We start from the raw sequence: 144179 nt of genomic DNA on the forward strand, positions 1-144179 counted from the left end.
TATTTGCTTATGTATGTAACTAGTTCACTTGGCTGTCGTGCTTTGAAACTCCTTCCTCTCAACATATTCCCCTTCTCAAGTGGACCCAGCAGGTCTCGTACACAGACATCTGGGACCAACCACCTATCCATTTGCATTTCTTTATTTTGTTCAATCTTTCGTCTTCTTCCTATACAGAGGCTGGCGGGCCCTGCCGTGCACGCCTCGTTTACCCATCATAGCCTATGGAGTTGGCCAGGCCATCCCTCTACTCCCACACATTGTCCGGCGGTGGCAGCTCCAACGGCCCACCCTATACCCGAACAACTCAACCCTTGTACTTCCCTCCGCCTGCATCTTCTCCCGCTTTGGTTCATTCGGTCCGAGGTCTTGACGTCGTCCTCCGCCTTGGTGCTCTCTCCGCGGCGCGGCCGTCTGTTGTTCCCAACATGGTCAGCAAAACAAGAGGATTCGGGAGACGACTGTTCATCGAGAGGCTGACAGTCCCCACTAGGTCAATGGCCTAGGTTTTGTTATTTAACATGCATAGCCCATGTCGGTGTACTAGAGTAGGGGTACCCTAGTCCCGAACTCGTGCACGGGCAGTTGCAGCACCCCGCGGCAAGGCTTGCCGGGCGACCGCCAAGGTCCTGCGTGGTTCCCTTGGAGCCACTCAAGAACAAAGTATTCAAGCCAAGGAGACAAGGCCCCGGCAAGAGGAGCTTCCCGGGAAGGCCAACCAAGGCATTTCGAGGAACTTGCCGCGACGCGCCACGCGTCCCGGCAAGACCCGGTGAGTGACAAGCTTCCGGACGCGACAAGACAACGGCCGCGGCAAGGCGCCTGCCGCGGTAGGTTACCACTCTGCACCCACGCTCCAGCGCATCCACCAACGTGTCGCCCTGGGGCCTTCCCAGGCGCGCGTGGCAGGAGGCTGAGCAGCCAGCTGTGCGAGGTGGCAAGCGACGCTGACAAGATTACCATCATGGCGAATGGTGGCGTCCCTGACGGTCCTTTTCTGCACTGTTTGGGCGACACAGACGGGCATTTAATGCCTTTGTCCCCTGCCGTCAGGGTTAGGTAGGATGCACTGTGCAGGTAGCTGTACCAACCGCAACTCCTTTTCCATTTTTACCCTCGTCTACGTTGCCACCTGTCGGTGACCCCTTGAGCGTATAAAAGGAGGCCCATGCGCAACGTAGAGGGGGTTCGAACCCAGAAAATCACACACGCTCGGTCTCGTTAGCAGCTAGAGTGTACTGTAGCACTCAGCACTCTTGAGCAAGAACACAATACAATCAGACAAGCAGCAGTAGGAGTATTGTCTCTCCGGAGAGCTCCGAAGCTGGGTAAACTGCTCGTGTGCTTCGCCTCGATCCGCTCTTCGTGCGATCTCCGCCCCCCGTCGAACCGAAAGGGGCTCGGTCCGCCGGCCCCATAGGTGTTCGTGGATCAGCTTCCCCGACATCTTGGACCGTCTTCAGGCTGCTGTACGAGCTGCTCGACACCAGCAAGCTTTGCGCCGCTGCCATAGCCGCAAAGTTAATGCCAGAAGTTTCGAGGAAGGCGACCTTGTTCTTCGGCGCGTTCAGTCCGCCAAGAATTCCAACAAGTTGACGCCGAAGTGGGAAGGCCCTTATCGGGTGAAACGAGTCACTAGGCCTGGCGCTGTCCGCCTTGAGACCGAAGATGGCATTCCGCTGAGCAACTCCTGGAACATTGAGCATCTTCATAAGTTTTACCCGTAGGGCGCGGTTGCCGGAACCCGTTCCGGCAACCACCTTTTGTACAAGTCTTGCCGATGTTGCATGTAATCCTTTGTACAAAGCCGGGCCTAGATCCCGTGCATAAGTAAAACTCATGTGCTCCGCACATCTTGTCAATATCATGCTATCTACTTTATTTTTGCATGCGTTATCTGACACTTTGTGCAGCACCTACCCCCGGTAAGCAATAACGAGCCCTAAGGCTCCATATCTTTATTTTCTCTTCTTTCTCTTTCTCAAAGGAAAGGAAGGTTCCCTCGCCCACAAGTTTGCCGGGGGGGGGGGGAAGGAGAAGATAATGGTGTGGACCAGGCATCGTTCAAGGAAGTTTCGCCTTACCGGAAAGCAAGCGACAGAAAAGCTAAGTTGCCAAAGTTTGAGCAATCAGTTTTTAGTTTTAAGTTATTTTCCTCGAACGACCGTGCTTTGTATGGAAAACTTGTGCGCGAAGGAACCAACTCGTAGCTAGTTGCGCCCTCCATTGTTTTGAGTCCGCTCAACAATTTAAGTGAGCTGCGACTAGTTGCGACAAGGTTTCTTGTCGGTAGCGGCACCGCCAGCAGGCTGCTGACGTCCCGCACTCAGTGCTCGCGGCTAAGGTGCCTGCGCCGGCAAGTTCCCTAAAAGCGTAGGGCAGAAACATACAAAGGAAGGAATCAAGTAAAGGAAATAACATAGCAAATCTCTACCCAAAATAGAGTTATATTACAAGATAGCTTGTCGCAGCTCTAACAGATTGTTCTCATGACATGACTAGGAGCGACAAGGAGAAAGAGAAAACGGGCGGCCTAATCTACGCGATCACCCTCAACCCTCTTGATTCCGCTCACCCTGTCCACAATGGGTGCGACAAGGGCCTTGAGCGCTTCCAGATCAGCATCCGGCGGCAAGGACTTGAGGACGTTGGTGAAGTTGAGGCCTGGGTTGCGGAAGGCCACCTTCATCAGCACCTTCTGGAGAGCTCCTGCGCAGATCTTGCGCGACTCGTTGGCCAGCTGCTTTGGGATCTTCTCCCGGAGTCGCTGGAGGGCCATCGCCACGCCTTTGAAGAACAAGCTGAGCTTGGCGCTGGGTTGGAGGTGCTCGTCGGAGGAGTACCCGAGATCCTCCATCCCCAACTGCGCCAGCTCCCCGTTGATGGCGGCGGCAAGATCCACAAGACCCTTAGTCCAGTGCTCCACAGTCTCCCTGAAGGCGTCGTGGGCGGCAGCAGCATTCGCTAGCAGCGCCTCGTCGGCCTTGATCTTCTCCGACAAGGCCACCTCCCACTCCCTGGCGCCGTCTAGCGTTTGAGTCAAAGTGGCCAGCTTCAACTCGAGATCTGCATTAGAATCCTTGGCGGCGCTGAGCTCCTTGCTTCTCTCAGCGAGAAGACCCTGCAGCTCGCCATGAGCGGCGGCGTCCTTCTCGCGCTCACGCTTGAGAACGGCAAGCTCCTCGCCGCTCGCCCGGAGATCAGCCTCCAGCTGCGCTACCTTCGTTTCCAGCTCCTTCTTGGCGGCCTCGGCAGCTTCGGCAGCATCCCTTGCTTCCTTGAGAGCCCTGCCAATTGCTTGCTCACGCGCGGCAAGCTCCTCCTCGTGGCTGTCAAGGTTGACCTTGCGCTGCGCCAACTCTCCTTCCTGCGCAAATAGATTTTCAGCGACAAGCCGCTGTTGCTCTTCAACCTCAGCCTTCGCGAGGAGAAAAGCTTTCCGCTCCTCGACGACTTGTTCCCGCTCCTCCGCCAGGGATCGGAGAGTTTCCTGCCTGAGACCCTGGAGCTCCTCAGCGCGCTTCTCAATATCCTCTCCCGCCCTCGCGACAAGTGCTTCTCGGGACGCCAGCTTGGCTTGTCGGGCGCGGTAGAGCGACAGCAGCTTCCGCAGGAGCCGCTCCTCCTCAGACTCGTCGCTGCTGCTGCTTGGCGCGTCGACCAGCGTCAGCCCAGCAGAGGCGAGCACTTCTCCGTCCAAAATTTCTCCTTCGACCGGCGCCCTGGAGCTTGACGCCCAGGGGAGCTTGATGAAGATACCGTCGCCGGCCTTCAAGTAGGCGCCGGGCTAGGGCTCTTCGGAGCCTGGCGCTGCAGCATCGGCGGAGGGATCGGCGGTCGACGCAGCGCCTGGCGCTCCTGCGGCCTTGGGGCCGTCAGTGCGATCGCCGGATCCCTCGCCAGCTTCTGCGGCGGCAGCCTTGGCGGCCTTTTCACCGGCGGGATCATCAGTGCCGGCCTCTTCTTCGGTGGCGGCAGCGTTGTTGTTGCTGCTGCGCGCGTTCTCCTCGCCGGCGGCCTCGGTTTCCATAGGCTCCGTGGCAGGTGGATCTAGCGACCGAAGAGGGGAGAAAGGTCAAGCAAATATTCAAAAAGAAAATCAGAAGAAGAAGAATCCAAGGGGAGTTTTCAAGCAAGAGGATTACCTGGATCTGCGGTCTAGGTCTCAACCACCGGAGGATCGCCAGTGCTGTCCCTTGCCGGAGAACTGCCCCTTGCCGGAGAATTCTCCCTTGCCGGAGAACGCTCCCTTGCCGGGGAATCCTCCCTTGGCGGTGTAGTCGAGGCAGATGGCACCTCGGGAGCGGCTTCCGGGCTCTCCTGGTGATGCTGCTCTGCTCCTGCACGAACCAACACTCAGATATCAGCAAACGAAGAGCACCCACGCGCGCCTGAAAGTAGGAAGTAAACTATGTACTTACATGGAGGGCTGTGCTGGGGGCTGCTTTGAGGAATGGTTGTCGGGTCCGACAAGGTGGTCTCGGACATGTCCTCTGCCGTCGTGGTGGGGTCGTCCTCGATGACAATCACCGGGGCCTTGGCTCTCTTTGCCGCTCTCTGGGCCAGAGTCCTGAAAAGGAATGGGTTCAGGGTAAAGCAAGTCAGATACGAGACAAGACAGCAAGAATTGAAGAACTACAAGCACAGCAAGAAATCTTACTCTTCTTCTTCCTCGTCGGAGCTGAGCGCAGAGAGATCGAAGTCCGGCTCGCCTCCGGTGCGACGAGGCGGAGGAGTAGGCTCCCTTGTCCGCTTGGCAGGAGCAGTAGCGGTGGACCGGGAAGACCCAGCTCCAGTTGCCGCAACAGCGTGAGGCGCTCCCGCGGCAACAGTGCTTGCCGCGGTAGAGCGTGTCACGCGGCTGTTGACCCGTCTGCCGCCCCGCTACGTCCGAGGCCTTGCGGAGACGCCTTCTTGGCGGGGCTGGGGGCTCCGCCTGCGGCAAGCTGTCCGAAGCTTCGGGTCCGATAGGCTCTCCCTCGCCGGGCTCGCTCGGCTCAGCTTCAGGCCCGGCAAGCTCTTCCTCGCCGACGAACTCCTCTCGCTCGGCAAGGCTTGCCGCCTCTGCTGCCTCTGCCTCCTCCACGGTGAATCCAAACACGCCCGCGGCAGCGGCTGCTGCCGCCTCTTCCAGCCTGGTGGCGATGCGCTGCATCTCATCATCGGTGGTGCCGCAGGTGAGGCTCTTCTGCTCATCAGCGCGGACCGGCACTTCTACCAGGCCGTCAAAGAAATCCCGCACGACGTCGTCTGCAGGCTCTTGCCAAGTCGGGATGATTCCGTGCGAGTCGCGCAGCGGCATCATTGCGCGGATGCGGTCGAGCGAAGAATTGTTGCACGGCGGAACGACATCCCGCGGCAACATGAATGGATGTTGAGGATCGCGCTTGAATAGCTCCAGGAGCATCGCATCCAGCTCCAGGACGGTGAAGTTGAAGTTGAGGCCCGGGCGCAGCCTCATGATATCCGCTGAGTTCTGGAACTCCCAGGCTGGTCTCCTCCTCTCCTGCAGGGGGGCGATGCGGCGGCGAAGAAAATCCGCGCCAATTGCGCCTACAGTGAAGCCGGCAAGCCTGAGGCGAAGGATGCGGGTGACGGCAATCTTCAGCCTATCGTCTTCCGGGGCCACGTTGCTCCAATCGTTGCTGCGCACTACTGGGGCTTGGCGCAGGGCGGTAAATGGCTGCGGGTTCTCCTCTACAATCCAGCACCACTCTGCTCTCCATTCTTCCCATTTGCTGTGGAGCTCTCCCTCCAGATAAGCATCCTTCTTGTCAGTTCTCGAGATCCAAGCGATTCCGCCGGCAAGGGGCTCTCCTCTCTCGACTCGGGGCATAAAGAAGTGGCGGAAGAGGGCTACGTTTGGATGGACTCCGACAAAGTTTTCGCACAGATGTGCGAAAACTGCCATGGTCAGGACAGCATTGGGGGTGAAGTCAAGGAGGCGGAACCCGTAGGTGTTCATGATGTCATAGAAAAATTCAGAGTAGGGCGGGCAGAGCCCGCAGTAGAAGAACAGCGCAAAGAAGGGATACCCGTTCCGAGCCAGTCTCGAAGCGGTAGCCGGGAGTACCTTCGTGCGCGGATGCGCTCGCGTCTCCGTCGACCAGAAAAGGTAGTAGTACTCCCTCAGCTCCTTTGCGTCAAGCTGAGGGGGGAAGATGGCCCGCTCCTTTCGCAGCGCCGCGAGCCGCTGCGCCTCGGCCGACTTCACGCTCTTCCCCTTGTCGGTTTTCGGAGCCATGGCGGAGGTGGCGGGGGAGATCGACGGCGTTGGCGGTGCCGGTGGCGATGGGGGGCGGAGCGCTGCTCTCTTTCGGCTTTGAGAAGAAGGGGGGAGCGGCGGAGATTTTCGAGAATGGAGTAACAATCGGCGAAGTGGGCAAACTGCCCCTGTTTCCCCTGCTTATAAAGAGGGAGGGGGCGGACGTTTAGCCCTTCCGAATAAAGAAACCACCCACGATCTCTCCCACGATGCCGCATTCAACGCGTGCCGTTCGGGGAGGGCGCGGTGGATACGGAGTAAGATACGGCGTGACCCAGGCTGCACGTGCCCGTGCCCTGCTTTGGGCCTGGCCCAACAGCGCTCGGCACCGTGTGTGGCCCAGGCCCGGGGGCTCCTGTCGGTGTACTAGAGTAGGGGTACCCTAGTATCCCAAACTCGTGCACAGGCAGTTGCAGCACCCCGCAGCAAGGCTTGCCGGGCGACCGCCAAGGTCCTCCGTGGTTCCCTTGGAGCCACTCAAGAACAAAGTATTCAAGCCAAGGAGACAAGGCCCCGGCAAGAGGAGCTTCCCGGGAAGGCCAACCAAGGCATTTCGAGGAACTTGTCGTGACGCGCCACGCGTCCCGGCAAGACCCGGTGAGCGACAAGCTTCCGGACGCGACAAGACAACGGCCGCGGCAAGGCGCTTGCAGCGGCAGGTTACCACTCTGCACCCACGCTCCAGCACATCCACCAACGTGTCGCCCTGGGGCCTTCCCAGGCGCGCGTGGTAGGAGGCTGAGCAGGCAGCGGTGCGAGGTGGCAAGCCACGCTGACAAGATTACCATCATGGCGAACAGTGGCGTCCCTGACAGTCCTTTTCTGCACTGTTTGGGCGACACAGACGGGCATTTAATGCCTTTGTCCCCTGCCGTCAGGGTTAGGTAGGATGCACTGTGTAGGTAGTTGTACCAACCGCAACTCCTTTTCCATTTTTACCCTCGTCTACGTTGCCACCTGTCGGTGACCCCTTGAGCGTATAAAAGGAGGCCCATGCGCAACGTAGAGGGGGTTCGAACCCAGAAAATCACACACGCTCGGTCTCGTTAGCAGCTAGAGTGTACTGTAGCACTCAGCGCTCTTGAGCAAGAACACAATACAATCAGACAAGCAGCAGTAGGAGTATTGTCTCTCCGGAGAGCTCCGAAGCTGGGTAAACTGCTCGTGTGCTTCGCCTCGATCCGCTCTTCGTGCGATCTCCGCCCCCCGCCGAACCGAAAGGGGCTCGGTCCGCCGGCCCCATAGGTGTTCGTGGATCAGCTTCCCCGATAGCCCACGACATGTTTCAACTTTTTTTGGATCCAGCAGGTATCAAGAGGGCCTCCCAGCCTAGCTTGTCTATAACATCAGCAGCCCAAGTTATGTTTCTTTTTTTAAGATGACGCACAGCTTAGTTCTATTTTTCTATAAGAATGCAAAACTGAACTATGTTTTCCCTTCTATAATAGTATATATATATATATATATATATATATATATATATATTTATATTTATATCTTATTTTATTAAATAGATATAATTGAAACAATATAAGGTTTGGTTAAACCTGTCATTCATCCAATCATTTTATAGACCTTTCCACTTCCTTTATTTTTTGTTTTCATTAATCCTATATCTGAATTTTCTTCCACTTTCTTTTTCGATGTAATCTGATTTTTCTCCCAGTACTTTTCCCTAGAACAAACTCAACTGCCCCACGTCTAGCCTAAAAAATAATAATACCCCACGTCCTATTGACTCATCAAATTAAAATGATATTTTATTTCGTAAATCAAAAGTTCTTACAAAATAATAATAATAATTGTTTATATATAACTTGGCAAGTTAACTCCTGGTGATTGCGTACATAAGCTTGTAAAGATTTTACAGACCAATGCGGTAATAGACATGCAATCATGTGTTTATGTTTTTATAACATTTCTCCGTCCAGCCCAACATCATATTTTCACCCAGCCCAGCAAGTCCGCGGATTTTGAGAAAAATGCAAATAGGCTTTAAATTCTACCATAATATATAAACAGGCTGCATAGACGCTACATCATTGTTTCACCTAGATCACCAAATGAACTAAAAACAAATGGACTAGCTGACATGTGGGCCAGTAGGTCAAAGCCTAAGAACCTTCGCAAAAATCGAAATACAAAGGTCGAAGCCTAAGCAAGGCATTGGAGTTACAACCAACGGCCGGCATTCTTCTTCAATCTCTCGTCTTCTTCCTCTAGTGCTGCCAAGACTGCCTGCTCCAACCTCCGGCGTCCAGCGGTGCTGTTTTGCGCTTCTCGCAGCGAAACACTACCCCGCCAACGGCCAGGCCATCCCATCACTCCTCCACACCTCATGTTATTGTCTGCCGAGTGTAGGCCCACCCTGCACACGAACCAGTCAAGTTTCCCGCTCCTCTCTGTCTGCGACTCCACTGCCGCGTCTTCCCCATCTCCGGGGCGTTCTAGTCTGGGGCCTCGCCTTCGTCCACCGGCTTGGTGCGCTCTGCACGGTGTGGTCAACAAGGTCAACAAACTAAGAGTCACCGGAAGATGACTATACACTGAGAGGCTGACAGTGGGGACGCACCACTCCCATGGACGAATGCTTGCAACTGCATCCTTTTTACCCTAAAATAATGTTTTCTCCCCCTTACAACTCAGACCCACCAGCTGCATCTTCGCACGCTGTCACATCCCTAGCTTCTGGTGTTGTCTGGTGTGTGCATCATGTTTAAATTCAAATGAAATTTGAATTGAGGAATTTTCAAAAGCCTCGGGAAACCTCTAAAAATAACCAACATTTAAATCTTCTCAAATGTGTCTAAGAAAATGTTCCTGTTATTCCATGGAAATATTGGTAAGAGGTAAAATTTAAACCAATATTTTTGGAGTCACAGAGATAATTATTTTGGCCATTTGAATTAATCCAATAACTATTTGCTTTGGATTTATATTTAATATATATTAAATATGACTCCAATAATTCTGGAAGTTTGTGAGTGGCTTTGTATATATTTTAGCAAGCCACATAAAAATCTACATAATTTATTTAAATGATTTAGTTGCTAAACTAAATCAAAACAAACTACAGATAATAGAAAAAAAGTAAAAGAGAGAGAGCAGAAGGACCGTCGGCCATCTTCGTCAAATTCGTCGGCTCCGGTGCCTCCCCGAGCTCCCCGAGGCCACCGTCGCAACCCCTGTGAGCTCCACTCTGTTTCCCCTCCTTCATTTTGCTCGTTCCCGTGCCGTAGCACCCCCGGCCACATTCCCGAGCACCGCCGTCCGCCATGGCCGCGTAGCTCTCCTGACCTGAGCCCCTCTGCTCGAACCCGTGGCACCAGCGCGCTTCTGGTGGCCCGCGGATGCCGTCTGGACCATCAGTTTCTCTCCTAGCGCGCCGCAGCCCAACCCCGCACATGGCCGAACTCCGGCCGCCGCCTCGGGCTCCACTCCGGCGAACCCTGGCCACCCCCGCACCTCCCGTTGGTCCCCCTAGATGCGCACGGGCGCGGGCTACCTCCTGGTGCCCTTGGCGCGTCGATCCGATGCCCCTAGCGCAAGTCCGGCGTCCCCCGCCGTGCTCTGTGGTTGTCGCCGGCTACACTCCGGCGAGAGCTGATGTGGCCGGTCATTAGGGCCTAACCACCCCCCCCCCCCGCTAACCCAGGCCTTGGCCACTGACTGTGGGCCCCACGCCCTTAACTAACCACGGTTAACCCCCTGTTTAGTTTAAGTTAACCACAGTGGCCCCACGCGTCGGAATTGACCTAGCTGACGTGGCCGTTGACCGGTCCCACCTGTCAGTGAGTTAAAACCACCCTGTGTCACTGACGTGTGGCCCCCACACGTCAGGTTTGACCAGCAGCAGCGTCTGTTGACCTGCTGACGTCACGGTGACGCACTGATGACGTAGTAAATGTTTCTGGAATTTAAATAATTCATAAATGAGTTATTATTTTCAGAAAATGTCCTAAACTTCAATAAATCATAGAAAATCAACCGTAACTCCAAATTAAATAATTTATATATGAAAAATTATCAGAAAAATTCAAGGAATCCATCTGTACCATTTTCATGCATGTTAGAGCAACTTATCACTGCTGTTTAGGACAAATGAAGTGAAGGGCATTTAAATAATCACATATGTTGTTTGAATTTGAATCTTGTATTCAAACCAACTTCATTTAATCTGTTGCTAGTTGCATTGGCTCAAAACACATTCATTTTGCCATGTCATGATCATGCATCATATTGTGCATTGCATTGATTGTGTTCCCTTCTGTGTTGCCGGTATTTGTCCCCTCTCGATAGACGTGATACTGATGATGTGATCGTTGACACTGATGAAGACTCAATATTATCTTCAGAAGTGCCAGGCAAGCAAAACCCCCCTTGTTCATTCCGATATAATCCTACTCTCTCGCTCCTGCTCTCTTTTACTGCATTAGGACAACAACGATTCATCTGTTACTTGCTGCGGTAGGTTAACCCCTTTATCCTTTGCATGACCTGTCATTGCCACAGTAAATAGATGAAACCCACTAGCATGAGTAGGAGTTGTTTGAGCCCTGTTGTGCCTACTCATTCATGTTTGTTTGTCATGCCTGCTACTGCTTAGAGTTGAGTCAGGTCTGATTCATCAGGGATGAATCAGAGGTGTGTGAACATGTCCTACTGTGTGTGAGCTAAGTGGTGAACACGATTTGGTAAAGGTAGCGGTGAGAGGCCATGTAGGAGTACATGGTGGGTTGTCTCATTGCAGCCGTCCTTAGGAACTGAGTTCTGTGTTTGTGATCCATGATTCAGCTTGTACCACGCATTGGGCCCGAAACCAATGGACCCTCTCGGCTTCTTGATCACCCTTGTCCTCTGTCCAGGAGTTGCAAGTAGTTTCTGGTGCTTGTAGTATGCTGGAGGCCGTGGACAGCGCTGACCGTAGGGGTGGGCTATGATGCGGTAGGCACGTGGTCGAGTAAACCGGGCGCCCGTTTGGTGTCACGGAACCCTGTTCACATCGTTTGGGGCTGTGAGCGAAACTCCGGCCGGATCTCCTCATGGATGGAACCCGAATAGGCGATAAACCTGGACTAGAGACTTGAGTGTTTAGGTAGGCCGTGGCCGACACCCACGTTGGGCTTCCGCTTGAAGGTTGCCGAGTACATGTCGTGTAAACGGCGGTAAGTGGTGAGAGCGTGTGTGAAGAAGTACACCCCTGCAGGGTTAACACATCATCTATTCGAATAGCCGTATCCGCGGTAAAGGACTTCTGGGTTGCTTATATCAGTTCATAGACAAGTGAAAGTGGATACTTTAAAATGCGCAAGATAAGCGTGAGTGCTATGGATGGCGTTCTCGTAGGGAGACGGGAGCGGATCCATAGTGGTGTATTGATATGGTGAATATGTGGACTCGTGTGCGCCACCTCAAAAGAGTCGCTTGCAGTCGTAGTTTAGGATAGCCACCGAGTCAAAGCTGGCTTGCTGCAGTTAAACCCCACCATCCCCTTGTTGAAAGTGATGCATATGTAGTTAGTTCTGATGTAAGTCTTGCTGGGTACATTTGTACTCACGTTTGCCTATTTTATGTTTTTGCAGAGAGACTTCAGTCTCACTAGTAGTTCCACGTGGACTTCGACGTTTAGCTTGTTACCTCAGCTACGATCTTGTGCCCTCGGCAGGATCTGATAGATAGTCAGGCTTCTCAGCCTTTTTCATTTATAGATGTCTGTACCCAGACATGATAGCTTCCGCTTGTGCTTTGATTTGTATGCTCTGATTGTTGGGTCATGAGACCCATGTTTGTAATATCTCGCTCCTCGGAGCCTATTGAATAAATTACTTGAGTCGTAGAGTCATGTTGTGATGCCATGTTGTATTTGCACATATCGAGCATATTGTGTGTATGTTATTGAAATGCTTGGTATGTGTGGGATCTGACCATCTAGTTGTTTATCTTTAGTAGCCTCTCTTACCGGGAAATGTCTCCTAGTGTTTCCACTGAGCCATGGTAGCTTGCTACTGCTCCGGAACACTTGGGCTGGCCGGCATGTGTCCTTCTTCGTTCCTGTGTTTGTCCCTTCGGGGAAATGTCACGCGATGAATACCGGAGTCCTGTTAGCCCGCTACAGCCCGGTTCACCGGAGTCCTGCTAGCCCAGTGCTACAGCCTGGATTCACTCGCTGATGACCGACACGTTCGATGCTGGGTCATGGATGCCTGTCCCTGTAAGTCTGTGCCACTTTGGGTTTACGACTAGCCATGTCAGCCCGGGCTCCTTATCATATGGATGCTAGCGACACTGTCATATACGTGTGCCAAAAGGCGCAAACGGTCCCGGGCAAAGGTAAGGTGACACCCGTGGGAATACCGTGCGTGAGGCCGCAAAGTGATATGAGGTGTTACATGCTAGATCGATGTGGCATTGAGTCGGGGTCCTGACAGCGTTGGTATCAGAGCTTGACTGCCTGTAGGATTACCAAGCCAAACTGGTCGAAGTTGAGTCTAGAAATTCTTTAGTTATATAAGGGAATTGATTGTGGGATGGAACGTAAGGCTCTTTTTACTCCTTATACCTTATGCCTTCTGATCTGAGTCATCTTCTCTTCTACGGGGATTAAGAACTAGGCTATCTCTTCTTTCTATCAGGATCACGTGTTACTAATCCGTAGACTTATAAGATTGTTGGATTTAAGCCTCAGTTCAGTTTCTACCTTCCGTATGTTAATTGTTGATCTCGAAACCTTGATATTGTGCTTCTGAGTGGTTATGCCACCATTTTTGTGGTATGTCTCAAATCTTTTCTGAGCATTTACAGCCGTTATGCTGTCCGAGTCATTCCAGGTTTCTAAATAGTCCGATGCATTTGCAAAATCCTTTCCCTCTGGTTTCGATGTTCCTTTATGCCAGCTCAATCACACTAATTGTTGAGTTGAGGTATTCTATTGCCTTGACATTATGTTGGAGTTACTATTATGACCCTAGGTGTCTCAGGGGATCATCTAGTAGTCTAGCCATGATTTATGTTCCAGTGTGATGACTCTGGCCGTCATTATCGAAAGCATCCCGTGATGCCATTTAGTAGTAGGTATTCTATCCCTGGGTTTTGAACCCGAGATTCACCCTACTTGCTTCATGTTGATAGTTTTGCTCGTTCCTTTAGGTTATTAGTAACCTTTGCATTAGTCCTCGATGTTCGTGGTATTCCTTTCTTCCAAATACTATGAACCGCTTATGGCAGATGTTCCTCGCTGATCGAAAGATCACAATCAGAGTGCTCTCGATGGGTTCTCGATTCTACATTGTGACTCTGCCAGTTCTACCTTTCTGCATGGGTTATCCGGAAGAAATATGTGGAATTCGTTCGACATGCTAAACCATGCATCCACAACTCAGAAAATTGCATGTTCTTTTGAGTTGCTCTCTTTAGTTGCATTCTGACCCTCGTCTATCAATTGATATCAAGGGTATGCATGCATTCGTTTATCGATGCCTATTACCCTTGTGGTACGTCAAGCCATTCTGTCCTGAATGACTTGGAGAAACAAACTCCAGTACCTCATCCATATCTAGGATTGGGTCAAAGTAGTTGTGTTCCGCAGATCAAGTTACAATCCAGCTTCTGGTCTGCTCTACCCTGAAGTATTACCTTCTTTATGACAGGAATTTCATGAGAATTGCACCACCTTTTGTGAATTCTTGACATAGTGATACTTCTCGCCATCCTTTTTCATTCCTCGGTTCCGTGTTGTTGCAGCCGGAGTGCCGACAAGTGAATCATGATGTGTGAACTCAATACTCCTAGCAACCCCATTGCTTGGTAGTTAATGGACAATAATCTTATTCTTAGTATGTTGGTTATTGAATCACCATTCTAAGATTGATCATGCTACCTAGTCCTTATTTCCTGGTGCACTCTTTGATTGATGAGTTAGGATTTTGTCAAGTCCTCGCTCATTTGATCATATCATCTTGCCCTGAAAAGCAAGATTGTTCTCGAGCTTAGTAACATATCGGTGGATCGTGATTTCCGAAGGTCTTCTCGGAAGTATTACCAGGTTGTCACCTGACCGCTATGTTGAGCTCGTGATCAAGTTGGTTTCTTGTGAACCACCTTCTCTCCAAGAATCGGTGTTAGATATCCCTGAGCTAGTTGGTTAAGCTAAACGACAACTTGGAGGGTTGGAAGATAAAAGCTTGCCTGACTTAGTTCGTTCCAAAGGGATATTCTTGTGTAGTGTGTGTTGAAGAAAGATGATATCTTCATCGATTGGTCCTTGTGATCAGTTGATGGACCTATTGTCTTATCAATCCTTTGATTTGAGTGTGGGCTATCGTCAAATCAAATCAGTACCAACGATGCTCGTAATGTTGTCTTATTCGTGGTTGATCCCTCGAGCATACACCATTACATCTTTGGTCTGACCAATGCTATCACCGTGTTCACTTAACTATGGAATTCCTTTTAAAAGGAAACCTAGATGAATTGTTGTTGAGCCCATTGACAACATCCTTATCTCCTCCATGATTTTGTTGAACATTAAGTTAGTGTTGGAAACTTTTGAAAGCATTTTCTTCATGCTAGCTCATGAAGTATTTGTTTGATGAAAGAAGTGACTTCCTCTAGTTCATGTGCATTTGATGCAAGTTGCCGCCGTGGACTCGAGAAAGTCAATGTTGCTTCCTCTGGAATCATCGCAAGTCAGTCATGCACATGTGCGAAGAATTCTGTGGTTTGAAGACTTGCAACCTTCAATCTATATGTATCCCTAGCACACCAAGCCACTGATTGATTTGTTCAAGGAGAAGAAGTTCCTTCTTAAGAGTATACCTTATGCAAGGATTTTGATATCCTCGTTGATGGTTCCCCACCTGAACTCGGTAGTGTTTTATTATAAGACTACCACGTGGTCATGCTTGTCTGGGACAGCGTGTTCACATGTTTGTAGCAGAACCAGCTCATGTTTTGGAGCTTGCTATCGTAGTTCATCTCCTGAGAATCCCGCAACGTCATCTCGTCGATTTGTGTTGCAAACTTTCATTTTTCTTCCTAGACTCGATGAGTCTGGAATATCCTGACACCAACCAGATCTGAATCTCGGGTAGATATGATGGTTTGGAACATTTCCCAAGAACTATAATATCGGTCTCTCGATAACCGGTAAAGTGGATGTCGTGGCCAACACACCCAGCCGGAAGACCTATTATTGTAGTATCTTGTTTGAGGAAGTTGGCCACCTCCCCATAAGGATTTCGTAGGAATTACCTCCGTAACTGTTCCTTATGGATTCTATTGCTCCCGAAGTCCGACCTTTTACTTGATGTCTAGTTACCAAACCATTTCAATGATTGGATTACACTAGCACATCAAGGAGAACATTAGAAGCGGAGTGCTAAATGTCTCTCGGTCGATCATCCAGATTTTATTTCCTTGGCCTCGCTAAGATGAAATCTGAGAAAGTGTTATCTTCCTTTGCATCTGCATCCTCCATCATCATTCATCATGGTAGCAAGTTGTGTTGCCAGGATCCTTGACACGGATATTGGTAAAACCTTGATGAATGTGGAAATGCTCAAGTTCTTGAGAGCACGCACAAGCGCTAGGTGTTATCATCGGCACTAACTGGGTTTGCTCTCAGTTTCCTCGGCAATGCTATGATCTTTTCAAACAGTGAATTCACTCTCTATTGTTGGGTTCTTCCCCAGTTACCAGAATCATTCCCAGCATTTGCATTTTGTTCCCAGCTTGCACCGCCAATGTGCCATTCCACCATGGGTCTCTTCCATTTCCGGTGATAAGCAAAATCATCCATTACGTTGTCTTCAACAAGGTAATCCACATCATCCATGTTTGAGTATGCCATTCTACCGAACCCCTCTAAATGATCGATTATGATTTGCCTTAAGCTGGTATAAAGAGTCTCAGTGATCTCTATATCAAAGGTAATTCTTTTTGCCACTTAAGATATTTCTACGAGTCACCATTCCTAAGATGTCTCGATGTGGTTTCATGGCAACTCAACTCCTCGCTACGTTGACAATCGTTTACCACCTTTTTAAGTGTGGAATTGTTGTCCACCTAGTGAACCTTCGTCATCCGTTTCTTTCCACCCCTCTTGATGTGTATCTCGTGTCTCAACCCGAGAGATGGTTCTATGTCTCATTCCGTGAGTTAATCCTGAGTTGTTCGATCTTCGAGGAGATCGACCCTTTTAGAGTCTCCTTCTTCCCTCCATGTCATGTTGACAGGATTTCTCAGAGCAGGACTTCAAGACAAAATGGTGTTCAAATCAACGTTCATTTGAAGTGCACCCTGGATCATGAAGATTATACTAGTTTGCGTTTCCCCTTCACCCTACCCTACACTTGAATCTCGGGACGAGATTTTTGTTTAGTGGGGGTGAGTTGTCACATCCCTAGCTTCTGGTGCTGTCTGGTGTGTGCATCATGTTTAAATTCAAATGAAATTTGAATTGAGGAATTTTCAAAAGCCTCAGGAAACCTCTAAAAATAACCAACATTTAAATCTTCTCAAATGTGTCCAATAAAATGTTCCTGTTATTCCATGGAAATATTGGTAAGAGGTAAAATTTAAACCAATATTTTTGGAGTCACAGAGATAATTATTTTGGCCATTTGAATTAATCCAATAACTATTTTTCTTTGGATTTATATTTAATATATATTAAATATGACTCCAATAATTCTGGAAGTTTGTGAGTGGCTTTGTATATATTTTAGCAAGCCACATAAAAATCTACAGAATTTATTTAAATGATTTAGTTGCTAAACTAAATCAAAACAAACTACAGATAATAGAAAAAAAGTAAAAGAGAGAGAGCAGAAGGACTTACCTGGCGCCACTTACCTGGCCCAACACTGTGCAGCCAGCAGCGGCCCAGCCCACCTCCTCCCCCTTGTCATCTTCCTCCCCTCGCACCGAAGCAGCTCGGTGGCGAGCGCCGATGCCGCCTCGGCCACCTCCTGCTTCCACCGAGGCGTTCCCGAGCCTCCCCCTCACGCCACCACGATGCCCCGACCCCCTGGAACCCCTCGACCTCTCCCATCGTCTCCCCCCTTTCTTTGGCTCCCTCTCTCCTCCACCGAGCGGAGCCCCGTCGCCACCGACGCCGTTCGCCGCGGCCACCACCACCCTCTCGCCTCCCCGACGCCTCCCAGAGATCCGCAGTGCCTCCCTCTACCTCCTCAACGAGCCACGAGGCCCCAGACGTGCCGCAACACCGCCCTCGATGTCTTCTTCAACCTCAGGACCGTCGGCCATCTTCGTCAAATTCGTCGGCTCCGGTGCCTCCCCGAGCTCCCCGAGGCCACCGTCGCAACCCCTGTGAGCTCCACTCCGTTTCCCCTCCTTCATTTTGCTCGTTCCCGTGCCGTAGCACCCCCGGCCACATTCCCGAGCACCGCCGTCCGCCATGGCCGCGTAGCTCTCCTGACCCGAGCCCCTCTGCTCGAACCCGTGGCACCAGCGCGCTTCTGGTGGCCCGCGGATGCCGTCTGGACCATCAGTTTCTCTCCTAGCGCGCCGCAGCCCAACCCCGCACATGGCCGAACTCCGGCCGCCGCCTCGGGCTCCACTCCGGCGAACCCCGTCCACCCCCGCACCTCCCGTTGGTCCCCCTAGATGCGCACGGGCGCGGGCTACCTCCTGGTGCCCTTGGCGCGTCAATCCGATGCCCCTAGCGCAAGTCCAGCGTCCCCCGCCGTGCTCTGTGGTCGTCGCCGGCTACACTCCGGCGAGAGCTGATGTGGCCGGTCATTAGGGCCTAACCAACCCCCCCCCCCCCCCCGCTAACTAACCACGGTTAACCCCCTGTTTAGTTTAAGTTAACCACAGTGGCCCCACGCGTCGGAATTGACCTAGCTGACGTGGCCGTTGACCGGTCCCACCTGTCAGTGAGTTAAAACCACCCTGTGTCACTGACGTGTGGCCCCCACACGTCAGGTTTGACCAGCAGCAGCGTCTGTTGACTTGCTGACGTCACGGTGACGCACTGATGACGTAGTAAATGTTTCTGGAATTTAAATAATTCTTAAATGAGTTATTATTTTCAGAAAATGTCCTAAACTTCAATAAATCATAGAAAATCAACCGTAACTCCAAATTAAATAATTTATATATGAAAAATTATCAGAAAAATTCAAGGAATCCATCTGTACCATTTTCATGCATGTTAGAACAACTTATCACTACTGTTTAGGACAAATGAAGTGAAGGGCATTTAAATAATCACATATGGAGTTTGAATTTGAATCTTGTATTCAAACCAACTTCATTTAATCTGTTGCTAGTTGCATTGGCTCAAAACACATTCATTTTGCCATGTCATGATCATGCATCATATTGTGCATTGCATTGATTGTGTTCCCTTCTGTGTTGCCGGTATTTGTCCCCTCTCGATAGACGTGATACCGATGATGTGATCGTTGACACTGATGAAGACTCAATGTTATCTTCAGAAGTGCCAGGCAAGCAAAACCCCCTTGTTCATTCCGATACAATCCTACTCTCTCGCTCCTGCTCTCTTTTACTGCATTAGGACAACAACGATTCATCTGTTACTTGCTGCGGTAGCTGAACCCCTTTATCCTTTGCATGACCTGTCATTGCCACAGTAAATAGATGAAACCCACTAGCATGAGTAGGAGTTGTTTGAGCCCTGTTGTGCCTACTCATTCATGCTTGTTTGTCATGCCTGCTACTGCTTAGAGTTGAGTCAGGTCTGATTCATCGGGGATGAATCAGAGGTGTGTGAACATGTCCTACTGTGTGTGAGCTAAGTGTGTGAACACGATTTGGTAAAGGTAGCGGTGAGAGGCCATGTAGGAGTACATGGTGGGTTGTCTCATTGCAGCCGTCCTCAGGAACTGAGTTCTGTGTTTGTGATCCATGATTCAGCTTCTACCACGCATTGGGCCCGAAACCAATGGACCCTCTCGGCTTCTTGATCACCCTTGTCCTCTGTCCAGGAGTTGCAAGTAGTTTCTGGTGCTTGTAGTATGCTGGAGGCCGTGGACAGCGCTGACCGTAGGGGTGGGCTATGATGCGGTAGGCACGTGGTCGAGTAAACCGGGCACCCGTTTGGTGTCACGGAACCCTGTTCACATCGTTTGGGGCTGTGAGCGAAACTCCGGCCGGATCTCCTCATGGATGGAACCCGAATAGGCGATAAACCTGGACTAGAGACTTGAGTGTTTAGGTAGGCCGTGGCCGACACCCACGTTGGGCTTCCGCTTGAAGGTTGCCGAGTACATGTCGTGTAAACGGCGGTAAGTGGTGAGAGCGTGTGTGAAGAAGTACACCCCTGCAGGGTTAACACATCATCTATTCGAATAGCCGTGTCCGCGGTAAAGGACTTCTGGGTTGCTTATATCAGTTCATAGACAAGTGAAAGTGGATACTCTAAAATACGCAAGATAAGCGTGAGTGCTATGGATGGCGTTCTCGTAGGGAGACGGGAGCGGATCCATAGTGGTGTATTGATATGGTGAATATGTGGACTCGTGTGCGCCACCTCAAAAGAGTCGCTTGCAGTCGTAGTTTAGGATAGCCACCGAGTCAAAGCTGGCTTGCTGCAGTTAAACCCCACCATCCCCTTGTTGATAATGATGCATATGTAGTTAGTTCTGATGTAAGTCTTGCTGGGTACATTTGTACTCACGTTTGCCTATTTTATGTTTTTGCAGAGAGACTTCAGTCTCACTAGTAGTTCCACGTGGACTTCGACGTTTAGCTTGTTACCTCAGCTACGATCTTGTGCCCTCGGCAGGATCTGATAGATAGTCAGGCTTCTCAGCCTTTTTCATTTATAGATGTCTGTACCCAGACATGATAGCTTCCGCTTGTGCTTTGATTTGTATGCTCTGATTGTTGGGTCATGAGACCCATGTTTGTAATATCTCGCTCCTCGGAGCCTATTGAATAAATTACTTGAGTCGTAGAGTCATGTTGTGATGCCATGTTGTATTTGCACATATCGAGCATATTGTGTGTATGTTATTGAAATGCTTGGTATGTGTGGGATCTGACCATCTAGTTGTTTATCTTTAGTAGCCTCTCTTACCGGGAAATGTCTCCTAGTGTTTCCACTGAGCCATGGTAGCTTGCTACTGCTCCGGAACACTTAGGCTGGCCGGCATGTGTCCTTCTTTGTTCCTGTGTCTGTCCCTTCAGGGAAATGTCACGCGATGAATACCGGAGTCATGTTAGCCCGCTACAGCCCGGTTCACCGGAGTCCTGCTAGCCCAGTGCTACAGCCTGGATTCACTCGCTGATGACCGACACGTTCGATGCTGGGTCATGGATGCCTGTCCCTGTAGGTCTGTGCCACTTTGGGTTTACGACTAGCCATGTCAGCCCGGGTCCTTTGTCATATGGATGCTAGCGACACTATCATATACGTGAGCCAAAAGGCGCAAACGGTCCCGGGCAAAGGTAAGGTGACACCCGTGGGAATACCGTGCGTGAGGCTGCAAAGTGATATGATGTGTTACATGCTAGATCGGTGTGACTTAGGATCGGGGTCCTGACACACGCAAGGAAGTGCTTCCTTATTATGGGCAAAAAAATGATTCCTCCCCCTGACAGCTAGGACCCATGAGCTATATCTTCGCACACAAGAAAGTGTGTCCTTATCCTCCCTGATAACTGGGACCCAACCGGTCAAGGTGTATGTAGCATTGTCTGTGTACATACCTCGAAACCGTGTACACGTACGTACAGCCAGATGCCAAAAATACGACCACGTACGTACATATGGGCGGGGTCACTCACGCATACTCACGCATACGTACTACCAGGGCTCGTGTACATCGAGAGGCCATTGACAGCAGCAACAGCGTCATGTTCATCAAAAACCAACCGGGTGGGTCGGAATAGAGAAACTATGTTGTGTTCATGGGGAGGCAACGGAATGCGTCATGTTCATCGGGAGGCAACGAAATACATTGTGTTCATCATGAGCCAACCAGCTTTTATGGAACAGCCGAAACAAGGTCTGGTGTACCGTAGAACAGAGGAGGTGGGCCTTCTGTTCGACCGCGTACGGTTGAAACGGGGTCCTGTTCATCGGGAAGGGTCTGGCGTACCGCAAAACGAAGGAAACAGACTTGTGTTTGACCACGTACGGTCAAACGGGGTCCTGTTGATCGGGAGGGGTGTGGCGTACCTCAAAATGGAGGAAACGGACTTGTGTTGGAGCGCCTACGGTTGAAACAGGGTCTTGTTCATCGGGAGGGGTGTGGCGTACCACAAAACGGGACTCCACTGGCTACTGTTCATCTACCGTCGACTTCCTCCTGCCTCCACCTGCTACTGTTCATCCACCATCGACTTCCTCTAGCCTCCACCAGCTAATATTCATCCATGGGGTCCTGTTCATCCAGCCTCCACTGACTACTATACATCTAGCCCTCCACGGGGTCCTGTTCATCCAGCCTCCAGTGGTTACTGTTCAATCAGCCCTCCACGGGGTCCCTCCAGGGCTACTGTTCATCCACACCCACCTCCTCGATCAAGGTCCTATTCATCCAGCGACAACGACCTCTACTACCATGGAATCCTGTTCATCCAACCCCCACCGGGAACTAATCATCCAATGCCCACCGGGAACTGTTCATCAGTAGGTAGCTTCAACCGGCTTCAGTTAGCAGCAGTAGTGAAGGAACCACTCGGGTTCAGTTAACAGCAAGGGATCGATCAGGATTCAGAAATGTAGCCCAACGCCTCGCCTGGGTTCAGTTAGCGGGCAACACGCGCCTGGGTTCAGTTAGAGGGCAACACGCGCCTCGCACACACGCGCGTACGTGTATATGAGAGATACGTGCAAACCTCTCCGTGCATCGCTCGGCCACGACCACCCACCGTAACCGGGAACTCCCCAAAATTTTCCTCGCCCTTGCTTCTACCACAATTTCTTCTGCCATGGACGGCCCAAAGAATTTAATGCAGGTGCGTCTCCAGCCTGCCAAGGACGAAAAGCCCATTTTCTGTCAAGATTTTTTGTCATAGAAGTAGGAGCCCACCACATCTATGATGATAATGGGTTTTGTCATAATTATCGTCATACAAATGCCATAAGCATGACAGGAAAAAAAATCGTTCGGCCCAAATGTCACAGATGTGTCTTTTTTTGTAGTGAATGTTTCGCACGATGTGCGGGAAAACTGGAAACTGACCCAAGCTCAAGTTAAACAAGAAGCAAAAGAAGATCTCAAACGGCGGAGCCACTATTGCACTCCTGCATGTGCACTAGATAGGGCCTACCCCGACGACGCCTAGTGGCGCATTCGTGCCAAGCCCGGGGGCTCCTGTCGATGCAACAAACCCTGGGTCTATTGCCCAAATTGTGCACAGGCCCCAAGGACAAGACTATAGTACCAAGATCAAACCTAGCAAGAGGGATCAATCCTTTGAAGGATCCAAGTGCAGGTCAAGAAGATGAAGATGAGCCAGCGAAGCAAGATATCGCTAAGGAAGGAACCTCCCTTGCCGGGCAAGCGATCCTGGCAAGGTTGGGTTTGCCCCGGAAGCAAACTTCCGTATCGTCCCGGCAAGCCTGCCGGGGCTCGCGGAGGCAAGCCACTCCACCGCTCCACCTCACAAGCGATGCAAGTCATTGATAAGTGCGGTGTCAAGCCCCAAGATGACTAAGTGGCTTCTTATTGCCACATGGCAGCCACTTCCTACAGCAAACACCTTCATATGGCACCCATCCTGAGACGTGTCAAGCAAGCAGGCGCGAAGCTGGCAAAACAGCCCAGCAAGGGCTGCCGGGCACACTGTGATGTGACACTCGACGGCGCATTTAATGCGCTCTGTTAGCTTGTAGATTTAGGTATGATAGCAATGTTTGTTATTTAATTAGTACATAAAGACTGATTTTCCACTGTGGTTACCCCTTAATGTATAAAAGAAGGCTCAGGGTAACCGCAGAAAGGGTTCGCGAGGTTAGCAAGTTCGGCCTCTCACATATCCATAGGCGTGTAGCCACTTTCGCCCCGAGGCAAACGTGCAGGGCAAGTGCGCTGCGCTCACGACCAGCTTTTCCACCATCAATCCACCAAAGCAGGAGTAGGGTTTTACGCCTCACGGCAGCCCGAACCTGGGTAAAACTGTTGCCTTCCCGCCCTTCGTTGTTGCTCCTGCCTGGGCCGCCCTGTCCTCCTCAAGCTGCTTTTTAATATATGCCACCTCCACATTGGATGTGCATTTGTACATCATAGTTTCCACCTTAGTGACCCTTTCCACTAAGGCAGAAGACCATGCCAGCTCTTCATCAAAAGAGGGTAATTGCCAATCACCCAAAACTCCATCATCGTTGTGGTGCGGCATCCATTGCAAGATATAATTCCTGGCAGAGGTTATGTTTAGTGGGATGATGTTTCCTGGCAGCTTGAACAGCCCAATGCCGGCGAATAGCTGATCACACAACCATGTGTGGCCATAAACTGTTAGGTTGTTGGCCAGGAGGGAGCAATCTCAACCTATCTCCAACATCTCCATACTCCCAGGCAAATTTGTCCCTTTTCTGCAGAGGAGTGATGCGGCGAAGGAGGAAATCCGCCCCCACGTGCTCGACGGTCAGCCCAGCAGCCTCCAGACGGGCAATCCTATTTATTGTCGGGCGGAGCCTGTCCTCGGTGAGGCCAAATGCCCTCCAGACATTGTCGTGCTCAAGGCATTCTATCCGTGCCTAGCAGAATTTAGGGGCCTCTTTATCCTGAATCCAACACATATCTCCTCTCTACTCCTCCCACCTATTGTGTTGCTGGCCAAAGATATAATCCCAGTTCTCTCTTGGCACAATCGGTGGCATCCAGCTAATGTTCCCGGAATGGTGGTTCTTGTTCTCTACCCGCGGGACGAAATAGTACCTGAACAGATCAACATTGGGAGCCACCCCAACGAAGTTCTCGCACAAATGGGCAATGATCGCCATACACGCCATTGCATTGGGCGTGACATCCAAAAGGTGGAATCCATAGACCGTCGTCATCGCCTCAAAAAAATCCGAGAAGGGAGGGTAGAGGCCGTAGATGAAATACGCGCAGAAATTTTTTTATGAATCTGGTGGGTCCTCTTTCCCCTTCGCTAGAACCTTGGGAGCGCCATGCCCCTCCGGGACTTCTCTCCCCCACAAGTATCCATACCTATCCTATAGCAATCCCCCGTCTCCCCCTCTCTTTGGGTCCAACTCCGTCACCCTCTTGCTCCCCTTAGTGATCGCCAATTTGGCGGCGGCCGTCGGCTTTCCTCTGGTCGTGGTTTTCTTCCCCATCTTCCCGGATTGCAGTGGAAGCACGGGATGGAGATTGAAGAAGGAGGCGGCGGCGAGCGTGGGTGGAGAAGAAAGATGTTTGGCTTGCGGAAAATATGATGGGGAAGCAAGGCGAGCGATGAATGGGCAGTACCCTTCTATGCTTTCCCCATATTAAGGGAAACAACATGGGGGAGTGCGCGGCTCTAAAGAAAAGTTACCATTTCGCATTAACTGTCGCGATCCCACTACCCCACGACCCGCGGTAAATACGGAAAGTAGACGTTGGATTGACCGGTTATCAAGACAAATCACTGCACACGCAGTGATACGTCCATTTTGCATCGTGCTTCTATATCAATATTTATTGCATTATGGGCTGTTAGTACACATTATGTCACAATACTTATGCCTTTTCTCGCTTATTTTATAAGGTTTACACGAACAGGGAGAATGAGGGCAGCTAGAATTCTAGGCTGGAGAAAATATTAGAGACCTATTCTGCACAACTCCAAAAGTCCTGAAACTCCAGAAAGTCAATTTTGGAATATATTAAAAATATTGGGTGAAGAAAGCACCATAGGGGGACACCCACCAGCTACGAGGGTGGAGAGCGCGCCCTACCCCCTGGGCGCGCCCCTGCCTAGTGGGCCACCTGGCAGGCCCCCAATGCCCATCTTCTGCTATATCGTGTCTTTTGCCCTAGAAAAAATCATAAGGAAGCTTTCGAGACGAAGCACCGCCGTCTCGAGGAAGAACCTGGGCAGGACCAATCTAGGGCTCCGGCGGAGTTGTAATGCCGGGGAAACATCCCTCCAGGAGGGGAAATTGTCGCCATCGTCATCACCATCAATCCTCTCATCGAGAGGGCGTCATTATCCATCAACATCTTCACTAGCAGTATCTCCTCTCAAACCCTAGTTCATCTCTTGTATCTGATCTTTGTCTTAGAACCTCAGACTGGTACCTATGGGTTGCTAGTAGTGTTGATTACTCCTTGTAGTTGATGCTAGTTCGTTTATTCGGTGGAAGATCATATGTTCAGATTCTTAATGCATATTAATACCCCTCTGATTATGAACATGAATATGATTTGTGAGTAGTGACGTTTGTTCCTTAGGGCATGGGAGAAGTCTTGTTATAAGCAATCATGTGAATTTGGTATTCATTTGAAATTTTGATGAGATGTATGTTGTCTCTCCTCTAGTGGTGTTATGTGAATGTTGACTACATGAAACTTCACCATGATTTGGGCCTAGGGTAAGATATTGGGAAGTAATAAGTAGATGATGGGTTGCTAGAGTGACGGAAGCTTAAACCCTAGTTTATGTGTTGCTTTGTCAGGGCTGATTTGGATCCACATGTTTCATGCCATGGTTAGGTTTACCTTAATTCTTATTTTGTAGTTGCGGATGCTTGCGAGAGGAGTTAATCATAAGTGGGATGCTCGTCCAACGAAGGGCAGTACCCAAGCACTGGTCCACCCACATATCAAATTATCAAAGTAACAAACGTGAATCATATGAGCATGATGAAAACTAGCTTGACAGTAATTCCCATGTGTCCTCGGGAGCACTTGGCTTTATATAAGAGTTTGTCCAGGCTTGTCCTTTGCTATAAAAAGGATTGGGCCACCTTGCTGCACCTTGTTTACTTTTGTTACTCGTTACCCGTTACAAATTACCTTATCACAAAACTATCTGTTACCGATAAATTCAGTGCTTGCAGAGAATACCTTACTGAAAACCGCTTGTCATTTCTTTCTGCTCCTCATTGGGTTCGACACTCTTACTCATCAAAAGGACTATGATAGATCCCCTATACTTGTGGTTCATCAAGACTCTTTTCTGGCGCCATTGCCGGGGAGTGAAGCTCCTTTGGTAGGTGGAATTTGGTAAGGAAACATTTATATAGTGTGCTGAAATTTACTGTCACTTGTTACTATGGAAAATAATCCTTTGAGGGGCTTGTTCAGGGTATCTTTACCCCAACAAGAAGTGGAAAGAGTTGCTCCTCAACCTACTGAACGTACTAAAAATATTTACTTTGAAATTCCTTCGGGTATGATAGGGAAACTGCTAGCTAATCCCTATACAGGAGATGGAACATTACATCCCGATATGCACCTAGTCTATGTGGATGAAGTTTGTGGATTATTTAAGCTTGCAGGTATGCCTGAGGATGTTCTAAAGAAGAAGGTCTTCCCTTTCTCTTTGAAGGTAAAGGCATTGACATGGTTTAGGCTATGTGATGATATTGGATCATGGAACTACAACCGATTGAAATTGGAATTTCATCAGAAGTTTTATCCTATGCATCTTGTTCATCATGATCGTAATTATATATATAATTTTTGGCCTCGTGAAGGAGAAAGTATCGCTGAAGATTGGGGGAGTATTAAGTCAATGTTATATTCATGCCCGAATCATGAGCTCATTTGGGTAAAGTTGCCAATGCAACTTTTTCAAACCCTAGAAATTAGCAGAAATGAACTTGTGTAGATGTAGTTGAGCAAATCACTTCCCCTTGATGCACCACTCAGTGTAGTGGCCTCATTTGGTCATGTGAACATGCTCACAAAAGTTGGGGTCAAGGAGAGAAAGTTGGTAGTACAAAGTTGTTCAAATTTGATTATGGTCAGAGAGGGTTTTGGGGCATTTTGGTGAACCAAAGTGACCTTAATTGAGATGAGGATTTGCAAGGTGATCACAATATGAATTTGTGACTTGCTTGATTTTCCTTGGATTTTTATGAAAATATTTCCTGTAGAAATATTTCAAATCCTTTAAATGGGCAGAAATAGATTTGGGAGGTTTTGTCCAATATTTTTAACATGACCATGTGTTGAAACTCTTATATATGGACAATATATGTCCTATGAGTTTCCCTAATTTTTGTCAAATATTTTTGACGCATTAAAATAATTTTAACCTATTAAAGACCATTTCTGGCCTAAAGAAAAAGCCTTTAAATAAAATATCAAAATAACTTTTAAAATTATATTTTTGTGGTTTTTGGAAGTTCTATATCTATTAGGTTTCAAATATACTCTTTGAAATATTTTTCTCACCCCAAATCAAGTACTTGCAGTGCAAACCTCAATTCAGGGGTTTTTGGGAAACTAATTTTTAGAAAATACTTTTTGGCTAAATTATTTTTGTAAGTAAATACTATATTGCTCTATACACATGGCATGATCATTGGGCAGAGGCTTGGGGCAAGGAGATGAAGTATAGAAGGTGGAGTTGTGTTGACTTAAAGAGCACTTGAAAAACACAGAGAAAAAATCAACTCTAAATAAAAGCCAAATAATGTAAAAGTTTTTGTCAAACCACACTTTATAATGATTTATTATCTTAAGTGTTGTGGCATGAAAATTAGGGTGTGACAAAGAAACCCAGTATTCTTCCACACGCCATCGAAGGAAATTTATTATGCAAGGCTCCTTAAATTTTCTTCAACATGATATGTGAACAATTTCCGGCCCATGATACCCGGTCTGTCACAGCAAGACACCTCGGTAAAGGCTTCTGACAGACGAAAATGAATTTTTCTCAACAAGCAAACCCGAGGAGAAGCTTCTCATGTACGGGACTCAGGCTTCTCCAACACAATAATCAGAGCAAGCTTCGTGTGTAAGCTATAGAGCCTTCTTCTACAAGATACCCAAACAAAATATTTGAGCAGAAGTTAACAAGTCTTCCTCAGCAAGCTACTCGGATGGCTTGTCTCGTAAGCATTTCAGTCCCCGTCAGTACTACAATATTGCACTATCCTCATAGATTATAGGAAGAGTTGCCAATGTATGGCAGTACCGTTCAAGGACCAGACTTGCAATAATTTTGTCAGAGGTAAAATTCAGTCAAAACATATGTCTACCGCAAGGATCTAGTGTTCGGTGGCATATCCTTCTTATATATGGTGAGCATGCATCCCCAGTCATATCAGTAACTCATACGAGATGGGGCAAATATCCAGCAGATATACCTAAGAAAAGTAAGGATCGCACGACCTCCCCAGTCAGGCAAAGGAAAATAAGCAAAAATACATCTCATGTGATGCAAGGAGCAATAATATTCACAAAATCCACAGTCTTGACAATGGTCATCAAGATCCTTCTTCCCGCAATTGACAAGGAGATATTATAAAACCTTGTCACCTTCTTGTATGATTGGCCTCATCAATGAGCTCTGTACAGCTACAAACCCTTGGTATATGTCATATGTTTGCAGACTCAGGTCAGAAAACAAGAAATAATGTCAAAAATATTGCACTACTCACATCCATGGTCATACAAAGAATCAAGGACAGGTGTGGCCAAGTTATTTCATTAAGGTATCCTAATAAAGAAAATCATGACCGTAAAAAGGATGAGACTGACAGCAAAGCATGATGATTTTTGCACGACCATCAGGGTCCGGATACCCAAGTCAGTTGAAAGCCATAATTCCATATGGATCCACAATGACATACTCTCAGCAGCCTACTCTATTTACAAGGATTTTTCATATCCCGTTGACCCACTTGACATGGTTAGTGTGGAATATCCAAGTCTATTCCGTCAGATTTAATATTCCTTGGCAACCTCAACAGTCTGACCTCAGCGGCAGTGTTAAAACATATCACCACCTATTACCACACGTGGGTATATCAATCACATGAGAAAAATCAAAAGACGAGCAGTCAGCTCAGACTCGCTACACTCACCGACGGAATCAAGTACCTCGTCAGTGTATCAGGAAAAGCATTGGTCCGTCAGCCCCTGTCGGGCCAGTCTCATAATGTAAATATTTGAGGTATGACACAGCCATAACTCCATAGACTGTTATATTGCTCACGACAACAGGCAGTCAAATCTTTGGTACATATATCATGCCTGATCCAAAGAAATAAATCAAGATAAATCAGTGCTACCTGTGAGCACTCAGATTCCATCAGGAGATGGTCATGATAATTCTCAGCATTTTTGGAAACCAGAAGGCCTGCATTTATTTGAAGCAACCCCATGACAGAAGTAAAAAGGTTTTCATGACCAAAGGAAAAAATTATACTCAAATCCATTGGATACCACCACAGATATGAGAAAATTCACATCAACAAAAGATTTGGTATATGAGCAAAGACCTGTCAAAATTTGGGAAAGCTGAAACAAACCACCCCAGAGCAAGGTAAATTGATCATCTGAAATTCTGGTGGGAACAATAAATAAAGGAAAAAGGATACCCAAGATGGAGGCGGTGCCCTCAAGTCATACTTGTTCCCTAAACAACAAAATCTCGAGGACGAGATTTCTTTAAGGGGGGGAAGGTTTGTAACAGCCTGGATTTTGGTCCTTTTCTTTTTCTTTGGATTTATTTGGTTTTTACTCTATTTTTCTTTTTGGAGTGGTTCAGTGGCCTTGCCATGTGGGAAATCATCCTCATTCCTCCTCCCAAGTTGCTCATCATTCTCAAAACCTTGCCAAGATCATGTCACTTCATTCCTTGACCAAACGCTAAACTCGTTTTCTAGGGAAAATTCCTTTTTCATTAAAGGGATAACCCTATCTGCCCTAGGTTGTGAAGCAACCTATATTTCTGTCCATCCAAAAATCCCCAAATAATTCTCATAATTCCTTTGGGTCATATATAGCTCAAATAGGCCCAAACATTGCATTGCCCAGTTCAAAAATAATTCCCCAATATTAATTTTTTATTCTGCCATAAATGGCACTTTGTGAAGGAAGTGTCATTTATATTTTTCCTAGTGGCACCCAACCTTTTTGGGCATGTTTATATGTCCAAATAATTGCCCCATGCACAAGTTCAAATTTATTTGCCTAGCCAATCTTCCTCAGTGAATTTTCAAAGTTTCTGTCAGACAGAAGGCTTTGTGAAGGAAGTACTAGCTAGGAGTACCCAAATAAGTTGAAATTTTGCACACTCCTTAATGTATTCATATTAAACCCCTTCACCCATTGTCATCCCCATACAATCATCTATGTGAGCACAGGAGCAAATCTTTGATTCTGGCCTTATTTTCAGGTTGTGAAGCAAGTGCATTCTATATTGCTTCAAAAATCCTGATAAATTACCAGATTGCTCTTCTACCCATAAAACCTCTCTCCACCCAATTTGGCATCATTTCATTCAGCCATTTGATCACCAATATTATTCCAAGTTTCTGGTCAGCAGAGATGTTTGTGAAGCAAGTGCCATTTTGGCTTGTCCATTTGACATGAGCTTTTTACAGCATCTCCATATGACCAAATGATCCAGCCTTGCCCAATTTGAGCTCAAGTGGACACTCCATGTGAGTGCACCTTCATGATCTTCATTTCTGGACCAAGTATGCAGTTGTGAAGCAACTGCAGTAAATCTTGATCCTTTTACCCTCAAAACCTCCAGGATCATAGTCCCTCCATAGCTAAACACCCCAGACAACTTATTTGGCCTCAATCAGTTTCCTGTTGATCACCAGTGCACGGCTAAGTTTACTACAGTAAAGTTCAGCAGTTGATAACCATTTAACCAGAGCCTGTTTAACTGAGTTGCCACTACAGATCAAACCACCCTTCGATGGACTTACCACTAGGCATAAATTGCCTGCTGTTTGCCTCCGCCACATGCCAGCACTGGTGGTGACCACCAGTTTGGCATGCCATGAGCGCCTCCAGTGGGTGTTTGTGCCTGACCCCCTCCCCCTCTTGTCGTCTTCGTTCGCGTGAGCGTGTCTAGTGGATTCCTCTCCTCGTCGCCGTCCCCACGGACCCCTCTCCCTCTCCCTCTCCGGCAGCTTCCTCACCGACGCTCGCCGCCGAACGCCGACGAGAGCACAATGGAGTTTTGGATCTTCCCGTCGCCGTTGTATTCCTCCCTGCGTCCCCTTGGCCTCCTCGGCCCCGTGAGAGCCCCCACTGCTCCTCCTTCATCGTTTGCCTCCGAGTCCATGCACGCGAGCACGCGTCCATGGCGTCGGACACACGTCTGCGGTGACGCCAGCGTGGCTCCCTCTCCCCGTGGCTATATAAGCCATCCCCGGCCTCGTCTGACCTCACCACCGGCCTCGCCACTATCCCAGGACCCTGCCCATGCACTTCCGCGAGCACCTGAGCCCCTCTTCGCCTCTGTTGGCCGCCATCGCCGCCGCCCCTGCCCTCCTAAATCCGAGTAAGGCCGAGCCTCCCCCTCCTCTTCTCCACCTCCAGTAGGCCTCCCCCACTCCGGCGGTCCGCCCCACCTCTTCTCCCTCTCGCCGTAGTGCCCCGAGTGGCCGCGCCCCCAAGTCAACTGCCGCCGGAGCCGAGTCTGTCCTCTCTTCGTCGTGGCTACCCGGCTCCTCTACGGCGTCTCCTCTACGCGGGGATGGATGCGGTAGGCCAGGCCGTGCCCGCCGGTGGCCTCCGTTTGGTCGGAGGTGGCCTGTGGCACCGGAGCCCGTTGCCGGAGCTCGCCCCGTCCTCTTCTCTGTGCGCGGGCGGGCGGTTGAAGACAACGAGCGCGCCCAGGGACCCCACCTGCCTGCGGGCCCCGCCAATCAGTGGTTGGGCGTTGACCCGGTCAGCGCCAGCGTGGATAAGTGACGGGCCCCACCCGTGGGACCCGCACGCGTCAGCCCTGCCACTGTTCTAACGGATAAGGTGAAGGCGTATTTCCCTGATTACGTTTTCCGTTTTTCTGTTCAGGCCCCAAGTTGAAAAGATTTTCATTACAAATGGGTCCCTGGAAGAAAAACATCCATATCTTTTTAACCGTGACTCCATTTAAGGTGAAACCAACGCTCACTTCTTCGTTTCATCGAGCCTGTTCTGTTGGTAACACTTTCACTATGGTTTGAAACTGTGAAAATGACCATTTTGCCCCTGCCCTTATTCAGCCCCCTCCGAGAGAGAACGATTTCCGGTGATTCTTTCCGCGAGCTTCTCGCATTTTCTCCCGATGACTTCTTCTACCCCAGGCAAGCCACACCCTCCATTGGCATTACTGTAATGCAGTGACATAGTTTGTTTCATTTTGAACTTGTTTAAAATATTGCTTTAGCAACATGACTCTGTGCATGGCATTTTCTCGGAGTATAGTTTTGATCTTGTTATGGCCATGCTATTGTTTTGATTACTAGGAGTTATGTGTGTAGTTGATGAGTATGATGTTGTCATTGGAGTATTAGTTGCTGGTATTATGAATATTTCCATGATGATATCTGTGATTATGCTTGGAATATTACTTTGGATATCATGCTACCTTTGGATCATTAGTGGTTAGTATGATTATTTTCATGATGCTAGTTGATGTTCTGTTGCTTGGAGTATTATTTTCGGAGATGATGGTTACATGTGGATCATAGTTGGATAACTTGTTCTGGCATATTGGAGTAGTAGTATTACTGTTGTCAGATTCATCATGATAGTAGTGTTATGCTATCCTCGGAGTATTTTGAGATGATGATATTATGCTTGGATTATTTGTTCGATATTGCTATAACTTGGATTATAGTTCGATGGGTGACACCGGAGTATCAGTTATCATGGTTATAGTTTTGTGGATAAATTCCATCAGTAAGTTGGTCAGGTGCTGCCGAATTGAACTTTTCCAGTGCAACCATGCCAGTATGGGACGGCCCTAATGCGGTCTATTGTCATGCCTCTCGTCGGTGCCTCTAATGAGGGAAGGTTATGGGCGCGCGCTACCCTAATCAGGTAGGCGTACATAAGCCTTGTGTGCCCGTAGTTGTTATAGCCGGCGGATCCCCGTGTGGGATCGTTTATGTTTTGGCCATGATGGTGGTCATTGTGTCTGGAGGTAGACACGGGGCCACCCATGACAGCCCAGAGGGGAGTGAGTCGGAGTGGCTGGGAGAGTGTCATGGCAGTAGATCGGTTTTGTCGGAACACCGTTGGTCCACCCGAGTGGGAGTGTGAGGCCATGGGTTCCGTGGTGTGGGTACAGTGTGCTACCTCTGCAGAGTGTGTGTTTAATCTATCGATAGCCGCGTCCTCGGTAATGGGCATGGGTTCGTACTAGGGTACACCGTTCGATCAACACTAACTTGACGGAATGGCGTATAGTTGATGGATATGTGGATATTTGGAGCAGTACAGATTGGCCAAGTATTGGTCGGGTTGTGATCGCCATAAGGATCACGGGCCATTTATTGGTCGGGTTGTGATCGCCGTAAGGATCACGGGCCATTTATTGGTCGGGTTGTGATCGCCGTAAGGATCACGGACCATGTATTGGTCGGGTTGTGATCACCGTAAGGATCACTGTTACAGTTTGGTTTTGATCACAAGGTGATCGAGATGGTATATTGCTTGGCCAGTTAGCCAAGAGAGATATGGTTATGGAGATCGGAGATGGTGATTTATCAGTATTGTAGTAGATTAATATTATGCTTAGGAGTTGCTATAGTATCATGGTAGCTGCTAATTTAATTAACCTGCTTAATGCTATGTTGTTGTCTTGCCTTGATGTTTTTGGTTGTTGTGAGCTTGCAAGTACATTCAATGTACTGACCTGGCGTGTCATGCCAAATTGCAGGTGATGCCGTGATTGCTTGATTGCTTGTCATGGTTTCCGTTCGTGCAAGCTAGATCGTGTCCCAGCCAGAGTCCCTGCGGAGTGGAGTTCACCACCTTTGCCGTTGTTCCGCTGCTAGAAGATTTCCGCTGCTACGAGTTGTTCCGCTGCTAGCATAGAGCAAGTGTAGTATCGCAGGCATAGTGTCGCCGTGCTAATGTGAACCTTTGTAACATCAGACCTTTGTATTATTATTCTTGTAATAAGAGCTGATTTGTTCTATGTCAAGTAGTGTCGTATTCCAGAAGACTTCTCCTCGATCTCTGGGCTGGAATACGGGGCGTTCTGGTTTCTCTGAGCCGGGGTGCCACACCGGACTTCAGAGCTGGCTCAGAGCCGAGTGAGTATACCATCCTTCAGTGGGGGCGCGCAAGTACACCCACTGGGTGTAGCCCCTGAGATTCGGGCGGACTGTTGAGCAGTTGGGCCAGATCTTCTCCGGCAGCTTGTTTTTGGTTTTTGTTGAAGTAGATGGTTGACACCGCCTGATTGTTTCTCTTCTTGCAGCTGCCAACGCCCAGCTGGTCCAGCGCGCGGCTGATCTTGAAGGCCAACTCCAGGCCCTGAGGCAGGAGCATGACCAGGCGACTTCTGAGCGCGACTGGCTTGAGAAAGAGCTCGCGGAGTAGGCCCTGCGGCACACGAAGCAGGTCCGGAAGCTGGAGGCGGATGAGGCAGCACTCAAGGCCGAGTTTGAGACTGAGCGCTCAAGCTGGGTAGAGAAGGAGAAGATCCTTGATGACGGCTACTCTGTGATTGAGGACATGTTGGATGGTGAGCCCTCTTTCATTTTGTTCTGCCTTCTTTCCGCCGACTGCCACCGGGGGGCGTCTTCTAATGCTGCTATCTTATTTTGCGCAGATATCCTTTCGGGTTACTCCGTTGTCGTCTGCATGGCCATCGAGGCTGAGCGTGAGGCGAATCGGCATGAGGTCTAGGAGATTCCTTAGAACCGGCCTCGGACCATGGGTGAGCAGCTCACGCCGTCGGGATGCACCTGGAGCTGACGCGCCGCCTGCTCCACCGGCTTCAGCGCGCCGGGGCTCAGGTCATGGAGGCCTTATGGCCGGGTAGTTTGATTCCACGGACTCCCAGTCGGACGGCCGACTAGCTGGAGGTTGCAGTCCAGTTACTTGATGCCTAGAAGACCTCTGTTGCACGTGTTGGTGCCGCCAAGGCGCTGGAGTTCATCAGGGCCTGGTACCCTGGCGTGCGTATGGCACAGTTGACGACTTTCCGCCAGAAGGCGCTGCCGAAGCTGGCGGCGGAGAGCCAGAATGTTGCCATCCATGCGTCTGCCATTGCCGACTATGCTGATGTCAACGCCTTCTTCCCGGGGCGGGCAGACAACGATGCTGTCGTTTCTCCCTCCTCGTTCGGTCTGGATCCGGCAGACATGGAGGACTCGGTGGAGGAGATCGCCTCCAGCAACAAGGTCGTCGAGGATGAGGATGGCAGCTATGTTACTCCAGATGGCAAAGCGACTAGCCGGAATCAGCCCGACCCGGCGCTGACTGGCAACCCGCCGGAGACTTCGTCAGCTGCTGTAGACAGCCGAACTGATCCCCAGCATCCAGAGGCCCCACCAGCCGGAGCTACACCTGCCGCCAACCAGCCCATTCAGCCTGAGGGGCCGTCTTCCTAGACGGCCTATTTATCTTCTTTCAACTTTTTCTTGTCTTTGTGCTTGAGGAACAATGTTAATTATGCGCAGTTCCACCCACTAGGGGTGTATGTTTAAATTTAATGTATGATGGCCTTGGGCATTTTGCAATGTATATAATTTTAAATCCCCACATTATTGCATGTGTTGCAGGGTTCTTTTTCGAGTTTGCTTTTCCCTCTTTGGCTTTTTTTTCCTGCCGCGTTCTCTTGGCCGCCTCCCTGCCAGTCAGACAGCCGCTCTATGGTCTATGGTTGGGTCAGGGACATGGTCTTTTCTCAGAACGAGGAAGTTACTTCAGCCGCGTAGAGCGTAGCTAATCGAGCGAGAAGCCGGCCTACCGGCTCATGAGCAGCCGGACGAGGGAGGCGAGGAGCCGGCTAGGCCTAAGTTAGCGTTCTCCTTAGTAGGATTTCGTGTGGACAGTGTTTTCGGCCTTTAGCTCTTTGCCAGCCAGACAGTCACATTGCAAGCTGTGACTTGGAGCAAAGAGATGACTTTAGCGTCGACGCACTACTAGTCGGCTCCGGCTGGTGCAAACTTAGGCCAAGGCGGCGAGCCCCCGGGCCGACTGATCGGAACCCGTACGGGGCAGGAACAGAAAAAACCCAAATCATGACATAAGCTTAACCTAAGGTCTTTTACTTAATATAAAAGTCGGCATGGTACATACGCTCAAATCAGCTGTAAAACGGGTAGAGCAGATTTGAATTCCATGGCCGCTCCGTCTCTTCGCTGGCTAGGCATCGCTTGCATGCCCTGGGCTTCAGGGCATCGATGAGGTAGTATGAATTCCTGCCCATGGCTTTGCTGATGATGAAGGGGCCTTCCCAAGGTGCCGCGAGCTTGTGATGTCGGGCTAATCGCTAGATCAAGCAGAGCACGAGGATGCCTTCGTGGAAAGAACGCGGCTTGACCTTCTAGTTGTGGTAGAGGTGCAGGCTCTGCTGGTAGATGGCGGACCGGCTGCCCGCTAGCAGTCGGGTTCTTACAGCAGGTCGATGTCGCCTTCTCACGTCTCTTTTGCTTCCGCCTCCGTGTACATGGTGACCCAAGACGAGTCGAACTCGATATCCGTGGGGATGATAGCCTCCACCCCATACACGAGGAAGAAGGTTGTAAAGCTGGTTCATCTATTGGGCGTGGTTCGAAGACTCCAGAGGACGGCCGACAGCTCGTCGGTCCAGCAGCCGGCCGACCACTCTAGCGGCTCGATCAGGCGGGGCTTGATGCCAGACAAGATGAGGCCATTTGCTCGCTCCACCTGGCCGTTTGACTGCGGGTGGTCAACAGACGCTAAGGCCAGTCAGATGCCCTGATTTGCGCAGAAACGGGCCAAGGCGCCTTTGGTGAAGTTGGTGCCTGCTACCTCTTGAGCACTGCGTTGGATTTCCCCGAAGAGGAGAGGATGATGCAGCAAAGTAGTGTAAGTATTTCCCTCAATTTTTGAGAACCAAGGTATCAATCTAGTAGCAGACCACGCACAAGTCCCTCGTACCTACACAAAACGATAGCTACTCGCAACCAACGCGATTAGGGGTTGTCAATCCCTTCATGGTCACTTACGAGAGTGAGGTCTGATAGAGATGATAAATAATATTTTTGGTATTTTTGATAGATAGATGCAAAGTGAAAAGTAGAAGTCAAAGTAAAAACAAAGCAAGTAATAAAGCGATAGAGATTGATATGATGAGAATAGACCCGGGGGCCATAGGTTTCACTAGTGGCTTCTCTCAAGAGCATAGATATTCTACAGTGGGTAAACAAATTACTGTTGAGCAATTGACAGAATTGAGCATAGTTATGAGCATATCTAGGTAATGATCATGTATATAGGCATCACGTCCGAGACAAGTAGATCGAAACGATTCGGCATCTACTACTATTACTCCACTCATCGACTGCTATTCATCATGCATCTAGAGTATTAAGTTAAAAACAGAGTAACGCCTTAAGCAAGATGACATGATGTAGAGGGATAAATTCATGCAATATGATAAAAAAACCCATCTTGTTATCCTCGATGGGAACAATACAATACGTGCTTGCTGCCCCTGCTGTCAGTGGGAAAGGACACCGCAAGATTGAACCCAAAGCTAAGCACTTCTCCCATTGCAAGAACTACCAATCTAGTTAGCCAAACCAAAAAGGATAATTCGAAGAGACTTGCAAAGATAACTCAATCATACATAAAAGAATTCAGAGAAGATTCAAATATTTTCCATAGATAAGTTGGATCATAAACCCACAATTCATCGTTCTCAACAAACACACCACAAAAAGAAGATTACATCGAATAGATCTCAACGAGAGAGGGGGAGAACATTGTATTGAGATCCAAAAAGAGAGAAGAAGCCATCTAGCTACTAGCTATGGACCCGAAGGTCTGAAGTAAACTACTCACACTTCATTGGAGGGGCTATGGTGTTAATGTAGAAGCCCTCCGTGGTGGATGCCCCCTCCGGCGGAGCTCCGGAACAGGCCCCAAGATGGGTTCTCATGGCTACAGAAGGTTGCGGCGGTGGAATTTGGTTTTTGGCTCCTGTTATGATCGTTTGGGGATACGTAGGTATAAATAGGAGGAAGGAGTACGTCGGTGGAGTAGCAGGAGTCCCACAAGGTAGGGGGGCGCCCAGGGGGGCGCCCTCCACCCTCGTGACCGCCTCTTTTGTTCCTTGGAGCAGGGTCCAAGTCTCCTGGATCATGTTCGGTAAGAAAATCATGTTCCCGAAGGTTTTATTCCGTTTGGACTCCGTTTGATATTCCGTTTCTTCGAAACACTAAAAAAGGCAAAAAAAACAACAATTCTGGGCTGGGCCTCTGGTTAATAGGTTAGTCCCAAAAATAATATAAAAGTGGAAAATAAAGCCCAATATAGTCCAAAACAGTAAATAAAGTAGCATGGAGCAATCAAAAATTATAGATACGTTGGAGACGTATCAGGCATCCCCAAGCTTAATTCCTGCTCGTCCTCGAGTAGGTAAATGATAAAAAAGAATTTTTGATGCGGAGTGATACTTTGGCATAATTTCAATGTAAATCTTCTTAATTGTGATATGAATATTCACATCCAAAAGATTCAAGACAAAAGTTCATATTGACATAAAAATAATAATACTTAAAGCATACTAATCAAAGCAATCATGTCTTCTCAAAATAACATGGCAAAAGAAAGTTCATCCCTACAAAATCATATAGTTACGCTATGCTTCATTTTCGTCACACAAAGATGTTCCCAACTTCTATAGCCCCGATGACAAGCCAAGCAATTGTTTCATACTCAAATAATCTCAAACTTTTTCATCCTTCACGCAATACATGAGCACGAGCCATGGATATAGAACTATGGGTGGAATAGAATGTGATGATGGGGATTGTGTGGAGAAGACAAAAAAGGGGAAAGTCTCACATTGACGAGGATAGTCAACGAGCTATGGAGATGCCCATCAATTGATGTCAACATGAGGAGTAGGGATTGCCATGCAACGGATGCACTAGAGTAATGAATGCTCAACAAAAGAAAACTAGTGGGTGTGCATCCAACTCGCTTGCTCATGAAGACCTAGGGCATTTGAGGAAGCCCATCGTAGGAATATACAAGCCAAGTTCTATAATGAAAAATTCCCAGTAGTATGAAAAGACAACTTATGAGACTCACTACATGAAGAACAAGGTGCTACTTTTAAGCACAATATATGAGACTCACTACATGAAGAACAAGGTGCTACTTTGAAGCACAAGTGTGGAAAAAGAGATAGTAGCATTGCCCCCCCCCCCCTTTTTTTCTTTTTTTTCTTTTTTTTGGGACTTTGTTTTTTTTGGCCTTTTTTTGGGCAATGCTCTAACAATGATGATCATCACACTTCTATTGATTACAACATAAGGATTACAACTCGAAACTTAGAACAAGATATGACTCTATATGAATGCCTCCGGTGGTGTACCGGGGTGGTGCAATGAATCAAGAGTGACATGTATGAAAAATAATGCATGGTGGCTTTGCCCCAAATACGATGTCAACTACATGATCATGCAATGGCAATATGAGAAAATTAATGTATGTCATGATGATGACGATGGAAGTTGCATGGCAATATATCTCGTAATGGCTATGGAAATGCCATAATAGGTAGGTATAGTGGCTGTTTTGAGGAAGATATAAGGAGGTTTATGTGTGATAGAGCGTATCGTATCACGGGGTTTGGATGCACCGGCGAAGTTTGCACCAACTCTCAAGGTGATAAAGGGCAATGCACGGCACCGAAGAGGCTAGCAAAGGCGGAAAGGTGAGAGTGCGTATAATCCATGGACTCAACATTAGTCAAAAGAACTCATATACTTATTGCAAAAATTTAGAAGCCATCAAAAATCAAGTACTACGCGCATGCTCCTAGGGGGATAGATTGGTAGGAAAAGACCATCGCTCGTCCCCGACTGCCACTCATAAGGATGCACAAGCCAGGTACACTTCATGTTTCAAATTTGTTACACAACTTTAACCATACGTGCATGCTACGGGACTTGCAAACTTCAACACAAGGATTTCGCAAATTCACAATTACCCAACTAGCACGACTTTGATATTATCACCTCCATATCTCAAAAGAATTATCAAGCATCAAACTTATCTTAGTATTCAATTCACTCAAAAGAAAGTTTCGCCTATCTTGAACACTAAGTATATTAACATTAAGAAAATTACCATGCTATTAATGACTCTCAAAATAATCTAAGTGAAGCATGAGATATCAATAGTTTCTTCAAGACAAATCCACCACCATGCTCTAAAAGATATAAGTGAAGCACTAGAGCAAAAATTATCACACTCAAAAGATATAAGTGAAGTACTATGAGCAAAACTATCAAGCTCAAAAGATATAAGTGAAGCACATAGAGTATTCTAACAAATTCCAATTCATGTATGGCTCTCTCAAAAGCTGTGTACAGCAATGATGATTGTGGTAGACTAACAAGCAAAGACGCAAATAATACAAGACGCTCCAAGCAAAACACATATCATCACCGCGATCTTCACCAACACCTCCATAATCTTCACCAACATCTCCATCACCTTCCCCCAAATATATCCAGCGGTCCACTCTCCCGCAACCCGATGTACCCTCTACTTGAACATGGTGCTTTATGCTTCATATTATTTTCCAATGATGTGTTGCCATCCTATGATGTTTGAGTTGATTTTCGTTGTCCTATCGGTGATTGATGAATTGCTATGATTGGTTTGAGTTGCATGTTTTATTATTGGTGCTGCCCTATTGTGCCCTCCGTGTCGCGCAAGCATAAGGGATTCCTGATGTAGGGTTTGCAATATGTTCATGATTTGCTTATGGTGGGTGGCGTAAGTGACAGAAGCACAGACCCGAGTAAGTAGGTTGTTTACGTATGGGATAAAGGGGACTTGATGCTTTAATGCTATGGTTGGGTTTTACCTTAATGAATCTTTAGTAGTTGCGGATGCTTGCTAGAGTTCCAATCATAAGTGCATATGATCCAAGTAGACAAAGTATGTTAGCTTATGCCTCTCCCTCAAATAGAATTGCAATAGCGATTACCGGTCTAGTAACATAGTCAATTGCTTAGGGACAATTCCACAACTCCTATCACCACTTTTCCACACTCGCTATATCTACTTTATTGCATCTTTATCTAAACAGCCCCTAGTTTATATTTATGTGTTCTTTATTATCTTGCAAACCTCTTGCTTCACTTATATCTTTTTAGAGAGATGACAGGAATTGGTCATTCACATGGTTAGTCATAAAATCCGACATAAACTTGTATATCGCTGAATATGATATGTTTGATTCCTTGCAATAGTTTTGCGATATAAAGGTGGTGATATTAGAGTCATGCTAGTGGGTGGTTGTGGATTGTAGAGACACTTGTGTTGAGGTTTGTGATTCCCGTAGCATGCACGTATGGTGAACCGCTTTGTGATGAAGTTGGAGCACAATTTTATTTATTGATTGTCTTCCTTATGAGTGGCAGTCGGGGACGAGTGATGGTCTTTTCCTACCAATCTATCCGCCTAGGAGCATGCGCGTAGTACTTTGTTTTCAATGGCTTGTAGATTTTTGCAATAAGTATATGAGTTCTTTATGACTAATGTTGAGTCCATGGATTATACGCACTCTCACCCTTCCATCATTGCTAGCCTCTCTTGTGCCGCGCAACTTTCACCGGTACCATACACCCACCTTATATCTTCCTCAAAACAGCCACCATACCTACCTATCATGGCATTTCCATAGCCATTCCGAGATATATTGACATGCAACTTCCATCATCATCATATACATGACTTGAGCTTTTCATTGTCATATTGTTTTGCATGATTGTAAGATAGCTAGCATGATGTTTTCATGGCTTGTCCGTTTTTTTATGTCATTGCTACGCTAGATCATTGCACATCCCGGTACACCGCCGGAGGCATTCATATAGAGTCATATCTTTGTTCTAGATATTGAGTTGTAAGTAAATAAAAGTTTGATGATCATCATTATTAGAGCATTGCCCCAGTGAGGAAAGGATGATGGAGACTATGATTCCCCCACAAGTCGGGATGAGACTCCGGACTTTATAAAAAAAAGACGCCAAAGAAGCCCAAATAAAAAAAAGAGGCCAAAGAAGCCCACCAAAAAAATGAGAGAAAAAGAGAGAAGGGGCAATGTTACTATCCTTTTACCACACTTGTGCTTCAGAGTAGCACCGTGTTCTTCATAGAGAGAGCCTCCTATGCTTTCACGTTCATATACTAGTGGGAATTTTCATTATAGAACTTGGCTTGTATATTCTGATGATGGGCTTCCTCAAATGCCCGAGGTCTTCATGAGCAAGCAAGTTGGATGCACACCCACTTAGTTTCAGTTTGAGCTTTCATACACTTATAGCTCTAGTGCATCCGTTGCATGGCAATCCCTACTCACTCACATTTATATCTATTGATGGGCATCTCCATAGCCCGTTGATACGCCTAGTTGATGTGAGACTTTCTCCCTTTTTGTCTTCTCCACATAACCTCCACCATCATATTCTATTCCACCTATAGTGCTATGTCCATGGCTCACGCTCATGTATTGCGTGAAAGTTGAAAAAGTTTGAGATTATTAAAGTATGAAACAATTGCTTGGCTTGTCATCGGGGTTGTGCATGATTAAATACTTTGTGTGATGAAGATAGAGCAACAGCCAGACTAAATGATTTTGTAGGGATAACTTTCTTTGGCCATGTTGTTTTGAAAAGACATGATTGCTTTATTGGTATGCTCGAAGTATTATTGCTTTTATGTCAAATGATGTACTATTGCTTTGAATCACTCGTGTCTTAATATTCATGCCGTGATTAGACATATGATCAAGATTATGCTAGGTAGCATTCCACATCAAAAATTATTTCTTTTTATCATTTACCTACTCGAGGACGAGCAGGAATTAAGCTTGGGGATGCTGGTTGTATCTATAATTTTTGATTGTTCCATGCCAATATTATTCAACATTTATATACTTTTGGCAACTTTTTATACTCTTTTTTGGGACTAACATATTGATCCAGTGCACAGTGCCAGTTCCTGTCTGTTGCATGTTTTTTGTTTTGCAGAAACCCAATATCAAACGGAGTCCAAACGGGATAAAAATGGACGGAGAATGTTTTTGAATATTTATGATTTTTGGGAAGTAAAATCAACGCGAGACAGCGTCTGAGGTGGTCACGAGGTAGGGGGGCGCGCCCTACCCCCCCAGGCGCGCCCCTGACCCTCGTAGTCCACCCGTAAGATGGTTGATGCTCTTCTTTTGGTGCAAGAAATATAATTTTATGAGAAAGATCTGGGCGAAAGATTCACCCCAATCGGAGTTACAAATCTCAAGATATAAAGGAAACGGTGAAGGGGTAGAATCTGAGAATGCAGAAACAGAGAGATAGATCCAATCTTGGAGGGGCTCTCGCCCCTCCCAAGCCATGGAAGCCAAGGACCAGAGGGGAAACCCTACTCCCATCTAGTGAGGAGGTCAAGGAAGAAGAAGAAGAAGAAGGGGGGCCCTCTCTCCCTTGCTCCGGTGGCGCCGGAGCGCTGCCGGGGGCCATCATCATCATCGCGATCTTCACCAACACCTCCATCATCTTCACCAACGTCTCCATCAGCTTCCCCCATCTATATCCAGCGGTCCACTCTCCTGCAACCCACTGTACCCTCTACTTGAACATGGTGCTTTATGCTTCATATTATTTTCCATTGATGTGTTGCCATCCTATGATGTCTGAGTAGATTTTCGTTGTCCTATCGGTGATTGATGAATTACTATGATTGGTCTGAGTTGCATGTTTAATTATTGGTGCTTTCCTATTATGCCCTCCATGCCACGCAAGCGTGAGGGATTCCCGCTGTAGGGTTTGCAATATGTTTATGATTTGCTTATGGTGGGTGGCGTGAGTGACAGAAGCACATACCCGAGTAAGTAGGTTGTTTACATATGGGATAAAGGGGACTTGATGCTTTAATGCTATGGTTGGATTTTACCTTAATGAATCTTTAGTAGTTGCGGATGTTTGCTAGAGTTCCAATCATAAGTGCATATGATCCAAGTAGAGAAAGTATGTTAGCTTATGCCTCTCCCTAAAATAGAATTGCAATAGTGATTACCAGTCTAGTAACATAGTTAATTGCTTAGGGACAATTCCACAACTCCTATCACCACTTTTCCACAGTCGCTATATCTACTTTATTGCATCTTTATCTAAACAGCCCATAGTTTATATTTACGTGTTCTTTATTATCTTGCAAACCTATCCTATCACACCTACAAAGTTCTTCTAGTTTCATACTTGTTCTAGGTAAAGCGAACATCAAGCATGCGTAGAGGCGTATCAGTGGCCGATAGGACTTGAGGGATTATTTGTTCTACCTTTAGCTTCTCGTTGGGTTCAACACTCTTACTTATCGAAAGAGGCTACAACTATCACGTATACTTGTGGGTCATCAAGACCTTTTTCTCGCCCAGGGGGGGGGGCGCCCCCCACCCTCGTGAGCGGGGTGTGGGCCCCCTGGTCTTCATCTTTGGCGAGGATTTTTTATTGTTTTTTCTAAGGTGTTCCGTGGAGTTTCAGGTCATCCCGAGAACTTTCATTTTCTGCACATAAAACAACACCATGGCAATTTTGCTGAAAACAGCGTCAGTCCGGGTTAGTTCTATTCAAACCATACAAGTTAGAGTCCAAAACAAGGGCAAAAGTGGTTGGAAAAGTAGATACGACGGAGACGTATCAACTCCCCCAAGCTTAAACCCTTGCTTGTCCTCAAGCAATTCAGTTGACAAACTAAAAGAGAAAAAGAAAAACTTTTACAAACTCTGTTTGCTCTTGTTGTGGTAAACATGAAAAGCCAGCATTCAAGTTTCAGAAAATACTATGAACTAACCATACTAACAATAACACATAGGTCTCACAATTACTCATATCAATAGCATAATCAGCTAGCGAGCTATAATAACAAAACTCGGATGACAACACTTTCTCAAAATAATCATAACATGATATAACAAAATGGTATCTCGCTAGCCCTTTTTGAGACCGCTAAGCATAAATGCAGAGCACCTTTAAAGATCAAGGACTGACTAAATGTTGTAATTCATGGTAAAAGAGGTCTAGTCAAGTCATACCCAATATAAACCAATTATAATGAATGCAAACGACAGTGTGCTCTCCAGCGGGTGCTTTTAATAAGAAGGATGATGACTCAACATAAAAGTAAATAGATAGGCCCTTCGCAGAGGGAAGCAGGGATTTGTAGAGGTGCCAGAGCTCGGTTTTGAAATAGAGATAAATTATATTTTGAGCAGCATACTTCATTGTCAACATAACAACTAAAAGACGACGATATCTTCCATGCTAAACAGATTACAGGCGGTTCCCAAACAGAATGGTAGAGTTTATACTCCCCATCCTCTACAAGCATCAATCCATGGCTTGCTCGAAACAACGAGTGCCTCCAACATTCAACAGGTCCCAGGGGGAGTTTTGTTTGCAATTATTTTGATTTTGTTTGCATAAACCATGGGACTGGGCATCCCGGCTACCAGCCATTTTCTCGTGAATGAGGAGCAGAGTCCACTCCTCTTGAGAATAACCCACCTAACACGAAAGATAAGGGCAGCTCTAGTTCACATATGAGCTATTCGAGCATGCAAAACAGAATGTTTATTTGAAGGTTTAGAGTTTGGCACATACAAATTTACTTGGAACGACAGGTAAATACCGCATATAGGTAGGTATAGTGGACTCATATGGAACAACTTTGGGGTTTAAGGAGTTTGGATGCACAAGCAGTATTCCCTCTTAGTACAGGTGAAGGCTAGCAAAAGACTGGGAAGCGACCAACTGAGAGAGCGACAACAGTCGTAAACATGCATTAAAATTAATTTACACCGAATACAAGCATGAGTAGGATATAATCCACCATGAACATAAATATCATGAAGGCTATGTTGATTTGATTCAACTACATGCATGAACATGTGCCAAGTCGAGTCACTTAATACATTCAAAGGAGGATACCATCCCATCATACCACATCATAATCATTCTAATAGCATGTTGGCACGCAAGGTAAACCATTATAACTCATAGCTAATCAAGCATGGCACAAGCAACTATAATCTCTAAATGTCATTACAAATATGTTTACTTCAGAATAGCTGACTCAGGAACGATGAATCATCATATTTACAAAAACGAGAGAGGTCGAGTTCATACCAGCTTTTCTCATCCCAATAAGTCCATCATATATCATCATTATTGCCTTTGACTTGCACGACCGAATGGTGTGTATAATAATAAGAGTGCACATGCATTGGACTAAGCTGGAATCTGCAAGCATTCAACTCAAGAGAGAAGACAAGTAATATGGGCTCTAAGTTAAATAAACAATCATGCATATAAGAGCCACTAAGCATTTTCAATATTGTCTGGCGGATACCTGTAGGTGTAGCTGGGGTCGTACTGTGATGCAGCGGCTATCGCCGCCTGAGCTGTAGCGTGGATCGAGCAGCCTCCGCTCTCCTCTTGTACTCATCTGCCTCCTCTCTGGTAATAATATATCTTCCTTTTGTCTAAGAATCAAAGAAGGCAGGAGCAGGAAGAGCAATATGGACTACATGACGTTTGTTAAAGATTAGTCGATATTGGAGAGGTGGTTCAGTCCTCTCAACAAACTGGTGGGAAACCATAGAATCAAAATCTAAATACGAAGGGGGTAACTCCATATCACCCTCACGAATGTCTATCTCAAGAAAATTAGCTAAGCGGGTTGCATAAATTCCTCCAAAGAAATCTCCGTTATGTCTATTCTGATGCAACCTGCGAGCTACAATGGCTCCCATATGATAAGATTGGTCTCCTAACACAGCACTCCTGAGAATGCTGAGATCAGGGACACACATGTGACATGCTTCATCCTTAGCATTTATGCATCTACCTATGAAGAGAGCAAAATAATGTATAGCAGGAAAGTGAACGCTCCCTATAGTGGCTTGTGTTATATCTCTAGATTCCCCCACAGTTATTCTAGCAAGAAAGTCTCTATATTCAGATTTATGGGGATCCCTGACATTAGCCCAAGATGGAAGTTTGCAAGCAGAAGTGAAATCCTCTAAGTCCATGGTATAAGATTTGTCATAAAGGTCAAACATGACTGAAGGAGAATCGCGAAGATGAAAACTCAAACCTCCTCACAAATGAACTTGTGAGATCATGATACTAGGGGCATTTGTCAGCTTCAAAGTCCTCAAGACCGGCGCTACGCAAATATGCATTAAATTCTTCTTTGATTCCCACTTGATTCATAAAATTTTCCGAAGGCCATTCATAGGGCCTCACAGGAGCGTCTCTTGGTGGTTCCTCGTCAGCATCATGTATTGCAAGCCTGGGACCTTGCTTCCTTGAAGAACCACCTTGGAACATCCTCCTAAACATATTGTTTCCTCTGAGAAATTTCTGAAATTTTTAGTAACTTCAAATAAAAGTGAACCAACTTCAATAAAATTGATAGAAACAACTCCCATAAGTGCCTAGAGCCTATATAAAGCATTGGAACTACTTGGAACCATATAAATTTGACATGCAAGCTCAAGAACATGGTCAACTATGCAGCACAAATTTGCAATGAATAAAGCACTAGAACAAAAACTAATTGGACCAATGGAGGAGTCACATACCAAGGAATAATCTCCCCAAGCAGTTTTGCGAGAGGTGCTTTGAGGAAGGAGATCGAAAATCATAGCAACGGGGACTGAAACTCGTGCTTGAGTTGGTTTTTCGTGTTCGTGTGAGGCAGAGGAAGAAGATGGGTGCAGGCATAAGTGGAGGAGGGCCACCGTGGGCCCACGAGGCACGGGGCGTGCCCAGGGGGGTAAGGCGCGCTCTCCACCCTCGTGACCAGGTGGCAGCTCCCCCCGCGGTAATTTTTGCACAGTAAATCCTCAAATATTCCCAAAAAAATCATATTAAATTGGCATGGCATTCCGAGGACTTTTATTTTCATGATATTTTTATATTGCACGGATAAGTCAGGAGACAGACAGAAAAATACTATTTTACTTTATTTCTACTAAAAAAACAAAAAATATAGAGAGGGTACAGAAGGTTGTGCTTCTAGTTTCATCCATCTCGTGATCATAAAAATGAACCCACTAACAAGGTTGATCAAGTCTTGTTAACAAACTCATTCCGAATAATCACAGTACCAGAGAAATTTCGAATAACACTAAGTTACCTCAACGGGGATATGAAAATCCCCAACAATAAGACTATCATACTTTTTCTTGACAGTAGGGAGAGGAAATTCAAAACCTCCAAATATAATCGATGGAATTTTTCCAATAGAGTTGATGCTATAAACTTGAGGTTGTTTTCTCGGAAAATGCATCGTGTGCTCATTGCCATTAACATGAAAAGTGACATTGCCGTTGTTGCAATCAATAACAGCCCCTGCAGTATTAAGGAAAGGTCTTCCAAGAATAATAGACATACTATCATCCTCGGGAATATCAAGAATAACAAAGTCCGTTAAAATAGTAACGTTCGCAACTACAACAGGCATATCCTCACAAATACCGACAGGTATAGCAGTTGATTTATCAGCCATTTGCAAAGATATTTCAGTCGGTGTCAACTTATTCAAGTCAAGTCTATGATATAAAGAGAGAGGCATAACACTGACACCGGCTCCCAGATCACATGAAGCAGTTTTAACATAATTTCTCTTAATGGAGCATGGTATAGTAGGCACTCCTGGATCTCCAAGTTTCTTTGGTATTCCACCCTTAAAAGTATAATTAGCAAGCATGGTGGAAATTTCGGCTTCAGGTATCTTTCTTTTATTAGTAATGATATCCTTCATATACTGAGCATAAGGATTTGTTTTGAGCACATCAGTTAATCGCATACGCAAAAAGATGGGTCTAATCATTTCAGCGAAGCGCTCAAAATCCTCATCATCCTCTTTCTTGGATGGTTTCGGAGGAAAAGGCATAGGTTTCTGAACCCATGGTTCCCTTTCTTTACCATATTTCCTAGCAACAAAGTCTCTTTTATCATAACGTTGATTCTCTGATTGTGGGTTATCAAGATCAACAGTAGGTTCAACTTCTACATCATTATCATTACTAGGTTGAGCATCATCATGAACATTGTCATTAATATTATTACTAGGTTCATGTTATCACCTGATTGTGTTTCAGCATCAGACATAGAGATATCATTTGGATTCTCAGGTGGTTCAGCAATAGGTTCACTAGAAGTTTGCACAGTCCTATCATTTTTCTTTTTCTTCCTCTTAGAAGAACTACGTACATCAATATTATTTCTCTGAGAATCTTGCTCGATTCTCTTAGGGTGGCCTTCAGGATACAAAGGTTTCTGAGTCATTCTACCAGTTCTAGTAGCCACTCTAACAGCATAATCGTTTTTCTTACTATTCATTTCATCAAGCACTTCTTTCTGAGCTTTAAGTACTTGTTCTAATTGAGTGGTAACCATAGAAGCATGTTTGCTAACAAGTTTAAGTTCACCTCTAATATCAGCCATATAATCACCCAAGAGTTTAATCAGAAAGGTATTCTATTTTAATTGTCTACCAAAATAAGCATTAAAGTCATCTTGCTTAAACATAAAGTCATCAAACTCATCCAAGCACTGACTAGCAATTTTAGTAGGAGGGACTTCAGCTTTATCATATCTATAGAGAGAATTTACCTTTACTACCTGTGTCGGGATATCGGGAGGTTCTTCAGTAAATAAGTAATTAAGATCATATACTTCTTCAACAGGCAGTAAATTAGGACCATGTATTTCTTCAATAGGAGGTAAATTCTTAACATCTTCAGCTTTAATACCTTTTCTTTAATAGATTTCTTTGCCTCTTGCATATCTTTGGGACTGAGAAATAGAACACCTCTCTTCTTCGGAGTTGGTTTAGGAATAGGCTCAGTAATTGGCTCTGGAGCTGGCTCAGGAGGTGGCTCGGGAGGTGCCCAATTATTTTCATTTGTCAACATATTATTCAATAGATTTTCGGCTTCATCCGGTGTTCTTTCCCTGAAAAGAGAACCAACACAACTATCCAGGTAATCTCTGGAAGCATCAGTTAGTCCATTATAAAAGATATCAAGTATTTCAGGTTTCTTAAGAGGATGATCAGGCAAAGCATTAAGTAAATTGAGAAGCCTCCCCCAAGCTTGTGGGAGACTCTCTTCTTCAATTTGCACAAAGTTGTATATTTCCCTCAGAGCAGCTTGTTTCTTATGAGCAGGGAAATATTTAGCAGAGAAGTAATAAATCATATCCTGGGGACTTTGCACACAACCAGGATCAAGAGAATTAAACCATATCTTAGCATCACCCTTTAATGAGAACGGAAATATTTTGAGTAAATAAAGGTAGCGCGATCTCTCATCATTAGTAAATAGGGCAGCTATATCATTTAACTTAGTAAGATGTGCCACAACAATTTCAGATTCATAGCCATAAAAAGGATCAGATTCAACCAAAGTAATTATATCGGGATCAACATAAAAATCATAATAATGCTTACCGGGAACACAACTAGGTGAAGTAGCAAAAGCAGGGTCAGGTCTCATTCTATCTCTAAGAGATTCTTTACTCCATTTAACTAGCAGCCTCTTAAGTTCATATCTATCCTCACAAGCAAAGATAGCTGCAGAAGATTCCGCATCAAAAAGATAACCATCAGGAATAGCAGGCATATTTTCAGCATCACTATCATCATCATATTCAGATTCAATAATTTCTCTTTCTCTAGACCTAGCAATTTGCTCATCAAGAAATTCACCAAGGGGCACAGTAGTATCAAGCATAGAAGTAGTTTCATCATAAGTATCATGCATAGCAGAAGTGGCATCATCAATAACATGTGACATATCAGAATTCATAGCAGTAGCAGGTTTAGGTGTCGCAAGCTTACTCATAACAGAAGGAGAATCTAGTGCAAGACTAGATGGCAGTTCCTTACCTCCCCTCGTAGTTGATGGCAAAATAGTAGTTCGATCATCTTTCAAGTTCTTCATAGTGTCTAGCAGATATAAATCCCAAGTGACTCAAAGAATAGAGCTACGCTCCTCGGCAACGGCGCCAGAAAAAGGTCTTGATAACCCACAAGTATAGGGGATCGCAACAATTTTCGAGGGTAGAGTATTCAGCCCAAATTTGTTGATTCGACGCAAGGGGAGCCAAAGAATATTCTCAAGTATTAGCAGCTCAGTTGTCAATTCAACCACACCTGGAAACTTAGTATCTGCGGCAAAGTGTTTAGTAGCAAAGTAATATGATAGTGGTGGTAACGGTAACAAAAGTAAAGACAACAAAAGTAATGTTTTTGGTATTTTGTAGTGATTGTAATAGTAGCAATGGAAAAGTAAATAAGCGAGAACTAGTATATGGAAAACTCGTAGGCACCGGATTAGTGATGGATAATTATGCCGGATGCGGTTCGTCATGTAACAGTCGTAACATAGGGTGACACAGAACTAGCTCCAATTCATCAATGTAATGTAGGCATGTATTCCGTATATAGACATACGTGCTTATGGAAAAGAACTTGCATGGCATCTTTTGTCCTACCCTCCCGTGGCAGCGGGGTCCTATTGGAAATTAAGGGATATTAAGGCCTCCTTTTAATAGAGAACCGGAACAAAGCATTATCACATATGAATACATGAACTCCTCAAACTATGGTCATCACCGGGAGTGGTCCCGATTATTGTCACTTCAGGGTTGCCGGATCATAACACATAGTAGGTGACTATAGACTTGCAAGATAGGATCAAGAACACACATATATTCATGAAACATAATAGGTTCAGATCTAAAATCATGGCACTCGGGCCCTAGTGACAAGCATTAAGCATAGCAAAGTCATAGCAATATCAATCTCAGAACATAGTGGATACTAGAGATTAAACCCTAACAAAACGAACTTGATTACATGATAAATCTCATCCAACCCATCACTTTCCGGCAATCCTACGATGGAATTACTCATGCACGGCAGTGAGCATCATGAAATTGGTGATGGAGGATGGTTGATGATCACGACGACGACGAATCCCCCTCTCCGGAGCCCCGAACGGACTCCAGATCAGCCCTCCCTAGAGAGATTAGGGCTTGGCGGCGGCTCCCCGAAAGCCAATATATGGAGTTCGAGTTGGCGTCGGAGGGCCACCAAGGGGCCCACGAGGTAGGGGGTGCGCCCAGGGGGGCGCCCCCCACCCCAGTGAGCAGGGTGTGGGCCCCCTGGTGTTCATCTTTGGCGAGGATTTTTTATTGTTTTCTCTAAGGTGTTCCGTGGAGTTTCAGGTCATCCCGAGAACTTTCATTTTCTGCACATAAAACAACACCATGGCAATTCTGCTGAAAACAGCGTCAGTCCGGGTTAGTTCCATTCAAATCATACAAGTTAGAGTCCAAAACAAGGGAATAAGTGTTTGGAAAAGTAGATACGACGGAGACATATCAGTGCCATTGTCGATGATGATGTTGTGGGGGACACCATATCGGACGGTGATGTCGGCAATGAATGTGATAGCAGTCGGACCATTCAACTTCTTGATTGGCTTGGCTTCTATCCACTTGGTGAATTTGTCCATGGTGACCAGTAGATGGGTCATGTCGCCGCGTGCTTTCTTAAAAGGACCCATGATGTACAAACCCCACACGGCAAATGGCCAGGTGATGGGGATGGTTTTGAGGGCGGACGCCAGCAGGTGTTGCTTGGTGCTGAACTTCTGGCACACTTTGCACTTCTTGACCAACTCTTTGGCATCATCCAAAGCAGTCGACCAAAAGAAGTTGTGGCGGAAAGCTTTGGCTACGAGAGACCTGGAGGCGGCATGGTGGCCACATTCACTTTGATGGATATCCATGAGGATTTCCATGCCCTTCTCCGGCTCCACGCAGTGCTGAAAGATGCCGGTCATGCTCCGCCTGGCGGGCTTTTGGTTGACGATGGTGTGAGCGCCACCTCTTCGCTAGATCTGTCGGGCTAGCACTTGGTCAGCTGGTAGTGTAGGCGTTCTAGATACGGGGGTACCCAGACTTGCCTGCCTACGGCCCACTGTGTGGATCGATCGACGGCCTAGTACGGCCCAGCTTCGACATCGACAATGCTAGACCCTCGCGAGGGGCCAAGCCTCGCGAGGCGGACGACGCCAAGACCTCCAAGGGGATCGGCCTCCTTAGGATGGCTCCCGAGGAGCGGAGACTTCTATGCAAGGTGCACATCATGAGGCTCAGCTGACGTGAGCCATGACGACCAAGGTCAAGCGGGCGCCAGCAGGCGCAGAGTACTAGTTTCTTCTTTGGTGCAAGGGAAGCAAGCAGCAGGCGTAGAGTCCAGAGGAATCAGCCAAAGGTTTCCATTTTGGTGCAACAAGACCAAGACCGCCAGGACGGCAGGACGGAGGTCATCACCAAGCCCATCGCAGCGTCACAACTATAGGCTTTTGCAGGCGAAGACCACTTTTGTCAGGATAGGGTGTACTTCTTGTCCCCCTACAAATCTGGTTGTTGTGGGATCCCTTCCCGCCAACATTTGAGAAGAGGACCAAGGCCACTATAAATAGGACTTAGCCACCACCATGGAGGTGGGATGGATCAGATCAATTCTCACTCGACCAACTCACCAACTCTCTCGAGCTAAAGAACACCTCACCTCCTGAGGTTGTTCATCCATTGTACTAGTTCATCCTCAGCCCCTCGAGGCAATCCACCATAAGGCTAGAGTAGGGTATTACACCGCAAGGTGGCCTGAGCCAGGATTAACTAATGTGTCTCTTTGTCCCTTTGAGCTCGACGTGCTAAGCTGTGAGGATCGCGAGTAGGCAGGCTGGGCAAGTTGAGATCTTTGCACGCACCCCAGAGTTCGAACCTATAAAGGGTTTGTGGAACCCGAAATCCAACATTTGGCATGCCAGGTAGGGGTCCGTCGGAGATCCGCTGCTCCGTCAACCACATCCCGCCGCCGGCTTCAATGGCAAATGTTCCTTCATCGACTAGGCCGTTGCGCTCCTTTGAGGGAGCCTATAGCCTCCGTGCTTTCACCCTTGCCTTGCAACGGGTGGAGTGGCTGAGGGAGTCCTGGATTAAGGGGTCCTCGGACAGCCGGACTGTTGGACTATGAAGATACAAGATAGAAAACTTCGTCCCGTGTCCGGGTGGGACTCTCCTTTGCATGGAAGGCAAGCTTGGCGATTCAGATATGTAGATTCCCTTCTCTGTAACCGACCTAATGTAACCCTAGCCCCCTCCGTTGTCTATATAAGCTGGAGGGTTTAGTCCATAGGACATATACAACCATAATCATAGGCTAGCTTCTAGGGTTTAGCCTCTGCAATCTCATGGTCGATCAACTCTTGTAATACTCATATCATGAAGATCAATCAAGCAGGAAGTAGGGTATTACCTCCATAGAGAGGGCCCGAACCTAGGTAAACATCATGCCCCCCGCCTCATGTTACCATTAGCCTTAGACGCACAGTTCGGGAACCCCTACCCGAGATCCGCCGGTTTTGACACCGACATTGGTGCTTTCATTGAGAGTTCCACTGTGACGTCGAAAAAAGGTTTGATGGCTCGCCTTGTTATCAAGGACAACATCGGCTCCGGGAGAGCCCTGGCCTTAGGACAAACCCTCTGACTAGGTGGCTTCGTTATGACCGCCCGTTCAGTCGTCGTGCCGACGATGACTTCTTGGTCATCGAAAAAAGCCTCCACGTCAGCTCGGAATACGCCGAGCGAATGGATCCAATGGAACTTTTGTGCTTGAACAAGCTCCTAGAATGCATCGCTGCTTTGGGAGTCGCTACGGACTATGATCGGATTGGGCTTAAACCTGATCAAAGAGAGATTAACTCTCCGCCGATCACCCATCAAATAGTGGTGGTGGAGGAGCAATGCAGAAACTCTTTCTCTATTTTGAGGACGGACTATATCCGGATTCTCGAGCTCTCTGAGCCGGATACCCACTCGCAGGAGGACATGACCGAAACTCTGAATTTAGAATCGGACAGTGGGCCAGAAAAATTGGGTAACATCCCGGAACCCGAACTACCAAGTTCGGAAGCTCCTCATCCTCTGGGTCCTGGATCAGGTCAGGGTTCGGACTTAAATCCACCCACCCACCCAGATACACGCGATCTTTCCCACATCAGACAACAATCCCAAGAGACAGTACATCACTTTTGGGCCAGATTCGTCCTTGTAATCAGCAAGGATAAGGACTATCGCAAGGAAGACGCAATCTCATTCTTTTGCAAAAATTACACGGACAAGGAAATCCTTAACACAATAAGTCACCGTGACATATCACACTTCACTGACTTGGCGGCCATAGTACAGAAGTACTGTGCGATGGAAAGCGCCTGGAAAACCCAGGCAACATTCTAGGATCCTGTGGCTCTCACTAAACCCCTCGTCTGAACCAAAAGGGTGCACTCCTGCAAGTCACCCAATCCAATCACAAAGAAACCAAAGCTCACTACAGGACATGGAACCGTATTGGAGGGATGGCTCAATAGGTCATGCAAAATCCACACCACACCGGATACCGTACCAACACACAGCCTTAGAGCATGTTGGATACTTCGGCAGGTGGCCAAGAGCGGCGAGGATCTCCTCATTAACTATACCGCAGAGCATCATCCCGCAGAAAACAATAGTACAGTGTTGACAGTCTTCGAGACTTTTGAGGGAGTCCTGGATTAGGGGGTATCCGGACAGCCGGACTATATACTTTGCCCGGACTAATGGACCGTGAAGATACAAGACTCAAGACTTCGTCCCGTGTCCGGATGGGAATCTCCTTTGCGTGGAAGGCAAGCTTGGCGATCCGGATATTAGACCTCCTTCTTTGTAACCGATTCTGTGTAACCCTAACCTCCTCCGGTGTCTATATAAACCGGAGGATTTAGTCCGTAGGACAAGAACAATCATAATCATTATAGGCTAGCTTCTAGGGTTTAGCCTCTACGATCTCATGGTAGATCAACTCTTGTAATAGTCATATCATCAAGATCAATCAAGCAGGAAGTAGGGTTTTACCTCCATCGAGAGGGCACGAACCTGGGTAAAACATCGTGTCCCTTGCCTCCTGTTACCATTAGCCTTACACGCACAGATCAGGACCCCCTACCCGAGATCCGCCGGTTTTGACACCGACATTGGTGCTTTCATTGAGAGTTCCTATGTGTCGTCGCTGCAAGGCTCAATGGCTCCTTCAATCATCAACAACAACACGGTCCAGGGTGAGACTTTTCTCCCCGGACAGATCTTTGTGTTCGGCGGCTTCGCACTGCGGGCCAATTCGCTTGGCCATCTGGAGCCCCTGGCCATCAGGTCAGGTTCGGAAACTTGAACTACACGGTCGACATCCGCGGAGACTTGATCTTCAACGGATTCGAGCCTACACCAGGAGCGTCGAACAGTCACGACGAGCACGGCTTAGACCTGCTATCAGGCAGTACTCGGGATATCGCACCTGCGAGAGCTCCAGACCTAAATCCAGGGCAGATCGCGTCGTCCGAGGACTGGTGGATGGACCCCGCCCCGGAGGCCTCACACTCATTGGCGGTAGAGCCAAACACAGACTCCACCCCCAAGGAAGATTGTGTAACCGGACCCCCGGACTTGTGTTCGGCTATAGGTTCCAGACCGCGCGCCCCCGAGCCTGCCAAATCTGGTTGGGATCCGGTAATGGAGTTTGCCGCTGCGGATATCTTCCAGCACTCGACCTTCGGCGACATGCTGAATTCATTAAGGTCTCTCTATTTGTCAGGAGACTCTTGGCCGAACTATGTCCGGCTCAAGGGGGAAGAAGGCGACGAAGAAATTCGTTGCCCACCCACCACCCACTTCATAGCCACTGTCAATGACGTAACAGACATGCTTGACTTCGACTCCGATGACACCGATGGTATGGACGTCGGCACAGGGGACGATTCAGAACCACCACCCACGGGGCACTGGACTGCCACCTCATCATATGATATATACATGGTGGACACGCCTAAGGAGGACGATGGCGACAAAACAGAGGATAAAACCCCCGGACAAAAGCCAAAACGACGGCGCAGACGCCGCTCTAAGTCCAGCCATAGTAAAAATAGCGATAACAGCGCTAGAAAGATCGACGCCCTAGTTAAAGGCATCGACGACCATATGGACCCAGTGATGGAGCAAGATGAGCCAGGTCACGCCGAACACAGCCCGGAGCAGACGCCCAGTCACAGCGATCCCGACGGACGAACTCATCAACCTGCCCCGGGAGAGGAGCACAGTCCGGACGACGATGCATTCATCATCCCGGAAAAACGTTTGGAACGAGATAACCTCCACAGAAGGCTTATGGCAACTGCGATAAGTCTAAAGAAGCATAAGCAAAGACTTAAGGCCGCGCAGGAAATGCTCAACCGCAGATGGAATAAAGTGCTAAACACTGAAGAAAAATACGGCGACAATCGTCACACAAAGAGGTACCCAAAGCGCAAGCTGCTACCAGAATTCGACGATGAGGCCATTCCGCCTAAGAACAATAGGGCCAGTAGGCCGGACCAAGCACTTCATGACCACAACAGAGCAGCTACTAACGGCGCACACAATTTACGTGAGCTCCTGGACAAAAAGGCCGGCGCGACGAGGTCCATCTATGGATCTAGAGGACACGCTCCGGTGCAGGATTATGGTCACCAAAACGAACAGACTGATTGAATACCAGTTCGGAATCAGCACCAGACACAACAACAGTCGACAGCATGCCACAACATGTCCAGATACAGAGGGGCTGCTCACCCTCTATGCTTCACCGAAGAGGTACTGGACCACGAATTTCCACAGGGTTTTAAACCCGTGAACATAGAGGCATATGACGGAACGACGGACCCCGGGGTCTGGATTGAGGATTTCATCCTTCATATCCACATGGCTCTTGGGGACGACCTCCACACCATCAAATACCTTCCCCTCAAGTTGAAGGGACCAGCTCGGCTCTGTGGAACGCCCCGGATGTAACTTTACATAATTTTAACTCCAACTCTTGCCATTTCCGGCTATGTGATATACTATTTTCCTCCGTGGTTGGGTTTTTGTCTTTTGTTTTGCATTTTGTTCATGTCATGCATCGCATCTCCTAGCATCATGCGCATTGCATCTGCATGTTTTCATAATGCTTGCATCTATTCATTGTTGCTGTGTTCCCCCCTTGCCTTCGTTATCCCTTACGAGACCAGTCGTTCATTTGTTGTCTGACCGTTCGAGCATCTCTGCACAGCCACTGACCACCTCCGCAACCTAGTCCAAAAACTTCTCCCGGACCTAACCAGGGCTGTCATAACCAATGGGTCCTGATCATCTCCAAACATCTATAAAATATCTCCGTTTTCTTATTTCGACTACCTAGCCTATTTTTCCCAACCGTCTGATTTCAATCGGAGGAACGGATTAACCCCTGCCCTAATCCCTACCTATATAAATAATCTAACCCTAAAACCTAGGCCGTTTGTCCCATCCCCATCCTCCCGACGCCACTCCTCTCCCTCGGGATCCAAGCCCGCACCTGATCCAAATCCTCTCCCACTCCACTCACAGCCTCCACCAACTAGTCCACCGATCCATCCAACCACCTCCTCCATGTCCCCTGGACGCGTCCGGCCGCCGCAGCTGCCTTCATCCGTGCCCGCTGCCGGCAAGACCATGGCTAGGCCATGCCTCGTCTATTTGCCAGTTCTCTCCTTCTTCTTCCCTTTCTCTCTCTCAGTCCTCTACATCTCTCTGTACAGGACGAACAGGAGCTCCCGCCGCCGCGCCATGTTGCCATTCCTCTGCTTCGTCGTCGTCCAGGACTTCCTCGCGCCACCTTCATATCAAGCAGGAGCCTCGACCCCGAGCTCCTCATCTGCTTCTTCCTTAGCGCCACACGAAGCTCCGCCGTCCAAGCTGCGCCGTCACCTGCCAAGTCCCCGTGTCGTCGTCCTCGCCCGGATTCCCGTCGACGCGCCAAGTCCCTCACCCCACCTCAGCTTCCCTGCTCCAAATCGAACGCCAAGCCGCCGCCCTGGAGCACCTCCGCCGCCGGCGCCCTTCTCCAGCGCCCCAAGTCCCACCATGAACGCCCTTCGACAGCGTCGCCTCGACCCTACCTCTCCTCCTCGAGCTCATCCGTCGAGCACGACGCAGGTCCAGCGCTCGCGGCCCCGGCCTCGTCCCTGCCTTCAAGTCGCCGCTCCGCCGCCGGAGACCAAGATGCCGCCATGCCTGACCCCTGCCTCGACCTGCTGTTGCGCCCCTTCTTCCTCTACTTCGAGGACGAGCCAGGCGCCCGCATTCACTTCTCGTCGTGAGGCTCCAGCCGACCCCGTCGGCATCGCCAAGGCCCAGAGCCGCATCCAGATCTGCCGGCACGCGAACCCCTATGCTCCAGTTGGCCTTTGAGCCGGTGGTGAGCAGCCCAGTCGATCTATATTTCGGCCCGTTGCGTGATTTTTTCCCTCTGGACTAATATAGCTATTATCCCAGGTTTTGTTGTTTTACAGAAAACCCCCTACTATTCATGCATATAATAACTCCACAACCGTGCATCGGTTTAAAATAATTTATATATGAAAAATGCTTAGTTTTTCATCTAGTTTCATATTTTCCAACTCTCATCCATGTTTAAAATGTTTAAACCTACTGTTTGTTTAATCTTGCATAAATGCCATGCTAAAATGATTTATTTCATAACTAAATAACCGTTGCTCCAAATTTAATAAACTTTATACGTAAATGGGGTGGAAAATGTCTAGTTTAACATGGTGCACTTTATTTTCCTGTTTAACAACATTAACATCTGGTTTAGGGCAGAACCGTACCGAATTTGAAATATGGACATGAGGATTTTCCAGAATTGTTGTTTGTTGTTCTGGCCTCATTTAAACTTTCCTAAATAGTTAGTTTACTTATGCTTCACCTCTTGCCATGTTTAACAACATTTAATATTGTTGTGTACCTAAACGACAGCGAACTAAATAACTCGAATGTGGTGTTTTGTCAGTATGCAACTCGTTGCATATTGAGCTCCACTTAACTTGTAGTATTGTTTGTGCACTTTGGCATGCCATACCTCATTAAACCGGACATGCATCATACTTGATTGTGCATCATGCCATGATTATGCTTGTGTGTTTACCATGTTGTTTTCTTCTTTCCGGTTTGCTTCTCTCATTAGCTAAGGTTTCGTTCCGGAGTTGTGAGGATTCGTCCGACTATGTTCGTTTGTCTTCTTCATGGACTCGTTCTTCTTCCTAGCAGGATTTCAGGCAACATGACCGTCACCTTGGATCTCATTACTATCATTGCTATGCTAGTTGCTTCGTTCTATTGCTATGCTGCGCTACCTATCACTTGTTCATCAAGCCTCCCAAATTGTCATGTCAGTCTCTAACCTTTTTCACCCTTCCTAGCAAACCATTGCTTGCCTAGGTTACCGCTTTGCTCAGCCCCTCTTATAGCGTTGTTAGTTGCAGGTGAAGTTGAAGATTACTTCATGATGGACAGGATTATGTTGGGATATCACGATATCTCCTATTTAATTAATGCATCTACATACTTGGTAAAGGGTGTAAGGCTCGGCCTTATGCCTGATGTTTTGTTCCACTCTTGCCGCCCTAGTTTCCGTCATACCAGTGTTATGTTCCTTAATTTTGCGTTCCTTACGCAGTTGGGTGATTTATGGGAACCCTTGACAGTTCGCTTTGAATAAACTCCTCCAGCAAGGCCCAACCTTGGTTTTACCGTTTGCCTACCTAAGCCTTTTTCCCTTGGGTTTCCGGAGCCCGAGGGTCATCTTTATTTTACACCCCCGAGCCAGTGCTCCTCCGAGTGTTGGTCCAAACTAGAGCACCGTGTGGGACCGTCCCTTGGCAACTTGGGTTATGTTGGTACTCGTACGCTTAGCTTATCCGGTGTGCCCTGAGAACGAGATATGTGCAGCTCCTATCGGGATTTGTCGGCACATCCGGGCGGTCTTGCTGGTCTTGTTTTACCATTGTCGAAATGTCTTATAAACCGGGATTCCGAGATAGATCGGGTCTTCCTGGGAGAAGGAATATCCTTCGTTGACCGTGAGAGCTTGTGATGGGCTAAGCTGGGACACCCCTGCAGGGTTTAAACTTTCGAGAGCCGTGCTTGCGGTTATGTGGCAGATGGGAATTTGTTAACGTCCTGTTGTACAGAACTTGACACCAGATTCAAATTAAAACGCATCAACCACGTGTCTAGCCGTGATGGTCTCTTTTCGGCGAAGTCCGGGAAGTGAACATGATTTTGGGTTATGTTTGACGTAAGTAGTTTCAGGATCACTTCTTGATCATTGATAGCTTCACGACCGTTCCGTTTGCTTCTCTTCTCGCTCTTATTTGCGTATGTTAGCCACCATATCATGCTTAGTCGCTGCTGCAACCTCACCACTTTACCCCTTCCTTACCCATTAAGCTTTGCTAGTCTTGATACCCATGGTAATGGGATTGCTGAGTCCTCGTGGCTCACAGATTACTACAACAACAGTTGTAGGTGCAAGTTATGCGGCGATCATGGCGCGAGAGCGATGTTTGCTTGTTTTGGAGTTCTTCTTGTGCTTCTTCTTCGATCAGGGGATAGGTTCTAAGTCGGTAGCCTGGGCTAGCAGGGTGGATGTCGTTTGAGCTTCTGTTTGTGTTTCATCCGTAGTCGGATGTTGCTTTTATGTATGATGATGTTGTATTCGTGTGGCATTGTATGCCTCTGGTATGTATCCCTAACTATTATGTAATGGTATGATGTAATGATATCCACCTTGCAAAAGCGTCTCCAATATGCATTTCTATCCTTGGTGGGACCTTCGAGTTCCTTTAGGATAGGATTGCATATTGGGCGTGATAAGTTGGTATCAGAGCCTCGACCGACCATAGGAGCCCCCTTGATTGTTGGCCGTTGTTGAGTCTAGAAGAAAACTATTTTGAGTCTTAGGATTATGTATATCGGAGAGTAGGATTCTTTTTACTCCTCAGCCCCCTTCGTCGCTCTGGTGAGGACTCTCGACGTAGATGTTTTGTCTTTCATCTCCTCAATTTGTCACAAAAAAAATTTAGGATCACGTGGGTATCTTGGGATCGTTCCGATATTCTTGTGACGAGAACATTGTTCTTGGTGCCTCCTGACATTTAGGGGTTGTGGCAGTGTCCCGGGGAGTTGAGCTCTGAGGTGTTGTCGTCACAATTTTATCGTTGCAGTTCTAGAATACCTGAGTTTTGCCGACATTGAAAATCTCTTTTTATGCAGTTGTTGGTGAGATAACCTCGAAGCCACCCAGTACTGGGGAGCTCGGGAGTATTGCCATAGCTCGTATAACGGATGCTTTTCGAAGTTTGAGGTACACGATTTCCGGACTTCTCTTGGTTATGTGTTGACGGATGGATACAACTGGATGTAGGGATTGTTAGTTGGGGTGAGATATATTGCTTCTCCTGTATCCCCAACACCAGATTGCATAACCAGAAAGTTTCTGGAGTTTATAGGTGGGAATTCAAGTAGCTCCTAGAATATCTTTCCGACAGATGCCTGATATGGGATTGGGTAAATCTCTATCATATGTATTTGTTATGGCTTATTTCTGCAAGCTAGTCTTTGTTTTGTTTTGAGTTGTGGTATTCGAGTTGCTTCAATGTCAAGTGTTGATTCCATACCTTTTCTAAACAGTGTTCTAGTACTAATCCTTCTTGATCACTGAGGTTGCCATGTCAACTCTTTTCCAATCGGTGTGCTTCTCTTCAAGTGGATCCGATCATTTCAACATTTGTGAGATCAATTCTAAGTTTTTCTCAACGGTATCCATTTCATCCGTCCCCAAGTTGCCTTTTTTTTCCCACCCTCCCACCCTTTTTCTTCAAGGACTTAGATTTCTTAATCATGTATCCTTTTATTTGTGGGAAGTCTCTTCATTCTTTTCCCGTCAATGTTCTTATCCGGTGATTCTCAAGAAGATACTAACGGAGCTTTAGGTTCATCATTCTTTGTTATTTTTCTTCTCCGGTGGATTCAGTTCAAGCTTTCTTGATCATATCCTTTCCTCGTTTCAAATGTTTCCCATACCGGTGCACTTCTCAATCACTCACCTCTTGCTATTCATTTGTTCCGGTGTGTTGAAGACATCTTAGAAGAATCATGCTTCCATTCTTAATCTATTCGAGTTATTTCGAGGTTTTTCTCTCATTCAAGCTATTTAATTCTACCGGTGCAATCTCTATTTCAAGCAATCCTTCAATGATGTTTCTTTTGAGTGGTCCCTAACCCACAGGTCTTTTTTCAAGATCTTACCTGACTCTTCTAATTCTTTCTGGACTTATTCTCAAATTCATTGCAAAGTTTGACATAAGAATGAATTATCATCAGTCAAATGTCTTTCTCCAAGATCTTTCAAATTATTTTTCATTGTTGGCTCAATCTCTGTGTTTTTCATTCTCCCGGAGTGCCTCAACAATTCATGGTGGTTCTCATCATCATTCTTAACATTCGAAGACCGAAGAAGGATTTCTCTTAAATCTTGCTCCATTCTTTTCAAGATTCATGGTTCTAGCTTGATGCCATCCTCTCATAATTGTTTTCGATTGTGAGAATTCTTTTCACCCATCCAGAGCAATTCGGGAGTCTTTTCAGTTTGATTCTCTGGAGCCCATCATCTTAGAATTATTCATTCTCAGCTTTTAGCTCTCCTTCTCCATATTCTACCGGTGCATCATTCAAGTATTCTCTAATAAGCTCATGATCTCTTTGTTCACTTGTATCTAAATCCCCTCAAGTTTCTTCATTTGTTTTCTAATTCTTCCCAGTGTTTCTTTATCTTTTCTTCTTTCATTTTCAATTCTTACGGTGGTTCCTTCAAGATTTCACTTCCTTCGCTACCATATCAATTCATTCATTCTTTTGTTGTTTCAATCCCACTGGTGGTTCCATCAATACCTTCTCAAGTTTGCACTATATATCTCTTAATCCTTTCTACGGGAATAAGTAGTATGCCAAATCCGTTGCTTTTCATCATTTTAAATTGGTGAAAGATATGCATAACGTAATTCTTATTATTGTTTCATCCAAGTGATCTAGTTTCTTCTTTCCAGAGTTATTCATCTTGTCACATTTCTCCATTCGAGATGCTTCATCCTTTCTTTTCCGGAGTTCCAAGTTTTCTGCATGATCGTCGTGAAGCTCCATCTAAATCATTGCAAGGCTTCACCTTGTGTTTTCAACTTCTCTTTCTTTTATCATCCTTTTATTACCGGAGTTCTTCATGGAGGCGCTACAAGGTGGTTCATCAAGGATTCTTTTCATTCTTCAACTTTTCTTCAAGATTTCTCTCGAAGTTATGACCCGCCAGGCTATACTCAAAAATAAACATGGTGCCCAACACATGTTGTTTCTGAGGAGTTCCAGTATTCTTCTTCTTGCATTTTTGAAGTGCAATTCTTTCTACCTTATCTTCTGAGGTGGTGGTATGTCATTCTTGATAATTTCCCTTCAAGTTTTATGATTCACAAGTTGTCAAGAATGAGATATTTTAAAAACCATCATTTTTCTCTTCGATCATGAGATCTTTTCAACCCAGCAATTTCTTTGTTGGAGTATCTTGGGTTATATTTCACCTAAAGCCTTCCCTAAGGAATGTTGCTTATTGTGGGGTCTATCAATGATCCAAGTTTTTTCTCCTATCCTCTCGGCGAAAGGAGTTGTCATCTCCTTGTTGACCTCAATCCAATTTATTTGTTTTTGTAGTGGCGGAATTTCCGCCTCCATTTTGATAAGTTTTCCATAAGCCCACTACAAGTTTATTCGTTTCGTTGTTGGTTTTCCAACAACCCCATTGTAACCTTCTTGGAAGGGTGCTTTCCAAGCTCATTTGTGGCAGAAGTTGGCATTTTCTCCTACATTTTGTTATTCCAATGATCTATCGTCCATTCTTTCTTCCAGAGGCATTGTGGTGTTGCTCTCTTTACTCATCTTCTCGAATTGAGGATCATGTTCTTTTCATGCTTATCCATTTAACCAGAGTGTTGTGTCATCTCTTCAAGTTCTTTTCATCATATCAAGTTTTCCTTATTCTTTCAGTCGGAGTGCTGCCCAAATTATATTCTCTATCTAGTTTTAACCAGAGTGGTTTCAATATCTATCTTATCACTAAACCTCTTGGTTCTCGTCGTATCCCTTGTTCCTCTTTTCTAACGGAGTGTTTTCATATTTGCTCATCTTCTTTGTTTTCTTTCTTTCATTTTGCTCAACATCTCAAGGTTCATGGTTTCACTCGTTTGTCGAAGAAGCAACTTAGTTTACCTCTTATCTTCCTCTTCATTTTCCCTCCAGTGCCATCCTAGATCTCGGGACGAGATGCTCTCGTAGTGGTGGAGTGTTGTAACACCCCGGATGTAACTTTCCATAATTGTAACTCCAACTCTTGCCATTTCCGGCTATGTGATATATTATTTTCCTCCGTGGTTGGGTTTTTGTCTTTTGTTTTGCATTTTGTACATGTCATGCATCGCATCTCCTAGCATCATGCGCATTGCATCAGCATGTTTTCATAAATCTTGCATCCGTTCGTTGTTGCCGCGTTCCCCCTGGCCTTCGTTATCCCTTTCGAGACCAACCGGTTAATTGTTGTCCGACCGTTTGAGCCTCTCTGCACAGCCATCGACCACCTCCGCAACCTAGTCCAAAAACTTCTCCCGGACCTGACCCGAGCTGTCATGACCAATGGGTCCGGATCATCTCCAAACATCTATAAAACATCTCCATTTTCTTATTTGGACTCCCTAGCCTATTTTTCCCGACCTTTTGATTTCAATCGAAGGAACGGATTAACCCCTGCCCTAATCCCTACCTATATAAATAATCTAACCCTAAAACTTAGGCCGTCTGTCCCATCCCCATCCTCCCGCCACCACTCCTCTCCCTCGGGATCCAAGCCTGCACCTGATCCAAATCCTCTCCCCCTCCACTCATAGCTTCCGCCTACCAGTCCACCGATCCATCCAACCACCTCCTCCCTGTCCCCTGGACGCGTCCGGCCGCCGCAACTGCCTTCATCCGCGCCCGCTGCCGGCAAGACCACGGCCAGGCTGTGCCTCGTCTCTTTGCCAGTTCTCTCCTTCTTCTTCCCTTTCTGTCTCTCAGTCCTCTACCTCTCTCTGTACAGGACGAACAGGAGCTCCCTCCGCCGTGCCATGTTGCTGTTCCTCTGCTTCGTCGCTGTCAAGTACTTCCTCGCACCACCTTCAGATCGAGCAGGAGCCTCGACCCCGAGCTCCTCATCTGCTTCTTCCGTAGCGCCGCGCCAAGCTCCGCCGTCCAAGCTGCGCTGTCGCCTGCCAAGTCCCCGCGTCGGCATCCTCGCCCGGATTCCCGTCGACGCTCCAAGTCCCTCGCCCCGCCTCTCCTTCCCTGCTCCAAATCGAACGCCAAGCCGCCGCCCTGAAGCTTCTCCGCCGCCGGCGCCCTTCACCAATGCCCCAAGTCCCGCCCATGAACGCCCGTCAATAGCGTCGCCTCGACCCTGTCTCTCCTCCTCGAGCTCGTCCCTCGAGCATGACGCAGGTCCAGCGCCCGCGGCCCCGGCCTCGTCCCTGCCTTCAAGTCGCCGCTCCGTCGCCGGAGACCAAGCTGCCGCCATGCCTGACCCCTGCCTCGAACTATTGTTGCGCCCCTTCTTCCTCTACTTCGAGGACGAGCCAGGCACCCGCGTTCACTTCTCGTCGTGAGGCTCCAGCCGACCCCGTACGCATCGCCAAGGCCCAGCAGCCGCATCCAGATCTGCCAGCCCGCGAACTCCTCTGCTATAGTGGGCCTTTGAGCCCGTGGTGAGCAGCCCAGTCGATCTATATTTCTGCCCGATGCATGTTTTTTCCTCTGGACGAATTTAGCTATTATCCCAGATTTTGCTGTTTTACAGAAAAACCCCTACAGTTCATGCACATAATAACTCCACAACCGTGCATCGGTTTAAAATAATTTATATATGAAAAATTCTTAGTTTTTCATCTAGTTTCATATTTTCCAACCCTCATCCATGTTTAAACTGTTTAAACCTGCTGTTTGTTTAATCTTGCATAAATGCCATGGTAAAATGATTTATTTCATAACTAAATAACCGTAGCTCCAAATTTAATAAACTTTATATGTAAATGGGGTGGAAAAATGCCTAGTTTAACATGATGCACTTCATTTTCCTGTTTAACAACATTAACATCTGGTTTAGGGCAGAACCGTACCGAATTTGAAATATGGACATGAGGATTTTCTAGAATTGTTTATTTTTACTATATACTGCAAGGCAACAGCCTCGCAGTCTTTTATTAAACCACAGAGCCAAAGTAATACAAAGTTACAAAGTTAAGACTGAAGGGGAGAGAGGAATACTTACAAAAGAAAAGATTAGGGTAAGGCAGCTATCCAAGATATTAGTCTATTCCTATATTTACATTTGATTCTCTGAGCTAAAAGAGAGATGTCATGCAAAAAAATTCTCCTCCATGCCCTGAAAGAAGGTGATTCATTCCTGAAGATCTTCCCATTTCTTTGTCTCCAAATATTCCAAGTGTCAGTGAAGACTATCTCAGAGAAAAAAGGATGGCCAAAATCCCTCCTAGCATCAGAAGCCATCTCATAAGTGGTCTGGTTAGGTTGAGGACTCCATGAAATACCAAGGTAGTTCCAGATGCGCTGGCTAAAATTACAAGCAAAGAAGAGATGCACTCTGTCCTCATGAGATGCCAAGTGACATAGGACACAAGTGTCATCCTGAATAATCCAATGTCGCCGCTTCATCATGTCCCTAGTGTTCAGGCGATCCATCTAAAGTAACCACCCAAAAACCTTAAACTTCAGAGTACAAGAAGAATTCCAGATCCACCTGAATATGGGGTCAACCACTGTGCCCGAAAACCAGGACAAGTAATAAATCCTGGACTGGTAATCACCAGACTTGGAAGGCCATTTCCAGACATCATTATCCCCATCTTGAAGATTAACCAAAGGAAGCAACCCCTGAAGTTGATTAAACTCCTCAAAGGCCTCAGCAGAGAGAGGTAGATGGAGATTGTCAGTGAGGTCAGAAAGCTCCATAAAATCCTTAACAGTGAGAGTGTCATCGATCACAAAAGAGTGTAGCCTCGGGAACTGATGTTGCATGCTAACCATATTGTTGCCCAGTTGCCAACGGTCAAGCAAGAAGATCACCGTATCCCCGGTTCGAACTAGTGGAACTGCTAACTTGCAAAACTTATCATATAACTTGAACACGTCCCTCCACCAGAAAGAACTGCAGGTTTGAGTGACTTGGGGGGGGGCGCAGAGGCGTAATAAGTGTCCCAAATTAGAGACACCCATGGCGCGTCCAACTTATAAAAGAACTTAAAAAGATGCTTGATGAGCCATGCATCATTTTGAAAGCTCAAGTCCAGAACTCCCAGCCCACCCAAGGATTTAGGACGACATACCAAATCCCAAGCCGCCAATGATTGCCGGGGCGTATCCGTGTTCCCTCTCCACAAGCATTGCCGCATAATCCGCTCAATCTGCTTCAAGATACCCTGTGGCAGCGAAAGGGTGCAGAAGAAATATATTGGCATAGAACTAATAACGGATTGCAAGAGCTAGAGCCGGCTTCCTTGATTCAAGAGGCAAGAGGACGCAGATAAACGTCTCTCAATATGATCCACCAAAGGCAACAAATCATAAATTGTTGGCCTGGATGTACCCATTGGCAAACCCAGGTAAGTGAATGGCATGGAACCAACATCACACCCAAGCAATGCGGCAACATGCTTGCCCTCGTCATCACTCATATTGATGGGTATCAAAGAGGACTTACTGAAATTCACCTTTAGACCGGTTGATTTGGCGAAGACTTCAAGCATTTCTTTGAAAGTAATGAGCTGGCTGTCAATAGCTGGAAGGACGATGAGGGTATCGTCAGCATACTGGATGATCGGATAGTCCGTCCAGGTCGTTGGGATTGGCAAGGTGAGAATATTCCTAGAGCACATCTCATTTACAAACGATTGGAGTAAGTCCACCGCGATCACAAAGAGCAAAGGAGATAGCGGATGTCCTTGGCGAACACCCGAACGACAGACAAAATGATTCCCAGGCACTCCATTCAAAAGAATCAAAGAGGAGCCCGTGGACAGAATGTTGTCAATCCAACTTGTCCAACGATCATCAAATCCCTTACATTTCAAAATCCTAAGAGTCAGCTCATGCTCAATGGTGTCGAACGCCTTTGTGAAGTCAAGTTTAAGAAGAATGATAGGCCTCTTGGAAGCTTTGCATTGGTGAATATACTCAAAACACCACGCCAGACAGTCCTAAATGGAACGACACCGAAGAAAACCATATTGGTTACGGTAGATACATTTCAAGATCACACCCTGAAGACGATTTGCCAAGAGCTTGGTTAAGAACTTTAAACATGTATTAGTCAAAGATATGGGACATAAATCACCAACATATTCAGGGCTTAGCTTCTTCGGAATCAGGGTGATAAGAGATGTGTTGAGACACTCCGAATTACATTTCCCCTCATAGAATTCATGAACAAGTTTCATAAAGTCCTCCTTCAAAATAGACCAACATTTCTTTAAGAAAAGGCCAGAAAACCCGTCTGGTCCCCGCGCGCGATCAGAAGGCATATTCTTAATTACCGCATCCACCTTAGAATCCGTGAATGGCAAAGACAACTCCTCTAGACCATCAATCCTGGTAATTAATGTGTCTAGATCAAAACCCATTTGAATGCCTTTAGATTGGCCCATTCGTTGGTTAAAATCAGTCTAGAACATCCCAGCCAACTATTGGTGATCTGTGACCACATCGCCCTGCACAGACTTGATCGAGGAAATAGTATTTTTATGAAATCTTTCCGTAGCCATGGCATGAAAGAATTTTGAATTCTCTTCACCAACTTTGATGTTTCTGATCGTGCAACGCTGCTTCTAGTAGATAAATTGCCAATGTAAGATATCTTCAAGATGCAATTTAACAATTCTACGAAAATTAAACTCCGGCCAACTCAAAGGCCTAGATTCCTCAAGATTGTCCAAGAAAATAATCACTTTATTATAATCAGCAATTAAAGCTTTGACTGTGGACAAATTTAAATGCCATTTCTTGAGAGCATATCGGAGGGATTTAAACTTAGCCGAAATTGTTAGAGCCATCGACGATTTTACCACTGGCCTATCCAAACCTCAGAAACACAATCAGCAAAACATAGCAGATCAACCCAATAATTCTCAAAGCGGAAAACCTTTGCCTTGGGGATACAGGTGGCAATCGAGACCACACATGGTACATGATCGGAGGCAGTGCGTGCGAGTGGAAAAACCATCGTGTTGGGGTGGTCCGATGTCCAAGCAACCGACGTGAAAAACCAATCAATCTGCTCAAGAAGCGGTGAAGATTGCATATTCGACCAAGTATATTGGCGCCCCTTGATCGGCAGCTCAACAAGACCCAAATGACCGATTATCTCATTAAACAAGAAGATATCATTAACATCACCTCCCGGAAGATTGCGGTTCTCAAGCGATCGCATGAAGTTGAAATCACCCAAAAGCAGCCAATTTTCACCAAACGGAATATCAAGATTATATAACCACTGAACAAAATCATCGCGGGAAGGGCCTTGACACGGGCCATAAACTGAGACTAAAGACCATCTTTCTGAAGTATGTTTGGATTTAAACTCCACAATTATCCCATAGGATTTGGCCTCAATTAAAGAACCAATGAAAAAGGAAGAATTCCAAACAACCACCATCCCGACAGACGCCCCAGCCGAAGGTACATAAACAAAATTATCAAAACGCCTCGGGCAGAACTTCCTAATGAAACAATGATCCATTTGCATGCATTTAGTTTCCTGAAGACAGACAACAGAACAACCACTTTCATCGATCTTTTGCCTAACAGCAAGCTGGCGCGCTTCAGAATTTAGGACTCGAACATTCCAACATAGAACTTTCCACTCCTTAAATCTTGTCTGATTCATTACAAACTAAAAATAAAAGCATTGTAAATAGGCCACGCAATGACCTACAATGACCCACAAAGTAGACAAGCATCACATAGTTCCCAACAAAGAAAGAAAGATAAATGGCGATTACGGTACGCCATAGACCATAACCCTGCATGAAGTAACTAATCATCAGAACCCCGGCTGTTGCTGGACTTAGCAGGATCAGCAACAAGCTTATCCATAGAGATCTTCTCAGGTGCAATGCGAAGACGTGCGCCAATGCGTTGAAGGTCTGCAATAGCAGTTGGTGGTGGTACAGAAGGACTATCTTCAGACTGGGAGCTGCTGGTCTTGCGCCTCTTCAAAGGGTGGGACTTCTTGGAAGAAATGCCAGCAGTTACTTTGCGGTAGCCATCACGGAGCACGCTCAGGCGTGCACTACGCCGAACCTCAGTATCAACAATAATTCTTGAGGCTTTAGGCTTCCTTGCATGCTTCAGAGATACTTCAGGCACAGCAGAGAACTCAAAGGCTTCAGAAACTGGGTCATCCAGGTCATCAAAGCAGAGAGCCCGGGCAACTGGTCTTTTAACAGGAGCAGGTGGCACATCCATAGCAGAGCTGATCGAGGAGTCAGGTGTAGGCAGAAGCTTAAGAGTGAAAGCTGGGACACTGCAAAGAGCCTCACATGGCTGCTTGCAGAGCATAGCACCAATGTCAGATTTGAAAACAAACTGAGGAATTTTCAAAGACCATATAAAAGGTAACATCTTCTGGAAAGAGCGCTGCCACTACATCACAGGTGGCAAAACCGGTCAATAGATAGTGAGAACTTGCCCAATCATAAGGGGTCGTTGATGTGGACCCATTGGGGGATGGAAGAGAGCCACCTCAGCAACATTGTCAGCATTGTTAACTGAATCATCTGAAGGTTGCAGAACAATGGACTCCTGGGACTAAATTTCCTGAACTTCCTCATGCTGCACAGCTTCATGAACCGGGTGCACATCATTGTTTTGCTGCTCATTGACAGCATGTGGCACATCATTCCACCCCAGCCATTGTTGTTTGTTGTTCCGGCCTCATTTAAACTTGCCTAAATAGTTAGTTTACTTATGCTTCACCTCTTGCCATGTTTAACAACATTTAATATTGTTGTGTACTTAAATGATAGCGAACTAAATAACTCGAATGTGGTGTTTCATCAATATGCAACTCGTTGCATATTGAGCTCCACTTAACTTGTAGTATTGTTTGTGCACTTTGCCATGCCATGCCTCATTAAATCGGACATGCATCATACTTGATTGTGCATCATGCCATGATTATGCCTGTGTGTTTACCATGTTGTTTGCGTCTTTCCAGTTTGCTTCTCTCATTAGCTTCGATTTCGTTTCGGAGTTGTGAGGATTCGTTCGACTACGTTCGTTTGTCTTGTTCATGGACTCGTTCTTCTTCCTAGCAGGATTTCAGGCAAGATGACCGTCACCTTGGATCTCATTACTATCATTGCTATGCTAGTTGCTTCGTTCTATCGCAATGCTACACTACCTATCACTTGTTCATCAAGCCTCCCCAATTGTCATGTCAGCCTCTAACCTTTTTCACCCTTCCTAGCAAACCATTGCTTGGCTATGTTACCGCTTTGCTCATCCCCTCTTATAGCGTTGTTAGTTTCAGGTGAAGTTGAAGATTTCTTCATGATGGATGGGATTATGCTGGGATATCACGATATCTCTTATTTAATTAATGCATCTACATACTTGGTAAAGGGTGGAAGGCTCGGCCTTATGCCTGGTGTTTTGTTCCACTCTTGCCGCCCTAGTTTCCGTCATACGGGTGTAATGTTCCTTGATTTTGTGTTCCTTGCGCGGTTGGGTTATTTATGGGACCCCCTTGACAGTTCGCTTTGAATAAAACTCCTCCAGCAAGGCCCAACCTTGGTTTTACCATTTTCCTACCTAAGCCTTTTTCCCTTGGGTTTCCGGAGCTTGAGGGTCATCTTTATTTTACCCCCCCCCCCCGGGCCAGTGCTCCTCCGAGTGTTGGTCCAAACTAGAGCACCGTGCGGGACCGTCCCTTGGCAAATTGGGTTATGTTGGTACTCGTACGCTTAGCTCATCCGGTGTGCTCTGAGAACGAGATATGTGTAGCTCCTATCGGGATTTGTCAGCACATCCGGGCAGTCTTGCTGGTCTTGTTTTACCATTGTCGAAATGTCTTGTAAATCGAGATTCCGAGACTGATCGGGTCTTCCTGGGAGAAGGAATATCCTTCGTTGACCGTGAGATCTTGTGATGGGCTAAGTTGGGACACCCCTGCAGGGTTTAAACTTTCGAGAGCCATGCTCGTGGTTATGTGGTAGATGGGAATTTGTTAACGTCCGGTTGTACAGAACTTGACACCAGATTCAAATTAAAACGCATCAACCGTGTGTGTAGCCGTGATGGTCTCTTTTTCGCGGAGTCCGGGAAATGAACACGATTTTGGGTTATGATTGACGTAAGTAGTTTCAGGATCACTTCTTGATCATTCATAGCTTCACGACCGTTCCGTTTGCTTCTCTTCTCGCTCTTATTTGTGTATGTTAGCCACCATATCATGCTTAGTCGCTGCTGCAACCTCACCACTTTACCCCTTCTTTACCCATTAAGCTTTGCTAGTCTTGATACCCATGGTAATGGGATTGCTAAGTCCTCGTGGCTCATAGATTACTACAACAACAGTTGTAGGTGCAGGTTATGCGGTGATCATGGCGCGAGAGTGATGTTTGCTTGTTTTGGAGTTCTTCTTCTGCTTCTTCTTCGATAAGGGGATAGGTTCCAGGTCGGCAGCCTGGGCTAGCAGGGTGGATGTCATTTGAGCTTCTGTTTGTGTTTCATCCGTAGTCAGATGTTGCTTTTATGTATGATGATGTTGTATTCGTGTGGCATTGTATGCCTCTTGTATGTATCCCCAACTATTATGTAATGGTACGATGTGATGATATCCACCTTGCAAAAGCGTCTCCAATATGCGCTTCTATCCTTGGTGGGACCTTCGAGTTCCTTTAGGATAGGGTCGCATATTGGGCGTGACACACTGGTTGAAAAGCCTCCCCAAAAATTCAATCGGAAGTTCGGAGGAACTTGAGGACGCTTTCAGGGCCAATTTTCAAGGAACCTATGTCCGACCTCCAGACGCTGACGATTTAAGTCACATAATTCAACAACCCGGAGAGTCCGCCCGCAAGCTTTGGAATAGATTCCTCACTAAGAAGAATCAAACTGTCGATTGTCTGGATGCCGAAGCCCTAGCGGACTTCAAGCACAGTATCCGGGATGAGTGGCTCGCCAGACACCTCGGCCAAGAAAAGCCGAGGACAATGGCAGCCTTAACAAGCCTTATGACCCGCTTTTGCGCGGGTGAAGACAGTTGGTTGGCCCGTAGAGGCACCAGCGACCCAGGCACATCCGAAATCAGGGATGGCAACGGGAAGCCATGGTGCAATAAGAACAAGCGTCGAAACAAGGAAGAAAGTCCGGACAACATAGCGGTCAACGCTGGATTCAGGGGCTCTCGACCCGGTCAACAAAAGAATTCATTTAAAGGCAGCAAAGAGGGACCGTCCGGCCTGAACAAAGTCCTGGACAGACTGTGCCAAATTTATGGCACCCGTAAAAAACCTGCGAACCACACTCACAGAGAATGTTGGGTCTCTAAGCAGGCCGGCAAGTTAAATGCCGAACACAAGGGAAGGGAAACACCAAGTGAAGACAAGGATGAGTCTCGCCTGCCGAACACTGGGGGACAGAAAAATTCCCACCAGAGGTAAAAACAGTAAACATGATCTACGCGACTCACATACCCAAGAGAAGGCGCAAACGCGTGCTCAGAGACGCATACGCTGTAGAGCCTGTCGCCCCCAAACTTAACCCCTGGTCGGCCTGCCCGATCACCTTTGATCACAGGGACTACCCAACTAGTATGCGGCACGGAGGATCGGCTGCCTTGGTGCTCGACCCAATAATTGACGGATACCATCTCACTCGTGTCCTTATGGACGGCGGCAGTAGTCTCAATCTAATATACCAGGACACTGTCTGCAGGATGGGGATAAACCCATCAAGAATCAGCTAAAGTAACACCACCTTCCTTTGAAGGGGTGATACCAGGCATTGAGGCCCGCTGCAGGGGCTCCCTCGTATTAGAGGTGACATTCGGTTCTCCAGACGACTTCAGAAGCGAAGAATTACTCTTCACCATCGCTCCCCTCCGAAGTGGTTATCATGCATTGCTCGGAAGAACGGCCTTCGCTCGCTTCAACGCAGTACCACACTACGCTTACCTTAAGCTCAAGATGCCCGGTCCACGTGGCGTCATCACTGTTAATGGAAATACAAAGTGTTCCTTACGCGCGGAAGAGTATGCGGCGGCTCTAGCAGTCGGACACTTAGCGGCCTGTAATATCAGAACGCATGATCGGTCGTTAAGACCACGGACACGGTTAGACGAGTTCGGTACACCACCCTGGGTAACAGCCCATATAAACCTGAGTTGGGTGCTATACATGTAATCCCATAGAGGACACCAGGGGCTACAGATATTCAATAAAGCCCACCTTTTGGCTTGACCTTATTAATAGGCCAATGTCTTACACTTCTACTATCCATTGATAATAACCAACTCTTCGCACGCTTACGTCATACTCTTTTACATGAGTTTTCCTTTTTTACAAACAACATTCGTGTGATACCTTCCTAGGACACGGCACAACAGAGACAAAGGCGCAGACGTGCAGCAGGGCCCCGCTCAAAGGTTTCTCTTTAGATTAAGCCCCTGTGTAAACCTTCTTTATCGTCTCTTGTTGCTAAACATCCCATGGGTACTCAACATACCCACAGGGGATACTGGCGTTATTGGCATTTCACCACGGCAGAATATTGCACGTACTTGGAAATACAGGGTTCATAATAATGGGCGTTACTCAGCCCAGTATATGTTATAAAGTCCGAATACCCTCGGGAGTGTTTAGCGTCGCGAGTTTGGCCTTATATGCATCAGCTCCGAATCATGTCTTTGGTCAAATATTGGGTTTGTCGGCTCCTGGGTTTGCTGCCTTACGTTCCGTTTTTATCGGCTAAGGCGGCCAAAGGAGAACTACTGCGATTGTGTCTTGGTTATTCCGGATGAGCACCTCAGTAGAGAAAGCCGAAAACTGATTGTCATGATATAGCGAGAGACTGGTCAACCACTCGAGGAATCATCGGAATCTTTAGGGTTCCTCCGAATTAACGAAGGGTCGTTCACAAGTCATGTACACACGCGCCCGTATTCGGATGCACGCAAAGGTACCAGGGGCTACATAGTAGCCCCACCGTCAAACTCATATGGCTACGTGAAAGTGTTAAAGCTATATAGTCTGGTTGCCTAGTTTGACATGCGATCACCTCCTTAACGGACCAAGACGTTGGATCAAGTGTGATTACGCATCTTTTTGTGAACACCCCCGCATTGTATGCGTGGGGGTTGAAGCCAACGACTGCTAACTTTCAGGTTATATATACATCAAACGGCCGCACAAGAGGCACAATAACACTTTCGAGCGAAAGTATAAAGATAGCCTCTATAATTAAAATACAATTATTTTTACAACGGAAACATTTGTCACTCGAACATGACATTCTTCGAGAATTGAGCCTCTATTAAATGAGCACCTTCTGTTACCTGCTCCAAGTAGTGCTCGGCTGGATCCTGGCTTCCCGCTGGATTCCGGGTTGCAATGATAGTGGCCTCCATGTCTGTCCAATATGTTTTAACACGGGCAAGAGCCATCCGCACACCCTCTACGCACGCCGACCTCTTCATGGCATCGATTCGTGATACGGCACCAAGAAATTGTTGCACTAAACCAAAATAACTGTCCGGCTTCAGCCCCTTTGGCCATAGATGGTCTATTACAGACCTCATCGCAAGATCGGATAAACTATGGATCTCGGCCACAGCGGCCATCCTTTCGCTTAATGGCAACGGGCGCGTTGGAGCACTGAATTGCGACCAGAACAGCCTTTCCACTTCATTATCTTTTTGATCCTCGAAAAACTTGGCCACATCAGCCGTACTCTTTGCCAGATCCGCATACGCATCTGCGGGGCTCCAGCGCCGAACCAGAGGATCTTCTTTGGATCTAAGAACTTCATCCGCAACAAATAGGGGCTTCCAGCCGCGATTTCTCTGGCCTGTCAAAGCTCCTCCCGCGCATCCCTAATTTCAGAACGCGTCTCCTTGGCCGCATCAAGGGCCGTCTTCAGGTCAGTCGAATTCCCCTAATTCTCTTTCTCAAGGAGCTCATACCGGCCGTCGGCGTTTTCCAGCTCCACAGCCATCTCAGCTATTTTATCTTCGCTTCGGCGATGAGCAGCCTGTTCGGCTCTCAACTCTTCGGTCGCCTTCAGAGCAGCCGCATTGCTGGCCCGGGCTTGCTCCTTGGCTAGGGAAAGCTCCGCCCTTAGGGCCTCCATGGCAGCAGCTCCGCCTGCAGTCGAAGCATATCACATTAACATTATGCTCCTCTTAAATATTTCCTATAAAAATAAGGAAAGCAGAGCACATACTTTGTGACTTGTTAAGCCGCTCATTCACAAGTGTGATGTCGGCATCCACAACTTCAATCTGTTGCCTCAGTTTGGCAACTTCAACGGACCGGTCAGCTGCCGGACCCTTAGCCACCTGCGCATGAATACAGTGCTATCATTACTTAACAATGTGATCCTCTGTTTGCCGCCTAGGGCTGGCAACCAGAGTCTTAGGGGCTACTATCTATACGGAGCACACCTAGCGCGTGCGCCACAATCAAAAAATTACGTATTTCATTACATACCTCAAAGCCTTTGAGCAGGCTCATAAAAGCTTCATTCAACCCGCTTGTGGCAGATGAAATCTTCTCAAGCACCATCCTCATTAATGAACGGTGGTCCTCCGAAAGAGCAGCTTGCTCCAGAAGGCTCGTCAACGTGTCCGGCCGGTCGCCGAACTGTGTAGGACCCTTCTTATCGCCCCCCGTGGGAGCCGAACGCTCCGGGCTCAGGGCGGCCGAAGTATTAGCTTCTGGCCTCGACAAATCTGGACTCCTCCGTGACGAAACCTCGGGGTCGCCCGCCCCATGAGGCGGAGAGGCTAGTGGGGTTTCACTCTCCACCATCTCCGGAAGAAGATCCCCCGAAGACGAACTTTGTCGAGAAGAGCTGCGAGCCGGACTACAAAGAATGGATCCTAGTAATTGTTCTCGGAGGATGAAGCGGTAGCTTTGTATTTACGATTAACTTACAGCTTGGCTGAGGGCTAGCCCGTTTGCGGGCATGGCGCGGTGAGGACGCCCTTCGGGGCAGGGCCCCCTGGTGAAGTTTTCTTCCCTTGTATAGGCACCTCCGTATCCAAGTCTTCGGAGGCGGCCCTCTTCTTCCCGCGGGGGGAGGAGACCGTAGATTCCCCTCCCCGACTGTCCTCCTTTGCGGAGGTAGTAATCTCCTCGGTTTGGATGTGCAACTTGTGAAGCTCTGCTTCTCTGTTCTTCCCTTCATCTTTCTCCGAGGGCACTTGACTTAGCACACGACTAAGCATTCTGGTTATGGCAGGACTAGGCGAGCCTTCGGGAAGCGGTGTCGGACACCTGATTCTCTGTGCCTTGCTGAGCCATTCCTGGCTGCGCATGGTTTTCAGAACAATGTTATGATAAATATAAACAAAGTGTTCGGTTTCTGGTTTACTTACTTGGGTATCTGGGCGGTTGCAGCTCAGGCCCGCATCCTTGGTGGTGTCCAGACACTTTACTTGTGTACCGAAGAATAACTTACAGATCCCTTTGAGCGGCATGCCGAAGAAGTGCAGAATAGTCCACGGACCTTCTGGGTTGAACTCCCACATCCGGAGAGGCCAACGTTTGCACGGCAAGATCCGTCATACTAGCATTACCTTAATTACACTGACAAGACTGATGTCCCTCTCAAGAAGCTCCCGAATGCGGCTCTGCGATGTTGGAACATCATTAGCAGGCCCCCAATCCAGTCTCACATTGGCCCATGACGCAAGTTGAGGCGGAGGGCCCGAACGGAAGTCGGGGGCAGCCACCCACTTTGTACCTCTGGGAGCCGTGACGTAAAACCACCTCCGCTGCCATAGACCAGACACCTCTGGGAAGAAGCCCTCTGGCCATGGGACGTCGGCATTCCTGCTTACTGCAGCACCTCCACACTCTGCATGTCGCCCCTCAATCATCTTTGGCTTCACATTGAAGGTCTTAAGCCATAAGCCGAAGTGCGGGGTGATGTGGAGGAAGGCTTCGCACACAACGATGAACGACAAGATGTGAAGGATGGAGTCTGAAGCTAGATCATGAAAATCTAGCCCGTAGTAGAACATGAGCCCTCTCACAAAGGGATCAAGAGTGAAGCCTACGCCGCAGAGGAAGTGAGAAACAAATATGACGCTCTCGTTGGGCTCGGGAGTAGGGATGACCTGCCCTGGAGCAGGAAGCCTGTGCTTGATGTCAACGGTCAGATATCTGACCTCCCTAAGCTTCGCAATGTCCTCCTCTGTGACAGAGGAGGCCATCCACCAGCCTTGAAGGTTGGATCCGAACATGATTGAAGATCCGAAGTGCCTAAGCTTGGGCTTCGGGTGTTGCAACTCGAGATGCGGAAAGGCGCAAGCGTGGTAGGAAAGAGGGATAGGACTCGGCCCCTCTATAAAGGGGGTGAATATCAAGCGTCCTCGGCGTAACCGCTTGGGACTTACCTAAAAACACGGTGTCATACAAACAGGCGTCGTCGGGTGGCACGCGCCCGTATTGATGGAGGATCTCGCGATAAGAGGAACACGATCTCTGCTGTGACAAGGCGTGCCAATAAAACCTCCTCACAACGCATGTCGAGGCAGGCCGAGAAAAAAGCATAGGGGCACATCGTGAAAAGAAAAATTGTCAGCAGATCAGATTTGTAAAGTGTTATGCTCTCTACGGTGGTGTGCAGAAATTATCTCACAGAGCCGGACACAATCCTTAATCTGCTTTGGAGTACTCGGAGAGGGAACCCGCCTTGCAATGCCGAAGACAATCTACGCGGCGGACTCATCGTCATCGAAGCCTGGTTCAGGGGCTACTAAGGGAGTCCTAGATTAGGGGGTATCCGGACAGCCAGACTATATACTTTGGCCGGACTGATGGGCCGTGAATATACAAGCAAGACTTCGTCCTGTGTCTGGATGGGACTCTTCTTTGCGTGGAAGACAAGCTTGGCGATCCGGATATTAGATCTCCTTCTTTGTAACCGACTCTGTATAACCCTAACCTCCTCCGATGTCTATATAAACCGGAGGGTTTAATCCGTAGGACAAGAACAATCATAATCATCATAGGCTAGCTTCTAGGGTTTAGCCTCTACGATCTCGTGGTAGATCACCTCTTGTAATACTCATATCATCAAGATTAATCAAGCAGGAAGTAGGGTTTTACCTCCATCGAGAGGTCTCAAACCTGGGTAAAACATCGTGTCCCTTGCCTCCTGTTACCATTAGCCTTAGACGCACAGATCAGGACCCCCTACCCGAGATCCGCCGGTTTTGACACCGACAACTTTCACCTTGAATAACAGGCGCAAGAGAGCACTCCACGGCCTCGCCAAAGTCTGCCACATTGCAGCAATAAATCCCTGGAATGACACGGCTATAACCTTTAATGCTAGTGACGAATCTCAATTCCGAACAGTCCGAGCACCAGCCGCTTTGGTCCTTAGTCCAATTGTGGATGGCTTCCATCTTACTAAAGTGCTCATGGACGGTGGCAGCGGGTTAAACCTCATCTAGGAGGAAACTCTCAGCAAAATGGAAATAGACAAGAGCCGCATTGAGCAAAGCAGCACGACCTTCCGAGGAATTTTCCCATTTGGGAGGCATGATGCGCGGGAAAAATACACTCGATGTGGTATTCGGCACGTCGGAAAATTACAGGTCCGAAGAGATAACATTCCAAGTGGCCCCGTTCAGTAGTGGATACCACGCCCTTTTAGGGCGGGACGCATTCGCGAGATTCCAAGCTATACCCCATTATGGGTACATGAAGCTCAAGATGCCTGGGCCCAACGGAATCATCACTCTAGCCGGTGATCCGGACATAGCACTCCCCGCCGAAAATAAAACCGCCTCCCTGGCCCTTGAGGCATTATCCGAAGCCCTCGCGGCCGAAGAATTAACTTTATTACTCTCCATAGTGGATAGGGACAACGTGATACTCGATAAGTGATCCAAGTCCACCTCTTTTAAACTAGCGGATGGAATAGTCAAATTCCAAGTCCACCCAACGGACTCTACAAAAACAGCATCCATCGGGGCACAGCTGAACCCCACAATCGACGCCTTACTGCGGGCGTTCTTACGCGAGAATTGGGACATCTTCGCCTGGCACCCTTCAGATATGCCAGGGATCCCACGCAGGCTGGCCGAGCATAGTTTTAACATATTAAAGGGATACAAGTCGGTCAAGCAAACACTATGGCGCTTTTCTTAGCCTAAACGACAAGCTATGGGAGAGGAGCTAGCCAAGTTACTCGAGGTCTGATTAGTCAGAGAAATAAAACACCCGGACTGGCTAGAAAACCTGGTGATGGTACCAAAGAAGGATAAATCTTGGCGCCTATGTGTCGATTTCAAGGACCTCAATAAGGCTTGCCGCAAGGATCCCTTCCCCCTCCCCCGCATCGATCAAATCATCGACGCTACCGCAGGACACGACTCATTGTGCTTCCTCGATGCATACTCCAGATACCATCAAATCAAAATGACAGAGTCCATCAAGCCGCAACATCATTTATCACCCCATACGGCCCTTTCTGTTTCAACACCATGCCTTTCGGGCTTAAAAACGCTGGTGCAACCTACCAATGCTTGATTCAAACATGCCTGGAAAAACAAATCGGCAAAACAGTTGAGGCATACGTGGACGACGTGGTCATCAGACACGTCGAATCTTTAATAGACGACCTGAGGCTCACGTTCGACAACCTCCGAACATATGACATCAAGCTCAATCCGGAAAAATGTGTTTTCGGCGTTCCTGCCGGAAAGCTGTTAGGCTTCATCGTTTCCAACAGAGGAATTGAAGCAATCCCGGCTAAAATCCGAGCTTTGTCATAGTTGGATACCCAAACAGACCTCAAACAAATCCAGAAATTAACTGGATGCGTGGCTGCCTTAAGCCGCTTTATCTCCCGATTGGGAGAAAAGGCACTACCTCTTTATCGCCTTCTTCAACGCACCGAACACTTTGAGTGGACTAACGTGGCGATGGCTGGACTGGAAGAAATAAAGGCCCTCCTGGCCAGCAACCCAATACTGGCCACACCAAACATTGGCGAACCCATGTTGTTATATATAGCTGCAACACACCAAGTTGTAAGCGCAGTGCTCGTCATCGAACGAGAGGAGGATGGACATAAGTTCCCGCTTCATAAGTCGGTATACTACGTATCCACTGTCCTCACACCATGCAAGTCACAGTACCCACATTATCAAAAGATAGCATATGCGGTCTTCATGGCATCCTAGAAACTACGACACTACTTTCAAGAGTGTTCAATCACGGTGGCCTCCGAAGTACCACTCAGCGATATAATAAATAACCGTGATGGCACGGGCCGGATTGCTAAGTGGGCCATCAAACTCCTCCCGTTCGACATTACATATAAACCACGGCAGGCCATTAAATCGCAAGTATTGGCTGACTTCGTCGCCGAATGGACAGAAGCCGAACTCCCTAAAGAATAGGGCGCATACTCCAATTGGATCATGCACTTTGACGGCCCTAAAATGCTGGCTGGTCTAGGAGCGGGTGTTGTCTTGACATCCCCCACCGGAGATATAGTACAATACGTACTCCAAATACTATACACAGACTCCAACAATGCAGCCGAATACGAGGCACTGTTACATGGTCTTCGGATGGCTGTCTCCATGGGCATCCAATGCCTAGAAGTGCGTGGGGATTCGAACCTCGCAATATCTCAAATAAATGGAGACTTCGACGCCAAGGATCCAAAAATGGTGGCTTATCATAATGTCATCCTCCAAATGTCAGCTCAATTTGAGGGGCTTGAATTTCATCATGTGGTTCGAGAAAACAATCAAGCGGCGGATATCCTAGCCCGCATCGGTGCTAAGCGCGACCCCGTCCCACCTAACATCTTCTTGGAAAGGTTGTACAAGCCATCCGTGGTGTGGCAAGGGGAGACCGACAATACTAGTCCGGATCCGACGACAACTCCAGATCCCGAACACACTGACATAATCGGAGGCTCTACCACTAAAATAACACCTTCGGTACATCTGATCATGGTTGTCATAGCCCCATGGACCGAACCCTTCTTAGCCTAGCTAAATAGGCAAGAACTCCCCGAGGATCAAAATGAGGCACGCTGCATTGTGCGGCGCTCTAAAGCCTACAAGCTCCACGAGTGAGAGCTTTATAAGAAAAGCGCAACCGGAGTACTTCAAAGATGTATCTCCGAAGAGGAAGGGCAGCAGCTCTTGGCTGAAATTCATGCTGGACTCGGGGGCTACCATGCCGCAGCTCAGGCCCTTGTAAGCAAGGCCTTTTGTACAGGTTTCTACTGGCCGACAGCCCGAGCAGACGCACAGGACCTCATCCAACATTGCATCGGTTGCCAGCTCTTCGCCAACCAAAGCCATATGCCGCCCACCGCTCTCTAAACAATCCCCATAACTTGGCCCTTTGCAGTCTGGGGGCTCGATATGGTCGGACCCCTTAAAGGAGGAATCCATAAGAAAAAATACATGTTGGTCATGGTGGATAAATTCACCAAATGGATAGAGGCCAAACCAGTTAAAACGGCAGAATCCGGATCAGTGATAGACTTCATATCAGGGGTTGAGCACCGCTATGGTGTCCCCCAAAGCATCATCACCGATAATGGCTCCAATTTCACAACCAATGAGGTGAAAACTTGGTGCAGCAATATGGGCATTAAGCTCGATTACGCCTCTGTCTATCACCCTCAAACAAACGGACAAGTCGAACAAGCAAACAGTCTTATTATGAGCGGCATCAAGCCCAGACTAGTGCGATCTCTGAAGGAATCAGACACGCATTGGGTCGAGGAGCTTGACTCCATACTATGGGGGCTGCGGACCATGCCAAATCGCACTACCGGATACACACCCTTCTTCATGGTGTACAGCGCAGAGGCGTGATGACCCACAAGTATAGGGGATCTATTGTAATCCTTTCGATAAGTAAGAGTGTCGAACCCAACGAGGAGCAGAAGGAAATGACAAGCGGTTTTCAGTAAGCTATTCTCTACAAGCACTAAAATTGTAGGTAATAGATAGTTTTGTGATAAGATAATTTGTAATGGGTAACAAGCAATGAAAGTAAATAAAGGGCAGCAAGGTGGCCCAATCCTTTTTGTAGCAAAGGACAAGCCTGGACAATTTCTTATAATTAGAAAAGCGCTCCCGAGGACACATGGGAATTATCGTCAAGCTAGTTTTCATCAAGCTCATATGATTCGCGTTTGGTACTTTGATAATTTCATATGTGGGTGGACCGGTGCTTGGGTACTGTCGGATTTTGGGTTCCGGCACACCCTCAAGGTTCAAACACTGGGGTGCGCACGGAGATCACACCTCCAGCCTACCCATGTCTCACCGCCTCGCCAGGATCTAAAACTACACGAAGAACAACACAAGAGACACGAGATTTATACTGGTTCAGGCCACCATTGTGGTGTAATACCCTACTCCAGTTTGTGGTGTGGTGGATTGCCTCTGGGGCTGACGAAGAATAGTACAAGGGAAGAACAGCCTCGCGAGGGTCTGTTCTTGGCTAGGGCAATGAACTGCTAGGGGAGTTCAGTTGCCTCTCTTTCTCTCTCTCTATGTCTCAGATGTGGATCCGATCCTCCTCCCCTCTACCCTGTGGGTGGCTAGTCCTATTTATAGGCGAAGGCCCGGGCCTCTTCCCAAATATTGAGAGGGAAGGGCGCCAACAATTGGCCATTTTGAAGGGGAACATCTAGTACACTTATCCTGACTAAAGTTGGTCCTCGCCTGCCAAAGACCCTGCAGATGACGCCGGCTTGGGCTCCACGATGACCTTCGTCCTGCTGGTCTTGGTCTTGTTGCACCGAAATGGTTTCCTTTCCTTGATATCTTTGCCTGCGCTTGCCCCCTTTGCACCAAAGAGGAAACAAGGCCTCTACATAGGCCGGCGCCCGCCTGGCCTTGGTCGTCATGGCTTGCGTCACGGGCACCTCGTGAGGTACCCCGCCTTGATCTCTCCACCTCCTCACGGGCCAGCCTGATGAGGCCGTGCCTGAGGAAGCCTCCTATCATCCGCCCCACGAGGCTTGGCCCCTCGCGAGGGTCTTGAGCATGTGTTAACGAAGATGGGCCGTACTCGGCCACTCCTTGAGCCACGCCGCAGGCCGCAGGCAGGCATGTCTGGGTACCCCCGTTCCCAGAATGCCGACAGTACCCCTCGGGCCCAAGGCGTGCTTGGACTTGGCTTAGCAGAGAAGCGAAGAGGAAAGTGCGAAGCGCCACCGGCCCCAATAGCCTGCGACCTTGGGCGCCGCGTGGCGGTTTGATTGTACGTGGGCGTCCTGGCTCCCCCACGACGCCTCAGTAAATGCACGATTTGACAAGTCCCTGCATGCAAAACGGGTCATGATTACCAGTGATCGTGGAAGTCGACGGTTGGCCTTCCTCGGCTATATGTACGGAACGACACGAGCCCGTCCAGCCCATCTCTTCCCGCTACTCTTCGTCTTCCTCTTCATCCTTGCTCCTCCCTACGCCAATGGCATCGATCCGTCGGTTTTCTGCCGAAGAGAAGGGGAAGGCCCCCGAGAGGGTCCTGTCCCGCTTCCTCCGAAGAAATGGCTCGTCTCCTGCCACGAGGAAGGAGGTGCTTGGCAGGAGGTGTCGAGGCCATGGTTCGAGCGACCGCCGCCGGGATTCCCACTGCCCTTGTACGCCCGGATCGAGCGTCCTGAAGATGTTGGTGTCGGGCGGCATCGCCAAAGGCGCTCGCCGCCGGCGGATCAGGGCGGTGCGCATCGTTCCTCCTGGAGTTCACATCGTGGGCTCTTCTCGCAAGCTCGTGCTTCACGCCGCCATGCCTCCTCGGTCTTGGATTCGCCTCCCTCCTTCCTTTGCCTTCGAGATCCCGCCGATGGGGCCTATTGAGCTTTGGCTGCAGCATGCTGGCTGCAGTACCCCTGCGACCGAAGCGGAGGTTGAGGTCATTGCTTCGGGCAGGGTCTACCTGACCCATGGCTGGGGCGAGATCGCCCGGGTCTGCAGGACGGTTGGCACCCTCGCAATCCATCTCAAGTACGACGGCACCTCCGTGATGTTCTTCAAGGTCTTCGACGCGGAGGGACGCCAGCTGGAGTGCTGCCCTGAGAAAGGTGGCCGGGGCCCTGCCGCAGCAAGGACTAGGCTCATCAACCTCTTCCCCAGCAGCTCCTCAGGCAGCGGAGGTGTCGGAGGATCCAGCGACTCCGCCGAGCTCCTCGCAACCCCGGAGACGAGCGACGACAGCTACGAGCCCCCGAGCTTGCGTCGCTCTCGGAGCAGGGCGGGCTTGTAAGGCCGCCGTCACCACTAATCTGTATGGGGTTGGCGCCGGTGGCTGACGGCCCACTGTTGATGATGGCGTCTCTTGCGGAGGCGCACGTGGTTAGCACTCTTTAGGATTTGCTCCTTTTGTTCCCTGCGAGGAATCGAAGAACACATCCCGTGGGGGTTTGTAAGGTGCTTGTGCTTCCATTTGTTAATATGATCCTTATCATGAAATGGTGAGGGATGCTCGTCCCGTCTTAGCTTAGTTCCTCCTTTCGAACCTCGCGAGGGCTTGACACTCTGTGCTGACAGGTCCCGGTCCCAAGGCAGGCTTCAGCCGTCGCTAGTATGCCAGGTCGCGATGCCGTGGTCAAGGCCAGGAGGTGAGCGGCCCGGGGTCCAGTAAGAGCCTCTGAGTCGTGATGCTTAGGAGGTCCCCTTTAGCGCTCAAGCAGCCATCACTCGGTGAGAAAGGAGTGTGACGTCGCCCAAACGGAACTGCATTGGGTGTGAGGTCGGTGTTGCGATAGCTAGTGTTTCCGGAGGATGACCTATCTCGGGGGTCAGAAACAACTCCTTGGCGCGGCGCCGGGCCCGCGCGTTGACAACCAAGGAGTCGCCTGGCAATGTCCCCATGTGCCTCTTCCCTCTCGCCTTTGCTCCGCTTCATGCTCTACATCCTCAGGTCCTGGCCCTCGAGCGGGCTCAGCCGTCGCTGGTATGCCAGGTCGTGATGCCGTGGACAAGGCCAGAGGGTGAGGGCTGGAGAGCCAGTAAGAGCCCATGAGTCGCGATGCTAAGGTACCCCCCCCTTTAACGTGCAAGCGGTTCGCATGGACGAGAGCGAAGGAGACGCTGCAGAGGCCTCGCCCGATGCTGCTTCTTGAAGCGATCCTACGAGTTCATCATGAGAAAAGCGAGGGTTTGCCGTTCCAGTTGCCGGTCAGCTGCTGGTTGCTCTAGGAAGGTGACGAGGCACTGAAGGCTTGGCGAGGTGGCGCCCTCCGAGGTTGCCGCGGCCAGAGCTCAGCCATCCAGGTTTGTCAACGTTGCAGGGACGGACCCATGCACAAGCATCGTGCTGTGAGGGAGCAGCTCCGTTAGTTGGTGTCAATTGAGCGGGCGATTAAGTCAAGCACGTTAATCATGAAGGAGCAAATCCATTTAGATAGATGCAGAAAAAGACGATCACCGCTGGGTCGGGCCTGAGCGACTTTGGGGATGATGCAGCCAGAGGGGCGCCCCCGATAAGGTAAGCTGAAAACATGAACTAAAGGGATACATGACGCAGGGACGGACCCACGCGGCCTGGGAATGATGCAGCCCTGGGGGGCGCTCCCAGCTGAAAATGAAACTCGAAGGATGTCACCTGATGATGCTGAAGATGTAGGGATGCTGATGTAGCAAACGACGTGCATTGCGGGAAACGATCTTCATGAGCCCCCAGGCCCAGGGGCCTCGGGAGGCTCCGGAGGTGCTGGCGGCTCCTCGCAGACCATCTCCATCTCCGCCAGGACTGCGGAATGCCTGACCGCTCGAGCCTCCAAGATGCTCCTCATGAGGCATAGACGCACAATAGCCGTGTTCGGCGGGCCGTAAGGCATGCGAACATAGCTGTGGGGTGGACCTTCGCAGCACCCCACGCGTGAGGGCCAGAGGCGCTCCTGAGAGGCGGCTAGATTGAGTCCTGGTATGTCGATGCAGACGCATAGCCCACCATCCTCGCCTGGATGGGGAGCTACGGCGGGCAAGTGGCAGCTGCCACTCGTGACTCTTGACTCCTGCAGCTCCTGAATGATCTCGCTGACGAACTCCTGAGGGTTTGGCCCTCCTTTCCTTGCTCCTTCCTAAGGGAAACGTGCATTGAAGAAAGCTTCCAAGTGGTGCCCGAGCGCATTCCCTCGTGATCTTAGCAAAGTCGATGGCCCTCCAGGAGAGAGCCCCGAGCCCTGCTCGAGGAGGGCGCCGGGCGCGCCTCCCTATGCGACAGAAGGAGGTGCTCCCTGAATGGGCGTGGACCTTGAGCGGCCTGCCTCCCGAGGGGTCGGACCAGGCGATGTCTTCTTCTTCTCCCATTCCCTGTGATCTGGGTCTTCAATTGATGCAGCTTGGAAGGCACGTACCAGGGAACATACATCGTCTCTCTCTTCACAAGGCACAGTGATGACTCCGCCGCTTCCTGGCATCTTGAGGACATTGTAGCTATGATGGGTCACGGCCATGAACTTGGACAGGGCTGGGTACCTGAGGATGGCGTTGTACGGCAGGCGGATGTGAGCGACGTCGAAGTCAATGAGCTCTATGCGGTAGTTGTCGCGCTTCCCGAAGGTAACAGGAAGGCGGACCTGCCCTATCGGAACCGTGGAACCATCAGTGACCCTGAGAAAGGCTTGGTTGGCTGCAGCTGATTGTATGGCACTTGGAGATTGTTGAACGTCTCGACAGATAGGACATTGAGCCCTGCTCCACTATCGATGAGGGTCCTGGTGACTTGCACATTGCTGATGATCGAGGAACAAAGCATCGGGTGGACTCCTGCTGTGGCCGCGCACTTGAGCTGATCCGCTGAGTTGAACGTGATAGTGCACGCTCACCACCTGAGAGGGCGTGTGGCCTCAAGCTTGGGGAGGACTGCATTCAGTTCGCGAGCAAACTGCTTGAAGATGCGTTGAGAAGCCGGGGCTTGTGCGCCGCCCAAGATGCAAGCGGTTGCGCACGGCTCCTGGAAGCCTCCAGCCCCCTCGTCCTGGTGATGGTCTTCATTCCTCCTTGGATGTGGTGGCAGAGGAGGGAGGCCCATGTTGCCTTGTGGGCGATGCTCGCGAGGCTGATCCCTCCGACCCCCCTCGCGAGGTGGGTCCCTCCAACCTCCCTCACGAGGCTGGTCCTGCCAGCGGTCCTCGCGAGGTCGGTCACGCCACCCTTGGCGAGGGCCACGGTCTTCCCATCGTCCTCCACCTCTTCCTCCTCCTCGGCCATAGCCCCTGTCGCTGCGCTCGAGGTGTCGACCGGCACGCACGTCTTGCACGGCTCTGAGCCCTTGGCATTCATTGGTGTTGTGGGTGCGGAGGTCGTGGTACACGCAGTACCGGCTGCCCTTGGATGACTCAGGCTGATCCCTGCTTCGCTTGGTGTCCGGCTCTGCCGCAAGCACGGCAGCCCCCTTGTGCTTCACGTCCTTGGCCTTGGGCTTCTTCTCTTCTGGGTCAGCAGTTGGCAGCTCGAGGAGGGAAAGGCGTCCTTCCTCAGCCCTAGCGCACTTGGTCGTCAGATTGAACAGCTCCAGGGAGGTGCACAGGTCCTCATGGATCGCGAGCTCCTCCTTCATCTTGACGTCACGCACGCCGTCGGAGAAGGATGAGATGATGGCCTCCTCAGACACCTTGGGGATCTTAAGGCGAGCGATGTTGAAGCGCTGGATGAACTTCTGCAGGGTCTCTCCAGGCTGCTGCTTGATGCGGCGCAAGTCGCTCATGGCCGGGGGCCGGTCGCGGGTGCCTTGGAAGTTGGCGATGAATCGGGTGCGCATCTCGTCCCAGGAGGATATCATGCCAGGAGCCAGGTTCTGGAGCCAGGTGCGGGCGTCGTCCTTGAGCGCCATGGGGAACCAGTTCGCCATGACCTTCTCGTCCCCGTTGGCGGCTTCGATTCCCAGCTCGTAGAGCTGGAGGAATTTCGCGGGGTCAGCCGTGCCATCGTAGCGTGGGGGCAGGTCTGGCTTGAACTTGCCCGGCTAGGCCACGCTGCGCAGCTCGGCGGAGAAGGCACGGCAGCCTGCAGTGGCCACGGGAGCCCTTTGGTGACGGAGAGCTTGATCTTGCGGGTCTCTGTGCGCTGTAGCCAGGTGCTGCGCGAGGTCTTGATGCGCTGGAGCAGGAGCGTGTTCGTGCCGAGCCGGTGCGGGGAGCACACGGGCAGCCTCCTGGGGACGAGGGATCTCTTGGCAGCTCTTCTCTTGCTGTGCTGGCACCGGACGGAGTGGGTAACGCCCAGGGGCCACGCGCCTTGGGGCCAAGCCGCCTTCTTGAGGGGGAGGGGGCTGAGGCGCCCCCGGAGCTTCGTCGCCCGCGCAGGGCGGGGCGCGGTGCAGTGAGAGGGATGGTGCGGGGGAGCCCCCAGTGGCGCTGACGAGCTCGGTGATGCGGGCGAGCCACTCGTCGTAGAGGTCGTTGACGGGACGGTAGTGCAGGAGCTCCCGCGCCAGGAGTAGCGCGGCGTGTGCGTCCGTAGGAGCACGACGGGCGTGGGACGAGGAGCCAGCCGGAGTCAGCGACGGGGTGGCGGTGCGGCCTTCTCACCGCACTGAAGGATGCAGGGACGACGCCTGCTGCTCATTCCCCGCCGGGCCGGTGGTAATTTTGACATCAGGCGACGGGGAACGGCGGGGGTAACCGCCGACGGGGGCCGTATGGGCGACGAGAGTGGCGAGAGCGGCCCGGCGCTCGGCGCGGGCACGACATGCGTCAGACATGGATGGGACGGGCGGCGAAACACGAGGCGACGGAAGGCAGATTCCGATGCACCCCTACCTGGCACGCCAAATGTCGGATTTCGGGTTCCGGCAGACCCTCAAGGTTCGAACACTGGGGTGCGCGCGGAGATCACACCTCCAGCCTACCCATGTCTCACCGCCTCGCCAGGATCTAAAACTACACGAAGAACAACACAAGAGACACGAGATTTATACTGGTTCAGGCCACCATTGTGGTGTAATACCCTACTCCAGTTTGTGGTGTGGTGGACTACCTCTGGGGCTGACGAAGAATAGTACAAGGGAAGAACAGCCTCGCGAGGGTCTATTCTCGGCTAGGGCAATGAACTGCTAGGGGTGTTCAGTCGCCTCTCTTTCTCTCTATATATATCTCAGATGTGGATTCGATCCTCCTCCCCTCTACCCTGTTTGTGGCTAGTCCTATTTATAGGCGAAGGCCCCGAGCCTCTTCCCAAATATTGAGCGGGAAGGGCACCAACAATTGGCCATTTTGAAGGGGAACATCTACTACACTTATCCTGAGTAAAGTTGGTCCTCGCCTGCCAAAGACCCTGACGATGACGCCGGCTTGGGCTCCACGATGACCTTCGTCCTGCCGTCTTGCTAGTCTTGGAATTGTTGCACCGAAATGGTTGCCTTTGCTTGATACCTTCGCCTGCGCTTGCCCCCTTTGCACCAAAGAGGAAACAAGGAATCTGCGCAGGCCGGCGCCCGCCTGGCACCCGCCTGGCCTTGGTCGTCATGGCTTGCGTCATGGCCACCTCGTGAGGCACCCCACCTTGATCTCTCTGCCTCCTCATGAGCCAGCCTAATGAGGTAGTGCCTGAGGAAGCCTCCTGTCGTCCGCCCCGCGAGGCTAGGCCCCTCGCGAGGGTCTTGAGCATGTGTTGACGAAGATGGGCCGTACTGGGCCACTCCTTGAGCCACGCCGCGGGCCGCAGGTAGGCAAGTCTGGGTACCCCCGTTCCCAGAATGCCGATAGGTACTGCCCTTTCTTGGACAAGCATCCCACATATGATTAACCCCTATTGCAAGCAACCGCAACTACAAAAGAAGTATTAAGGTAAACCTAACCATGGCATGAAACTAGTGGATCCAAATCAGCCCCTTACGAAGCAACACATAAACTAGGGTTTAAGCTTCTGTCACTCTAGCAACCCATCATCTACTTATTACTTCTCAATGCCTTCCTCTAGGCCCAAATAATGGTGAAGTGTCATGTAGTCAATGTTCACATAACACCACTAGAGGAGAAACAACATACATCTCATCAAAATATCGAACGAATACCAAATTCACATGACTACTAATAGCAAGACTTCACCCATGTCCTCAGGAACAAACGTAACTACTCACAAAGCGTATTCATGTTCATGATCAGAGGAGTATTAATATGCATTAAGAATCTGAACATATGATGTTCCACCAAGTAAACCAATTAGCATCAACTACAAGGAGTAATCAACACTACTAGCAACCCATCGGTACCAATTTGTGGTTTTGATACAAGATTGGATACAAGAGATGAACTAGGGTTTTGAGAGGAGATGGTGCTGGTGAAGATGTTGATGGAGATTGACCCCCTCCTGATGAGAGGATCATTGGTGATGGCGATGGTAATGATTTGCCCCTCCCGAAGGGAAGTTTCCCTGGCAGAACAGCTCCGCCGGAGCCCTAGATTGGTTCCGCCAAGGTTCCTCCTCGTGGCGGCGGAGTTTCATCCCGTAAGCTTGCTTATGATTTTTTCCAGGGTAAAAGCCTTCATATAGTAGAAGATGGGCACCGGAGGGCCACCAAGGGGCCCAGGAGGGCCACCGGAGGGCCACCATAGAAGATGATATTTCTTAGTAGCTTTATTTAATTTACAGAAATCAATTACCATCCTATAACCTGTAATAATTCTTTGCGGGATCAATTCATCTTTATCATTAGGAACGACAGTAATACCTCCCTTCTTAGGAATGCAATGGACAGGACTTACCCAATCACTATCAGCAACGGGATAAATTATACCTGCCTCAAGGAGCTTTAGTATCTCCTTTCTTACCACTTCTTTCATTTTAGGATTTAACCGTCGTTGAGGAAATCTAACTGGTTTGGCATCTTTTTCCAGTTTTATTTTGTGTTGGCATAGAGTGGGACTAATGCCCTTAAGATCATCCAGAGTATATCCAATAGCATCATGGTGCTTCTTCAGAGTTTTTAATAATCTTTCCTCTTCTTGCCCTGAAAGGTTAGCACTAATAATAACAGGATATATTTTCTTTTCATCATGATAAGCATATTTAAGATTATCAGGTAAAGGTCTGAGCTCAAACACGGGAGCACCCATGGGTGGAGGGGGGTCCCCTAGGATTTCAACAGGTAAGTTGTGTTTCAGAATAGGACCCTATTGAAGGAATACTTCATCTATTTCCCTTCTTTCATTCATAAACATATCATTTTCATGGTCTAGCAAATATTGTTCTAACGGATAGTAGGAGGTACGGCAGTAGAAGCAAGACCAATAATTTCATCCTTACTAGGCAATTCCTTATCACGGTGTTGTCTACGAAACTTAGCAAAACTAAACTCATGAGACATATCCCCTAAGCCAATTGTAACAACATCCTTTTTGCAATCAATCCTAGCATTAACAGTATTCAAGAAGGGTCTGCCAAATATAATAGGACAAAATTCATCTTGTGGGGAACCAAGAACAAGAAAATCAGCAGGATATTTAACTTTCCACACAAGACTTCAACATCTCTAACAATCCCAACTGGTGAAATAGTATCTCTATTGGCAAGCTTAATAGTAACAGCAATACCTTCTAACTCAGCGGATGCAATGTCATGCATAATTTCTTTATATAAGGAAATAGGTATTGCACTAGCACTAGCACCCATATGAAACAAGCCATGGTAACAATGATCTCCTATTTTAACAAAAAATAACAGGCATGCCTACAGCGGGTCTATGTATCTTAGCATCTGGTCTAGCAATATTAGCAGTTTCACCATAGAAATAAATAACATGCACATCTATATTATCATCCAAGAGATCTTTAACCATAGCAATACTAGGTTCAACTTTGATTTGCTCAGGGGGTGTGTAAGTTCTAGTATTACTCTTACGAACAACAGTTGAAGCTTTAGCATGATCCTTTATCCTAACGGGAAAAGGTGGTTTCTCAACATAAGTAATAGGAACAATAGGATCATTATAAGTGATAGTCTTTTCTTCAACTGTAATAGGTGCAACTACCTTTACTTCAACGGGAGGATTATATTTAAACCACTTCTCCTTAGGGAGATCAACGTGAGTAGCAAAATATTCAGAAAAAGTAGCTACTATCTCAGAGTCAAGTCCATATTTAGCGCTAAATCCACGAAAAGCATCGGTATCCATAAAAGATTTAACACAATCAAACTTAGGTGTCCTACTTGACTCCTTACCATCGTCGGAACCCCAATCTTCAGAGTTGCGTTTAGTTCTTTCCAACAAATCCCACTTGAACTCAGTAGTCTTCAGCATATAAGAACCAGCACAGGAAGTATCGAGCATGGTGCGATCATTGAGAGAAAGCTGAGCATAAATTTTTTTAATAATCATTTATCTTGAGAGCTCATGATTGGGGCATGAATATAAAATTGACTTAAGCCTCCCCCAAGCTTGAGCAATGCTTTCTCCTGCACGAGGCTAGAAATTATATGTGTAATTACAATCACGATGAACAAGATGCATAGGATAGAACTTCTGGTGAAATTCCAATTTCAATCGTTTATAGTTACAAGATCCCGTATCATCACATAGCCTATACCATGTCAATGCGTCTCCCTTCAAAGATAAAGGGAAGACCTTCCTCTTAACAACATCATCGGGAATACTTGAAAGCTTAAATAATCCACAAACTTCATCCACAAAGATAAGGTGTAAATCGGGATGCAATGTTCCATCTCCTGCAAAGGGATTAGCTAGCAGTTTCTCTATCATACCCGAAGGAATATCAAAGTAAACATTTTCATAGGTTCAGTAGGTTGAGGAGCAACTCTTTGCTCTACCGGTCGGGGCGAAGATACCCCGAACAAGCCCTTCAAAGGATTAGTTTCCATAGTAACAAGTGACAGAAAATTTCAGCACACTATATAAATGTTTCCTTACCAAGTTCCACTCACCAAAGGTGCTTCACTCCCCGGCAACGACGATAGAAAAGAGTCTTGATGACCCACAAGTATAGGTGATTTATCATAGTCCTTTCAGTAAGTAAGAGTGTCGACCCCAACGAGGAGCAGAAGGAAATGACAAGCGGTTTTCAGTAAGGTATTCTCTGCAACCACTGAAATTGTAGGTAATAGATATTTTTGTGATAAGATAATTTGTAACGGGTAACAAGCGATGAAAGTAAATAAAGTGCACCAAGGTTTCCCAATCCTTTTTGTAGCAAAGGACAAGCCTGGACAATTTCTTATAATGAGAAAAGCGCTCCTGAGGACACATGGGAATTATCGTCAAGCTAGTTTTCATCACGCTCATATGATTCGCGTTCGGTACTTTGATAATTTGATATGTGGGTGGACCGGTGCTTGGGTACTGCCCTTTCTTGGACAAGCATCCCACTTATGATTAACCCCAATTGCAAGCATCCGCAACTACAAAAGAAGTATTAAGGTAAACCTAACCATAGCATGAAACTAGTGGATCCAAATCAGCCCCTTACGAAGCAACACATAAACTAGGCTTTAAGCTTCTGTCACTCTAGCAACCCATCATCTACTTATTACTTCACAGTGCCTTCCTCTAGGCCCAAATAATGGTGAAGTGTCATGTAGTCGACGTTCACATAACACTACTAGAGGAGAGACAACATACATCTCATCAAAATATCGAACAAATACCAAATTCACGTGAATACTAATAGCAAGACTTCACCCATGTCCTCAGGAACAAACGTAACTACTCACCAAGCATATTCATGTTCATGATCAGAGGAGTATTAATATGCATTAAGGATCTGAACATATGATCTTCCACCAAGTAAACCAATTAGCATCAACTACAAGGAGTAATCAACACTACTAGCAACCCACAGGTACCAATTTGTGGTTTTGATACAAGATTGGATACAAGAGATGAACTAGGGTTTTGAGAGGAGATGGTGCTGGTGAAGATGTTGATGGAGATTGACCCCCTCCCGATGAGAGGATAGTTGGTGATGACGATGGTAATGATTTCCCCCTCCCAGAGGGAAGTTTCCCGGCAGAACAGCTCCGCCGGAGCCCTAGATTGGTTCCGCCAAGGTTCCGCCTCATGGCGGCAGAGTTCCGTCCCGTAAGCTTGCTTATGATTTTTTCCAGGGTAAAAGCCTTAATATAGCAGAAGATGGCCACTGGAGGGCCACCAGTGGGCCTAGGAGACAGGGGGCATGCCCAGTAGGGGGGGCACACCCCCACCCTCCTGGCCAGGGTGTGGGCCCCCTCTAGTATTTTCTTCGCTCAATAATTATTATTAATTCCAAAAATGACTTCCGTGGAGTTCCAGCATTTTTGGAGTTGTGGAGAATAGGTTAATTGCTCTTTTTCCAGCAAGAATCCAGCTGCCGGCATTCCCCCTCTTCATGATAAACCTTGTGAAATAAGAGAGAATAGCCATAAGTATTGTGACATAACGTGTAATAACAACCCATAATGCAATAAATATCGATATAAAAGCATGATGCAAAATGGACGTATCAAGGCGGTATTGCCATGCGATATTATTCATGACTCACCTCGAGTGGGCATGTATGAAGAGAGAGAAGCCGGTCTTGATCAGCAGGACAGTTTAGATGCCCTGGAGGAGGAGCGTGATGTCTCAAAAGCCCGTTCCGCATTTTATCAGCAACAGGCTCGCAGGTATCAAAGCAGAGAAGTATGGGACAAAACTTATAACATTGGCGAAGTCATTCTACGCCTACCGGAGAAGAAAAAAGACAAGCTCAAGCCCAAGTGGGAGGGTCCCTTCATCATTGATAAACTTCTCACCGGAGGAGCGTACCGCCTGTGTGATGCATCAAATAATCGACTCGAGCCAAACCCATGGAACGCGGCCAGACTTCGAAGATTCTACGCCTAGCACTAAACTCTTTGTTCGTCTCCTTCCCTCCGCCTTTTTTTTACTTTTCAGTTATATCCTCTCTCTTTCTTTTTATGGCTCTAAGGCTTTAAGTGTGACTCGACTACACACTTGTGACATGCTAATCCTTAAGTTTGTGCGCTCATTATACCTGGGGGCTTCCTATACAGAAGCTTAATATAATTATCTTCCGGGCATCTCGCCCATTGCATATGTGTTTCTTTCCCATACGTACCTTTTCTTCACCATTATATGCATCGATACGACTTAAGTTTTGGCGCAGCTAGGTTGCTTGGCTCCTGTGTTTATGCCCTACGTTCCCATTAGTTTGGCTAGGGCATAAGGGGAGCACCTCTGCGATTGTTACTGCCGAGTACTCCGGACATGTACCTCAGACTGGGTGAAGCCGAAAGCTAGCGTTCTTAAGGGAATATTCGATCGGTGAACTAAAGATGTTTTTTACCTATTACAATACAAACCCCCAAATGTTGCATATACTTTGTTTTTGCTCGCAGTTCGAATATGCACATTAATGCATGTGTACCCAGGGAAAGGAACCCTTAACGGAACTATTCTCTCTGGAAGATGTTTCTTACTATCCATGTAATATAACATAGCTAGTTGGGTACTTGTCTGTTCAAGCAATTATGACCCCTACGCCTGGTTTCCATGCGTACCCCGGTTTATATAACTGAGCGGGTATTCGGAAACACTCAGGACTGTCGGGTGAGGGAGTCCTGGATTAGGGGGTCCTCGGACAGCCGGACTATATACTTTGGCCGGACTGTTGGACTATGAAGATACAAGATTGAAGAATTTGTCCCGTGTCCGGGTGGGACTCTCCTTTGCGTGGAAGGCAAGCTTGGAAATCCGGATATGTACATCTCCTTCTCTGTAACCGACTCTGTGTAACCCTAGCCCCCTCTGGTGTCTATATAAACCGGAGGGTTTAGTCCGTAGGACAACACCAATCATAATCATAGGCTAGCTTCTAGGGTTTAGCCTCTACGATCTCGTGGTAGATCAACTCTTGTAATACTCATATCATCAAGATCAATCAAGTAGGAAGTAGGGTATTTCCTCCATCGAGAGGGCCCGAACCTGGGTAAACATTTTGTCCCCTGCATCCTGTTACCATTAGCCTTAGATGCACAGTTCAGGACCCCCTACCCGAGATCCGCCGGTTTTGACACCGACATTGGTGCTTTCATTGAGAGTTCCACTGTGTCGTCACGATAGGGCTTGATGGCTCCTTCAATCACCTGCAATGATGCGGTCCAGGCTGAGGTTTTCCTCTCCAGACAGATCTTCATATTCGGCAGCTTCGTACTGCGGGCCAACTCGCTTGGCCATCTGGAGCAGAGCGATAGCTACGCCCCTGGCCATGAGGTCAGGTTTGGAAGCTTGAACTACACTGCCGACATCCGTGAAGACTTGATCTTTGATGGATTCGAGCCCATGTCAGGTACGCCGAACAGTCACGATGAGCATGACTTAGATCTGCCATCAGACGGTGTTCGGGAGATCACACCTGCGACTGCCCCGGCCCTTAATCCGGAGCAGATCAAGCCATCCGAGGACGGGTGGATGGACCCCGCCACAAAAGCCGCACACTCATCGGCAATGGAGCCGAACACAGACTTCACCTCCAAAGAGATCTGTGTCATCGGACCCTCGGACTCATCTTCGGCCATAAGTTCCAAACCACGCATGTCCGTGCCCATCGAATCTGATTGGGCACCGATCATGGAGTTTACCTCCGCGGATATCTTTCAGCACTCGCCCTTGGGCGACATGCTAAATTCATTAAAGTCTCTCTCCCTGTTAGGAGACTCTTGGCCGAACTATGTCTGGCTGGAGTGGGAAGCGGACGATGAAGAAATTTGTTGCCCACCTACCACCCACTTGGTAGCCACTGTCGATGACCTAACCGACATGCTTGATTTGACTCCAAAAACATCGACGGTATGGACAATGATGCTGGAGAGTAACAGGAACCACCGCCCACAGGGCGCTGGACAGCCACCTCATCATATGATATATACATGGTGGACGCCCCCAAAGAAAGCAATGGCGATGAGGCAACGGAGGATAATCCCTTTGAGAAGCAATCTAAGCACCGGCGTCATAGGCGCCGCTCTAAGCCCCGCCATAGCAAAAATAGCGATACTGACACAAGAGATGATAGCAATTCGGATGGTGCCGAAGACGAAAACAATCCCGCCTAGCCAGGCTTCGAGCAGGCCGGGCGGGAGGATGGGCAAGCTAGCCCTAAGGAACAGGCAACGGATGGAGAATCAGAGGATGACAATTACATGCCCCTCTCCGAAGATGAAGTGAGCCTTGGCGACGAAGAATTCATCGTGCCTGAGGATCCCGTCGAGCAGAAGCGCTTCAAGCGCCTGCTTATAGCCACTGCAAAAAGCCTGAAGAAGAAGCAGCAGCAGCTTCAAGCTGATCAAGATCTGCTAACTGATAGATGGACTGAGGTCCTGGCTGAGGGAGTCCTGGATTAGGGGGTATCCGGACAGCAGGACTATATACTTTGGCTGGACTGTTGGACCATGAAGATACAAGACTCAATACTTCGTCCCGTGTCCGGATGGGACTCTCCTTGGCGTGGAAGACAAGCTTGGCGATCCAAATATTATATTTCCTTCTTTGTAACCGACTCCGTGAAAACCCTAGCTCCAGTGTCTACATAAACCGGAGAGTTTAGTCCTTAGGGACAGAATCATAATCATCATAGGCTAGCTTCTAGGGTTTAGCCTCTACGATCTTGTGGTAGATCAACTTTGTAATACTCATATCATCAATATCAATCAAGCAGGAAGTAGGGTTTTACCTCCATCAAGAGGGCCCGAACCTGGGTAAAACATTGTGTCCCTTGCCTCCTGTTACCATTAGCCTTAGACGCACAGATTGGGACCCCCTACCCGAGATCCGCCGGTTTTGACACTGACATTGGTGCTTTCATTGAGAGTTCCTCTATGTCATTGCTGCAAGGATTGATAGCTCCTTCAATCGTCAACAACAACATGGTCTAGGGTGAGACTTTTCTCCCCAAACAGATCTTCATGTTCGGCGGCTTCGCACTGCGGGACAATTTGCTTGGCCATCTAGAGCAGATCGACAGCTACGCTCATGGCCATCAGGTCAGGTTCGGAAACTTGAACTACACGGATGATATCCGCGGAGACTTGATCTTCAACGGATTCGGGCCTGCGTCAGGAGCGCCGGACAGTCACGATGAGCACGGCTTAGACCTGCAGTCGGACAATGCTCGGGATATCGCCCCTGCAGGAGCCCCGGACATAAATCCGAGGCAGATTGCGTCACCCGAGGACGGGTGGATGGACCCCGCCCTAGAGGCCGCACACTCACCTGCGGTAGAGCCGAACACAGACTTCACCCCCAAGGAAGCCTGTGACACCGGACCCCCGGAATCGTATTCGGCTGTAGGTTCCAGTCTGCGCACCCCCGAGCCCGCCGAATCTGGTGGGGCTCCGGTAATGGAGTTCACCGCTGCGGATATCTTCCAGCACTCGCCTTTTGGTGACATGCTGAACTCATTAAAGTCTCTCTCTTTGTCAGGAGACTCTGGGCCGAACTATGTCCGGCTCAAGGGGGAAGAAGGCGATGAAGAAATTCGTTGCCCACCCACCACCCACTTCATAGCCACTATCGTCGATGTATCAGACATGCTTGACTTCGACTCCGATGATGCCGATGGTATGGGCGTCGGTGTAGGAGACGATTCAGAACCACCACCAATGGGGCGCTGGACTACCACCTCGTCATATGATATATACATGGTAGATACCCTAAGGAGGACGACAGCGACAAATCGGAGGATAAAACCCCCGGACAAAAACCAAAACGACGGTGCAGACGCCGCTCCAAGTCCAGCAACAGTAAAAATAGCGATAACAGCGCTAGAAAGATCGACACCCAGTCAACTTCGAGGGCAAGAACGACCATATGGACCCAGCGATGGAGCAGCATGAGCCAAGTCACGCCGAACACAACATGGAGCAGACGCCCGATCAAAGTGATCCCAAGGGACAAACTCATCAAACTGCCCCGGGACAAGAGCACAGTCCGGACGACGATGCATTCATCATCCCGGAAACACGTTTGGAACGAGATAACCTCCACAGAAGGCTTATGGCCAATGCGAGAAGTCTAAAGAAGCAGAAGCAAAGGCTTAAGGCCGCACACGAAACGCTCAATCGCAGATGGAATAAAGTGCTAGACACTGAAGAAAAATACGGCGAGGATCGCCACACAAAGAGCTACCCAAAACGCAAGCTGCTGCCAGAATTCGACGATGAGGCCGTTCCACCAAAAACAATACGGCCAGGAAGCTGGACCAACCACTTCATAACCGCAATAGAGAAGCTACCGACGCAGCACCCGATTTATGTGAGCTCCTGGATAAAAAGGCCGGCACGACCAGGTCCATCTATGGATCTAAAGGACACGCCACGGCGCAGGACTATGGTCAACAAAACGATCAGACTGATCGAGTACCAGTTCGGAATCAGCACCGAACACAACAACAACCGATGGCATGCCACAACATGTCCAGATACAGAGGGGCTGCTCACCCTCTATGCTTCACCAAAGAGGTACTGGACCACGAATTTCCACAGGGTTTTAAACCTGTGAACATAGAGGCATATGACGGAACGACGGACCCCGGGGTCTGGATTGAGGATTTTATCCTGCATATCCACATGGCTCATGAGGACGACCTCCACGCCATCAAATACCTTCCCCTCAAGTTGAAGGGACCAGCTCGCACTGGTTGAAAAGCCTCCTTGAAAATTCAATCGGAAGTTGGGAGGAACTCGAGGATGCTTTCAGGGCCAATTTTCAAGGGACCTATGTCCGACCTCCGCACGCGGACGATTTAAGTCACATAATTCAACAGCCCGGAGAGTCCGCCCGCAAGCTTTGGAACAGATTCCTCACTAAGAAGAATCAAATTGTCGATTGTCCGGATGCCGAAGCCCTAGCGGCCTTCAAGCACAGTATCCGGGGCGAGTGGCTCGCCAGACACCTCGGCCAAGAAAATCCAAGGACAATGGTAGCCTTAACAAGCCTTATGACCCGCTTTTGCGCGAGTGAAGACAGCTGGTTGCCCGTAGAGGCACCAGCGACCCAAGTACATCCGAAATTAGGGATGGCAACGGGAAGCCACGGCGGAATAAAAACAAACGTCGAAACAAGGAAGAAAGTCCAGACAACATAACGACGACGCCGGCTTCAGGGGCTCTCGACCCGGTCAACAAAAGAAGCCACTTAAAGCCAGCAAAGAAGGACCGTCCGGCCTGAACAAAGTCCTGGACAGATTGTGCCAAATCCATGGCACCCCCGAGAAACCTGCAAACCACACTCACAGAGAATGTTGGGTCTTTAAGAAGGCTGGCAAATTAAATGCCAAACATAAGGGAAGGGAAACAGCAAGTGAAGACGAGGATGAGCCTCGCCAGCCGAACACTGGCACTAGAGGTAAAAACAGTAAACATGATCCACGCGACTCACATACCCACCAGAAGGCGCGAACGCGCGCTCGGAGACGCACATGCTATAGAGCCCGTCGCCCCCAAACTTAACCACTGGTCGGCCTGCCCGATCACCTTCGATCACAGGGACTATCCGACCAGTATGCGGCACGGAGGATCAGCTGCCTTGGTGCTCGACCCAATAATCAACGGATACCATCTCACCCGCGTCCTCATGGATGGCGGCAGTAATCTTAACCTAATATACCAGGACACCGTCCGTAGGATGGGGATAGACCTACTATGTCTTGAGCTTGCGTTGGTTTTCCTCGAAGAGGAGAGGGTGATGCAGAAAAGTGTAGCGTAAGTATTTCCCACAGTTTTGAGAACCAAGGTATCAATCCAGTAGGAGGCTCCCCAAAAGTCCCACGCACCTACACAAACAAACTGAGAACTTGCAACCAACGCAATAAAGGGGTTGTCAATCCCTTCACGGCCACTTGCGAAAGTGAGATCTAATAAAGATAGTATGATAAGATAAATATATTTTTGGTATTTTATAAGATAAATGCAAAAAGTAAAGATGCAAATAAAGGTAGTTTGAAAGCAAATATGATAGGAGATAGACCCGGGGGCCATAGGTTTCACTAGTGGCTTCTCTCAAGATAGCATAAGTAGTACGGTGGGTGAACAAATTACTGTCGAGCAATTGATAGAAAAGCGCATAGTTATGAGATTATCTAGGCATGATCATGTATATAGGCATCACGTCCATAACAAGTAGACCGGCTCCTTCCTGCATCTACTACTATTACTCCACACATCGACCGACTCCTGCCTGCATCTAGAGTATTAAGTTCAGAAGAACAGAGTAACGCATTAAGCAAGATGACATGATGTAGAGGGATAAACACATGCAATATGATATAAACCCCATCTTGTTATCCTCGATGGCAACAATACAATACGTGTCTTGCAACCCTTTCTGTCACTGGGTAAGAACACCGCAAGATTGAACCCAAAGCTAAGCACTTCTCCCATGGCAAGAAAGACCAATCTAGTAGGCCAAACCAAACTGATAATTCGAAGAGACTTGCAAAGATAACTCAATGATACATTATAGAATTCAGAGAAGATTCAAATATTATTCATAGATAAACTTGATCATAAACCCACAATTCATCGGATCTCGACAAACACACTGCAAAAAGAGTTTACAGCGAATAGATCTCCACAAGAGAGGGGGAGAACATTGTATTGAGATCCAAAAAGAGAGAAGAAGCCATCTAGCTAATAACTATGCACATGTAGGTCTGTGGTAAATTACTCACAACTCATCGGAGGGGCAAGGATGTTCATGTAGAGGCCCTCCGTGGTTGATTCCCCCTCTGGCAGAGTGCCGGCGAAGGCTCCAAGATGGGATCTCACGGATACAGAAGGTTATGGCGGTGGAAATTGTGTTTCGTGGTACTCCTGGATGTTTTCAAGGTACGTAGGTATATATAGGAGGAAGAAGTACGTCGGTGGCCGCCCGAGGGGCCCATGATACAGGGGGGCGCGCCCTACAGGGGGGCGCGGCCCCCTATCTCATGGGGCCCTCGGGAGCTTCTTGACTTGCACTCCAAGCTCTCCGGATCAGGTTCGTTCCAAAAATCACGCTCCTGAAGGTTTCTTTCCGTTTGGACTCCATTTGATATTCCTTTTCTTCTAAATATTGAAATAGGCAAAAAAACAGCAATATGGGCTGGGCCTCCGGTTAGTAGGTTAGTCCCAAAAATGATATAAATGTGTAAAATAAAGCCCACAAACATCCAAAAGGGGTAATATAATAGCATGGAACAATCAAAAATTATAGATACGTTGGAGACGTATCAAGCATCCTCAAGCTTAATTCCTGCTCGTCCTCGAGTAGGTAAATGATAAAAAGAGAATTTTTGATGTGGAATGCTACCTAGCATAATTCATAATGTAATTTTCTTTATTGTGGCATGAATGTTCAGATCCAAATGAATACAAAATAAAAGTTCATATTGACATAAGAAATAGTAATACTTCAAGCATACTAATCAAAGTAATCATGTCTTCTCAAAATAATATGGCTAAAGAAAGTTATCCCTACAAAATCATATAGTCTGGCTATGCTCTATCTTCATCACACAAAGTATTTAATCATGCACAATCCCGATGACAAGACAAGCAATTGTTTCATACTTTAATAATCTCAAACTTTTTCAACTTTCACGCAATACATGAGCGTGAGCCATTGACATAGCACTATATGTTGAATAGAATGGTGGTTGTGGAGAAGACAAAAAGGAGAAGATAGTCTCACATCAACTAGGCGTATCAACGGGCTATGGAGATGCCCATTAATAGATATCAAAGTGAGTGAGTAGGGATTGCCATGCAACAGATGCACTAGAGCTATAAATATATGAAAGGTCAACAAAAAAAACTAAGTGGGGTGCATCCAACTTGCTTTCTCATGAAGACCTAGGGCACTTTGAGGAAGCCCATCATTGGAATATACAAGCCAAGTTCTATAATGAAAACTTCCCACTAGTATATGAAAGTGAACACATATGAGACTCTCTATCATGAAGATCATGGTGCTATTTTGAAGCACAGGTGTGGAAAAAGAGATAGTAGCATTGTCCCTTCTCTCTTTTTCTCTCTTTTTCTTTTTTTCTTTTTCTTCTTCCTTTTTTTTCTTTATTTGGCCTTCTTTTTTTGGCCTTTCTCTTTTTTTCTTTCTTTTTCTTTTTGTAAAGTCCGAAGTCTCATCCCGACTTGTGGGGGAATCATAGTCTTCATCATCCTTTCCTCACTAGGACAATTCTCTAATAATGAAGATCATCACACTTTTATGGATTTACAACTCAAAGCTAGAACAAGATATGACTCTATATGAATGCCTCCGGCAGTGTATCGGGATATGCAATGAATCAAGAGCGACATGTATGAAATTATGAAGGTGGTCTTGCCACAAATACAATGTCAACTACATGATCATGCAAAAAGCAATATGACAAAAGTAATGCGTGCCATATGAATGGAACGGCGGAAAGTTGCATGGCATTATATCTTGGAATGGCTATGGAAATGCCATAATAGGTAGGTATGGTGGCTGTTTTGAGGAAGCTAGATGGTGGGTGTATGGTACAGGCGAAAGTTGCGTGGTACAAGAGAGGCTAGCAATGGTGGAAGGGTGAAAGAGTGCGTATAATCCATGGGCTCAACATTAATCAAAAGAACTCATATACTTGTTGAAAAAATTTAGAAGTCATCAAAAACCAAAGCACTACGCGCATGCTCCTAGGGGGATAGATTGGTAGGAAAAGCCCATCGCTCGTCCCCGACCGCCACTCATAAGGAAGACAATCAATAAATAAAATTGTGCTCCAACTTCATCACAAAGCGGTTCACCATACGTGCATGTTACGGGAATCACAAACTTCAACACAAGCATTCTTTAAATTCATAATCTCCCAACTAGCATGACTCTAATATCACTACCTCCATATCTCAAAACAATTATCAAGCATCAAATTGATCCTAGCATCCAATTCACTTTCTATGATAGTTTTTATTGTACCCAACTTGGATGCTCATCATTCTAGGACCAACTTTATGATCATAGCAAATACCATGCTGTTCTAAAAGACTCTCAAAATAATATAAGTGAAGCATGAGAGACTATCAATTTCTTCAAAATTAAGACACCACCGTGCTCTAAAAGATATAAGTGAAGCACTAGAGCAAAAACTATCAAGCTCAAAAGATATAAGTGAAGCACATAGAGTATTCTAGCAAATTCTAATCAAATAGGCTTCTCCAAAAAGGTGTGTACAGCAAGGATGATTGTGGTAAACTAAAAAGCAAAGACTAATATAATACACGACGCTCCAAGCAAAACACATAGCATGTGGTGAATAAAAATATAGCTCCAAGTAAAGTTACTAATGAACGAAGACGAAAGAGGGGATGCCTTCCCGGGGCATCCCCAAGCTTAGGATTTTGGCTATCCTTGAATATCCTGGGGTGCCATGGGCATCCCCAAGCTTAGTATCTTTCCACTCCTTATTCCATAATCCATAAAAGCTTTACCCAAAACTTGAAAACTTCACAACACAAAACTCAATAGGAAATCTTATAAGCTCCGTTAGTGAAAGAAAACAAAACCACCACATAAGGTAATGCAATGAACTCATTCTTTATTTATTTTTGTTGTTAAACCTACTATATTCCAACTTCTTTATGGTTCATAGACTGAATTACTAGCCATAGATGCATTGAAATAAGCAAACAACACACGAAAAACAGAATCTATCAAAAACAGAATAGTCTGTAGCAATCTGTAATTAACGCAAACTTCTGGAACTCTACAAATCCTTAAAAAATTGGAAGTCCTGGACAATTTGTCTATTGAACAGCAGCAAAAAGAATCAATGCAAAAGCACGTTCCTGTGATTTAACAAAATTATATTCGCGCGTGCAAAGTTTGTGTTTTTCAGCAGAATCAAATCAACTATCATCGTAGGTTACCCTATAGGTTCTACTTGGCACAAACACTAATTAAAAGATAAAAAACATCTAAACAGAAGGTAGATGCAAGATTTATTACTAAACAGGAGCAAAAACAAAAAAACATAAAGAAAATTGGGTTGCCTCCCAACTAGCGCTATTGTTTAACGCCCCTAGCTAAGCATAAAAGCAATGATAGATCTAACGAGTGCCATCTTTGGCACTAGGAGGGGAGGATCTCCTCTCTCTAGCATTCATTGTTCTATTTAAGGTAAGAACATGGCCATTAATGGAGGAAGTAAGATTAAGCACATTACGGAAGTTTGCCTCTAAACTAGACTTCATCTCTTTAATAATTTCATTTTGATAAAAGCACAAGAGAGTAGACGATTCAACCTTATCATTCATAGGGTGTCCAAATATGGTTTTCATTTTTTCATAAGTGTCTACAGCATCCCTTTCAAGGAAACTTCCTTCAAAAATAGAATCTAACACTTGTTTAAAAGAAGCGGGCAAGCCAATATAAAAACTTTTTAAGTAATCTTCAATTTGATATTGTGGCACATAGCTAGCCCGAATCCTTAATAACCTATCCCAAGCATCTTTTAAAGACTCATCAAGTAAATAGCGAAAAAATCTAGAGTCATCCTCATCAAAATTATTCAATCCCTCATTGATGACCCTGGTGGGTCTTTCCATAGCATCATTGTTCATGAGCTTAGAGAGGATAGAGGGGTTGTCCAAGGCACTAGAGCTTGGGAGAAAACCCTTAGTTCTTTTTGATTCGGCCATGGCAACGGGAAGGCGAAAAGAAAAGAGAGAAGGAGATTGGGAAAGAGAGGGCGAATAAAACGGCAAGGGTGAAGTGGGGGAGAGGAAAACGAGAGGCAAATGGCAAATAATGTAAATGCGAGGGAGATGGGTTTGTGATGGGTACTTGGTATGTCTTGACTTGAGAGAAGACCTCCCCGACAACGGCGCCAGAAATCCTTCTTGCTACGTCTTGAGCTTGCGTTGGTTTTCCTTGAAGAGGAAAGGTGATGCAGCAAAGTGTAGCATAAGTATTTCCCTTAGTTTTGAGAACCAAGGTATCAATCCAGTAGGAGGCTCCTCAAAAGTCCCACGCACCTACACAAACAAACTGAGAACTCGCAACCAACGCAATAAAGGGGTTGTCAATCCCTTCACGGCCACTTGCGAAAGTGAGATCTAATAAAGATAGTATGATAAGATAAATATATTTTTGGTATTTTATAAGATAAATGCAAAAAGTAAAGATGCAAATAAAGGTAGATTGAAAGAAAATATGATAGGAGATAGACCCGGGGGCCATAGGTTTCACTAGTGGCTTCTCTCAAGAGAGCATAAGTATTACGGTGGGTGAACAAATTACTGTCGAGCAATTGATAGAAAAGCGCATAGTTATGAGATTATCTAGGCATGACCATGTATATAGGCATCACGTCCATAACAAGTAGACCGACTCCTACCTGCATCTACTACTACTACTCCACACATCGACCGACTCGTGCCTGCATCTAGAGTATTAAATTCATAAGAACAGAGTAACGCATTAAGCAAGATGACATGATATAGGGGAATAAACACATGCAATATGATATAAACCCCATCTTGTTATCCTCGATGGCAACAATACAATACGTGTCTTGCAACCCTTTCTGTCACTGGGTAAGAACACCGCAAGATTGAACCCAAAGCTAAGCACTTCTCCCATGGCAAGAAAGACCAATCTAGTAGGCCAAACCAAACTGGCAATTCGAAGAGACTTGCAAAGATAACTCAATCATACATAAAAGAATTCAGAGAAGATTCAAATATATTCATAGATAAACTTGATCATAAACCCACAATTCATTGGATCTCGACAAACACACCGCAAAAAGAGTTTACATCGAATAAATCTCCACAAGAGAGGGGGAGAACATTGTATTGAGATCCAAAAAGAGAGAAGAAGCCATCTAGATAATAACTATGGACCCGTAGGTCTATGGTAAACTACTCACAACTCATCGGAGGGGCAAGGATGTTGATGTAGAGGTCCTCCGTGGTTGATTCCCCATCCGGCAGAGTGCCGGCGAAGGCTCCAAGATGGGATCTCGCGGATACAGAAGGTTACGGCGGTGGAAATTGTGTTTCCTGGTGCTCCTGGATGTTTTCGGGGTACATAGGTATATATAGGAGGAAGAAGTATGTCGGTGGCCGCCTGAGGGGCCCATGAGACAGGGGGCACGCCCTACAGGGGGGCGCGGCCCCCTATCTCGTGAGGCCCTCGGGAGCTTCTTGACTTGCACTCCAAGGTCTCTGGATCAGGTTCATTCCAAAAATCACGCTCCCGAAGGTTTCATTCCGTTTGGACTCCATTTGATATTCCTTTTCTTCGAAATACTGAAATAGGCAAAAAAAATAGCAATATGGGTTGGGCCTCCGGTTAGTAGGTTAGTCCCAAAAATGATATAAATGTGTAAAATAAAGCCCATAAACATCCAAAAGGGGTAACATAATAGCATGGAACAATCAAAAATTATAGATATGTTGGAGACGTATCAAGACCCATCGAGAATCAGCCAAAGCAACACCACCTTTGAAGGGGTGATACCAGGCGTCGAAGCCCACTGTAGGGGATCCCTCGTACTAGAGGTGATATTCGGCTCCCCAGGCAACTTCAGAAGTGAAGAACTACTCTTCACCATCGCCCCCCTCCAAAGTGGTTATCATGCATTACTCAGGAGAACGGCCTTCGCCCGCTTCAATGCAATACCGCACTATGCCTACCTTAAACTCAAGATGCCCGGTCCACATGGCGTCATCACCGTCAACGGAAATATAGAGCATTCCCTACGCGCCGAAGAGTATGAGACGGCTCTAGCAACCATACTCTAAGCTGCCTCTAATATATGAAGGCATTATTGGTCGTTAAGACCACGGGCACGGTTAGACGAGTCCGGCAGCCCAGATAAACCTGAGTTGGGCGCTACACATGTAATCCCATAGAGGACACCAAGGGCTTCAAATATTCAATAAAGCCCACCTTTTTGTTTGACCCTATTAACGGGCCAATGTCTTACACATTTGCTATTCATTGATAATAGTCAACCCTTCGCACGCTTATGACATAGTCTTCTACATGCGTTTTCCTTTTTTACAGACATCATTCCTGCAATACCCTCCCAGGACACGGCACCACGGAGACAAAGGCGCAGACATGCAGCAGGGCCCCGCTCAAAGGTTTCTATTTAGATTAAGCCCCTGTGTAAACCTTCTTTATTGTCTTTTGTTGCTTACACATCTCATGGGTACTACACCCACAGAGGATACTGCCGTTATTGGCATTTCGCCATGACAGACTAAATGCACGTACCAGGAAATACAGGGTTCATAATAAAGGGCGTTACTCAGCCTAGTATATGTTATAAAGTCTGAATACCTTCGGGAGTGTTCGGCGTCACAAGTTTGGCCTTATATGCATCAGCTCCGAATCATGTCTTGGTCAAATGTTGGGTTTGCCCGGCTCCTGGGTTCGCCGCCTTACATTCTGTTCTTATCGGCTAAGGCGGCCAAAGGAGAACTACTGTGATTGTGCCCTGGTTATTTCGGATGAGCACCTCTGTAGAGAAAGCCAAAAACTGACTGTCATGATATAGCGAGAGACTGTTCAACCACTCGAAGACTTATCGGAATCTTTAGGATTTCTCCGCATTAACGAAGGACCGTTTCTCGGTCATGTACACACGCGCCCGTATTCAGATGCATGCGAAGGTACCAGGGGCTACATAGTAGCCCCACCGTCAAACTCCTTTGGCTAAGTGAAAGTGTTAAAGCAATATAGTTCGGTTGCCAAGTTCAACGTGCGATCACCTCCTTAATGGACAAAGACATTGGATCAAGTGTGATTATGCATATTCTCGCGAACACCCCCGCATTGCATGCGTGGGGGCTGAAGCCAACGACTGCTAACTTTTAGATTACATATATACATAAAACGGCCGCACAAGAGGCACAATAACACTTTCAGGCACAAACTATAAACATAGCCTTCATAATTAAAATAGCATTGTTTTTACAATGAAACGATTTGTCACCAGAACATGACATTCTTCAAACACTGAGCCTCTATTAAGGGAGCACCTTCTGTTACTTGCTCCAAGTAGTGCTCGGTCGGATCATGGCCTCCAGCCGGATTCTGGGTCGCAATGATGGTGGCCTCCATATCTGTCCAATATGCTTTAACACGGGCAAGAGCCATCCGTGCACCCTCTATGCACGCCGACCTCTTCATGGCATCGATCCGCGATATGGCACTAAGGAATTGTTGCACTAAACCAAAATAATTGTCCGGCTTAGGCCCCTTCAGCCATAGATGGTCTATCATAGACCGCATTGCAAGACCGGACAGCGTATGGAGCTCGGCCACAGCAGCCATCCTCTCACTCAACGGCAATGTGCGCGTTGGAGCGCTGAATTGCGCCCAGAACAGCTTTTCCACTTCATTATATTTTTATCCTCGAAAAACTGGGCCGCATCAGCTGTACTCTGTGCCAAATCTGCATAGGCGTCTGCAGGACTCCAGCATCGATCCAGAGGAGCGTACTTCGGATCTAAAAACTTCATCCGCAACAAATAAGGGTTTCCAGCCACGATTTCTCCGGCCTGTCGAAGCTCCTCCCGCGCATCCTTAATTTTGGACCGCGTCTCCTTGGCCGCATCAAGTGCCTTCTTCAGGTCAGCCGAAAATAGCCTTATTATCTTTTTCAAGGAGCTCATACCAGTCGGCGGCATTTTTTAGCTCCACGGACATCTCGGCTACCTTGTCTTTGCTTCGGCGACGAGCAGCATGTTCGGCTCTCAACTCTTCAGCCGCCTTCAGGGCAGCCGTATTGCTAGCCCGAGCTTGTTGCTTGGCCAGGGCAAGTTCCGCCCTTAGGGCTTCCACGGCAGCAGCTCCGTCTACAGTCCAAGCATATGACATTAACATTATGCCCCTCTCAGTTCTTCCTATAATAAATAAGGAACTCAGAGCACATACCTTGTGAATCGTTAAGCCGCTCGTTCACAAGCGTGATATCGGCATCAATAACTCCAATCTATCACCTTAGTTCGGCGACTTCAACGGACCAGTCGGCTGCCGGATCCTTAGCCACCTGTGCATAAACACAATATGATCATTAATCAACGATGTGATCCTCCGTTTGCCACCTCGGGCTGGCAACCATAGTCTCAGGCGTTACTATCCATATGGAGCACACCTAGCGCGTGCGCCACAATCAAAGAATTACGTATTTCGTTACATACATCAAAGCCTCTGAGCAGGCTCGTAAAAGCTTCATTCAACCCACTTGTGGCAGATGAAATCTTCTCAAGAACCATGCTCATTAATGAATGGTGATCCTCCGAGAGAGTAGCTTGTTCCAGAAGGTTCGTAAGCGTATCCGGCCAGTCACTGAATTGTGCCAGACCTTTCTTATCGCCCCCCGTGGGAGCCGAACGCTCCGGGCTCAGGGCGGCCGAAGTACTAGTTTCTGGCTTCACCAAATCTGGACTTCTCCGTGACGACACCTCGGGGTCGCCCGCCCCCTGAGGCGGAGAGGTTGGTGGGGTTTCACTCTCCATCATCTCCGAAAGGAGATCCCCCGAAGACGAACTCTGTCGAGAAGAGCTGCTAGCCGGACTACAAAGAATGGATCCTGGTTACTGTTCTTGGAGGAGGAAGCACTAGCTTTGTATTTACGATTAACTTACAGCTCGGCTGAGGGCTGGTCCGTTTGCGGGAATGATGCGGTCAAGACGCCCTTCGGGGCAGGGCCCCTGGTTTTTCTTCCCTTGTTTGGGCACCTCAGTCTCCAAGTCTTTGGAGGCGGCCCTCTTCTTCCCGCAAGGGGAGGAGACCTTAGATTCCCATCCCCGACTATCCTCCTTTGGGGAGATAGCAATTTCCTCGGTTCTGCTTCTCTGTTCTTCCCTTCGCCTTTCCCCGAGGGCACTTTACTTAGCACACGACCAAGCATCTTGGCTATGGCGGGACTAGGCGAGCCTTCGGGAAGTGGCGCCGGACACCTGATTCTCTCCGCCTTGCTGAGCCATTCCTAGCCACGGAGGATTTTCAGAATAATGTTATGATAAATATAAATGAAGTGCTCGGTTTCTGGGTTACTTACTTGGGTATCTGGGCGACTGCAGCTCAGGCCCGTATCCTCGGTGGTGTTCGGACACTTGTGGTCCGAAGAATAACTTACACATCCCTTCGAGCGTCAGGCCGAAGAAGCGCAGAATAGTCCGCGGACCTTCCGGATTGAACTCTCACATCCGAAGAGGCCGGCGTTTGCACGACAACATCCGTCGGACTAGCATTACCTGAATTATGCTAACTAGGCTAATGTCCCTCTCAAGAAGCTGCCGGATACGGCTCTGCAATGTTGGTACATCACTAGCAGGCCCCCACTCCCGTCCTACGTTGGCCCATGATGCCAGTTGAGGCGGAGGGCCCGAACGGAAGTTGGGGGAAGCCACCCACTTTGTGCCTCTGGGAGCCGTGATATAAAACCACCTCCGCTGCCATAGATCGGACACCTCTGGGAAGGAGCCCTCTGGCCATGGGGCGTCGGCGTTCCTGCTTATCACAGCGCCTCCACACTCCACGTGTCGCCCCTCAATCATCTTCGGCTTCACATTGAAGGTCTTGATCCATAAGCCGAAGTGCAGGGTGACATGGAGAAAAGCCTCACACACAACGATGAACGACGAGATGTGAAGGATGGCGTCCGGAGCTAGATCATGAAAATCTAGCATGTAATAGAACATGAGCTCTCTCACAAAGGGATCAAGGGTGAAGCCTAAGCCGCAGAGGAAGTGAGAAACAAATACGAGGCTCTCGTTGGGCTCGGGAGTAGGGATGACCTGCCCTGGAGCAGGAAGCCTGTGCTTGATGTCGGCGGTCAGATATCCTACCTCCCTAAGCTTCGCAATGTCCTCCTCTGTGACCGAGGAGGCCATCCACCGGCCTTGAAGGTTGGATCCGGACATGATTGAGGATCTGAAGTGCTTGAGCTTGGGCTTCGGGTGTTAGAACTCAAGATGCGAAAAGGCGCAAGAGTGGTGGAAAAGAGGATAGGCCTCGGCCCCTTTATAAAGGGGGTGAATATCAAGCGTCCTCGGCGTAACCGCTTGGGACTTACCTAAAAACACAGAGTCCTACCAACAGACATCGTGGGACGCACGCGCCTGTATTGATGGAGGATCCCGCAATAAAAGGAACACGATCTCTGCTTTGGCAAGGCGTGCCCATAAAACCGCCTCGCAACGCGTATCGAGGCAGGCCAAGAAAAACCGGTTCATATTGGGCCGAGCCACGGTTGAGGAGCACATCGTGTAAAAATTGTCAACAGATCACATTTGTGGAATATCATTCTCTCTACGGTGGTATGTGAAGATCATCTTGCAGATCCGGACATGATTTAAGTGTTCGATAATTAATTTGGAGTATTCAAAGATGGAACCTGCCTTGCAATGCCGAAGACAATCTACGCGCCGGACTCATCGTCACTGAAGCTTGGTTCAGGGGCTACTGAGGGAGTCCTGGATTAGGGGGTATCCGAACAGCCGGACTATATACTTTGGCCGGACTTTTGGACCATGAAGATACAAGACCCAAGACTTCGTCTCGTGTCCGGATGGGACTCTCCTTAGCGTGGAAGGCAAGCTTGGCGATCCGGATATTATATTTCCTTCTTTGTAACCGACTTCGTGAAAACCCTAGCTCCGGTGTCTATATAAACCGGAGGGTTTAGTCCTTAGGGACATAATCATAATCATCATAGGCTAGCTTCTAGGGTTTAGCCTCTATGATATCGTGGTAGATCAACTCTTGTAATACTCATATCATCAATATCAATCAAGCAGGAAGTAGGGTTTTACCTCCAACAAGAGGGCCCGAACCTGGGTAAAACATCGTGTTCCTTGCCTCCTGTTACCATTAGCCTTAGACGCACAGATCGGGACTCCCTACCCGAGATCCGCCGGTTTTGACACCGACACTGGCAGCCGAGGAATACGGACTTGAGCGCCCAACAAAAAGTTACCCAAAGCGCGGGTTGCTACCTCAACTCGAGGAGGAGGCATTAAAACCCACACTACCAGTGCACGATGTGGCTGACCGGCCACCTCATGGCCGAGACAAAGCGGTGTATCAGCCCGAACACCAGCCCGCGCCCCGTCGCCAATCAAACAAAAATACTAAGGCTCGGGGCTACATGCAGGACTTGCGAGACGTACTGGAAAACAAAGTAGGACAGTCAAGATCGATCTACGGATCACGGGGGCACGCCCCAACGCGTGACGAGGACCGTCACGCCGGATATACTAAAAACAAGTCTGGCCGGGCCGAATATAACAGACCAGACTCATTTGAATCGCGTCGTGATGTAGCTCGGCACAGAGGCGCCACACACCCCCTATGTTTCACTGATGAAGTAATGGATCATGAATTCCCAGAAGGGTTTAAACCCGTGAACATTGAATCATATGATGGTACAACAGAACCTGTGGTATGGATTGAAGATTTCCTTCTCCACCTTCACATGGCCCGTGGTGATGATCTACATGCCATCAAATACCTTCCACTAAAGCTCAAAGGACCGGCTCGGCATTGGCTGAACAGCCTGCCGGCAAACTCCATTGGTAGTTGGGAGAACCTAGAAGACGCATTCCTTGACAACTTCCAGGGCACTTATGTGCGACCACCGGATGCTGATGACTTGAGTCACATAACCCAACAGCCTGGAGAGTCGGCCAGGAAATTCTGGACTTGGTTCCTAACTAAAAAGAACCAAATTGTCGACTCTCCGAATGTCGAAGCCTTAGCGGCCTTTAAGCATAACATCCGCGATGAGTGGCTCGCCCGACACCTCGGCCAAGAGAAGCCGAAGTCAATGGCAGCCCCCACAACACTCATGACCTGCTTTTATGCGGGCGAGGACAGCTGGCTGGCTCGTAGCAACAACACATCAAGAAATCCTGGCACTTCAGATGCCAGAGATATCAATGGCAATCCACGACGCAATAGACATATGCGTCGCAACAATGGCGACAACACCGAAGACACGGCACTCAATGCCGGATTCAGTGGCTCTAAGTCCGGTCAGCGGAAAAAGCCATTCAAAAGAAACAATCCGGGTCCGTCTAGTCTGGACCGCATACTCGATCGCTCGTGTCAAATTCACGGCACCCCCGATAAACCAGCCAACCACACCAACAGAGAATGTTGGGTGTTCAAACAGGCCGGCAAGTTGAATACCAAAACAAGGAAAAGGGGTTGCACAGCGATGATAACGAGGAGCCCCGGCCGCCGAATGCAGCAGGACAGAAGAAATTTCCTCCCCAAGTGAAAACGGTAAACATGATATATGCCACCCATATTCCCAAGCGGGAACAGAAGCATGCACTAAGGGATGTATATGCGATGGAGCGAGTCGCCCCAAAATTCAATCCATGCTCTTCTTGTCCGATCACTTTCGATCACAGGGACCATCCTACCAGTATCTATCATGGCGGTTCGGATGCATTGGTCCTCGACCCCATCATTGACGGATTCCATCTCACGCGAGTCCTTATGGACGGTGGCAGCAGCCTGAACCTCCTCTATCAGGATACAGTGCGCAAAATGGGCATCGACTCCTCAAGGATCAAACCCACAAAAACCACCTTCAAAGGTGTCATACCAGGTGTAGAGGCCTGTTGCACAGGCTCAATCACACTGGAAGTGGTCTTCGGATCCCCGGACAACTTCCGAAGCGAGGAGTTAATCTTCGACATCGTCCCCTTCCGCATTGGCTATCACACACTGCTCGGATGAACCGTGTTTGCTAGATTCAATGCGATACCGCATTATGCATACCTCAAATCAAAATGCCAGGACCTCCCGGAGTTATAACAGTCAATGGAAACACAGAGCGCTCGCTCCTTACGGAGGAGCACACTGTGGCCCTCGCAGCAGATGTACAGAGCAGCCTTCTTAGGCAGACCACCAATTCGGCAATAAAACCCCCAGACAGCGTTAAGCGAGTCCGGAGTACCCTGCAATAGGATCGTCTGGCACGTCTAGAGCTCACTGAGCAATTCGGCCTCCGTCCCAATCCCAGTCAAGCGGTGAAATTTATCTCGCACGTACATAATTACGCACTCAAAATACCATGGGCATAGATGGAGGCACGGGTACGACACGGTCCACAATGCGGCTCAACTGCCCCAGGATCCGTACACCTTCACAACTTTTCTTTTCAACTCCCTATTTTCGGGAGGCTCTTTCGATAGCCTGACTATCAGACCCATCACGAGACGGAAACACCAAGGAGACAAGAAGCTTTGGCGTACAAGGAAATCCCCAGGTGGTCTCTGATAACGATCGTTATACCTGTTGTTTTACATACCCACACGCAGCTTACCCTTGGCTAGGAGATGTCAAATAGTCCTATTTTGCTTATCGCACTACTTGTATACATACGCTTTGACGTATTATTTAAATAACAATGGAAAATAATATACAACATCAGCTTATTATTACATTTCTTTATCTTTTTTCCTTGACTGCTTATTTATTACAAATTGCACCCGTACACCTTGGTACGTTCAGCTCACCAGGGGCTTCAATGTACCCCATAACATGGCAAGAAAAGTCCGAACACTTTCGACAGTGTGGCACCCCGAACTTATAGCATTATATGCATCAGCTCTGAATCATGTCTTGGGTCAATAGTTGGGTTTTCCCAGCTCCCATGTTTTGGTGCCTTACGTTCCGCTATATCGGCTAAGGTAGCACAGGGAGAACTACTGCGATTGTGTCCCAGTTCTTCCGGACGAGCACCTCAGCAGAGAAAGCCGAAAACTGACTGTCATGATGCGGCGAGAGTTGGTCGCCGTTCGAGAGGTCTCAAATCCTTAAAGATTTTTTCCGCTTTGGGCGAGGAAACGGCATTGTCCGATTTAGGCGTGTATAGCGCCCCAAGTTCGGCCTTCCGAATACTAGCGGCTTCGCCATAATTTAAAATTGTAGACTTCTATGGCTAAGTGAGAGTGGTAAAGCTGTATAGTCCGATTGCCTTGTTCGCTGCACTAAACACCTCCTTAAAGGACCAAAAATTTGGATAAAGAGTGTTTGGATTTATCCTGAACACGCCAGTACTAGTTACATGTGGGCAGAAGCCGACGACTAGCCAACTCTCAGATTTTATAAACGGCCGCACAGAAGGTAATATTTTAAATCGACAAGCGTTATATAGCGCACATGAGCTCGTTTTCATATTACAGGATCACATGAGCACATTCATTCAAATATTACATGATTAGCACATTCCTCCGCCACAAGGCGGGTGCCCTTCATGACACCGTCATAATAATTTTTGGGGTGGCGGTGCTCCTTGCCCTTCGGCGGCCCCTCCGTCACCAGCTTCTCGGCGTCCATCTTCGCCTAGTGCACTTTCGCACGGGCGAAGGCCCTGCGTGCACCCTCAATGCAGACTGACCGTTTTATGACTTCGAGCCACGGACAGGTAGAAACAAGCCGCTTCACCAGGCCGAAGTAGCTGCTGGGCAGGGGCTCGCCAGGCCACATCCAGACTATATGGCCCTTCATGGCCAGTTCGGCCGCCTTGTGAAGTTCGACCAGTTGCTTCAGCTGGTCGCTCAAGGTCATCGGATGTTCGGCCCCAATATACTAGGACAAGAACAACTTTTTCGTCGAGCTCCCTTCTTCAGCTCGGTAGAACTCGACGGCATCAAATATGCTGCGCGGCAGATCTACGAATGCTCCTGGAGAGCTCCAAATTCGGGTAAGTAAAAGGAAAGTCTCCTTCACATGCTTGCTTTGCATATTGAATGCCTTACCAGCCGCAATCTTCTTGGCTGCCTCAATCTCCTGTAGGGACTTTTGGGCTTCGACCTTGGTGTCTTGTGCGCTCTGGAGGGCCTTCGCAAGCTTGGACTCTTGCGTCTTAGAGTCGCGCTCCAAGGACTTGTATTTCTTGATGAAATCCTGGAGCTCTTGCTGGACCTCGTTGACTCGGGCCTCCTGCTTTTCACGCTCGATGCGCTCCTTGGCCGCTTTGTCTTCGGCCTCGGACACCGCCTTTTTCAGGGTCGCCACTTGGGTTGTGGCCCCTATTAAAGTTCCTGACGATTCTATGAGCTAAAACCATCCTTCTCTATCAATATACAGATGGGGTATTATGTACCTTTGTTCTCCTCGAGCTGCCTCTTCACGAGGCCGAGCTCTCCTTCGGTCCGCTCCAGGTCTCGCTTCAGTCCGGAGACCTCCGTAGTACGAGCGGCAGCGGCCAGCAGCGACGCTTGCTTATTCACATAGACACATTCTGTCAGACTCCTGTGGATGTTATTTGATCCTCTCTTCGGCCTTTCTTTCCAAACACCAAACAAAGCATCAGGGGCTACTGTCTATAATGTGATATTTTCTCATAATTTGATCACTTACCTCAAAGCCTGTTAGGAGGCTGGCACAGGCTTCGGTCAATCCGCTTTTGCCGGACTGAACCTTCTCGATCACCGCACTCATGATGGTGGGGTGATCTTCGTCAATGGAAGCGCCGCGAAGTGCTTCCAGCAAGTTGTCCGATGCCTCTGGATGGACAGAGCTCATTGGCACGGGCGGCTTGCCCCCCCCCTAGAGAGGGGCCGCCTGCCCAAATCTGGAACCACTGCGGGTTCCGACGCAGTATCCGACTGGGGGCCAGACTTTTTGTGGCCCCCATTCTCAGCATCCATGGGGGTCTTCCCTCCCGCGTGCCCGGCGTCTGGGATTTCGCCTAGGGGTGTCTCCAGAACTGTCCCCCCCTGGTCCGGTATCCTCTAGACAACACCTCGGTGTTGTCCGTGGGCCGGGGGGTAGTGCCCATCGGGAGTGAATCGCTGTTCATCGCCGACTTGCTCAAAGACCCATCCAAGGAGGATACCTTGATAAGCGCTTTGGGCGTACTGCACAATCATATTTGACATGATAAGAAGCAATAAAGAAAAATATACCGGAAGTATTATAGTGTCCAGATACTTACGACTTCGCCAGGGGCTTGTCCCTGGGCAACCACTCCTCGTCGCTGTAGGCGGCTGTTGTGGAGTCGTCCGGAGGGAGGGTCCTTCCCTTCTTGGACACTTCGGCCTCCTTAGATGGGGCGACCTTCCTTTTCTTCTCCCCCTAGTTGGAGGGGAGGGCTTTCCTCTTCCTCCTTCTTGTTTTCATTGGAGGGGTGCGCCTCAGTGTCTTCGGACGATGAACCCGATACAACCTTGCGCCGGAGACCTTTCCTGGTCCCCGCGGCCTTCTTCTTGGCCTTCTTCTCCAGCACCTCATAGGGCGCCGAAAACAGGATCTCCGTTAGGAGAGCCGTTGCTGGATCTTCAGGTAGTGGAGCTGGACAGTCGATCCGCTCCACTGTCGCCACCCAGTCCTGTTGAAATGGTGTGGGGGCTTAGATTCCTCCCACGAATATACTAGGGAAAGGAGCATCTTGTAAAATATAGAGAGCTTACCGGATTGGCGGGGCACTTTGCGCTGAGTCCGCAATCCTCGGTAATGGGAGGAGGTACATCGGCGGCCTTAAACAGAACCTTCCAGACATCTTCGTGCGTCGTGTGGAAGAGCTCTTGCAACGTCTGGTGTTCGGCCGGGTCGAACTCCCACATATTGAATGCCCATCTTTGGCACGGAAGGATCCGGTGGAAGAGCATGACCTGGACCATGTTGACAAGCTTGATTTTCTTGCTTATCATATTTTTGACACGGTTCTGGAGTCCGGTCAGCTCCGCCGGTGCACCCCAGGCTAAGCCCTTCTCTTTCCAGGAGGTGAGCCACATGGGGATGCCAGATCGAAATTTGGGGGCCGCCGCCCAGTTGGTGTCACGCGACTTGGTGATATAGAACCAGCCCGATTGCCACCCCTTCACGATCTCCACATAGGAGCCTTCGAGCAAAATAACGTTGGGCATCTTGCCCACCATGGCACCTCCGCACTCTGCTTGCTGGCCGGCCACCACCTTCGGCTTCACGATGAAGGTATTTAGCCACAGGCCAAAGTGGGGTTTGATGTGGAGGAAGGCCTCGCACACGACGATAAACATCGAGATGTTGAGGATGAAATTGGGGGCTAGATCATGGAAGTCCAGCCCGTAGTAGAACATGAGCCCACGGACAAATGGGTGGAGGGGAAATCCTAGTCCAGGATGAAGTGAGAAAGGAACAAAACCCTCTCGTGGTGTTCCGGAGTAGGGACGATCTGCCCTGCGTCTAGGAGACGGTGCGCGATGTTTGCGGCCAGGTATCCGGCTTCCCGGAGCTTCATAATGTCCTCCTCCGTAACGGAGGAGATCATCCACTTGCCTCCCGCTCCGGACATGTTTGGAATGGCTTTACGGAGAAGGTGAGAACTTGGGCGCTGGAGCTCGAGTGAGCAAGAATGAATGAGCAGGGGAAGAAGAACGCGTGGGTGAAGAAGGGGAATCCTTATATCTTTATAAAGGCGGTAGAAACCATGCGCCTCCCTACTTGCCCTGTAAACTCGCTTATTCCCCAAGCGTCATGTTGATGGCGCGGTTGGGTTACCCACTCCCGTATTGATGAGAATCCTGAGATAAGCAGACACGATCTCTGCTTCTACAAGACGTGCCAAGGAAACCACCTCGCAATATGTGTAGTAGCTGGTTGAGAAAAATGGTTCGAATAATGACCAGGCCGTGGCGTGATGTCACGCTATGAAAAGTTGTCAACAGATTAGATTTGTGGAATATTGTACTCTCTACGGTGGTATGTGGAATTTGTTTTGCAGAGCTGGACACGATCCTTGTGTTCAAAATCTTCTATGGAGTATTCGGAGAAGGAACCCGCCTTGCAATGCCGAAGACAATCTGCGCGCCGGAATCATCGTCATTGAAGCCTGGTTCAGGGGCTACTCAGGGATTTCTGGATTAGGGGGTCCTCGGACAGCCGGACTATATACTTTGGCCGGACTATTGGACTATGAAGATACAAGATTGAAGACTTCGTCCCGTGTCCGGGTGGGACTCTCCTTTGCGTGGAAGGAAAGCTTGGCAATCGGCATATGTAGATCTCCTTCTCTGTAACCGACTATGTGTAACCCTAGCCCCCTCCGGTGTCTATATAAACCGGAGGGTTTAGTCCGTAGGACAACAACAATCATAATCATAGGCTAGCTTCCAGGGTTTCGCCTCTATGATCTCGTGGTAGATCAACTCTTGTAATACTCATATCATCAAGATCAATCAAGCAGGAAGTATGGTATTACCTCCATCGAGAGGGCCCGAACCTGGGTAAACATTGTGTCCCCAGCCTCCTGTTACCATTAGCCTTAGATACACAGTTTGGGACCCCCTACCTGAGATCCACTGGTTTTGACACCGACATAGGGTCCGGAGGCTGAAGCGAAAAGGTCCACCATGACAAATGATTTACAATCCGGCTAGGGACAAATATGTCAATTGAAGTACATAGTCACTTAGACTCACATACTTCCTCTTCTATGCCATCCAACAGGCTGTCTAGCCTAGAATCCTGTTGGGAATACTTTGCGGCTAATCCTACCTGGTCATATACCAAACTAACGGGAATCTCATTCCCATCTGACGCTACAGGTCCGACCCGGGCCCAAGCTTCCCCCACACCTTGTCGACATGCAGATATCTTCCATAGTCGGAAACGCCGCCGTGCTCCCTTGAGCAGCTGTACAAGCTCCCCCATGCTTCCTGGTAGGGAGGCGGATGGCCACAAGGACTTTGCGACACCCTGTATCACCTATTGAACTTGTTCGTGCAGTTGCGAACGCTCTTGCAAAAGATTGCTTGAGGATCTAGGCATCTCCTCTTTAGGACGACCAGTCAGCATACCTACAAACATAACTCTGTTAGCCCGTTTCTTCACCGAACTATATAAAGGTTCATTTGGGCACATACTAAAAATGCTGCCTTGAAGCATTCTATTCTCCCTCACAAAGTCAGCTAGCTGGGCCCGAACATCTTTCAACTCTACGCCTAGCAGGGTATTGGCATACTGGAGATCGTTTTTCTACCACCTGACCCGTGTAAGTACAAGCTCGCACGCCTCTAGTCGTTGAGCTCTTTGTTCATCTTCTTGTAGGATCTTCGGATTCACCCTGGGATTATCTGCAGAATCTATTGTTAGATCTGCAGCGTGCCGAACACCGAATGGTACATGTAATTAAGTTTTTTCTCGATCGAGAGAAATATTACCAGATGAGGCTTCTTGGATTCCTCCATTTCGGTAGTTGTGGCCCTTAGCTGGGCTTGACACTTCTCTAGCTCTTGAGACAAAAGGGTATTCTTCTCTGTAAGAACCTATTCATATAATGATCCTTAAATCAGTTGTACCAACTGTTTCATGTCTCAGGGGCTACTGATATACATAATTATCATATTTTGCTTACCCATATATCTTTTAAATATTCGTTTGTGGCTCTAGCAAGCCCATCTTGAGCAACTCGGATGTACGCGTCTCCCGAGTTGAAGGCATTGAAAGCCTCTTCCGAAAAACTAGGGTCACGGAGTGTGGCCCGTCGACGCTGATGATTCATAGCGCTCTCCACCTCGGAATTCGTAGCGGATATTCTATCCGAATCTTCTATAGGAGGACTGTTCGGTGTCGTCCCCGCGTTAGCTTCTACCCTCAAGACCGGTGTCGGAATCCGGCTGGTAGAGCCGTGACAGGCAGGATCCGTGGATATAGTCCGGCGGATGTTCTTTCTGCCAAGACACAACGGATATTGTTATATTTTAAAGATAACAATCATGGAGCATGTTTTAAACCATACCTATTCTATGGCGGCTCGGCCATGTCACTGCTCGCTTTCCTTTTTAGAAGCCTACTCGGCTTGGGTGCCCCTTGTTGGTGAGTCGCCGCGGGTTCGGCATGGCGCGCCAATGGCCTTCCCTTTATAGCATAATATATGTGCAGTGGGTAAGGTGGAAAGAGTGAATCCTTTTCGGAAGATAAGTCCCCTATTTACTTACACCTGATGCTAGGAGGAGGCCGGGGTAGTCGGCAATGATGGCCACCAAGGTGCCGTCACAGCTCGCTTGGTAAAACACCCTGTCACCAAGCTCCACGAATATGTTCGGATCCTCTTCGAGTCCGGGGTCGAGGGCCTGGTTGTGGACTAGCGAGGTAAATATTTGTGATGAAAGACCATGGGAATGAATAGAGTTGAATAAGAGATAGCAACTCACCCAGATAGGGGGTTGTACATGGAAAATCCATCCCGTGGCTTAATGCAGATGAACTCCTCTTCTTCTCCTTTGTATAAATCAGACAATATTTTCGCCAGAGCGGTGGCGGAGTCCAGACCTTTCCGACCGCAACGCATGGCATTGTCTTCTCCGTTGAAGTGCCACATGGGACGCCCTCGATACTAGAGTGGCTGCACCCCCCGCATTATGCATATTGACATGACCTCGATTATTATCAATCTGGATTGGGCCAGCATTTTTATCCTGCCCATCAATTGAAGGACCTCTCTGCTATCTTCCTCGTTGGGACTCCGGGGACGCCAGCTACAGTGCTTTTTCAATGGAGCATTTGTGAACTCAGGAAGACCCATTCGGATGCGGTCAGGAAGGGAGATGTCCTCTATATAAAACCACTCAGAAGGCCAATCTTTAGATGTCTTCTTCGGAGTGCCGGACAGGTATCCGATCCCGGCGACGCGCCATATTTTGGCTCCGCCCACTTGGAATATTGATCCCTCTTGAGTGCAAGGGACGAGGCAGAACATCCTCTTTCATAGCTCGAAAAATGAGCTTCGCAACCCAGAAATAACTCACAAAGGGTGACGTAACCTGCGATGTGCAGGATGGAGGCAGGGGTGAAATTGTGCAGCTGGAGGCCATAGTGCTCCAAGAGCCCACGAAGGAACAGATGGATTGGAAATCTGATGCCCCTCAGCAAGTAAGGGACAAGGCACACTCGCACCCCCCTGGATGGGTTGGAAAAACTCTCCGCTTGCTCCCCGCCGTAAAAGGTGGCTAATCCGGCTCGAACGGGGACAAGATATGGAGGTGGAAGAAACCCCTGGGTCTGCAACTTCACCAATTGGTCGTGGGATACGGTACACTTCTCCCAATCACTTGGCTTGGCGCTATACGGGCAAGAGAAAGAGTTGTGGTGGCCGGCCATGATGGGATGGTTTTTTCGAGCGCACTCTGATGGATCCTCCACTACTAGGAAAAGGGCTATAGATAGGATTGATACTAATGGCGCACCAGGTAAGTAGTGCGCCACTACTATATACTAATGGCGCACCGGTTGGAGGTGCGCCATTAGTGTGGAAGACACTAATGGTGCACCAGGCACACGGTGCGCCACTAGTATTGATTTTTTTTCATTTTTCCATACACTCTAATGGCGCATCCGGTCGAAGTGCGCCATTACTAGTTCTAACTAGTAATGGCGCACGAGGCAGATCGTGCGCCATTACTGTTGTTTTTTTTTATTCTTTTTTTTTGCAAAACAAGTAATGGCGCACACAGGCCAGGTGCGCCATTACTAGTTTAGACTAGTAATGGCGCACTGTGACCAGATGCGCCATTAGTATATATATATATATATATATATATACTTTATGCAACACTACTAATGGCGCACCACCAGTAGGTGCGCCATTAGTAACCAGGGGTACTGATGGCGTATTTGCTGCTGGTGCGCCATTAGTAACCCGGGGCCCCAACAAGATATTTTGGACAACCCCACACCTACCCACTCACTTTCCCCACTTCATTCCCTCCACCTCCTTCTCCAAGCTTTCGGCTGCCTCCTCCTCCTCACCTCATTTCCACCATAGATTCATCAAAATTAAGTGGTGAAATTACCTTTTTTTGATAGGTAAGTAAGGGGAAAGCTATCTTCATGATGTAGATCTACTTTTTTTCTCCCTAGCTCGCTCCAACAACGTGCACATGCACTTTTTGTGGCCTAGCTAGATCTATGTATGTTTGTGGTGTTGCTTGTGTTTGTGGTGTTGCTTGTGTTTGTGGTGTTGCATATATGTTTGTGTTTGCAGGTACCGGTATTTGAAATGCGATAGTTGCCAATATTTTGCCGGAATGTTGATTCATTTCCGTTTCGGCGAGAATTTTGGCACTATGCATTCTTTTTGGTCCTATTTTTAGGGAAGGTCATGCCAAATTTTTTCTTGGTTCTAAAATATCGTTTTGCTCTACCCTGCAGGCGACCATGGTCCGCACGATGACCGAAGGCATCGTGAATAGGTTTTTGAGCTCCGCGAAGGCCGAGATGCTTCAAAAGAACGAGACGGAGATAAGATGTCCGTGTCGAAGATGCAAGCTGAAGAGCCTTATTGCGGACCCGGATTCCGGGTAGGTGCGGGACCACCTGCTCTTGCGTGGTTTCATGGATGGCTATCGGTGGCAAGGTGATGAAGATGACTATGAAGTCGTCCATGGGGGCCGGGCAAGAAATGAGGAAGGGCAACAAGACAAGTACCACCGCGGCGAGGGCGGGCGAGAAGACGAAGAATCTCCAGGTTATGATCACGGCGGTGATGCTGTACACAGTCATCATGTAGAAGATGTCGTACATGATGATGAGGAAGATCAAGACGAAGGGCATGATCATGAAGATGAAGATGCCGGAGCAGACGACGATGGAGGCTGGGTACAGGACCCTCATATTCAAGAGCTTCTTCTCAAGCAGACGGATAACGCAAGAGCTGCCGCCCAAGAGAAAGCCAAGCTGGATCAACTGAAGATAGACACGGTTACTCCATTGTATGAAGGATGCAGGCCCGAGGATACCCGCCTGAAAGTAACGCTCATGGCTCTGGAGATGAAGGTAAAACACAAAATGACCGACGCATGCTTCGACGAGAACATGTCATTCTGGCACGAACGTCTTCCCAAGGGGAACAAGTGCCCGACCAGTTTCGAGGAGGCAAAGAAAATCGTGTGTCCTCTGGATTTACCGCACGTGAAATACCATTTGTGCATGAATAATTTCATCATTTATCGGGACGAGCAGGCAGAGTCTACCATATGTCCGGTGTGCAGCGTCACTCGATACAAGAAGAGGAAGAAAGCTCCTCGAAAATCGGTGCGGTACTTTCCGATCACTCCTCGTCTGCAGCGGTATTTCGCGGACCCTAAGGTAGCAAAGCTCCTGCGTTGGCACGCGGATAGGGAGGAGAAGAAGCGGGAAGATGACGGAAATTATCTGGAGATAAATAAAAAAGACAAGATGCTGAGTCACCCTAAGGATGCGAGCCAGTGGCAAGCGTTGAACTTCGAATACCCAGAATTTGGGAAGGATCCAAGGAACATCGTGCTGGGCGCGAGCGCCGATGGAGTCAATCCGTTTGGCAGCCAAAGAAGCACACATAGCACCTGGCCTGTGTTTGTGTGGATGTACAACCTTCCCCCCTGGTTGTGCATGAAGAGGAAGTACATTCACATGAGTATGCTAATTGAAGGGCGGAAACAACCAGGGAACGACATCAATCTGTATCTGGGGCTGCTGAAGGAGGAGCTAGACACGCTTTGGAAAATGCCAGCCAATACGTGGGACGCTGCAGAGAAAGAATATTTCCCTATGAGAGCCGCACTGCTCACGACGGTGCACGACAATCTCGGTTACGGATATCTTGCGGGGCAGGTAGTCCACGGATTTTCTGGATGCGTAAGGTGCATGGATGACACAATGTATTGCCAGCTAGATAGAGATCATGGGTCTTCGAAAACCGTGTTCATGGGACATCGAAGGTGGATCGCGACGATGACCCGTGGAGGAAATGCAAGGATCTGTTCGATGGTGAAACCGAACCCCGAAAACGCCCGTGTACGAGGAGCGGCGAGGAAATAGATGAGCTGTTGAAAAATTGGAAAGACTGCCCACTGCCGGGAAAGAAGCAAAAGGCGCCAGAGCCGGGAAAAAAGTGAAAGGCGCTAGAGCCGCTGCTGAAGGTATGGAAAACGAGGTCTGTTTTCTGGGACGAACCGTACTGGAAGATCCACCGTGTGCCTCACAGCCTTGATGTCATGCATATCATGAAGAACGTGTGCGAAAGTCTGCTTGGTACCCTGCTCAACATGCCAGAGAGGACCAAAGATGGGCCGAAAGCAAGGGCAGACTTGAAATCAATGGGCATCACGCAGGAGCTTCACGCTAATGATGATGATGATGATGATGAGGCGAAGCAGGACACAGAAAGTCGTCGCAAAGGCAAAAAGGCCAAGAAGACCGGAAATCTGGAGGCACCTTCACTAGGGCAGTTCGTAAGTATGGCAAGCACACCTTCTCACACAATACGAATTTCTGCTGCGTCAAGCAGCCGCCTGGCGGTCAGAAGGATGCCTACTACGCCCTCCATCACATGCGGGCAATCGTAAGGGACCATCATCAACTTCTGCTACCAGATAGTCTCAAAGATTGGGCCGCGAGGTTGTCGACAACCCAGGACGCGGACCTCAGACAAGAATTCTTTCGCATCCAGTCGGAGTTTGCGGACATCATCCATCAAGATGTCCTTCATACCTCGGGGCAGTTCTACCTCAGATATCAACCGTCCAACAATGAGATAGATGGAACGCTACAAATGCAGGGTGACAACGACCGCGATTTCATGACCATCACGACAGACGACGGCTTCATCCACGCTCCTGTCCGATGAGTCGAGTCGAAAGAAGTGATGTGTAGTTCTGAAACATTGATTGGCTCATGTTGTAATTAAACTTTAATGAATTCGTATGTCTCTTTGGTTTGGACAGTCATTCAACTTAGATGTAATCGATGCTATTTATTAGTAGGATCATGAATCGTGCTATTAATGTCCTGCTTTTCTCTTCCGATCCTTTTGTTGCATACTTACATATTGCTTATGTATTGTCTGTTGTCTATTGTTTGGCTTGTGCATAGAGATGTCGTCGTATGTCGTGTACAAGGGTAAGGTTCCCGGAGTCTACGATGACTGGGAGGAGTGTCGGAGATAGGTTCACCGTTTCAGCAGTAACAATTACAAAGGGTACACCACTAGGGCGGAGGCTGAATCTAGATACGCCCGCTATCTAGTGGGAGAGAGGAGGGAGCATTGGAGGAACCGGATGAAGACCAGTTTGATCGCGATGATGCTCATCGTGATGACCGCAGTTCTCTTTTATGTGATGGTAGTTTAGATGATCGATATCGACTTGTAATGTGAAGACAAACTCGATACTCGCGGTCTTGAGACTTGTAATGTTTTATCTTTGTTCGGTCTTTTGAATTCGGAGACTTATATGATGAATTGTATTCGGAGACTAATCTTCTATTGTATTCGATGAATCTGATGTTGTTGTGTGCTGCTGTCTATATTCTGTCCAATAATATATTTTGTAACCTGTGCAAAAATCAGAAAAGCAAAAAAAAACAAATATTCATACTAATGGCGCATCAAGGCAGAGTGCGCCATTAGTATGCCAAAGGATACTAATGGCGCATCAAGGCAGAGTGCGCCATTAGTGTGACAAAGCACATGGATATATATGGCCCCCCGGGAGGCATACTAATGGCGCATGGAGTTACATACTAATGGCGCACTGCCTGGTGCACCACTAGTATACTAGATACTAATGGCGCACCAGTGGTGCGCCATTAGTAAAAAATACTAGTGGCGTGCTACTAATGGCGCACTGGTAATGCGCCATTAGTAGGCAAAACCAGTGCGCCATTAGTAGGCTTTTTCCTAGTAGTGCTCGCTTGGGGAAGATGGTGTGATTTGGATCTAAAGATCCCCGTCTCTTTAATAGACGGTTTATTTACATGGTCAGGGTGGCAAGTGTAAAAATGCTCTGGCTTCTCGCATTTGCTCGAGACGTGGAGGCTAACACTATTAAGGTACAGAAGCCGATGAGTGCAACATTAAATGGGAAGCCAGACACTGCTTGTTACAATAGGTGCTCTGGAGAATTCGAAGAAGGAACCCGCCTTGCAATGCCGAAGACGATCTGCGCGCCAGACTCATCGTCATTGAAGCCTAGTTCGGGGGCTACTTAGGGAGTCCTGGATTAAGGGGTCCTCGGACAGCCGGACTATATGCTTATGTCGGACTGTTGGACTATGAAGATACAAGATAGAAAACTTCGTCCCGTGTCCGGGTGGGACTCTCCTTTGCATGGAAGGCAAGCTTGGCGATTCAGATATGTAGATTCCCTTCTCTGTAACCGACCTGATGTAACCCTATCCCCCTCTGGTGTCTATATAAGTCGGAGGGTTTAGTCCGTAGGGCATATACAATCATAATCATAGCCTAGCTTCTAGGGTTTAGCCTATGCGATCTCGTGGTAGATCAACTCTTGTAATACTCATATCATAAAGATCAATCAATCAGGAAGTAGGGTATTACCTCCATAGAGAGGGCCCGAACCTGGGTAAACATCATGTCCCCCGCCTCCTGATACCATTAGCCTTAGACGCACAGTTCAGGACCCCCTACCCGAGATCCGCCGGTTTTGACACCGATAGTGGCCACCCAAGTTCAGGCCAGAGATGCCACCATGCTATGACGGCGCGGCGGACCCGGACGGATTCCTCTAGTCGTACATGGAGGAAGTTTGGGCGGCCGGTGGAAACGACAAGGTGAAGGCCAACTGGCTTCCCATGGCCCTCATAGGCGCATCGCACGCCTGGTTGCTAAAACTGTCGGGGTCCTCTGTGGCCTCTTGGGAGGAGCTCCGTGGCCTCTTCATCGCACACTTCACGGCGCCCCCCTTCCCCGTTGTCGCAGCTCTCCTAGGTGGCTCGCAAGCACCAACCGCCGACCGCCACATCAAGCAACTCTACCGCCAAATAAGCACCGCCCATGTGAGCTCGAGGGCTCCCCCGGGCTAGGCGACGCCTAAGGCCAACCTCACCTTCGGCCCAGAAGATCATCCAGCGACCACGGCGGGAGCGGGAGTGCTCCCGATGCTCTGCACCCCCACCATCTACAACGTGGCGGTCACCAAGACCCTCATCGACGGTGGATCCGGCCTCAACATCTCTCTGCGGAGGCTTTCGGCCTGCTGCACGTGCCCCCGGCCGGCTCCAACCCACCAAGCCCTTCTCCGGGTTCCGCGATGGCTCCACAAGCCCCCTGGGGTAGATCCACCTCCCCGTGACCTTCGAGACCCATGACAACTACTGCACTGAGCTGATCGACTTCGACATCGCCCGGATCGACTGTCATACAACACCATCCTTGGGTACCCGGCCCTGGCCAAGTTCATGGCGGCAACTCATCCACCCTACAACCTCATGAAGATGCCAGGTAGCAGTGGTGTCCTCATGGTGGCAGGGGACACCAAGGACGTGCTGCAGGCTCTCAAGCTCGTCTTCAGGTCCGCGGCGTCTGCATTGCCGAGCGAGAAAGGGGGACCTGAGGCTCCGGGGGCAGCACCAGCCAAGAAGAAGCAGCTGTTTTGCCAAGACCGAGCCAAGACGAAGCAAGTGCCAGTTGATGAGGATGGGGCATCAGGCATCACCTTCACCATAGGAGTTGGCCTCCCTGTAGAGCCCAAGATGCAGTTATATCCCAATCACGTGATGAATTCATGATCTGGGCACAGCCGCATTTTGAGCGCATAGCAAGGTGCATGTCATTACAACATACCATGTACTGAATAGATAAGAATACAAGATAAAGGCTTACACTCGCCACAAGTTACAACATTCATACAACAATACATCAATACATAGCATTCATCAAGCAGAAGAGCAGGATGCGACCAGGGATGAAATCAAACGAAAAAGAAAAACGACACCCACCCTGCTAGCACAGGCTCCCGACTTGGAACCTATATCCCTTGATCGAAGAAGAAGCAGAAGAAGAACTCCAAGACAAGCATACATCAATCTCACATCAGATGTTCGCATTACCTGTACCTGCAACTGTTATTGTAGTAATCTGTGAACCACGAGGACTCAGCAATCCCATTACCATGGGTATCAATACTAGCAAAGCTTAGTGGGCAAGGAATGGATAAGTGGTGAGGTTGCAGCAAGCGACTATGTATGGTGGCTAACTTATGACACTACAAAAAATACACTTCTGGGATGATACGTGTTTGTCACAGCAGGCCATGTTTTCTGTCATGCATGTACATCCATGATGATTTTATGACAGGATCAAGATAGTCATACATGTGATGTCGTAGAAGTGTTCCATTACATTACCAAAACTATCATCACAGAAGTGTGCACTTCCATGACGATAAATCACGCATCATAGAAGTACTTTCGTCAAGGGTGACCAACACGTAGCATCCACCATAACAGAACGTCGTTAAGTTATCGGGTCCGGTTTTGGATCCGATAACCATTAACAGCCCCGACCAATGGGGATTTTCCACATGTAAAATCATCATTGGCTGGAGGAAACACGTGTAGTCTCACCGTTGGGACAGATGTCATCCACTCATTGGATCGAAGGCGCCTATGATACGTCGACACATGGCACGACCCAACAGAGGCCCATTCCTGTGAAAAGGCTGGCCCGTTTGACTTGGTCAAAATGTGGTGGGCCATCCCATGGAAAGCCTGTTAACGGCATGTTCGCATATAGCCCATTTACAACCCGCTAACACATGGCCCATTACGGCCTATCCGAATTAGGCCTAGTAGCTTCATCTGCGCCGTCCAATATGATTTCAGCCTATTTTAACTTCCGGCCTATGTATGGCCCATGATGTCTTTCGCCCCATATGAGGCCCTTTGTAACTCTTGGCCCATTGACGGCCCGTGGTGAAACTGGCCCGTAATGAAAAGTGTATCACTTTATACCCATTAACTGCCCATTATTCTATTGGGCCATTTGCAACCCATGTTATCTTTCGGCCTTCTGAGGGCCCATTTATTCTTGGGCTCATTTCCAGCATTCGGTTGGTTACGGCATGTTACTGTCATTTTCTGCTTGTGGCCAAATTCAGCCTGTTGTTACAGTCGGCCCGTTTGTGGCCCGTTAATTTGTTGGGCAGTTTTCATAGCGTCATCAAATACGGCCTATTAACGACGGCCCGTTATGGTAGGCCCATGAACGGACGATTCCAACTCTAACCCGTTTATGGACATAATGCGGTCTGTTATTGGCCCATGTTTGCTCAATCGATCATACGGCCCGTAGAAGGCCCATTGTGTCTATGGTCCGTGAAGGCCCATTGTTTCTACGGCCCGTAGAAGGCCCATTGTTTCTACGGCCGGTAGGAGGCCCAGTGTCACTATAGTAAATATGTAGCCCATGGTTATTGTGGCCTAGTTTTAAAAATAGGTTATTGCGGCTACTAGCAAACCACGAAAAAAGAACTGCACCGACTACAAGCAAACAAATAAACAAGACAACAAGGAAATAAATAAGCAAGCAACTTACGCTAGGCTATCACGGGTATTACACATATTACATCCACTAGGCATCAAAGTTCGCCAATAGTGCAAATATAGGGAACAAAGCAGCATATAAACGCCGCAGAAAAACAAGTCCAGAACTGAAACCACTTCAGAAGAGCTCAAGAAACAATATCCTGCGTACCCGTAATGCTGGCAAGCTGCTTAGCAAGCTTATTAACTTTCTCTTGTTTGGCGCTTAAATCCTCCAGCGCTTGTTGTTGCACAAGAAAGTACGCATCTGAATTATGTAGGGACTTCCTTAGTCCTTCGGCTTCTTGCCAAAGCACAGCTGACTGATGCCTTTTAGCTTGTAGCTGAGACTGAAGAAGCCAAAGTGATTCAGGCAGCAAGTTCGAAGAGCTTGTGCCAGCGGTACTGGCCAGTAACTCAAACACTACATCAACGTAGGATTGTGGGGTTTTCTCACTGTCTACAAGATCGTTTTTATCACCTTTCATGGAGACCAACAGGGTTGTCTCACTATCTTGAACCTTATCTGCATTACTTTCTCTACCATTGCATAGTGGGGTGTTCTTCTCCAATATCTTGTTTGCATACTACAAGAGAGACAAACAGACACATCATAGGTTTAGCATGTAGTATACGAAACTCATTTTGGTAAACCGGTTCAATAGTAAGGTGGACAGGTTAACAGCATGAAACAAACATATATCTATGTACTATGGTGACTGTATTGTCCATATCATTCTAATTTATGTTGCCTAAAAATCAAGATAGAGACATAGTTCAACTCATATATTTTTAAGACACAGCAGCATAGATAGAATATAAGTGTGAGAAACTACACAGCATTGGCAACACTTGTAATGTGCATCACATGAGAACATAACTGTTTATACAACTTAAACTGAAATCAACATAGAGCAAGAAGTTAGAACAGCAATCCAGTTAAAGAAATAGGTTTAAAGCATACCTGTTGCGCCATTGGAGTTTCAATTGGATCCTTCAAATTCGAAAGTAGTTGGTATGAGTAAATACAGTGATGCAACAGCAAAGGAGTATGGACCATAGCTACGGAATCTGACCTGAGAATAGTTGCGCTTCTACTTTAAACGTGGAGTTTGGGTTAGCTGTGGTGGTCTTCGTGCTTTGGGCACTGAAGTTGCTTTACAAACTGCTTGTGTGGAGGTACTCTGTGGTGGACATGGTGCTTTGTCAACTAGAAGTGGGTTACTATCCGCTGGGGTTGCGGTTAAATGGGTTGTATCTAGTTCTCTGCCCAATGGTGTAAGTGTGCAATCTGGAAGAGTCTTGACTATGTGTGGTGGGGCTAGTTTGTGGGCCATTACAACCATGGTTCTATCTGCATCGACGGGTAGCACTGTCTTTTGTGAATAACGGGTTCTTGCTCCCTTAGATATTGCCATCACCCCCTCTAGTTCAAATGGCTGATAAACAAGAAAAGAAATTGAACGTACAGACATTGTATGATAGACAAATGTGGTAATCCACATATATGTTATCTAACCAAACAGGACAGCATGACACAATTTCACATATATGATGCCTAACAAAACAGGATAGCATGACACAGTTTCAGATATATGATGGATAACTTAACAGGATATAATGGGATAATTCAACATATGATGAGTATCTAACCAGGATGACATAACAAACTATATGATGTCCTTCTAAACTAGGTTGGGATGAAATAATTCACATACATGGTGTCTAAGTATACAGGATGGCATGATATAATTGACATAATTGATTCATATACTAAGCAGCTGGCACTCGCATGTATGATCTGTAAACTAAGCAGATGGAATTCAATATTGTGCATATGATGTCTAAACTAAGCAATGCAAGACACCATATGCATGATATGAGAAATATAAACATTGCAACTTAGAGCATACACCTCAGGTTGGATATAGGACCGGTCATCTATCTCCGAATCCTCTCTGAGGAGCTCCCTATAACCATCGAGATATATGCTTCAACAGGTACCATTGCCTGCTCTGAAGACCTTGTTTCCACTCCGATTTTTCCATAACCGGCTCAAATGGCTGATACACATGAAGAGTAGTTCAATATACACAGATTGTTGACAATGGAATACATAATGAAAAAAAAGATGGCATGAGATAATTCACATATATGATGCCTGGCTACATGGCGGTGCATAATTCACATATATGATAACTGGCTGAAAAACATGGCATTGCATAATTCACATATCTGATATAGAAAGCAAACAGGAGGCATTCACACAAAGCATGTCTAATCTAAGCACATGGCATGGCAATGCAAGACACCATATGCATGATATGAGCAATATAACCCTGCCAAGTTAGAGCATGCACCTTGGGGGGAATACGACTGGTCATCTATCTCTGAATCCTCCTCTGAGGAGCTATTTATAACCAACAAGAAATCTGCATCAACAGGTAGCACTGACTGCTCAGAAGACCTTGTTTTCACTCCAGATTTTCCCATGACCGACTCAGATGGCTGATGCACAGGAAGAGTAGATGAATGTATAAACATTGTTGACAAATGGAATATATTATGAAAAAAATTATGGCACGATACAATTCACATATACGATGACTAGCTAAACAGGATGGCATTTCATGATTCACGTATATGATGGGTGGCTAAAGAAGATGGCATTGCATAATTCCCGTATACTCCATCCATTCCTAAATATTTGTGCATTTTAGAGATTTCAAATGGACTGCCACATACGGATGTATATAGACATATTTTAGAGTGTAGATTCACTCATTTTGTTCCGTATGTAGTCACTTGTTGAAATCTCTAAAAAGAGAAATATTTAGGAATGGTGGGAGTATGATATAGAAACCAAACAGGTGGCATTCACATAAAGCAAATCTAAACTAAGCTGATGACATATAAGATGTATAATGTAAGCAATGTGCGGCGCCATATGCATGATATGACCAACATAAGCAAGCCAGGTTAGAGCAAACACTTGAGGTGGTAAACAGGCGTGGTCGACTCCTTCTGAATCCCCACCAAAACAGTTATCTTCCTCTGGAATACAATCTAGAAATGCGGGAGGGGGGCCCACTTCGCCCACCATGGAGTGGCGTCTGCATTACATTATATTCCCACGCAACGGTCTTCTCTTTTCCTCTACATGTTCAATATGATTGTGTACAATATCTGACATGCATAATAAAAAAATAGTTAGATTTTGTAAGGCCTAAGGGGTGCATGCAAAAATCAAGACTGATGGTAGAAAACGAGTGGATGGATCCAAAATTAATGATACTAGGTAGATTATAGCTTCTGTTAAAAAAGATAGACAATGGATCATCTATTGTGTCTTGTCCACCCAACATGAACCACATAGAAGACCCCAGATGAACCAGATAGTAGACAGATACTATTTGTTGCTGCCTCGATATGAGACCCACGGGCATTTTAAAACTCAAGTTTGAATGATAAAGTAGTAGGTAATAATAATCGTTGTATAATGTAAGCAAACACGAAAGACTGCGACCTCTCTTTCGGAACTGTGTAGTCCTCAGGTTCATCTGCTCGGTCGATGATGTTAATGCAGTTGGCATGGCTGCCGGCAATGGGGAAGATGATCTGAGGCGGCAAAAGAAAGTCTGCAGGGGGATCTCTGTTGCAGTGAATGCTTCTATCGATGGTACATCTCAGGTGGTGTGGATGACGGCACGGCAGGAGCAGGACATAACACATAGAATTTTCCTTGACGCCTATCTGGAAATGAAGTAAATCTGTAAGGGCTCCTTAGAATTGGAGGATTCTATAAACGCAGGGACAGGAAAAACACAGGAATAGGATAGGAATGCACGTGCAAAACAGAGCATTTGGAAACATAGAATTTCAGTCAACCTGGGTGTTTGGTTCACATGAATTGGAAGAACACAGGAATGGAGAAATGTGGTCAAATTAAAGTCAAACCACGTGAAAATGAAAAATTAAGAATCTTATTATGCCAGTAATGCAATTAGTTCTGTTCTTCATGCATATTAATTGAAAAGGACGTCCAAGTGAATATTAAAGTTCCTACGTTTTTTCTTTGAAAGAGACACCAAAGGAAAAAATCCTCCAGTTTTGCTTTGCTCCACTCCTTCTAACCAAATGCATGAATAGAAGTACCATAGTAGTTCCATAGCAAAGGATCCCTGAGGGATTGATATGAATGCAGAGTAAAAAAGTGATACGACAAGTGTACAGCCTCTTTGGCATAACCTTGTGGACCTCAGCATCATTGGGTTGGACGTGGAGGATGGTGATGCTGGTGTGACTGTCAGAGGTGGGGAAGAAGATCTGAGGCCACTAGAAATGGCGCCGAGGGTACTCCTCCGTTGCGATGGACGGTTCCATCATTGGAACAGCTCCAATGAGGTGTACGGCGGTGAGGCTGAAGCAGGACAAGATAGACAACGTTAATCTAAAGTGGGACTCTAATATCATCTGCAATAGATGATGTAAAATACATCACCAAAAATTGCTAGATGTAAAACGCATCAGCTGTGCCATGGCCGCTCCGACAGATGTTGTAAGTACTGTTCACTCTGAAGTTAACTGAAGAAACTGAACTTTACAGTCAAAACTGAATTTTACTGTCGAAACTAATTGAAATGGTAGCAGAGCATTGCAATAGATGTTTAGGGTGTTCGAGCACTAGTAGCAGAGAAGCAGTGATCTAAATCAGCAGACGGTCGAGCAGGGAACGCACTAGCAGAGAGCAAGTCGTGCAGTAGCATCGCGAGCGAGTGCTAAAGCAGCAACTCCTGTAGTTTCCGGAGGTCGTGCAGCAATAGCAGCAGCGCAAGCGAGAGCAAGAGAAGAGCAGCAACATGAACTAGAGCAAGAGCGCAGCAGCAACGCGCCCAACAGCAATAGCAGAGCGGAGAAGCAGCACGAATGAAAGCAAGAGCAGTGCAGCAGCGCGACCGACAGCAAGAATAGAGCTGCAGTGCGAGCGAGAGCCAGAGCAGCTGCAACTAGTGCCGGTGTGGAAGTCACCACCGAGGAAGCAACGACATGGGGGAGAGATGCCGTGGATGATGTGGCCGGCGACGGCACCGTCGATGGAGACCCACCATGGCTTCTCGGTATCGAGCACTAGTAGCCCCGTGAGATCGAATAAAAGATAGAATGCAGCAGTGAGTGCAGAACCTCCTTGGTGGCACCGAGTTGGCCTCGGCTTAATTGGAAGAATTGGTGAGGGTGTTGCGGTTCCGGTGGGGCAGGTCAAGACGGCGCTGTGGGGATTGAGGTGGCGCAATAGACGAGGAGAACATCGGGGCAGCTCCTTGGAGGTGGAGGACGGGGCGGTTGATCCGGCGGGACGATGAGATCGATGATATCCTCATCCGGTGTGGTGGATGAGGGACTGCGAGCTGTTGCGGTGGACGACATAGTCGGGGAAGAGTCTCCAGCTGGGCAGTGGTCGGGAGGCCAACGGAGGAGCGTGGGGTTTCGTGGGTTTTGGCGGCCTTGGTGTATGAATGGGGGGACAAAGGGGAAGGGGGGAGCCATGGCTTAGGACGCGCTTATCCGAAATGTAGGGTACGTTACTAGCATACCCCCACCGGTTTTGACACCGCGACGTGGAGCTTCATTTCCGGATGAGGGGTAGAAGGGGGATTTCACGTGTCTGGGCTGCAGGACCGATTTCGGATGAGGAGGGAGTTTTCGCGTGCGTCGAAATTTCGGGATAACAAGGCGTTGCGCGGGCTGAAGAGATGGGAGTTTCAAAGCAGGTGAGACAAAAGATACTCGAGCTTGAAAATTTCTGGATAACAAGGTGCGGATTCCTTGTTCGGCAGAACAAACTTAATGTGTAAAAAATCAATTCATACAAGACACATGAGAGTCATGTACCATTTTACTATATTGCTATAGATGCCATTGAAAAAACTACAAGAAAAATGTAAAAATAATCGGGAGAACAAGATTACCCTGTACAGTACAAAATCGATTCGCACTTCCCTCAACAACAACAAAAAACAAATCAATTCCCACCAAAATAAAGAGTAATGTCCCTTTTTATATGATTACAAATGCTAGGATCTCGAATTTCAATTTTTGAATCCATGTTATGTTGAATTCGAATATATCGTTAGGTGACCTTGCGGTTTATAATTGATGTAGTCGTACATTTTGATCTTCCATCATATATGAACATTTGACTCCACCATGTGAACATATATATTGTCGTCTACCATATGGACTAAATTTGAATCAATTTTCCTTATTTGAATATGATTGTTGTCAAGTTATACAATAATTTAAATATTATCTTGATAAAAAACATGCATATAGCAGTAATCATATTTCACTATGAACTACATGTACCATACAATCTCCAATTCAAATATTTGTATCCATTTTATGTTGAATTCAAATCATAGTACATTATTGGTCTAGGTAGCTAGATGTTCAGGATAATCTAAACCCCGTTTTCGTATGTATATTTTTTGGCTGAATTGAGACAAGTTTTTGTATAAGCTTCTTGCAAAATCAGAGATTCCCTCAACAAGCCTTGTGGTTCCGAGAGGGAACGTGTCACCTCTGTGTGCGAAACTATATACACTGCCTCCCCCTGATTTTCTTTACAAAGGCAACATAGAACTATATGAGTGCCCTATTAAATTTTGGAATTATTTCGGGTTCGTTTGGCCTTTTTATACATTAATTGAGTTTCTGGACTTTTAATGTGCATAATCCAAATTTGAACTGCATGCACATGCTCCGGTGCACCAAAGTTGGTTGAAAAATCACATTGAGAATCTTGGTTTTAAAATTCTTATAAATCCAAAACACGTCTGGAAATCATGAAACTTGGCATGGTGTCATGTCATGGTACTACCATGTTGTGGTAAAAAAAATTGGCCGAATAGGAATAGATTTTAGTATAAGCTTCTTGCAAACCGAAGCTTCTCTCAAGAAGGCTCGTGGTTCTGATAGGGAACATGCCACCTTTGTGTTCGAAATGATATACGTTGTCCCCCCTTGAGTTTCTTTACAAAGGCAACATATAACTACATGAGTGCCCTGTTAAATTTTGGAATTATTTCGTTCGTTTGGCCTTTTTTATACATTACTAGCAAGATGCTCGTGTGTTGCACGGAACATCAAGATCTTGTGGGAGAAAAGGATGAACGAGGGAAGGCCTTATCTGCAAATGTGGAGAGGAGTGCGGGTAAATTTCCATAGTTTCCTTCCTATCCATTAGATATAGATCGGACGACCTATATTGCAGGACGGCAGGCACACCATCATCACCGACTATGCTTTTTATAAGAGTAGATAATCGAGTTTATGGTCATCTAATGTGCATAATTCAAATTTGAACTACAAGCACATGCTCCCGTGCACCAAAGTTGGTTGAAAAATCACATATGTGTCCTCGGGTGAATTTCTAGGTCCCATGCAAGAAATGGGAATAAAATTCAAACATCTGGGCATCGTGGCTTGGCCGAGAACATTGAGAAACTTGGTTTTAAAATTCTTGCAAATCCAAAACATGCCTGAAAATCATAAAACTTGGCATGGTGTCATGTCATGGTAGTACCATGCTGTGGTAAAAAAATTGGCCGAATAGGAACAAATTTTGGTATAAGCTTCTTGCAAACCGGAGCTTCTCTCAAGAAGGCTCATGGTTCTGAGAGGGAACGTGTCACCTATGTTTGCATAATTCAAATTTCAAATACAAGCACATGCTCAAGTGCATCAAAGTTGGTTGAAAAATCACATTTGTGTCCTCGGATAAATTTCTAGGTTCCATGCAAGAAATGGGAATGAAATTCAAAATTCTGGGCGTCGTGGCTGGGCTAGAAACATTGAGAAACTTAGTTTTTTAATTCATGTAAATCCAAAACATCCATGAAAATAATGAAACTTGCCTTGGTGCCATGACATGGCACCAACATGTTGTGGTAATTTTGCAGTCCGATTTGCGAAGGCGCACACATTAACAATCAACAAAGCTATTTTGGAACAAACGTTGTCACGTTACAATTGGAAACACAAGTATTATTGAAACCGTGGGTGTTCTAATTACTACCATTTACGTGCCGCCACGCGTCCCCTTTTTTTATTAGCTACGAGACGCCGTGCAGGGTAGCTATTTGAGTACGAGAGGCGTGCGATCAGACACCTGCGCGTGCTTATCGGGAGGAGAGCCCTTTGACCTCCATCTCCCGTCCACCTCTCTCCCAAGGTCTCCATTAATGGCGCCCGAGCCTCTGTTTAATGGCATGGCTATGTCTCACTCGACTGAGATTTAAGAGAGAAAAAAGAAAATATGAAAGCACGGACATTGATGTAAGATCCGACGGACCTATATAGCATCTACTGTGACTTATAGCAAGACTGATGAATATATAAGACGAAGATAGTGGATAATAATTGTCTTACATAATTAGGAAGATAATTAAAAAATCCACATGCGGCTATGCCCGAAATACACAAGGGCAAAAGAAGAAGGAAGACAAGGATTTGGCTCGCTGATCAATACTTTCTTGATGCGTTGCTGCAGGCCGCGGGAACTAGTCTCCGCGGCGAGCGGCGATGAGCTCTTTTGTGTCCTCAAGACACTGCTTGAGAGCATCCACGGATTCCTCCACCAGCCTTTGGCGCTCGATGCGGAGCATGACATTCTCGTCCATAAGTTTCTTGATGATGACACCGGTCCTCTTCAACAAGGCACTGGTCTCCTCCTGCTGGTCTGCACTTCGGACGATCTTTGCCCTCAGCAGGTCGCTCTCGGCCCGGAGCCTCACATTGCCCTCCCTTAGTTGCCGGATGATGCGGGTAGCCTGTTCAAATGAGGCTTTCATGTCGTCCTGCAACCTCGCCCACCCGGAGATCTGATCCATCTGGCTATGGACGATCGCATGCATGCACCTGTAAGAGTTGTTGCCTGCCCGCGAGACACTTTCCCAGGCCGCCGCGGCACGGCGGGACATCTCTGCTGCATTCACAGCATGGCGGGACATCTTTGCTGCTTCCGCGGCGCGACCGGACCAGTCTGCTGCATATACGACGCGGTGGGACCTTTGTGCTGCTTCGGCAGCACGGTAGGACCTCTGTGATGCTACTTCCGTGCGGCGGGACATGTCGGCTGCTTTCACGGCAAGGCGGGACATCTGTCGTGCTTCCGCTTCCATGCTCGCCTCTCCCTGGTGGTAATCTCTCGACCCAGAACTCATGCTGGCCATGGCAGACGCAAGGGAAGGATGTTGAATGACTTGTTTGTTTTTGTGGATGAGGAGTTGAGGAGGAATGTGCAGTCATCTTGGCATAGTAGTATTTATAACCGACTACAAATACGCTCCTAAGTGGAAAACCATTTCGGTTGTGATCACTGTGAACACGTTTGCAATATAGCATGGTAGTAGTAGTAATTTGGAATGTGACGAGACGCAAGCTCAAAATTTATTGACGGTTCTAGTTTCGAAGTGCGGCACTATTCCTGGATGGCGTAAAGTGGGCACGTGTTCTCGGCCGTGGTGTAGCATATGCCATGGTACTCCCTCCGTCTAGGTGAGTAAGTCATCTTAGGTTGTGCACCGTGACCAAGGAGGAGGGGAAAACAAGAGAACTTAATGTTCATTTGCTAATTAATAGCATTGCATGCAATGCACTAACCACTGCATGTCGTGTTTGGTACTCTCGACTCATTGAAAACATGTACACCCCACATATCTTATGGGTTGATATGTCAAGAAAAAAGAAACGAGGTAGAATTTAATGCACCGCGCCTAAGTGTTTTGGGATTATTTGGTTTTCGTAAGATGACTTACACACCTAGACGGAGGGAGTAGTTCTTTTTCTACTGTTGTGTACTTGCAATAACTAGCACCGTCGGATACATATCTTACGGTTATATAGGTGTTCGACAGGAATAGCCGCGTGGTGAGCTATAGGCTAGTCTTTTTTTCAGACGCATTAAACCTATCTCTCGGGACTTCTCGTACGCACCATCTCTAGCTCCCTAGGTCGATGCCACCCACATACACTAGTACTCTGAGTTTAGTACGTTATACAGGAAGAGAAGAGGTGCACGCACGCACTCGTCCTCTCACACACGCATCTGTTTTTTCTCGAAAAGGAGGATGACGACCCCCGGCCTCTGCATCTGGGAGTCACACACGCATCTGTACTTACGAATTGTAGTGTTCTCAAC

This window comes from Triticum aestivum, chromosome 2B (genome assembly GCF_018294505.1).
Source record: "Triticum aestivum cultivar Chinese Spring chromosome 2B, IWGSC CS RefSeq v2.1, whole genome shotgun sequence".
Taxonomy (NCBI): Eukaryota; Viridiplantae; Streptophyta; class Magnoliopsida; order Poales; family Poaceae; genus Triticum; species Triticum aestivum.